At 42.3% G+C, this 126,676-nt stretch overlaps 2 protein-coding genes and 1 long non-coding RNA gene across 7 annotated transcripts; 2 read left to right on the top strand and 1 right to left on the bottom strand.

Annotated features, from left to right (window-relative positions):
• Nucleotides 1-7,140: 7,140 nt before the first annotated feature.
• DNAL1 (dynein axonemal light chain 1) lies at nt 7,141-23,525 on the top strand. 2 transcript variants are annotated; one of them, XM_030559629.1, is made up of 8 exons: nt 7,141-7,241; nt 10,818-10,856; nt 15,928-16,037; nt 17,064-17,119; nt 19,067-19,122; nt 20,614-20,740; nt 21,175-21,321; nt 23,059-23,525. In XM_030559629.1, the coding sequence occupies exons 1-8, from the start codon at nt 7,239-7,241 to the stop codon at nt 23,103-23,105; spliced, it is 585 nt and encodes a 194-aa protein (XP_030415489.1). In that variant the 5' UTR covers nt 7,141-7,238; the 3' UTR covers nt 23,106-23,525. The 2 variants fall into 2 exon arrangements, with proteins under 2 accessions (XP_030415489.1, XP_030415488.1); XM_030559628.1 differs by lacking the exon at nt 7,141-7,241 and adding an exon at nt 7,727-7,781.
• Nucleotides 23,526-31,041: 7,516 nt separating this feature from the next.
• ELMSAN1 (ELM2 and Myb/SANT domain containing 1) lies at nt 31,042-123,470 on the bottom strand. 4 transcript variants are annotated; one of them, XM_030559620.1, is made up of 14 exons: nt 89,456-89,990; nt 78,713-78,821; nt 61,765-63,451; nt 58,816-59,130; nt 56,643-56,988; nt 56,066-56,132; nt 52,028-52,170; nt 48,372-48,475; nt 47,024-47,099; nt 45,903-45,991; nt 42,101-42,250; nt 41,122-41,280; nt 40,491-40,699; nt 31,042-38,631 (listed from the first exon to the last, which is right to left on the bottom strand). In XM_030559620.1, exons 3-14 carry the CDS (start codon nt 63,223-63,225, stop codon nt 38,430-38,432), a joined length of 3,321 nt encoding a protein of 1,106 aa, XP_030415480.1. In that variant the 5' UTR covers nt 63,226-63,451; nt 78,713-78,821; nt 89,456-89,990; the 3' UTR covers nt 31,042-38,429. The 4 variants fall into 4 exon arrangements, with proteins under 4 accessions (XP_030415480.1, XP_030415481.1, XP_030415482.1 ...); XM_030559621.1 differs by lacking the exon at nt 78,713-78,821 and having other exon boundaries at nt 89,456-89,577; nt 89,724-89,990; XM_030559622.1 differs by lacking the exons at nt 78,713-78,821; nt 89,456-89,990 and adding an exon at nt 123,387-123,470.
• Nucleotides 123,471-123,586: 116 nt separating this feature from the next.
• On the top strand, nt 123,587-125,881 carry LOC115650144. Its single transcript, XR_004000022.1, has 3 exons — nt 123,587-123,723; nt 124,101-124,235; nt 125,847-125,881. It is a non-coding gene; the product is annotated as an uncharacterized LOC115650144 (long non-coding RNA).
• Nucleotides 125,882-126,676: the final 795 nt, after the last annotated feature.

Below are 126,676 nucleotides of genomic sequence, written 5' to 3'. Positions count from 1 at the left end.
GCAGCTTAAAAGAGCGGCCAAGAGGAAATGGAGCTTTGGCTGTGACCTTGACTTTTCTTTAGTGTTATGGAAACTCCCTTCCCTTCTGGTCTGCTGTCAGCATGCTGGTTCTTGGTTATGGTTGAATGGGTGTTGCAGAGGGCTTTGGTGCCTAAAACTTCCCTGAAATAAGTAACAGTAGCACAGGCCGCAGCCAGCTCTGATAAGCACAGTAGTGCTTCCTGCACTTATGTTACTTCCTCTTCATCAAGAGCTACTCCAGGTTGTGACCAGAGAAGGAGAGGTTGTCCACTGGTTTCCCATGTCTGCACTATCTAACCCCCTTCTCACAGGTACCTCCACCAATTGGAGCCAGATGCCCAATTGCCTTAGGTTGGGTAGTGCTTCCTGCCAGCCTGTTGTGTTGCCCACTGCATCTCCATGGTGCCATCTACCTATGCAGATCCACTACTGCAAGTTCCTGGGACAGGTTCTAAAATCCAGTGCAATTCCAGTCAAACTGGGCCAGTCAGAGGTACAAATGCAATCAACTTCTGGGTCATGTATAAATGGATTCTGAATGTAGGTATTGTTAGATTTCTCTAATTTTAAATGATATCACATTTTCATTAATGATCAAAAGCCAATGTCAACAGTTGTAAAAAAAAGGAGAAAAAACCAGGTGTTTAAAAGGCCCTCACTTTATTCATAAAGCAAAATACCTTTAAAATTTCATTTAAAATTTTAAAAACAGTAATTGGCAGGAAAACAAATATTAAAACATTTTAATATTGTGTGGAAATTAGGCTGCTGCTTTATTTTTTAATTGTCAGATTTTCAAAGGAGAGAAGGAAGAAAACCTAAAAGCACTTAATACTGCAATTTGATTGTGTAAATACATCTCACACTCAGAAGATACCAGTGACCAAAGAACACACACATGATCTGTAGCAAATTGGTTGTTTATACAATTAATTTATTAATTTACAAAAACACATTCTAAATGCATTTATTTACAGTGCAGAATGGAATACCATTATAACATACAGTATGCCTTAAAACAAGAGTACCTGGTTATGGCCATATTTAAGACCTTATTTTTAGGCTCCGAGTCTACATTCTTTACTCAGGAAAAACTCCCAAAGAATTTCAGTAGCAGTAGTGTCTCAGTAACAAAGCATGATCAGGGATTTGGGATCCCTAGATCAAGATAAATTAATATTGGAGTTGCAGAATTGTTTTGGGAATTTCATTATGTGCAAGAGTGGCTATGGCTCAACCCTTTCACTAGGTTGATAATGCCATAAGTATCCTGCTTCAGCTCCGCTGAAGTTAGTGGCCAAATTCCTATTGACTTCAAAAGGAGCAAGATCAATCCCAAGGTGTCATATCAACTCAGCTGATGGTTATATAGTCTGACAAATAACTACATTGATCCAAATAAGGAGTTTGTTCAACAAATTACTAGTGATTTGTTTATTTGCAAGTGGGATGATGGAGCTTGTTGTGGTGAACTGACTATTTGCATATTTTATCTTTTTGCCTGTTTTCATGAATAGCTTACAATAAATTTTAAAAATGTTTGCTAAAGTGTTTTCTTCTTTTAAAACAAAGGTTTATGGGTAGGAGGAAGTGAAGGTACTCTGCCAATGACCTATACCAAATATGTTTCTGCTAAAATGGTCAGCAGTAAAATAGTTAAATGATTATATGAATTTTGTCCCCATGAGGCTCCAGAGATGAATGAGGCAGTTCATACTTCTTGGAGCTTCGCATCTCTTGTCAGTCCCCAGCCCAAGATAACACTGCCTCAGTTACAGTTCTGTTCCCTTTCGCAGAGATTTTCTAATTTCTAGATCCTTCCAAATTTACAGAAATCCATCTTGCTTCTGCCTCAAGAGATTCTGGGGGATCCAAGCAAAGGTCCCTAGTTTCTGTACTACTTAATCTATGTTACAATGGTTGATTTTTATGAGATGAGCTTTACTCTTGTCAGTTTAAGATATCCCTTTACTGTTAGATGTCTCTCAGTGCAGTTTGTGTTCAAAGCACTTGAAAATATTTCCATATTAACCACTAGAGACGCTGAACTTGCATGACAATAGGATACTCTAATCTATATACTTTTGAAGTGATGACATGCAGAGGGAATGTCACCAAACATCAAATTCTCCTGCAGCAAATGAGCTGAAGTAGGAGACTTGCATGCCTCCCCATAAAGAAACCAAAAGTCACTTTCAGAGGTACCAGCATTGATAAGGATCCCATGTAGGCACCATTTGTTTAGAGCAAGTGTGTGGGCTGTAATATGCCGTGTGCCTGAATGAATCAGTCTGTCACGGGCAGCACATGTATTAGCAGACAGAGAGCCCTGTCCTCTCCTTTCTACCCACTTTAAGATACAGCACCTGAAACTGCTGCCAACCCAACAGCCATACCTGCCAGCATCCTGTCTTGGCCACTAGACACCGATAGCAATGTCAGCCAAGACTGGGTGGGGCATCACTAGCCTGTGCCCCAGAGAGGCTGCAAGTGCAAAGTGAAGGAGACCCAGCAAAGTGCACAGGGCCTGTCAGGATGGGCAAACAACAGCCATCTGACTCCTTGCACACTCACCACAGAGCGCAGAACTGGAACTGGAAAGACAATACCTGGTATTCCACAACATGCTGTGCATACCCAGTGAGAAAAAAAAAGCAGCACTACATTCAGAACAAGCCTACCCAATTTTCAGAGGAGGTATTTTATACAAGTTCCATGAGTTGGGTTTTTTTAGTACTCATAAGTCCACATAAATGTATGTAACCCTTCTCCAGGTGGAGTCAGCAGCAATCAGGACCAGGTTCAATATCTAGTTTTCTTCAAGCCCCCACCCAGTACCTGGGACAATTACATGCTGTGGGCTGCTGCTCCTGATGCTGTGTTACCTTGGTCTGGACAGACAGACAAGAGAGATGCAAAAGCTTAACAAACAAAGTAAACTACTGCAGAAGTAGCAAAAAAGAAAATGCTCTAAACTCTCACATTAATATGAACTGTAATCAGTTAAAATAGGCAAACAATTTTCAGAAATGAGATTTTTTAAAATTCATAATGCCCCTTTAAATTGTGTTGGTTAAAAAATAAAACAAAAAACTTCTCTTTAGAATAGTAATAAGTATGAATGTGAATCTTCTGTGTTATCTTAACTAACAGGGAGATTTGTGAAAGACGGGTGTGTGTGTCTGTCTGTGTTTAACCAGGTATGCTATGGCAAAGAAGAGAGTCTGTCTTGAGATAGTGGGAAACAACTGTTTGTCTGTGCAGAAAAGCAGTTTGTAAGTAGAAGGAATTTCTGAATGTCCATCTTATATCTCAAATGAATGTGGAATTAGATGAAGCACAGGAAGAACTCACTGCTCAGGAAAATATTTCTTTAGAGCAGATTAAAGTTAATAGTCACGTTAAAGACCTAACTGAGGAAGGGAAGGGCAGATTTTTCTGTGGGTGATGGAATGCTGACAAGTAAAGCTTGTGCAAGCGGACCAGAATAAAATAGAAATAATTTGCTTAAAGTAGCTCAGTATGATGAACCACTGTTTGTGGTAAACAGCTGTTTATCTGTTGAGGGAGACACTGGCCTTGGCTACACTTGAGAGTTACAGCACAATAAAGCCACCAACAGCACTGTAACTCACTCACCGACCACACTGGCAAGGCACAGACAGCACTGTATCTCTGTGGCTACAGCGCTGCTTGTACTCCACCTCTTCAAGAGGAATAAAGAGTATTGCTCTGCGGCTGCTCTTGGGCGCCAGTGTAAACAGGGAATCATCTTAGTACGCTGTGCCTGACCTCCGGAAGCTTCCCATAATCCTTTTAAGTGAAGGTTCCGCTCTTTGTTTTGTTGTGATGCCTCTCTCTGTTTTGTTGTGAACTCAGGGAGCTGCTTATCAAACAACAAACACAGCTCCTGTTTGATGTGAATGAGCAGAGGCGGGGGGGGGGGCTCCCTTTGGAACACCCACAGCTAGTGTTTGCTGAGAGGGAGGGGGCTTGAGGAGAAAAGCCACAGGAGGGGGGGGTCTGTTTTGGCAGCAGCTGCTTATCTGGTCTGTGAGGAAACAAACAGCTGCTGTTTGCTTTCAGTGAGTGAGTGAGAGGGGTGGGGGAGGGGGTCAGAACTTGCAAGGCAGGGAGCAGACACAGTGTCGGCTCCAAAAATCCACTCACTCTCCCCCCCACGCTCCCTGTCACTCTCCACCCCACCCCTTTTGAAAAGCATGCTGCAGCCACTTGAACGCTGGGATAGCTGCCCATAATGCACCACTCCCAATGCTGCTGCAGATGCTGCAAATGTGGCCACGACAGTGGGCTGGTAGCTGTCAGTGTGGACAGACTGCAGCGCTTTCCCTACTCAGCTGTACGAAGACAGGTTTAACTCCCATCGCTGTACAGCTGCAAGTGTAGCCATACCTACTGTCTCCAATTGTTTGTCTGTTGGGAGTGGCAGCTTGCTTGTTAAGAAAGCCTTCCCACTCTCCCAGTATTTATGTCTTTAGTCAATCAGAGGTGCTGGGATAAGGAGAGAAAGGCAAAGAACATTTAGGGAGCCTAGGCAGCTTTGTCTAAACAATTTGGGAAGGCAAGGTTAGTGAAACAGGAGTATCTCTTATTGTCAGATGCTACCGGAGAGGTGCTCTGCTCTGTTCAATGTTGATATCAATCGGCTGGGTGCATGTGTTCCCTCTGTGTGCTGCCCCAGCTGATACAGATAGCTGATACAGCAGATCCCAAGAGAACCCCCAATGACCACAGACTCTAGTAAGGTACGAAGGCATGTTGGCCAGGTTTATTGTCGAGGAGAAACACAGTCTCCAGCTCCCAGGCAAATGAAGTCCAAGGTGCTGATAGCCAGTACATATGTGCCCCCTGGCAATGGACTCAGCTCAGTCAGTGGCAGAACTTTCCACTGCCCTCTAGGTTGGACAAGGACATCCACTCAGGGATGCATTCTTATACCGAGGTACAAAAAAGTTACACATCACTCCTGACGTACTGAGGTGCAACCCCTCTACATAGCAAGATACAATCCCTCTACGTAGTAAGGTGCTGACTCTCACCTTGTACATGTTGGTTTGAACAAAACAACTCTATCCATCATATTACCCTTTTGGCCCTGTTGTTGGTATGGGTCAGCCTGTTCCTTGTTATCTGTGTGGAGTGTACAAGTATGCGAATGTTCTGATATCTGGTGTCCAGTACCTTTAGGTATGTCTCTTTTTCCAGTATCAGCCCTTTCCTTGCCAGCTTCTGTGAGCAGGGCCTGCCTCTGGCTCACAGCTTAACTTTGCTTTATGTTAGCAAAGTCTTGACCATTACTTTAGTTCAGGCCTCATACCGGGCCTCCGACAAGGGTTTATGTTTCAGGGCCTCATCTTACTACATCTCTATGCCTTACCTGTTACAAGTGTGAAGAGTTGTGACAATGAAGGAAATGTCCCTGTGTCTGTTAGGTAATGACTCACCTATGGAGGGAGCTACCCCAATTTCCAAGCAGTTATCTGTGAACAACCATGTGTGCTGGGACAAGGGAAAGGAAATCCCAAATTGTTTGTCTGTTGAGAATAGTAGCATGCCTGCTGAGGGAAAGTTTGTCTCCACTCAGGGCCGGCTTTATTAACTGCGGGGCCCAATTCGAATACCCGGCAGTGGTCTAGGGCGTCAGTGGCACTTCTGCCGCAGGGAGGTCCTTCAGTGCCGTGGAAGACCCGGAGTGGACCCCTCACCGCCAAAGACCTCGGGAGCGGACTGCCGCCGGGTGAGTAAAAAAAGAAAGAAAAAATTAAAAGGGTCCTAAGGCACGGGGCCCGATTCCAGGGAATTGGGCAAATCGGCCTAAAGCCGGCCCTGTCTCCAGTCTTTTGTCTGTGGAGTTGACAGAAAGTGCCTCTCAGCTTATGCTGGTTGTGGAGTTGTCAGTTGTCCCAGAGTTGGTTATGGACTTAAATGTCTACTTCCCTCCTAGGTTTCAGTTGTCTATGGTCCTAGCATAGGCATGTGCAGCACATTTCATGAGGGTGTGCACGCCAGGGAATTTTTTTTCTTTTTAAAGGCAAACACTTAGTGGATACTCAGTCATAAAGAACATTATTTTTATTCATCAAATGAAAGAAACCAAAAAACTTAATTTTTTTAAATTAACTTTCATTAACAACTAAACTTTACTTAAAAAATACAAACTTAAAAAATAACACAGAAAATACCAAATTTTTGCTTTAGTGATAACCAGGCATATACAAAAGATAATGAAAATTGACTCCCTTTATTTTGAACCACATAATGAGCTAACCCAAACTGACCAAAACAAATTAAGGTTTCTTGGGGCTCAAGGCTAATTTCAGCATATCAGGAGACTGTCCCAAGGGGATCTCTGTGACTGAACCCATCACAGGGATCCCCACCAGTGTCAGGGGACAGCAGACCCATGGGGGAGACACGCCAGAAACTCACTGGGGCCCACAATGCCCTCCCTCCGGGAGCAAAGGGTCAGCATAGCAGGGCACGATCCACACAACCCCCGCCCCACCCCCACCCCAGCAGCACCCAGCTGTACCACCCCCTCCCTCCTCACAAATCCTAAATCAGGCAGCAATCGAACAACAAACACAACCATGCTGCCTCGCACCCACAACACCCCACGTATCTCTGCTCCCCGCACAGCCCCGAGATGGGCGGCACCACCGCCGCCCCAGGCTGGGATAGCTATTACACAGCCCTCCACAATCCCTCCTCACCCCCAGGCCTGCTATGCCACCCCACAGCCCCACCCAACCCCCTCCCTCAGACAACCCCCCACAGCCCCTCCTGCAGCCCCCACCCAGCTGTGCCACCCCCCAGCCATGCTGCTGCCTCTCCTAGCCCCCATCCGTGCCAGCGCCCCCTCCACCACAAACAGACCCCCACCGCAGCGTAGCACCACGCACGCAGCCGCGGTGACCTACCGCACCGTGCGGGCTGTGCCGAATTCGCGAGAGACAGCGACCCCGACCGCGTCCTCCCATGCACCACTGCGCTCAGCCACACAGCAGCGCTCCGCACAGCGGAAGAGGAGAAGAGTGAGCGCAGAGGGGGCGGGAAAGGTCATGTGATTTCCGGGCTAGGGACTATCTAGTTGCCTGGTGTCTCTATGATCCCCGGCTCCTCGCCTTTACTGCAGATGAGCATGCGCAGGAGTCGAGCGTGCCATAGCAACCGGATCAGCGACAGTAGCAACCCTAATGGTGAGTCAGTTGAAAGGCGAAGCGGGGAGCTGGGGGAGGGGGCGCTGAGGGGCTGGCTGGGGTAAGGGGAGAGGCGGGGCCTGGCCGGCTGGGGTGGCTAAGGGAGAGCGGAGGTGACTTGGCTGGCGAGGGCAGCTTGAGGAGACATGGTTGGGGTGGGGGGAAAGGAGGAGCTGGGGGACCTAGCGGGCCCTGGCTATGGGAAGGGGCTTGGGGAGCTGATTTGGCTATTGGAGCATATTTCACTGAACGTGGTAATGATGGGCCTGACTCCGTGTTTCTCGAGAGGAGGAGCTTTGCCCCTCCTGTGTTCAGGGCCCTGCCAGGAGACCATCTGGCCCCCAGCAAAAGTCTCAGGGTTGTTCTAACTTGCTCTCAGCTGTAGCAGCATCCTAGAGGGTGTTTTTCAGTCCAGAATAGCCAGAGAGCAACTTACTGTTGCTGTCCCCCCTTTCTCCTTGACAGGCCCCTACAATGGGAGCTGCAAGGGGTTGTTGGTGTGGAGTGAACTGCTTGGTAGCAGAACCAACCCCTGGAGAGGTAAAAATGGGCCATAGGGCAACACACAAACTAACCCACTATCTAGGACCTTGAGGTTATTTCCTGCAATTGTGAACGGTTCTTATAAAGAAACAAATAAACCAAAAAAAAAAGGTTGTGTCTTGGAAAGAGAGTTATTCCAGGGCTAGATCAGAATAGTGCGAGCAAACGATCTTATTCCTCATCCCAGAGCTGCTTGAGTGCCAGGAATCACCATCATTAAAATGCTGAATTAATAGATGGTTTGAAGACTGTAGTAAATACACAATCTACTTTGACTAGCCTGATTACAGCTCTCTTTCCTATGAAATTCCATGTGGTTTTATTTGACTGAAATGGCCAAGAAGAATTAAATGCATAAAAATGAGGATGAAACCCAGTTATCTATTTTCCCCCTGGGAACATTGCTGTGTGTGTTGAATTTTTGTAAATGTTTTGTAATGATTGTAAAAAATTATTCCATGGACGGGGCATAGCATGGATTATTTCATATTTTTCTGTTATATTTTACCAATCCTCTGGGTGTGCAGATTTTTATTTTTTCCTTAGATTATTTTTTGTTGTTCTTGTTCCTGTAACATCAGTGTGAGCTGTCAAGGGTGACATTTTCAGCCCTTGATGATTTGGCATAATCAGCGGTACAGCATTTTGATTACTTGTCTTTCCTTTCGGCAGTCTAGTCTCCTTTAACCTGAGTCATTCTGGGAAGACAGGCAGTTCCCAGGTGAAGGATGCCTGGTATTGGACTGGTTCATGTGAGATTTACAGCAAGGCTAGTTAATGCACCATGCCTGGGATCAGTGAAGCCTTCCTGTATAAGCAGGCAGGCCATATTGGTATTCTTGTTGGAGTGAATTTGAACTCGCTCTTAGAAACCCTGATCTCTGATCTGTGCTACCCAGATGACCTATTTCCCTGCTTCTGGTTTTCACCATCAGCATCAAGCCAGGTGTCAGCAATGGAAGAGGCAGGACAGTTATGGGTGCAAATCTGAAGAAGTCAAGAAAGAAACTGGTCACGATATTTAAATTATATCACATGGATTATTTAAATTCAAATTCAGTAAGTTTTTAGGCTAGAGTATGGGAAAGAAACTGTACTAGTCATCTTTTTGTTTAATGGTGAGTGATACAGATCGAGAGTTCATGCTGATTTTATTATATCTGTCACCTCCTTTTGAACCAGTTATTTAATATTTGTTATTACAGTAGTATTTGCATGCTGCAATCAAGTTGGGCCCCATTGTGTTAGGCATCGAACAAACATATAATAAATGATACATCATGTCCCAAAGAGCTGAAAATCCAAAAGATACGTACTTTTGTTGGCTCATCTGTGATCCTTCACAGGGATTGATAGAGGTGTGAGAATTTAGTGAGGGAAGAAGAGATGCAGTGTTCTTAATTCGACAATGATTCTCAGCCCTATAATGCTCTTGGTGTTTGATTCAGCTAGTGTGATGGAACAAATTACCAAATGTCTTTTAGGTGACTGGACATAGATGGCTAGATGGCAGTAACTTAATCTAGATAAGATTGTGTTGATGGTGGAAGGTTGGGGAAGCAACTGGAAGAATTGGTGAGGTTTATATATGTATCCCCAAATGAGGAAACATGCCTGCCAGTTGAGACACAGGTTCACAAGTTTGGAATTTTGTTAGATTCTGGATCGCTTTGACCACTCAGGAATTTTAGCCATGTATATGTTCTGTAGTCTGGCAAAAAGCACATGTACTTTCCTTTTGTATCTAGAGCTGCTGCTGCTGTTGTTTTTATTCTTATCATTATTAGTTATTTGTATTACCATAATGCCTAGGAGTCCTAGTCATGACCAGGACCCTGTTGTGCTAGGCTGTGTACAAACACAGAACAAAAAGATGGTCCCTGCCTCAAGGGTCTTACAATCTAACCTTTCTTCTATTATACATGCTTTGCCACTTTGAGATTGCACTAGCGTAATATGCTCTACATGGGGGTTACATGATGAGACCATTCAGAAACTAAAGTTAGTGAGAATGAGGTGATTCTTGCTGAGTGGAGCTTTGGACATAAAGTACATAACACTAGTGTTCTCTGATCTGTTCAGCTACTAGGAAATCTCTCCCTGTGCTGTACTGTACAGTTAAGATCAGCAAAGGTGTTCAAGCTGGAGTCCTCTTGATTTTGAAGTGAGGAAGCAGGTTGTTTGCTCTGTGAGATCCTTGACTCTGAAACATTTCTCCCTCCTTTGTCCTTTACAGCCTTGATTTTTTTTTTAAAGTTTTTGGGAATGCTACAAAATTTCTTTCTTCACTGGCAATAGGGTAGAAATAGGTAGAGGATTTAGTGGAGTTTTGCAATGGGCCTCAATATAGTGGCTGAGGTATTGCAGTAAGATATACCAAGATTCTACTGTTATTGTGGGTCAGTCCATTAAGTGAATATTGTATGGTAGCTTTTATACTTCTTTTTTTAATTGACCACAGTGTGACTTTCAATTATTTGAGGTGCCTAGAAGCATAAGGTAGTTGATGCAGAAATCAAAATAAAATAAGAAAATCCCACAGGCTACACCTGACCCTGTGCAGGAAGGACAAAGTTTTCCTCAGTATGTTTCAAAAAGGCTTAGCAAATTTCCACATGGGAAATCTCTGTGATAAGCGTGATCTGCTAAGGGCATTAACCCAAATTTCATCACTAGTATAACTCCTTTGGCTTCAATAGAGATTCACCAGAGATGCAGAGAACTTGGTCCAGTAATCCAAGCCCTGTGCTATCCATGCCTACAGAGAGCAGGCAAGATCAAGAAGATGATGTGCTTGGTCTCCCGGGGAAATTGTGCATATATGTATGTTCAAACTTACTGCACCACCTCTAAAATTGCTATTGGACTACTCTCTGAATGAAATTAAAAGCAGCTTTTGGAAGGGGTTTCAATTTCTGCTTCTTAGGATCAGTTATAGGAAGAGAGACCATGGAACTTAAGGGGAAAAAACGCTCTACAATGAACAATTGAGCCAAAAAAATTATAATGATTCTTCTTTTGATTTGTGTTTAGGCAAAAGCAACAACTATTAAAGAAGCTCTAGCCAGATGGGTAAGTACAAGAGAAGTATCTGCAGTTGTCTCAGTGATACTCTGGCCTGGATCTCAGTTGTAAATAGGATGGCTTCATCTAGTTTGATGAATTCATTACAATAATGTAGAAAAAATAATTTTCTTGAAACATCTGTCACTAAAAGAAGCTTCATGAAACAATATTATTTTATTAGTATCTCACTGAAATCAATTTCATTTGAACCCCTGTGTTCTATTCCTAGTAAATTGTCCTGATCACAAAAGCTCTATTTTAGTTTCTGGTCCAATGCTGTCAGACTGTACATTGACAGAAGATCTGATACTACAAAGAGGTTTTCTCTGCAGGATGTCTTTTGATTTTCTCTATCTAATTATACTCTGTTCAATCTTGATCACCTAATTAGAGTTTATCCATAGCACAAAATAATCAAGGATGAAATCCTGGCCCCATTAAAGTCAATTGGAGTTTTGCCATTGACATAGTTGAGCCAAGTTTTTATCTGAACAGTGCATGAAGCAAAAACTCCCAGAAATAACTTAAAAAAAAGTCTGAATTCAAAACTAAGTCTCTGTTTAAAATATTTTAACAGTGTAAAGGTTAAAGATGACTTACATCAGTATCATCCATAAGTGTTTTTCCCCATGCATGCAGATCCATTCATTATCCACTCTGCAAAGTTTAAATGAGCAACAAGTTTATTATATATTATTCTTTTTCAATTAAACTTAGTATAGATCTCCATTTTTTGGGATGTGCCTATGGCCTAAGTGCCTTCACACTTATAAACTAGGAACCTTCTAGAAAGCTCTCTTTGTTAGAGATCACTCAGTTCTGATATCAGACAATGGTATGGAAAGTAGTCCAGAGACCTGATCTAAAATCCGTGGGAATTTTTCCACTGACCTCAGTGTGCTTTGAATCATGGCATAAGAGTGAGACACATGCTCAATTCCTTCCAGATACTAGAGAAGGTATTTATACTGTTTTACTTTCTAGAACAGTGGTTTTCAAACTTTTTTTCTGGTGACCCAGTTGAAGAAAATTGTTGATGCCCGTGACCCAACGGAGCTGGGGATGAGGGGTGTGGGAGGGGCTCAGGGCTGGGGCAGAGGGTTAGGGTGCAAGAGTGAGGGCTGCAGGGTGGGGCTGAGAATGAGGGGTTCAGCATGTGGGGGGACTCTGGGCTGGGGCAGGGGGTTGTGGTGCAGGAGGAGGTCAGGGCTCTGAGCTGGGGGGTGCAGGGTCTGGGCTGGAGCTGGGGATGAGGGATTTGGGGTGCAGGATGGGGATCTGGTTTTGGGGGGCTCAGGGCTTGTGCAGGGGATTGAGGCCCAGGGTTGGGGCACAGGCTTACCTTGGGTGGCTCCCGACCAGAAGCACAGTGGGGAGGCTAAGGCAGGCTTCCTGCCAGTCCTGACACTGCTTACCGCGCTGTGCCCCGGAAGCAGCCAGTAGCAGGTCCAGCTTCCAGGTGGAGGTGCGCAAGCGGATCCATGCATCTCTCACCCGCAGGCACTGCCCTCTTTAGCGACCAATGGAAGTGCGAAGCCGGTGCTCAGGACAGGGACAGCACGCGGAGCCCTGTGCCCTGTCCCATCCACCTTCCTCCCTGCTTAGGAGCCGGACCTGCTGCTGGCTGCTTCCAGGGCGCAGCATGGTGTCAGAACAGATAGGAACTAGCCTACCTTAACTGCCTAGCAGAGCCACCATGACCCAGTGCTTTATTTTCAACGACCCAGTACTGGGTCTCAGCCTGCAGTTTGATAATCACTGTTCTAGCAGGTTCAGGACTTGATGTGGAGTGTATAGGCACAACTCAAGAGTAGGATAATAGAGCTTTGTTACCATATTTGGATTTTCAGTTCAGGATACTCCTTTTTTCTTAACTATTCTTCTCTGTACTCCCAACCTGTATCCTTGGGAGATGTGATAGAATCTGACTGAGTCCCTCCTGGTTTCAACGTGTTTCTCCTTTTACATGCAAGTTTCTTTCGTTTACAATATAAATATAAACTCTTCAGAACAGGGGCACTGTCAAAATAGCTATGCACATGAACATTCTGAGACTGGGCTAACATCAGTATAGCATCAACAGCAGAAACCTTTTACGGCAAACGCCCAGCTATAGCAGTAGAAGGGGGGAAAGAGAGACAGCCTGTGTTTTCTCACACCCCAGGACCTGGCATGTGGACCAAGTGGCCAATATACCTTTCTGGAGGCATCCATGGGAGAGGAAACATGCCAGGCTCCCCCCCCACCCTCCATAAATGCCTACCCAACAGCCCTAGCACATGGTCCAGCATCCCTTTCCAACCTCTCAGGGCACTACATGGGCCTGAAGTTCCTGGAGGAGAGTGAGGGAAGAGAGCTGGGCTAGTATATCCTCCATCTGCTCCCTATGACCTGCCCCCAAGACCTAGTACTTGGACCTAATGGTCCTTCTTCCTCTGGAATAAATGCCTACTCCTGCTTCTAGCATGCAGTTAATCCAGTAACTCAAGTGGTGAAGGTCTGTGGTTCAAATTGTGATGCTGATGGCATTTATAACTTCTTGTTGCATGTAATTAAACTTGGTTTTGCCTTTTTCCTAACGCCTCCCCACCAAACCCTAGGAAATTACATACAAAAAATTACATTAGAGGGACATTACTTAGGTTGCAAAGTCAAGCACTTGAAAGTTAGGAAATACTAGTTTTTTATGGTTGCCCACACTGCCTAAATCCAGCCCCCTTCTTCATATGCTTTAAGATAGTCTTTATGACATGATCACATACTATTTTCTCATAAGACCCATGCCTTATTCAGTGCACAGGATCAGACCTCCCAGTAGTCTTGGGTTTCATGGGACCTAAGTTCACTCTAAGCTGCACGGCCATGCAGCAGGCTATAAAGGATTGCACAGGCATGCAACCACAGCAGTGTGGGGAGAGGAGAGAGGTAGGCACGGAGGAGAGCAAGTTGGGTCATGGAGGGCTTTTGCAGGGAGAGATGCCTCTTCGCCGGTCCCAGAGCTGCTGGTGGAGAGAAATGCCTCTCTCTAAGAGCTGCTGCCAGTGGGGAGAGGGCTAGGAGGAGTCCTCTGGCCCCAGCCCTGGGGCAGCCTGCACCCTAAACTCCTCATCCCCGGCCCCACCACTCAACTGGCACCCCCATCTTGAGTCCTCACCCCCCTTCACCCAGCCCTCTGCCCGAGTCCTGAGACCCCTCCCACATCCTGAACCCCTCAGCCCCACCCCAGAGCCCTAACCCCCAGCTGGAGCCCTCGCCCCTGCACCGAAACCCTCTGCCGCAGCCCTGAGCCCCCTCCTGCAACCCCAAGGCCCTCACTGCCAGCCAGAGCTCTCACCCCCCCCCACACCCCAACCCTCTGCCCCAGTCCTGAGCCCCTCCGTGCACACTCTGAACCCCTTGGCCTCACCCCCACCACATGTCGCCCCCATATGGGTGCACATAACAAAATTCATTCCGTACATGGATATAAAAAATTAGAGGGAACATTGTGTGAGACTGTCCTTCTTTGACCCCCCCAAACACCCAGTCCTGGTTGAAATCACTCTTGTCCCATAGGGCTGGCTGGGCTTGGCACCCCTCTCTGGTTTGGGCCATCTGATCCTCCATCTCCATCTACAGTGGGGCAGACATGCCAAACTTGAGCGGTGCTGCAACCTCAAGCACCAGGGACCATAGGCACCAACTTCTGCTGGCGCTGGTGGGTGCTCAATCCGGCCCCGCCCCAACTCCACCCTGGCCCCGCATCCATTCCAACCCCTTCTCCAAAGTCCCTGCCCCAACTCCACCCTCTTCCTGCTCCTATTGGACTCCTTCCCCAAATCCTTGCCTCCCCTGAGCGCGCTGCATTCCCGCTCCTCCCCCCTCCCTCCCACAGCTTGTTATGTCCCGAAACAGCTGTTTTGCGGCAGTAAGCACTGTGAGAAGAAGTGGGACATGGCATGCTCAAGGGAGGAGGTGGAGGTGAGGTGAGCTGGGGTGCTGGTTGTGCAGAGCATCCACTAATTTTTCCCTGTGGGTGTTGCAGCCCTAGAGCACCCACAGAGTCGGCGCCTATGCCAGGGACCAAGTCACAACAGCAGGAGCAGGGAGCCAAGCCCAGGAAGCCCTTTGGTGCAGGAGCCACTGCTGCAGGGTGAATGCAGGGCAGGCTCACTCTGCAACACACACCCTGGCCCCTCCTCTCCTTCCCCCCCGGGGCAACACCAGTCCTATATTAGCCATTTCAAATGTTGGGAGATACACGAGGTGGAAGCAGAATTAAGTCTACATAAGCATTCATAAATCTGGCATTTCCTAACTTTTGAGTGCTGGACTGCAATGTAAATAATATTCCTTTAACATTGGGGTTTTTTGTTTAATTCTTTTAGTACCAAAAGTGAATGTTCCTCAGTTTACTGTTTTACCAATTTAATCTATGCTTTAAGATTATGATTTGAGGCTTTTGTGTCTTACACTTAGACCTTTTGGTAGCTGAGTTGTCAGTGATCTGGAAACATGCATTCAGGGTTGGGATTAGGGTGCCAGAACTATGAGGAGCCCAGATCAATACAATTTAAGTCTAACTTCCCCTAAAACTGACCTTTAGGGATGTAGTGGAAAGTAGTGCTACTGTTAGGTATATACTTTTGCTGTGTCTGGCTCCTAATTCATACTGAAATGAGGAGGTGTGAAGGGCAGAGAGGAAAAAGATGCTAAGGGAAACAACTGAGTTTGCTGGAGACTTGAATCCTGAATCTGATCCAGGGATCCTCCCTGTATTTTTATTTTAAATACTTGCATTGATAAGCATCTTAATAGCCTGGAAATAAGCCAGTCTTCTTTTTCTTCTTTTTCTTTAAATTAAAGGGGGGTATGTGTGTATTATCATCCCTGTTAATTACACAGTTGAGTGAGGGTCTGGGTTGCTGGAAGTGAGATGTAATTCAGATGAACGACACCACCAGAACAACAACAAACAAGATTTAAAACCCTTTCTCTTCTGTTTTCTTGAAGATTAGGGATAATTTTTATAACAAGTGCAGATTCTAATCAGTGTCTTGTTTTTTTGCCCTTTCTTTTCCTTCTTTATTTTCCTCAGGAGGAAAGAAATGGTCAGAAGGCATCGGAGGCCAAGGAGGTGAAACTATATGCCCAGATTCCTCCTGTAGAGAAGATGGATGCATCTCTGTCCACACTTGGTAACTGCGAGTAAGTTCTGTTAAACAAACAAACCTGGAAATAATCCATTTTTAATCATTGCTTCTGGTTTTTTGAAGTCTAGGTTTTCTCCCCCTACATCTACTACCCCTAGATGTGAGCAAAATAAGCTCTGTTCTTTCTCCAGTATAAACATACAGATGTTCTTCTGCTTAGTAATATAGTTGCCACTTACTTGAGAAGACAGAACCTAGTTCTCTCAGACATTAATGCAAACTCAGCATTAATACCAGTCCATTGAATGGCTGGTAGATGGCATTGAAGTGAATAATTTCTGTCCCATGTCTGGAGTCCACCAGGCAGTGAACGAGCATGTGGTCCCTTTGAAGACTCTTGCACTGTTGTGGCTATATAACCTCTTTGTGTGAAATTGTGAGCCAAAGTCTACACCACTACATTCAGATGCCCAGGCTTTCTCTAGGAACTGCTGTTCAGAAATAAGTCTTGAGGTTCAATAGTATGGTAATAGTACTGAAATTTATTTGCTGCAGTATTACTTTCTTAACAGCATAATGACTGACTTGTCCTGAGTTCCTGGGTCTCCACAGGACTAGGAATCTTAGTATTAGGGCCTAGAGCATCCATGACAGCTCATAGTGCTGCTGCTCCTGGCATTGCTCTTGACCAAAGTAGCTCCAAGAGAAACACTGTAGTGTTAGCTCCATCTGAATGAGGAAGGAGGAGGACAAAATAGAGCTAATTGATAGTGTCAGAAAGAAAAGTTTGAGAAATATTGTAACCTGTCTTTGGTTTGAGCCAGGCACACAAAGGAGGATGCCACACATATGGTATAAAATTTGTGGTGGAAACCCAAAAAAGTGAAATTTAAATCTTACAGAGATGCGTGATTTGAGGAGAATAGAATTGTGCATGTATCCAGTGGTTTACTACATAATAAGAGAAGAATAAAATGTGATTTCATTCTAACAAAATGTGATTTGTAAGAGGGCCTTCTTCTGATTCAGCAATTCCTGTTGCACTGTTAATATAAGCTGTTAATTATTCTTGCTTTTAAAGGAAGTTGTCTCTGTCTACAAACTGCATTGAAAAAATCGCCAACCTGAACGGCCTAAGTAAGTGATATGTCAATGACTGATTGTGTTTATATTCTAGCTGCTTGGATTAGATATGTTCCATAGCTTGTGGCACATGGCCCTCCTGTTCTGATATCACGTTTCATTCCCCCGCTTCCAAAAAAAAAAGTAAAGGGGACTCACCAGGAAGGTGGGAGACCTTGGTTCAGTCCCCATTTCACATCAAGCAAAATGGGGATTTGAACCCACATCTTTGTTGAGTGCTTTAACCAATGGGCCATTGGCTATAAGGAGGTACGTTGGCTCCATTTTTCTTAAGAAAGTGCTGACCTGGCTGAGGCACCTAACTCTGTGAGAGAGTTCAAGACTGTAAATTCTGAGTGGTGGGGAGTTGCCTCCCTCCAGCCTGGAATTATGTGCCTAGCTCCCTTTGAGGGATGAGGCTTAGGTCAGGTTGAATCATTTAATTGTGTTTTACTTAATGTCAGTATTACATTGGGGAAAATCTTGCTTCCTGCAAAGTTTGGGATTTCTGAGTACAAGAGTATTTAAGGAGTAATATTTTCCCCAATTGGACATCATTTCAGATAATATCAGATCCCCAATTTTATATTTTAAGGTTTATAATAACTGAACAGATACTCAAAAGGCCAATGTTATGTGCTTTTGGAAAAGTATCCATAGTTTCTAATCATGGTTTCAAAGAACATGAAGATAATTTGGCTAGATCAAGAGTCTTTTTCCAGGGGATGGGAGTTTGGGGAATTCAAGGTAAAACGGTTCCAATAGGCTTAAGATTTACTGTATTTTGAGTGGCATTTTCTTTTTCCCTTCCAAAGAGATCACCTAACTACCTTTTGACATTACTCCCTATCATATTCTTCTCACAAGAAGGTAAGGTGTCCAGGACTTGCACAGATCCTGGAATTTCATTAAGAATTCCAGTTGCACCTGAATTTCTTCGTGAAAGCCCATCTATTTCCCCTTCTCTTCCACTTTCTACAAATAGGTCTTCTGTCATCACAACCTTCCTTTACTTACAGGTGTGGCTGGCCAGGACAGGTCACTGTTGACCAACCCAAAGCCCATCCCAGCCACTCTAAACAGCTGATGTGCTTTCTCTGCAGCACCCATTGGTTCTTGAGTGGAATATTCATTTGCCTCATCATTAAATAGTACACACTGTATTTCTCATCATTGTGCAAACAGGAGAAAAACAAGATCATTAAGTAATTAATGCCTAGTTCAAATGCACACCGTGAGAAAGGGCTTGAAATAGCCATGGAAACTACTGATTAGAGGTTAACCTAACTAGACACTATAGAATGATTTTGTGCATGCATATATCTGGAAGAACAGCTGGAAATGAAGTTTCACAAAAAAGACTCTTTGTTTGTGATAGCTTCAGATGTTCTGGCACATCACAAGAACAATTCGTGGCTGAACAAGTATAGGCAATTTGAAAATAAATCTCATCAGAGTGGCTGTATTGCTACTAGAATCTCATGGGTCAAAATAGTTGACCTCTTTCTAATCGGACACTGGTTGCTATAAAGTAACACCAGGTATTGCCTCCTATTCAGGAATTGAGTCTGCCTCCTTAGTAATGGTCCCAATCCCACCTGGTCTGGGAAGTAAGATCAGGACCAAAAATTTAATCTTGCTTCATGCACATGAGCACTAGAACACCAGAATGGCAGCCTGTTTTGTTCCGTCTCTACCTGGACTGGATGTGAACAGGCAGCCTACAGATGAAAGACTTTCTAATACCCTTGCTTGAGCCATCCACTCCACCTAGATTCATTATAATCTGTATATAGAACAGTATGTCGTTTGCTTCTGATATGTCATTCTTCCTTAATATAGCCTGTTCAGAATATAAACTTCTCTTGTCTGTGGTATGCAGTATGTTGTCAGATTTCCAAGCTCTTTACATTTTAAGCACCAGTCATTTGTTAATAAGAAGCTCTTCTCCCTCTGTTGCAGAAAACTTGCGGATTCTTTCATTGGGGAGAAACAACATAAAGAATCTGAATGGGCTGGTACGTCCCTTTTTGTTGTTTACATTTATTAAAATTAGCAATGAAGGGCTACATAATTCTTGCATCAAGGCATAGGGGAAGAGTGATTTACCTACCCTTGCATTTCTTTTCACATAATTCAACCTTAGTGCCTAACCATTTATTTTGTTTTCTTCTGCTGCCATCTTTGCACCTTCCTACATGTTGCTCATGATGCTTGGACCAGTCTCCCATTTCCCTTGTGCCAGTTAACCACCCTCTCTTCACTGAAATCTCTTCTTAAAATGCCCTCTGTCTTTACAGACTTTAAATGCTAATCCACCAAATAGAACATTTAAATCTCCCAATAACTTAAGAGGAACAATTTTCTTTTTATATATGCATTATCTGCTACCCTTATTGTCTCACTCAGCCAACTTTCCCAGACCCCTTTGCTATTGCTTTTGTCATTTTTCTAACGTGGGATATAACCTTGTAAAGCCCTCCACATGCAATTCCCATGAGATTCTGCATACAACAGCAGATTGTAAGATCCATTGGTAGAAAATGCAGATTCTCTGTCTGTGTAAAACACCATAAACTCCAGTGGCATTGTATGAATTATAACTTCTACTCCCTTTGCTTATATGAATCTCATCTCCTGCCAGAAAGTGCTTTTGATACTGTGGTCAATCACTGCACTCATTGGCCTGCCTATAAACCACATTGTGACCCGCTACCCATCACAGGGGTGATTGGCACACTGAACAATGGGATAAAAGGCATGTGGCAGAGAGGCAAGGGTAGAAATATAGATAACAAGGCAAAGATCTAGAGGAGAGGAAGCAGATCAGGATCAATCTTATTACCTCTGTGTTAGGATGTCTGTATAATTAAAACCAAAGAAATAAAGGAGTTTGTTTTTCAAGAGCTTCTGTGCATTCCTGCTTGCAGGATATGGCTTTTCCAGGCAGTTCCTCCACTTAACACCAGGGCTGCTGCATCCCACAGGTGTGAATGCACAGAAGCAACTCTGAAGGAACAACAGTTATGGTAAGTAACTCTCTTTCTCCTCTTGCTGGAGGATTGCTGAGGATAGAAAGTAAAATTTGAAACCTGCAGATATAAGTATGCACTTGTCTAAAACTATGCAATCCCTTATATTACAAACTAAACCCTCTGAAACAATTGACGAACTGCAGTCATCTAGCACTGTAGAACTCTGCATGCAGCTAAAATAGCTCCTTTCTCTCCATATGCCTTGAGTAGAACTCTGCTCAGATATTCAGTATATCTTGTTCATGTCTTGATTTATTTTTCTAAACAAGCTGAGAGATGTATTTCAAAATTTGGGATTTTCTTTCCTTGAAGCTTTGTCATCCAGAATTAGGAACCTGCTTAAAAGAAAACAAGGAATATTGAAATATGTGGTTGTGTGACATAGCATCTGGAGGGGAGAAAGGGAGCAGAGATAATCTGGTAAATATAGGAAGACTTACTCTCACTTTTCTGAGAAGTGTTATCATTTTCCAGGAGGCAGTTGGAGATACATTAGAGGAACTGTGGATCTCATACAACTTAATTGAGAAGCTAAAGGGCATCCATGTCATGAAGAAGCTGAAGATTCTCTATATGTCCAATAATTTGGTGAAAGATTGGGGTAAGCCTAGGCTCCTAGTTTCTCTTCTGAAATTCCTTACTGAGTATGGTGAGTGTGCATTAACTGAGACAGCTTGGGTCAAAGTGAGGAAACTGTCTCCTTAAGGTTCTGAGTGGGCAAGTTTAGCATGGAGCCTGCAGAGATGAACAAGCTGTTCCAATTGCCTGCTCATACAAGAGAATTTAAAAAATATTGAGAAAGTCTGTTTGTTCAACTTCTGTGTAATGTGGGGTTTGTTCTTTGAGCTATATATCTGACCCATTGTTTTTATCATCTATCACCTGCATTCTTCATCCTGGTACCCAATAAATCCATATCCTTCCTCACCTAAAAACATCCTGGCAGTGTCTGTGCAGGTATTGAAAGGCAGCCTTGGTGCAGATATGCTTTTTGTGTTCCATAATCTATTTCTAACATCTTCTTTGTGATTGCAGCAGAGTTTGTGAGACTGGCGGACTTGCCATTACTGGAGGATCTGGTGTTTGTGGGCAATCCACTGGAAGAGAAATACTCTGCCGATCAGCAGAGCAACTGGGTCGAGGAAGCAACCAAACGCGTGCCCAGGCTGAAAAAACTAGATGGTGAGCTTTAAGCAGCAGCTGGGTGGCATTTATTATACAAGATCTTTTGCTTAGTGTAATGAGACCAGTAAGGTATTGGCTCAGCATCTCAAAAGTACAACTGTGAGATCTGGAGGAGGGGTGGGAACCAACTCAATTAGCAGCATTCTTCCTTTCACCACTTACTCTACTGTGTGTTCACCTCTGCACAAGCTAAATTGTTCAGCCCCATAGCCTCAACTTCTTCTGAGAGTGGAATTTCAAGTGTTTGAAAGGGTGAGTGCTGTGGAGCTCCTCTGAATTGGCTTCAGCCTTCAAAGTGACTTCATTTACAACAAAGCCTGTTTCAAATCAGACCTGTCACTGTGCATCACTAGCGCTTCAGAGAGGGTCTTGCTCTGATGTGTTGAACTAGTATCTGGTCAAAATACTCATAACAGCATAACTTAGAGGTGAACTGAAATGTGTTTTGATTTTTTGATAGAGAATATTTGTTAACATTTTAAATCTCTTATGGAATTCACATATTGACTTAATGATGAGACCCCAATAATGTAAGTGGATTTATCTCCTAACACCCATGTTCAGGATTCTGGGTTTTCCCACAAGAGATGGTGAGAGAGAAAACACCTAGATCATAGCAATGCTGTATGTATTTTACCTTGATTCTAGGGCTAGGGATGTCATCAGCTCTTTCAAAGAAGACCCAGAATTCCAAGCTCTTGTCCTGGCAGGTATAAAAGGGGAAATGATTTTCAAATATTGAACTTTGTTTTTAAACTTATTTAAAATTTTATGTTAATAGCTGATGATCATAAATCTTTCTGGTATTTATTTAAAAAGCAGCTCACTTCTCCTTTAAGGCAAATCTGAAGAGCTTCTCTGTTTGAATGGCTTCTAAAGGATGGAGAGTTGGTTGGGTAATAGTGGACAGCAAGTGGGAGAAGTGGGCAGGGTGGGTAGCAGCTAGGAGGTGAGTGGTGAAAGCAGCAGTAGGAGAGGCAGGCAGGCAAATGAGTGAAGAATACAGTATCAGTGTTGGGAGCAGAGGATTAGAAGTCAGAGCCTGAATTATTGAAGAGGTGGGAGGAAAGAGGACACTGAGACATGGCCGGAGAGAAATGTTGATATGAAGGATGGGCTGGAGCAACAGGTGCTGTGTGAGAAGAGTAGACAGCTGAATAGAGAAGCTGGCATGAGGCATATATTTGTGTGATCAAAGGGGTAACCTTTGTTTACATAATGACACCAGTGCACTGTTAGAGTGGCACACACCGAGGTTTAAGAGTTAATCAGTGTTCCTCATACCCTGTCAGCACGAGATCATGTACCTCCAGGAAGAAGGTGTGCAGCTCTCATCTTGGGGTGGCTGCATTGTGGTTTCTCAACACAAACACTGTGCTTTCTCCAGTGACCTAGTCAAGCAGAACACTGACCACTCATTACTGGTAGGCCATGCTCCAATATACTGTAGTCCCTGCTACACAAGAAATGGGAGCAACGGCATAGAAGAGAGCTCTTAAGCTGAGGCCTGGGGTAGTGAAGGGAGAACCAACAGTTAGAATGGGGAAGGGAGGGGGATATTCAGAAGCACGGGAAGCTTGATTGGTTGTCTTCAGTTAAAAAGCAGTGGCAAAAGGCTGTTTTGCTGGTGGCAACTGAAACTTGTTCGTTCTTCTCCTCTGCACTCCTAGTTGACTAGCATTAGTGGGTCCTGCATCAGTGATTCTCAGCAGGAATTTTCTCTCTGTGTTTTAGGTGTCCCAGTTATTAAACAAGAAGAAGGTGAAGAAGGAGAAAACTAACACAACTCTTTCTTGTGTGGTATTATATTAAGTTTCTTCAGAGCAATTCAGCACACAAAGCTTTTGTATAAATGTTTGTTTCAAAGAAAATCTATGGACAATTTTTTTTAACTAACTCATCTCCATACTCTTCTTTCCTCACCCAAAGAGTTAATTACCAAAACATGGACACACTAAGTTCATATATTTCATGCGCTCTTCTGTGAGGACTATTGAAAGTGAGATTGTCTGTCTGATTAATTTAATGAGAGACTTTAACTAAAACTACATACTGATTTTTATCCCGATTTAGTGATTATTGTAGATCTGTCTTTCTGGTTATGACAGAACTGTTTTTCTTGTTAACTGTGCAGCTGAACATTTTTTTTTTTAATCATTTGAGACATGGAGACCAGAACAACAGTATTTTGTTTTACACACTCTTTGCAGTCTAGGCTTTGTTATTTTTTAATACCGTCACAGGTAGAAACAGTTACTAACTGTAACTGGTTCTTCGAGATGTGATGCAGATGTATGTGTGCACTCAGCATGGAGCCTTTTGTCTAGCAGTAGCTGTAGAGGGGCAGCGTTTGCATCTTGTGGTTGTAGGCGCTCCCCATGCTATATGAGGCGGAGCCACCCTGACCACCCTCAGTTCCTTCGCACCAAAAGCCTATGAGAAGAGACTCCAATGCAGAGGGAATAGAGGGTGGGTCGTAGAATACACGCCTGCATCACACCTCGAAGAACCACAATTACAGTAAGTAACCATTTCTTCTTCTTCAAATGGATGCAGACATGTATTCTGCTTTGGTGACTTCTAAGCAAGCACCCCAATCTGGAACCGAGGCTTGAAGTCTACTGCAGTAGGGATTGTTTTTAAATCTTCCACCCTTCTGAGGCCTTTGTTCACTTTGGAAGATGCAGCGGTAGCATAATGGTCCATAAATGTATGTGTGGACAACCACGTGTCCACCCTGCAAATGCCCACTATGGAAATGTCACTGAGGAACGCTATGGACAGCAGTTGCACCTTCATGGAGTGAGCCCATTTCCATAGAGGAGGTGAAGCTATCTCATACTCAGTCTTGATACAGCATGCTATCCATCTAGAGATGGTCTGTGTAGAAACCAGTTGCCCCTTCATGAAGGCTGCATGTGACATGAACAGGCGAGGTGAAGAATGAACTGGCGGTCCTGTCGAGATAAAAGGCTATCTGATGTCCAGAGAATGGAGATGCACTCTTCCCCAGAAGAACTGCACCTTGGGGAAAAACACAGACCGTGAGAAGCAACTGAGGGGGGTTGGGGCTGCGCCACCTCATATAGTCAGGGGAGGCACAAGGTGCATGCACTACCCCTCTACAAGTACTGTTAGGCAGAAGTCTCTGGTCCAGCATGCTAGGCACACACACACCAAAGTGGAATACACATCTGCCTTTACTCAAAGAAGAATCACTACTCCATAACACTTCAAGAACATGTGAGGCTGTCTTCTCTGCCCTTCAGTGCTCTGCCAGTTATCTGTAGCTCAATAGTCCCAGTAGTTGTCACGGGCTCATGTTAGAAAAGGCAGTGAATGGTCTAATGATCTCCTGTCATTAGCAGTGGACCTATAACTGATTATCTTGAACTGCACTGGAACTCAAAACTTCATTACTGAGAAGGCCACGACTACCTTTTGATATATTTGTTTTTAAATGAAGCAATGGAAACTCTTTGCATAGTTGTTTGGTGAAATTTAAGTACTTATAACAATGTAAAGGAAAAAAAACAATAAGAAATTAGGCACTTTAGATTTGAATACATAGACTTTTACTAGCCAGTAGCTGACATGTGGTACTAGCCTGAGCATGACTTTCTTTTTACCTGACTGATTAATGTAATCCTTCACAGCTCTGGAATATTCTACTAAACTAAAGAGGTTGATAGCTGTTCAGAAACAAACAAATGTACAAAAGACCTGGACTTGAGGGTATTTTAATAAGCTTTGATTGGGGGGGTATTCGTTTGTTTCTAAAGCACAGCTGTAGGCAGCTGACTGAAAGGTTTAGGTAGCTGCTGAGGAAAGGACAGAAGAGATTAGAAGTAGTATTTGGAAAATAAATACTGATAAAGAGCTAAATTGGTTTGCCACATGGTGACATCTTAGTGAAGTCCCCAGATGTGCCAAGTAAATCTTTTTAAAATGAAATGATGATTGGAGAAAGCACCACTGACCCCTAGAAAATGCATAAAATGACCTAACCAGGCCTTTTATCAGCTCAGATTGCTAAAGTTCTGGTTTACTTCCCTATTCCTGGTACCAGTTCCGTTTAATCAAATTAAAATGGCAGCAATGAGCATATTGCCATGTGAGGAGCAGAATGCGTGTAGGAGAGAAGTAGAACCTCACTCGTAATTTGTCTTGTGTTCCTAAAGCTGAAGCTGTGGTTGGATTTTTGGAATCCATGCTCAAAGATAGGAAAGTGGTGATGCAGTTGGCCCCAGGCAAGGGCAGTATTCAGCTCCTGTTATGGTAGGCAGTACCATTACTTTTCCCTATTCAAACTCTGGTAGAATTCCAGCTCGGACAATCAATTTCTAAGTGACCAGTGTGAAGTAGAAGACTACAGGCAAAGCAATTCAATGCTATTAACTTCTTTATAGCTACTCTGTACATTCCCACAGGAGTATGTATGCCATATATGCCCAGGAATTGCCCGGTCATTGCAGGTAAGACTCAAATCTAATTTTAGTGTCTTTTCTTCCTTTTTAATGAACAGATGCAGAGTCCTTTGCCTTTGACATTCTTCACCTAAGATAAAACTTTTCCAGACAGCCTAATATGCTGCCTTGAATGCAGTCTGACTCTATTCTCAGTGGTCCTGTTGGTCATCTTATAGCCAACTTGCCATTCAAAAGTAATTTTATAGGATTGCATGCTCTACTGGTGATCAGGACAAGACAGTGCTGGCCATAGACAATACTGTTGGGAGATGGGTAAAGTTGGGAAATTTGTAGACAGCTAACTGTTGTTACCAGGCTAATCATTTTGATCCCTTTCAGCACTAAATTCACTGAGAGTTAGTAATTAACAATTCTTTGAACAGGAGATGGCTTTACACATTATTTTTAAACCCTACATGGATGATATACTCAGCCTCTGCTGCCATCAACTCCTGTGTACAAGAACAGTAGGCTAGATTTGTGTCCTTGAATACTATAGCTAAAATATTAGCATTTTTTGGTGCAAGCAAAAGGTTGAGTGAGTATGAAACCTGACTAAATACTGCTAGCAAATGGAATTGCCAAGTAGGAACAGTCCTCTTCACATATTTTACAGACTCCTGTGGAGGGTTGAGGAGGATTTTCAAAGTAATCTCTTAAGGAAAGCATCAGTCAGTGGGGACCTACTTTAGAATTGATTCACTCCTAGTTGCTGAAATGAATTCCCTTCAAAAGTCTCGGTGTCCAGGTTTCCTAAAGTAACACATTCTGAAGCTGTTTGCACACGTGTAGCTTCAGTGCTAGTAGGAGGAGGTGGTTAACTATAGTTTCTGTAATTCCTTTAGAGCTCTGCGTAGCACTTCCAGATTGGGTTGTTTGCTGCAGAGCCATGACCAGAGCACAGCTAGCAAAAGTGACTCTGTCAGAGAAGTATGACCTCAGGCACACTGAGCTTTGAGGCTGCCTCTGGCGTAGTCATGTAATGCTATTGCCCTCTGCTTTCCTTCTCCTACCAAGAGTGTATACTCTGGCAATAGGTGGGAAGGAGGGGGAAAAAGCAACTCCAAACAGTTGACAATAGCTCTAATACAATTTCAGAAGAATATACCATCATGTAGCCTGTGAGTATGGCCATCCTCAGAAAGTGGGCACAGAAGTAGCCATTTGGCTTTGTCATTTTAGTTAAGCATTCACCAGTGGCATTAAACTAGCTAGAGCCTCTTAACATCCTTTTTTGTGGATGAAGGGCAGGTATGAAAAAACACTTTCCGATGCTACCCAAAATCCTGCTGGTTCATTTAGCTCCATGTTGTGTCGTTGTAGTGTGCAAGTACACAGGCAGAATTTCCCAAGGCAGCGGCAACATTAGAGAACAGAGTAGAAAGGTGCAAGAGAGGGGATTAGCACAAAATAGTGATACAGTGAAAAGATTTGCAGGATAATCCAGGGTGATGGTTACAGAACAAAGTGCAATTCCTGCTGCCTCTGTCTTAAATATTAACAGTATCTGTACAGCAAAGTCCAAGAGCAGCTCTTACAGCCATTAAGGAGTTGGTAGAATTGTGCTGCTTGTGGATACAATGAAAATTCACTGTTGATGGGGTTAGGCATCCAAGCTCATTGATATTGAAGTACATTTTATAACACAAAATGTATTCTGTAATAAATGTGACATGGTAATTTAGCTGGAGTGGGGACAGGAGGGAGATTAACATCCTTTCTGACAAGACAAGAACTGAAATGTCTGACTTATTTGAGAGCATTTGCTAAGGAATGCACCAAATGGGTTTCCTTTATTGTCAGCAGAAAAAGCTTTTACCAAAATCTGATTTTTTTTCCCCAACAGTTGGCAGGAAAGCCCAGCTAAAGTCTTGCCTTGCCTAATGTATATGCTTACACTTATGAACAAATCAAACTTTACATTTGCAAAATAAATTGAAGGGGGTTGATTTATTTTTTTTTAAAGAAGATTTGCACTTTAAAAATTATGCACTGGATGTTGGTGGCGAGTATGGCAGAGATGTAGCTGTAAGGAATAGGCCTACCATTTAGGAGCCTAAGTACCTTTCAGGATCTGGGCCTCGCAGAGCAGGCTGTTGAAGGGATTTCCTTACTCTCTGCTCTTCATTGTCTCACCACATCTGTTATGATACCTAGCACCTAGTGAGTTGATGATGGGTGAAAAGAGCACCCATGTAAAATTCTCAAGCCATGTGGATTCCTGCTCTCCCCCACAAACATAGCGTGGTGGCCTCTCCCCATGCCTCCCCCCACTTTTTTCTTCTTATAGAAATTTGCTACATTAAAGCGGAGTGTCAATAAATGGATGGGTGTTTCCATGCTTGCCAACATATTGTCAGTCTCCAAGCAGCCAATGCATTCAGTAACTACGCTGAAAACTGTTGCGAGAATGAGAAAGGATCTTAAAGCCGCAGTGCTCAGTCTGCGTGTGGCTCACTCAGGTTACATGAGGGGTACTTGTGACTAGCCCAAGCTACAGCACATCCCAGCACAGCCGCACTGCTATTTTTAGCATGAGCTAAGATAGCACTGCTGCCTAGGTTGCACTGGGAAGCATGCATCCAGCTGCAGTCCAGACATGAGAAGTCTCCACTTCTAGAACAAACTCCAAGTGGGAGAGCAGTTTTAACACCTAGTTTGTTGGTAATCTTTTATATATAAGTAATTTTGTAGCATGACCAAAGTGTTAAACTTGCTGTGTATTAAGTTATTTAGGCATAAATTCTAAATATTACTTTGTGAAGTGTGTTTATAAATAGTAATAAATGTTATTTTATAAAGAAAAAGTGCCTCCCTGTTGTGTGTGATAATGAGCAATAGTTTGGCTTAAGGACAATGTATAGAACATTAAATCTTATCCCCCATTTTTGCTCACATCCCTGTCCTAGCTTTACAGCATAAGGCTTTAGTAAAATGGTTTTACTCCTAATCCTCCTTATCCCTTTACCTTTTGTAATAGACAATGTGACGTGGGCCCAGTCCCACTAGCCCATCACTACTTCCCCTCTCACAGAAAAATCCTCTGTTTAATATTCTGAAACAATTGTAAAATAGTCAGGAAAGCTTACAGAGCGTTGGTATATTTCTTTAAGTTAATACTGCCTTAGTGGCTCTTGCAAAGCCAAACTTCATACTTACCCATTACCACAAATTTCCTTCCAGGGTCTTGTTTACATTAGAAAAGGTTTGTTAGGCTAGCTATGGCAATAAATTGTCCTCCTGAAGACACAACTTAGACCAGTTCCTGGAATGAACTAAGCTCTACTAGCAAAAGCATGTTTTTGCCAGTATAACTCTTCCTAAACTATGGCTTGATGGTATAAAAATGTCATTAACCAATATTACTAGATTGACATTTTTAAGGACAGCCCTGGCCTTAGTAACCAGCCTAAGTATGGAAAAATACACAAATTAAGTGGGGAAAAGAGTGGGAATAGTTGATTTTAACCAGTTGTTTCCTTTTCTTAAAGGAAGTGGGTCCCATTTTGAGACTTCAAAATTTGATCTCTATGGCCCTTTGTAATGGTCTAAACTTAGCAAAATAAAAAATCTGCATGGTTTAACCACTTCAGGGCTACAGAGTCTACTTTTCAAGGCTGACACTGGGCCCATTCTAATGTAGGTCCAATTTTGACAAATGTCCCATAGACTTTGAGTATATTGTTTAAAAAGCCAGTGTTTAAGTAAGCATTTTGTTTTGCGATCATTAGCAATTCTGTTCCCTCTAAAACAGTTAAACAAAATACTAACTGTGCTTCTTTAACTGCTGCCCTTGATTAGAAGCTTCCCTCATTTAGATCGTCCCTTCTTCTAACACAGCTTGGCCAATTTTAGTGATGCACCTGTTTTGGTTACTTTGTTGATTTTAAATAGAATCCAGGCACTTAGATGCAGTGACAATGAGCACTATATAATAGGATGACCAGACAGCAAGTTTGGAAAATCAGGACAGGGGTGAGGGGTAATAGAAGCCTATATAAGAAAAGGACCCAAAAATCAGGACTGTCCCTGAAAATCAGGCCATCTGGTCACCTTACTATATAACCACCTAACTAACTACAGTAACTAAAGACTATTTTTTAAGCCACAGGAATTATATTTATTAGGCATCACAGCTAAGACACCACCAGCTACAGGCAAAGCTGTGCTGGTTCATCAATTAAAAAAGCTCAAATTCCTTCAAAGAGACATAATGATGTAATTTCTGGATTAAAGAACATGTTTATTTCCATGTGGTTATTTGCCAAAATGGAAGTGTTAAAAAAAAAAAAAACCCCAAACCTGACACTAATGTAAACAAGCAAATTATGGAGCAATATGTAGTTTGCAGCTGGAATAACTGGGTATTTCTGCATCCTGTGCACTCAAGCATCAAACATGGGAGATGTGTTACTGCTAGTTCTAGGACTGTTGGAGGAAGTTATTCTAGCATGTTTTTTCCAATGCTACCAATTTACTGATCTTTCCTGGATTTCATACTTCAGGCACTTGTCACTGAAATGGAGTCAAGCCACCACCATTTCATCTCCTCTAGCACTTGGCATGTAGCTGTGGTTTTAGGAGCTTGTAATGCCAGAGGTAGAATCCTATCACTTATTTACATCTTGGGAGTTGACCTGGAACCACTTTCCACGGGCTTCTGTAATGTGTGCACTAGGCTTTCTAGTTTGCATACATAACCTGAAAGACTAAATTTAGAATACCACAATTGGCATCTCTGAAAAGGGTGGGAAAGAACAGCAAACTCCTAGGATCAGTGTGGTGTTAACCAAACAGAATCTGAAACCAATTTGGTCCTTCTCTCCCATGCTGGGAGGGTGTTCAGTCTGTCCTGAAGAACTGCATTTTGAATTGTTTTACTGCAAGCCTTCTGGCTGCTTCAGAAGCAGTACTGTAGACACATTTCTTACTGTTAATTGCTTTCCTGGATATGACAAAGTTGTTGCAGGTCAATATGTTGTCTTGGGAAAAAGGTATATAGAAAAAAATGGAGACAAGCTCTTGAGGATTCCTTGGGGTGACTGGGACTCTCAGGAGCTATTGTGTGTTCTTGGATCACAGATCATACAAGGCAAAAGGAGACTGGTAACATGAAGCAGAACCGTTGTCTTTCTGTTACATGGACCACATTTAAGAATGCTTCAGACACCATAACAGCTGAGATACAGCCCTTTCCACTGTCTATCTTAAAATAGTCAACCAAAACAACAAACTTCAGCTATAAAGCTTATTTTTAAACCTTATTTAATAAAAGGTTTAAAAAGATACAGAGGGACATTAAGTAAATAAGTTACATGGGTACATTACATCACATCAGCAAGATTTCCTTTAGTGTATTAATATTTTATAAAAAGAGCACAAAAAATAAATTCAGTCTGGTCTATCACAACTGTACAGCAAAAAAAAGTAAATATTTTATATAGATATGTACACTATTTTAATATGTAACAGTCTTGTAAAAGGTGCCCTAAGCAGCAAACACACAGAAAGGCAGTGTCTGCTCATTTGTTAAAATAAAAGTAATATACTTTTTATAATAAAGCATCTATACAGTAATTACAAAGGCTGAGACTGTTCCTGTACAGTACATCACCAAATGTAAAATCAGAACAAAAAAGGGTACACACAAAAAACCTATTTGTATCAAATTAAGCTACAAGGGGAAAATAATACACTTTGAGAAGCTAGCAAACATGGAAAGAGGTTTTTAAAAATACGCAATTACATTTTATAAAAATATATGCCTTTTCCCAAACTTAAGGAGCTGGAATTTTCCAGGCTCAGCTGTTGATGGAATCCCGTTTGAGAAAGAATTTTTTTTATTTTTTGACAGCTGGGGATTAGAATTTTGTATTTCCCCCAACAACTGACACAGGAAAGAATGCGGGTGAATGAAGCAGCTGAACCCAAATGGAAAATTTACAAAAAACACGCTACTCATACAAAACAAAGCTGGCAGTACGGACACTGCTTCCTAATCTCTGACAAATTTAATAAACTTCAGAAGTGTACACTGGAGGAGAATACAGTTTGTGTTGGCATGTTAGGGAAAAGAGTGCGTGGGAAAATGTTCTAGCTTTTAACTGACAGCAGTAATCAGTAAATTATAGAGCTTTATTTAGAAGACACTATCCTGGGGCTAGAACATTGACATAATATCAAGTTTTCCTGCTGCAGACAAATACTGAAAGGAACAAAGATATTTATAGACGTAATCCCCACGATATGTATTTTAAAAGCAAGAGACTTATGTCATTATGATTTTGTAGACCAGCGACGGGTAGAATGGGCACACCAGCTAACAGGCAGAGACATTTGTAAAAAGGTGCATTCTGTGTGGCTTAGGAAACACTTGTTTTTGTGTGTCAGCCATTTTATTCTTAATCTTAGTGTACTATACTAAAAGCTTCATCCACTTAAATTCTTAAAGTCAATAAATAAAGATCAGCCACCCAGAAATCTGGTTCGCTAACTTTAATTTCACATTTCAGCATCATCATAGGGATGAACAGATATTTTTAACAGAGACCTTAGGTTCAGATTTCAGTTACCCTTTACCTGCTGTTATATAACTGTGTTTCTACTAGTCTCTAGCTATCAAATGCCACGCCAGTAAACATATTTACCCCTGCATAGCCATTCAAAACACTATGTAGGCTTTTTCATTTGTTTGTTATTATTTTGTAGCATCTCAGTAGACATGAGATACATTTTGCTCAGAGCCAAGTTCTCTCTGAACAGTTTTACCTGTTCAGTCCAGCCTGAAACAGAACTGTGCTGAATAAATAAAAATGTGGAATTGCAGCTAAATTGCAACATACCAGAGTTACAGTAGATTTGCATCTCTCCTTATATAACTACAGCTCTAGAAACAAACACACTGCTACAAAACTGAAATGCTGTTCCTACGCAGATCACACCAGACAGCAGGTGTAACACTGAGTGCTTATAAAGCCAGGAAAAAGTACTGGAAGGCAAACGAGAAGATTTCCCACACGCACCCTGTCAGTACATCTCAATGGCATCCAGTGTCTGGTAGATTCAAATGGGTAATGTTTAAAATATGGCCAAATGGCAATTAGGTTTACATTCTCACTTTACGTCCAACAGTGAACAGGCTAGTACACTATGTTTACAGATGCAGAATTGCAATCTACAAGGGGATTTTGTTGAAACATTGCATTTGTTCCCATAGAAAAGGCTCCCTCTGTTAAGCCACACACACCCAATGTACTAACTCTACCTATTCCACCTCCACACACACTGAATTAGAACAGTCTGTCAAGCTGCAAAAGGTAGGAGAGAAGAAATCTGCATGGATGAAAAAACAACCAATGTTTGATTCATTAAGATCTAATAAATCCACTAACTTTGTGCATTTAAAAAAAAACAACAAAAAACTCTACAGAGCAAAATGAATCAGCGCCCATGTCTAGATGGATGTCCCCTGGTATAAGAGAAAGAGGTAAAGAAGATCTAAGTAAGGAGCTAGTCTACTGGCTCCTAGAAGTACATAGTACCAGTGAAAGAACTTGCTATTAATCCCATAAGGAAGACTAAGTCAATGCATAGAGCAATTTCATGATCTGGTTGTTTCACCCTGTACTTCCTCATCCCTTCCCCTCCTGACTGACTGCTACCATCATTTGCCATGTCATAGCTGCAACTAGACTAAGTTCTTCGTGGCAGTGACTAGACTTTATTTGTTCTCTAAAGCACCAAGCACACTTTGGGAGCACTTTAAAAATACTAAATCATGTTATTCAGGGCATAATCAGGGAAGGAGAGTAAGAGAGAAAGAACTGTATTTAATTTCTGTTCAGAAAGGGAGAACAGGCATTTTGGGGGCACAATAGATGGTGTGTCCCAGAATCCCTGTCCTATATGGAGGATTTTCCACAGCAGAGGAGATTAATGATTCATCTAGTTTAGCATCTTTACCTAGCTTCAGGGGAAGGTAAAGAACCACTCACCTAGCTAACTCTGCACTGTTCTCACTGGGAAAGCAAAAGAACATTTTCTGACCCATACAATTTAATTAGCTGTATCTTAGTTTTCCTAGCTAAGAATTCTAGAGGTTGTGATAATATATAGCCCTTTCTGAAATCCTGCCCATGTATCTGACACCATGATTTCCAGAGTGACTACATGCTGTAGTATTTCTTTGTATTTGTTCTAACTGCACTGCCCTTGAATTTTAGGGACTGCTCCCTTGTTCCTTTATTAATTATTATTATTATAAGCTTCCCCTTATAACTTTCATAATTTTCAATACCTCAATCAAGCCTCCTCTCCAACACAATGATCCTAGTGATGGCTCACTCTCTCCACCCATGTAAGTCCAGCTGTATCTCCACTTATCTTTGTTTCTTATTTCCGGGCCTTTTTGATCTCCACTTCAGAACAGGACAGAGTACTCCAGGCATTCAATATGATGGTCTAATATGTTCTGCATTATTTTCAATCCCTTTTAAAATGCACCTAATTGTCCTATTTGCTTTTTAAACTGCTGCCTTGCTCTCTAATTCTCAGGGTCTGGTATTTATTAGTGATTTCCAGTCTTCTGGAAAGAACTGCCATTTTAAGGCTTAACTGCATTGTAACCTTTTACTGGAATTTACATCCAACCCTGAAAATGGACCATTAGCAGATGTGAAGAATTCATAAGTAACTTATTTTGAGTAGAACATAATACACAGCTACTTGACTTTTTGCTCTCCTTGACACAGCACTCCAAATGTGCAGTTATTTACAGCGCTGCTGGGATAGCACAGAGCATGCAGAGTGTGCCCAATTTTCAAATGAAAATATTCTTTATTAATATTTAAATTCTTAAGATTTGTTGCTCGAGCTTTTCTCGTGAAAATTATTTGCTTTTGGTTCTCTGCAGTTTGCTAATGAAAAATTAATAGCAGGTGACAGGCCATCTGCTTCCACATTCCAGTCCAGACCAGTTCACACAGTGACAAATGGTTGTTATATGATTGCACACGGAAATCTGGATTCTGGACTGGAAGCCAGCTTTCTGACTCCCAAACTGGCATTGGCTTAGGCCCAGGCAAGTTACAGAAGCTAAATATGCGAGTGGAAAGAGGGAGCATTTCTTGTTAGTTAAAAAGAGTAACATTTAAAAAAATAGTAGCCAATTAACAATATTTATATTTATTATAAAGGAAAAACCCTCTCTAACTAAGGGAAAGGAGCTGTGCAAAGATGAACAGCTTAAAGAGTAGGGTACCAAATACATGGCTTGAGGACTTAATTTGAGGCAGGTGGCAGGCTAGAATCTGACCTATATTAAATTGTAGTTGAACAAGCACAAAGGCATTCTTATCTGAAACTTATCCAGCAGCTTGGAGAGCCTATTGCAAGTCAGCCAGATCAGGGACTGCCTGCTGTCATCTACTGGAACTAGCCAAGCAGCACTGCTCAGGAATGCACAGGCAATTACAGTAACTCATCTGACCACCAGATGCCATTACTGAACTGCACGTGGATCTGATGTGCATTGCACTGGCACCAGAAAACTGGCAATTCACTGCCACATTTAAACATTGCATTACTAACTAAAGCTCTTGGCTCATGCAGTTAAGTGCAACATAAATATCAGCACATGATGTTCCTCTGGAAACAGGAGTGAGAACTGGCTGCCTGCATGTACAAATGCTTTACAGTACTACGGATGCTTCACTGCAGGGTGGTGTTGCCACTAAATCCAATTTGCCTCTTCAGTTATTCTCACTGGCTCCTGACGAGCTCCCCATTTCTTCTCCCTATACTTATAATGAAGGGCAGAGACCATGAAAGGGGCCAGTTACTCTCTTCTGCAATGGATGCAGCACAAGGAAACAACTGGACTAGGTGGGTGAGGTACTATCTTGTATTGGGCCAACTTCTGTTGGCGAGAGAGACAAGCTTTTGACCCACACAGTGCTCTTCAGAAAAAGAAGAGCTCTGTATGGCTCGAAAGCAGTGGTGCAAACAGAAATAATTTCTTGTCAATACAGCACTCATGAGAGGGACACAAGGGGGGGGGGAGAACACATGACCTCCCCAAGTGACTCGTCCCCACCCCGAGCCCAGGGCTTCCACGCTCTTCCCATCCCTTCTGATACCCCCCACCCTGCCTTTGTATATTCAAACAACATGTTTAACTACTCACTTTTCCCCCAAATATGTAGTATTCAGTTGGTTTATATGGAATATGGGAGTTGGGTAAGGAGCCATTTCAGCCCATGTATGATTTATTAAAAGACAAAATTTAACTGCTTTATGGTACCCAAACATTGCATTTCAATGGGGGATTCAACTTCCTTTATAGGAACAGAACAGACTCCTGAAATTTTTACCAGCCCACAAAAGAGGTCCATAGTCCCGCAAATAGTCCCATTATCTTTAATGGGACTGATCAAATGATTAAAGGGTTTACAGGACTGATTCCAAGTTTGTAAATTGTTCCGGGTGAAACTGACAATGCCTGAGCTGTCTGATCAGAAGGAGCTTCATTTTAAATAAAGATGGACAAATGTATGATAAGTCTTAGCTCCACTGCTAAGATGACAAACATACTTTCAGCAGAGTTCTTGTCAAATTCCTGAGGCACCTGGTTTAAGGCTGTAAGTGTCCAGCATTATATAGCACTTATTTTCCAACTTTGTGGGTGAGAGAAATATAAGGCATTTGTTTTCTTTGTTTTGCTGCGCCAGTTCCAGTTAGCAAAATGAATGTTAGACTAATTTGGCTGCAAAAAGGAACTCTGTGTATACTGGGGACAACACCAGATTCCCATCAGGCTGCAGAACTGGGCTGACATCAGAACCCAAACATCCACTGGTCAGTGCAAGCAGAGGCATTTCTCTAATGATTTGGACTTGATGTGATGTAGTGTGGCTGTCATGGATAATTCAGGCCAATAGGGAGCAACAGAATCAAACACACCTTTTGTCACTGCATCCCTCCTCTCTTGAAAACTCCTGATCAATGTAACAGCACAATATATATGCTAACAAACTTTGTACTGTGCTGTTAAACCCATATAAAGAGTGAATGTCCTCCCTAGCTGCATTCTGCTCCTTTAAGGAGCAGAGTGCAGCTTCATCCACTGGGGGGATGTGTTGCCCCAAGTGTTTCTGGTACCTCATACCCAATAAAAATCTCTTGCTGGTACTGCATACTGCACTCCTGTTTGAAAGCTTCTCTCTCTCACCAACAGAAGTTGGTCCAATACAAGATAGTACCTCACCCACCTCGTCGAATATCCTGGGACTGACACAGCTGCAACTACACTGGATTCTTTAGTTTTATGCAATAAAGGTATGTGAACACTATATATGTACGTACAGACAAATTCTGTGCAATTTTAGCATTCAGCTGACCTATTTTTGCTTTCTCTTAACACTTTGCTTGAATACTAGGCCTAGCTGCCTAGACTTTTGGGTGAAGCTCTGGGTGAAGAGTCTACATTTCACTGGTAAGGGGGCCACGATAGGATAGCCCAGCATTCTGTGCTGTCCAATCACATCTGCAAAGGAATGAATGGAAAGACACACAGTTTCTTCAGTGCAACTCTTGTAGGTGGCCATTTAAAGGGATGGGTAAATGGAAAATGGGCATCCTCCTGCATAATGGCCCTTTGTGGAAGGGAGTAAAGAAGCCTAGGAAAGAGAACCAAGTCCACCCTTCCCATCTCTGTGAGGTGTGCACAATGCAAAAGCTGTGTCTTGGGTCAAGTCTCATTAACAACCTTGCTCTCTTTTGCAATGAGTTAAAGCCAGATGTGATCATCAGAGGTCTTTCAAAGCGCACTTGTGAGGAGGCAAATTCTTCTAAAAAGTGACCCAACAACTACTTCCCTTCCTGTACACAGTGTGGCCAGATCTTTTAGGTTTGTGGCTACTCTTATCTCACAGGATGCTATAGGTCCTCTGCTGAGCTCTTAATGGCACAGGAAATATCAGGCATTCCCTTGCTACAGGAAAATAGAAATCTCTTCTCAGAGGAGGGGTGGGGTGGATTGTTCTTCACTCCTCCCCCTCACACTTCTGTCATACAGTGACCGAGGCTATGTCTCATATTCCACAGAACTTGCTAAGAGCCTACATAGCACTTGGAGAGGAAGACGGGAAGGGCAGTGACAGTCAATTTTCTATGGAAGGAAATCACTACAAAACACTGGTATCACAGTAACTAGATGCAGACAGTATCAGGACAGAGCATCTTTTTCTTGCTCAGGTCTGGAAGCCTTTATACTCAAGAGTCTCATTGCCATGATTCTTGGCAAGCATAAGGAGAAAGCCCTGACTGATCCACAGGAGAACTGAATTCCACTCCTGATGACATTGTTCTATTATGTACCTCAGGTGCCTTTATAAATAAAATAGAAATCTGATTTGTAAAAAAGAATATCCAAGTTCACACAAATCTCTTTATCCACTGATTTGGCTCAGTCTATACTGGCAGGGTGAGGTGCAGAATGTGGGATGAGGAAATGGTAGCAATGGACAGTAGCCTAGTATAACTCAGTCCAGATAAGGAAAGTGCAGGAATGGAGGCAAACACACTGAGAGAGAGGTGGGGTCCAGCCTTGCTACTCCCTCGACTTTCCCTGGGCTACGGCTAAATCTCCCCATCCTCATCCGAGCAGCCACTGCCACTGCTGTCACTGCTGCTGCTCCCCTCGTCACTGCTCTCCTCCCGCTGCGCGGCCGCTGCCGCCGCCGCCTCCTCTTTCTCTCGCTGTTTCAATGCTGCTGCCTTCTTCTCCTGTTCCGCGTGGCTCTTCATGTGAGCACTGCGGCTTTTCACCTTGTAGAAGACCCTGAGGAACGTGAAAGTAGAATGAATTATATTGTAAAAATAGAACAGATTAAAGTAATGCTGTATGTACCTTTAAGCAGAAATAAGGCATGTTGAAATACAGGTGTCAGGAAAAGAAACATTAAGGCATAAACAATGAGTCCACTTAAGCTAATGGTGGAACATTACGGTAAAAGTTAGTAAGGAAATTAACTATGTATGTCTAGCCTCAGGTAAACTGGTCAGTTCTGCTTTCTTTGTCCTCTTGTTAAGTTTGCACCCTTTTTATCTGTATAAAATAAGGTAGTGTGGGTCTTGCATGGCACTCACATGATCTGGGTGTATTAACAGAGTGCTGTGCTAATAAAACAGAGTGGACTGACAAACTGTGAGTCCTGAGTCTGACACTGACAGGAAGAACACACACATGTACCTGTTTGCTCAGTCTCTTCGTACCTCCTCTTTCCTCCCTTGCCAAAGGGGCTGTTGCATCTCTGGTTTGAAGTCAATAGACCACAGAGAAGGATCCTGAATCACCACCAACATGGAACTACTGCAACTACAACTGCTCTCACTCCCATTCCGTATGCAGCCGTGCGGTGCAGTAGATGGGGAACTAACTTAGGACTCAGGAGACCTAGGGTTCTGTTTTTGGCAGACAATAATGTGCTGTACGACCTTGGACCAGTCATTTCACCTCTCTATGTCTTCATTTTCCCTCCCAACCTTTATTTGTCATGTCCATTTAGATTCTAAGCTCTTGAAGGCAGGCTCCGTCTCTCACTATGGATCTGTACACTGCTGAGCAAGAATAGTCCCCAATATATTAGGCACAAATGTAATACAAATAAATAAGCAAGCAAGCAGACAAACAATGACCAGTGCCCTCTTTTTTGCACTTCTCCCCCCAGGGTCCATGGTTTTTGCCTTTTGTGGTTTCCATTCTCTCTCTAGCCTCTTCTACCCTGCAATAATTTCTCAATTTTAGTGAACACCCTTAAGATTCTCCTCCTGCTTCTCCCATGAGCGTCCAGGTTAGAAAGAAAACAGTGTGATTTCTCAAAGCTGTGCTACTTCAGTGGCAAGGGCTACTCCATGACCTAGTGGAGAAGTGTCTTGCCAATGCCATCTAAATGACCCCCCCACACCGTGGAAACCTGTCACCACCACTGATTGAATTAGACAAAGATGTCATTCCTTCTGGTTCTCCTCATCATCCCGCTTCTATATTTAAAATGGGGAGGAACTCCTGGTATTATGAGACTCATTATTCTTTGGGATTAAGCAATTTAGGCAGCAAACTGAACTTTCTTGGCTGGAGCCAGAGAAAGTAATATACCTATGATACACACAAGAGACCTGTGTAAATTTAATTAAACCATTTGTTCACCCCTTACCTGGCAGCTGTTGCTATCCTAATGATAACGCCCTACATGCTTATAGTATTTAGTCACCTGAAAAGTTAGTAAAGTGCTTTTTCCACTATACAGCAATCTCTCCACACACCAGTGAAATGTAAGCACTGCTGAGGTGGGTCGTTCAGCCATTTAACACCACACAGCAACATTACAGCATACAGTGCGTTGGGGGGTGGGGGGGCGCAGAATGTGATCATTCAAGTTGTAATCTGTTCAGGGCACTTGGGTTAATATGCCCATGATTATGAAAACTACTATGGGACCTTTGACAACCTTGAGTCATTAAGGACTGACTGTTTTTAAGATCTAATCTGAAAGACAGCACCAGTGGTGGTAAGTTGTACAATAAATTGTTGAAAATGGTGGCAATAATATGAACATCTCCACAAAAACTGTTTCTCAAGCTAATGTTCCTTTTGTACAATGTTCCTGCGATTGTCATTGTCAATGCATTTACTCTTACCTGCCACATTTTTTACATGGAAACGTGTTCTCTTGGTTCTGAGCTTTACTGGGTGTGTCCGGTTTTGGCTTTGGTTTCCGTCTCCTTCTCTGCACTGGGGGAGGTGGCTTTTGAGGCTTCACTGCTTCCTTAGGCTTCCTTACAGTCCTACTGCTGGCTTCCCCTGGGGCATTAGACTCCTCGGTTCTTGAAACAAGGACCTCATTGACCTACATGGCAAAGAGACAGTTGTTAAAGCAAACTGAAAACGGGGCATCTCTGGAATAAAGGCTGCTGGCTGCACTCTGACCCCCGGTATTCCAATCCAAGCTATCCCTAATGAGAAACTCTCTCTGGTATATCTAGTGCCACTCGTCCTCCTCTCCAAGCATCAGTTCCAGGGCACTGTGTAGGATTTCATCACATTCCTAGTCACCAGCATCAAGTCATATAGAACACCATCTGGATGCTGGTAATACTCAGGAGTTATTCCAGTTCCAGCTCCTTCCATCAGGAAAAGTTAAAGCTGAAGATACTTTGTCTGGAGCTGTCTATCTTTATTCAACTTTTTCCAAACTGTTAACTGGGTGGGGTGGCAGGGGGTACAAAGGACTGGTGGGGGGAAGCACATGCAGCTCAGTGCAACACTTACCACTTCATTGGCTTGTAGTGTCTGCGTGGTCTTGGGAGGCACTGTGCTCTTCCTGTCATCCAACCCTTCCTCCTTCTCAGCCACCTCCTCCACGTGCGTATGTTCTTCACTGTAATTCTCCTTTCTGGGAGGAAGAACACGTGCAAACCTATGGGAACTCTTGACAAGAAGAAATGATAAAGAGATACAGTTAGTATTTTCTTCTTCAAGCTTCAGCTCTATGGCAGGTCAAGATAATTATGTGAAAAAGGATAGGAGGCTGAGCCTAGTGAACTGTAAGAACAGGTCTTCACTACCCCCCGTATCTGCAGGTAGCAATCGATTGCTCGGGGATCAATATATCGCGTCTCATCTAGATCAATCCCCGAACGCACTTATATCGATTCCGTAACTCCACCAACCTGAATGGAGTTGCGGAATAGACAGGGGGAGCCGCGGACATCGATCCCGCACCATGAGGACGGTGAGTAATTCGATTTTAGATACTTCGACTTCAGCTACGTTATTCACGTAGCTGAAGTTGCGTATCTAAGATCCATTTTCCCCCATAGTGTAGACCAGTCCTAAGAGTGCTCGTGCAGCTGCATTATGCTGACTGGAGAAAGCGCTCCTGTCGACACAATAAAACCAGCTCAACAAGCGGTGATAGCTATGTCGGCGTGAGAGCATCTCTCACTGACCTAGCACTGTGCACACCAGCACTTATGCTGGCAAAACTTGTCATTCAAGGGGTGTTTTTTTCCATAACCCCGAGCAAAAGTTTTGCCGACATAAGTGGTAGTGTAGACGTGGCCTTAGAAACACAAGAGTTTCTAATCAGACAGTTACTTAAGGAATCTATGCAATAGTTAGGACAATATTTATTATTTCTTGTATATATGTAGCATCAGTAAAATTATGAAGAGTAAACTGTGATTCAGTCCATGAAGTTTGCATTTGGCACCGAAGCCAAAGGCAGGCAAGGGGTTTGGGTGGTTACCTTGATATCAACCTCAGCTTCATCTTTCATAGACTTCTCATTAGTGGCATCCATGTCCCCAAAAATTAAGGTGCCATTCCGACCAATTTTCACTTGTTTTTTGTATGTGTAGTAAAACTCTACACACTGGGCCACCGTCTTGGTTTTTATCTGGTGTTTAAAAAAAAAGGAGGGGGGAGAAAAAAGAAGGAAAACTCTTTTTAAGGGTATTTTAATACTCATTAATGGTGTAATTACAAGTCACTTTACAACGTAATTTTCTTTTCCAACAAAATCTTTCTATTACACGAAAACTGTTTTAAGTTCTTTACACGGTGTTACATTTCCCACAAATCTTTTCTTTAGCCTCCACTGGAATTACTTAGGGCTAGATTCTGGCACCTTTACTCACACAGCGCAGCACTTTAGACTGAATAATCCCACAAGTTTCAATGGGGCTACTTGCACAATATGGTACTAGTCAACACAAAGATGGCAGAGACCTGGTCTACACTAGGAAGTTAGGTTGACATAACTATGTCGCTCTGGGGGTTGAAAAATCTACACCCGAGTAACCAGGGCCAGATTAAGGCAGGGGCTTTAGAGGCTGCCGCCCAGAGCCCTGGCTCACGGGGGGCCCCGCAAAAATAAATCACAGGCTGCAATCTCCAACTCCAGGCTGCTAAAAGTCCCACAGTGCAGCAGAGTGGCTCAGGCAGGATGCCTGCATGCTGTGGCCACACGCGGCTCCCAGAAGCGGCTGGCTGCTAGCACATCTCTGTGATCCCTGGTGTGTGGGGGGGGAAGGCAGATCCGCATGCTGCCCCCACCCCCAGCATCATCCCTGCAGCTCCCAATGGGAGCAGCCAATGGGAGCTACAGTTGCAGCACTTGTGGGAGTGGGCAGTGCAGAGAGACACACTGTCTCCCTCTCTGCAGCTGCTTCTGAGAGCAGCGTGGGGCCACAGCTTGCAAGCAGCCTGCCTGAGCCCCGCTTCGCCACAGCCTGGGAGCTGCCTGTAGTAAGTGCCTCCTGGCTGGAGCCTGCAGCTTGGACCCCTCCTCCACCCTCAACCCTCTGCCTCAGACCAGAATCCCCTTCTGCACCCAAACTGCTTCCCACACCCTGCACCCCCTCTTGTGCCCCAGCCCCCTTATGTGGCAAACTCCCTCCCAGGAAAAATACTTGTATATAGGGACCCCACAAAATCTAATAGGCCTGGGCCCATAGAAAAGTTAATCTGGCCATGTGACTGACACAGTTAAACCAACCTAACCCCTGGTTTAGATGGCATTAAGTTGACGGGAGAATTCTCCTGTCGACCTACCTATAGCCTCTCAGGGAAGTACAGTCCCTATGCAGATAGGGGAACCCCTCTGATCAACACAGGTAGTGTCTTCATTGAAGTGCTATAGCAGTGCAGCTGGAGCAGTGCCACTGTAGGGGTTTATGTGTAGACAAGCCCGAGGATATGCCTACACTGCAGATAAGGGAGTCTCTCTCAGCATGGGTGGACACATGCGGTGTGGATGTTGTGGCTGGAGCTTGGGCTCTCACATTCATGCAGTCCCCCGAGCTGCAGACTGAGCTGAAATGTCCAGACTATTTTGAGCTCATTAAGCTCAAGCCCTGGTAATGAGCATCTGTCTACCCAGGTTGAGAGGCTCGCAACCAGCTGCAACGTAGACATACAAAGATAAATGGGCGCTCCCTAAGGAGCAATTGAGTTATCAGGCCTCAGAGCAGACTTACAGCTTCCTGGGAGGTATTTAGTTTCCAACAGCATATTAGCTAAGGAACAACCAGAAAGCAAGTCTAAGAGATAGGGAGGAAGGCTTGCAGACCTTTTCATTTCTGTACCCATCTGGGAACACATGATTATCAGCAGACCCAGGAACAATTACACATGTTCTATCTGCGACTTATTTGAGAGTTTGGAGGCGGAGTACCAGCTTTTGTTAATGTCTAGGCTTTCACAAGTTAATACAAAGTTTTACATATTTGTTATTTATTCATGAGAAATTTGAAAACTACTCCTGACTTTCTTTTTTTTCCTGAAGCTTTCCCTCCAATGAAAACATCTTCATGATGGCTTAAAATGGAGAGGAGGCATTTACTAAAAGGACACTTTTACTGTCTCTAATTTTTATAGATCACTGGAAGTAAAACTACTAGATATTTCACCAATCACAAATCCATTTATTACTCCCGTGGGGATTCTGCATCAAAAAATTAAAAATTTTGTGCCAAAAAAAATTAAAAATTCTGCCAAATTCTGCATATTTTATTTGTCAAAATAATGCAATATAATCACATCAGTTTCACTTGTTTTGATAATTTATTTAAACTACAATACAGAAAAAAGTCACAATAACTATTCAGCATTTCCTAAACACATGAAAGTTGACTTAAAGTATGGCTACACTTGAAATTTCAAAGCGCTTTGAAGTGTGACTGTGGTCGCAGCGCCAGCGCTGGGAGAGAGCTTTCCCAGTGCTGCATGTAAACCACATCCCTTACGGGTGTAGCTCCCAGCGCTGCAGCACTGATTACACTGAGGCTTTACAGCGCTGTATCTTGCAGCGCTCAGGGGGGTGTTTTTTCACACCCCTGAGCGCGAAAGTTGCAGCGCTGTAAAGTGCCAGTGTAGCCAAGCCCTCCTTACAAACACTTCGTAACTAATATCCTGCATTACAGTTATAATCCTGGATTTTCCTTTAAATTACATTACAGAACGCCAAACAGCAAAAAAGTAGAATGTCATTTTAAATTGCTCAGAGACTTCCACAGATAAAAGTCATACAGTTTTGCTAATCATTGTCATGGACCTGGCTGGGTACTTTGGGAAGTGCTTGCTTCTGATTGTCCTGACTTTTTATTGACTGCTTGGTAAACGTTTTATTTGCCCTCAAACTCTTTTCTTTTTTTTAAAGGGTAAGTACAATAAATCCTGAGCTGTAATCTAATCCTATTGTGCCACTTTGGCAGAGGAAAAAAGTGAGAAAGCACATAAATCTTCCTAGCTGATTCCCTTACTGTCATTTATAATAAGGCTCTCTGGCATATAATCATCACTCCGGCAATGTAGGTACTTTAACCTTTTACAGGTTTTATGCTCCTAGAGGAATCGACTGAGAATGGAAACAGTTAATGAACAATAGGAACATTAACAATATTACTACACAGGCAGGCTGCTACATTTCTGCCTGCAGGAAAGAGCCTTCCTCATGCATCATAAAAAGACCTGTCCCTCCACACCCCTGGCGAGCCACAGTAGCAAGTGAGAGGGACAGTCTCTCTCTCGCTTGTTGGTAAGCGCGCATGCCCAGCCCCTCCCTGTGATGGTGATCATCTCCCCCGCAGGCATGCCCGCCCAACTCCTCTCCCCCTGCAGTGATATGCATATATGAGGCTGCTCCAGGGCCAGGCACATTGGAACTGACTCATTGCCTGGGCTACTGGGGAAAAGGTGCATGTCCCCCTGCAGATTTCTTTTGCATTTTTCTGCACAGGGGGCACAGAAATATGTGGGCCATATGAATTTTGCACCTCTGCAGGGGAATAGAATTTTGTCAGGAGTAATCTATGGGCCATTTTGCCACAATGGGAATTTTTCCCATTCAGTTTTGTAACTGGGCTACTTGAGTGTTACTGGAGCACTACCCTCACTTTATAAATATATTCTGTGTAACTGATCTGTGCCCTGGGCTAAATGAGAGAGATTGGATTGATTAATGTGGGTAGGGGGCGGGAAATCAATAAGTAGCACTATGTTTTTAATGTGTTTTCTATGTGTGTTAAGTAACTGGCAGAGTAACTTACAAGTTTCTGGACCAGGAAAAAGTCTTTCTTGTAGATTGCAATGCCTTTGTTGAAAAGTTTCTTCTCATCAACTTTCCACCTGTCTGATCCTATAAGTAAAGAAGTTTAAACTGAAACCTATTTCATTTCAAGCTTTTAGTCTTCTAGTTGTTTTTTCTTTAAGTTTCCTTTAAATAAAATCAGCCCAAACTATATGCAGTTCATGACACATCTGAAGTAGTCTCAGTACAATAACACTCTTGCACCTCCAACAAGAAAATACACAATCCAGAATGTCCCTTAGCCCTCCCACATTCTTTCTTTATCCACACAGCCACAGTGGAAAGTACTCTGGTCATGTCAAAGAGCTGTTGTGCTTGTAATGTGAACAGATGTGTAATTTTTGTGCACTAGAGATGGAGCTATTGAGCTTCTCTCTACCCTCACCAGACCAAGGTCTCCCAGGGTTACTTAGGGCCATCCTCAGTCACGAAAGATACTATCTTGCAATTTGTTATATATTGGAGTGAGGGTACAGACAGACAGCTGCATCGGACATTGCAGTTTTGCTTCCATAGAGGAAACAATGAGATACAATAACCTGCTAATGTCTGAACTCTCTAAGGTCCTACTACAAGCAGCATAGGTTACTAGCGACTGGAAATTCTTCCACTAATACTCTCTCTCATTCCCCTGCTATGAATTCATGCCACAGAGGTTGCAGTTCTGAGATTTGGACAGTCCTTCCATCACCCATAAGCCTCCCTTCTGTGATCGCTCTCTGTGAAGACATCCAGTCCCTTGACAAGCCTGGGTATACAAAAAAGTGGCCCAGTGACTAATGGACTTGTGGTGCATGCAGCACACTAGCAAATCCTAAGTGTCACAATAGCCGCAGGCAAGAATCCCTGCAATTCACCACTGCACTCATCCAGGCAAGGGATGATGTCTGATTCCTATAAAGCTTCCTGAAAAAAAAAAAAAAGTATGAGACTATATCAATATTAAAAGAGCACAAACAACCACCATCACCTGCTGTGCAAAAGGGTGAAGGAGGATCAGTTAAAATATCCCTATCTGCAGCTAGGGCTGCCAGCTACAAAGGAAGCAGAGGCAGCTGCGCTGAGTTCCCCTCAGCATACCTGTGTAGTGATAGTCTGCCAGCGGGTGGTGTGGCGATCGCATTGGCCTCTTCAGCAGCAATTTGGTCAAAGTAGCCTAAGAGACAGTACAACAACAGAATTAGCTTCATGTAGGACACTAATTTATACAGGTATTACAACAAAGAACATCAGGCAATCCCCTTAGTATCATCCTCTACCAGCAGATTAATTGTATTAAAAGCTCTCTTTCCCACCCTATGCTCTAGCATTTGGAATAGCGAAATGTGAGTCAAGACACCAGCATTCCGATCTTGATTCTCTGGTACCTTGGGCAAGTGACCTCACCTCTCCATGTCTCCACTTTTCCATCTGTAAATTGGGTAAAATACTACTCACCTACTCTAGCTCATAAAAGGTGTTGAGAGACACGATTATTATTCCCACAGATGAAAGGCCCTATAGAAGTATTATCTTGTGTAGTGATGATCCCATGTAGCATGTGCTCTCTTACAAAGCCAGTTCCCACTGGCTACCACTCCTTTTCAGATTCAGGATACCAGTGAAATGAGTTTAGAAATCTCAGCTCACTTGAGTAAACAATATTCCAAAATAAAATGAAAGGATCACTTCAGCAGAAGAAATTTATCTCAGAGACTATAAAGCCACTCAATTGTAGCCACTTTTTATCTGCACTTAAACTATAGCTACCATTTGTCCTGAAGTTAGAGAAGTTTATGAAAGACTGGTGCACTAAACAGCTACACTTAGTAATTTTATAGCATTTACCAAAGAAATCAGTGTTTTATAAAAATAAATGGTTATAAACTGCTGCAAGGTAGGTAAGTATACCCATTTCACAGATAGGCAAAGAGAGGTTAAGTGATTTGCCTAGGGTCACAAAGAGAGTCAGTGACAAAGGCAAGAATTGAACCCAGGAGTCCTAACTCCCAGTCTCATGCTATAAAACCAGTAGACAATGTTCCGTCACATGAGACTTGGCTTCCAATTTAAATGGCAAGTAAATTTAGTTTAGCAATTTCAGCCATTTGATCCCTGCAAGCTAAAACCAGAAACCACATACAGTCTGATGCAGTTCAACATTTTTAGCAGTCTCTGCTTAGGAGAGGCCAAAGACTGAAATAGTGACGATAGTGCAGATCAAAATAGAGGTGCATCTGCAGAGCTGTGAGGGGCCATGTTGGGAATAGTGACAGGAAGAGGTGATAAGCATTAGGATTCAGAAGTATTGGCAGAATTGTGTAGTGCTTTGCAAACTTCCTTCTTTCAAATAAGCTTCTTGCTTCTGCAACCAGTCCTTGATTATAGTGAGCATTAAGGTCTCTTCCCACAATCTCAAAAGATAGACAGAACATCAAAGAGGACTCACCAGAATGTTTCCCTTTTCTTCATGCAAGACGTGCAGCGCCAGCTCCTGATTGGTACCAGCCCCAGGAAAAATACTTGAACAGGCAGCAGTTAGCAGATTTTCCACTATTACCAGGTAAGTGCCATCAAATCAAAAAAATGGATGGGGTGGAAGAAGCAAAAGATCAGATTAAGAAACAGGAAAGCAGTTGCTATTTTTTCCCATATTCAGTGAGTTTGGTTGGTGAGGGTCTCAGCATAGTTTTTGATGAGCTAGTGCCTACATATATCTTGGGCAACAATAGGATTTGCATTATTTTATCCAAATTGGTCCTTTCCACTCAAAAACTAGAGAAACCAGGAAAGAACCATAAGATTGAATGATCACAGAACTTCAACTCCCTCTCACTCTAAGAAAGGATGGTGAATCCAGGTGATGTTCAGATAAGACATAATAATGCAGGACTAAGGGGAAGGGAAGAGAGCCAAGACTGAATGAACCTCAGTGTTGAATTTCCTTCTTACTTGGGGGGGGGGGGGGGGAGAGGGGAGGCGGAAGGTATTTCCTCTCCAGGTTAGCATAAGAATACTATGAGAGCAAGGCGAGAAAATACAAATCTGAATGAACGTACAAATACCATTTCCTTCTTTTTGAGAAAAGGCTGCTCAAGAGCTACTGCTTCAGTAAGTGAACAAACCCAGGATTCAGGGCAGCTCTACCCTACATCAGTGGTTCTCAAACTAGGGCCGTTGCTTATTCAGGGAAAGCCCCTGGTGGGCCAGGCCGATTTGTTTACCTGCCATGTCCATTGGTTTGGCCGATCGCGGCTTCCAGTGGCCACGGTTCACCGCTCCGGGTCAACATGGGCTGCAGGAAGCAGCGTGGGCTGAGGGATGTGCTGGCTGCCCTTCCTGCAGCCCCTCATTGGCCTGAAGCGGTGAACCATGGCCCGTGGGAGCCATGATTGGCCGAACCTGTGGACACGGCAGGTAAAAAAAAAAAAAGGATGGCCCACCAGGGGCTTTCCCTGAGCAAGCAGCGGCCCTAGTTTGAGAACCACTGCCCTATATAGTTATGTTGGCACAGCTCTGTTGGCCGGGGGGGGGGAGAAAAAAAAATCACCTCCCTAGCTGGCACAGCTATGCCAGAAAAACCTCTAATGCAGGCCCAGCTATGTAAAAAAAGACATTCTTCAAAATTCTTTGGCGAATCAAAAAACATCTTTGTTTCCACTTTCCGGCATTTTGACAAAAGCAAAGAGAAGGAGGACTGAGCTGACAAAATGGATGGGGGAGAAAGTGGTGGTGCCACCACCTCTCTTATAACTTTAGCTCACTTGTTGAGGCACTCACCTGGGATGTGGGACCCTGAGACTACACTATGAGTGCTACAGCTACACCATTGTAGTGTACACACCTGCTACAGTGACAGAATTATTATTCAGGAGACAGTAGCTAGGTCAACAGAAGAATTCTTCCACTGAGCTACCAATGTCTATACTGGAGCTTAGGTTGGCTTAACTAAGTCTCTCACAGCCCTGAGCAATGTAGCTAGGGGTCAATCTAAGTTTTAGTTGTAGACCTGCCCCTAGATGCAATTCCCCCCTCTGCTTGATACAGAAATGAGATTTGAACTTGGGCTTTCCACATTGCACAAAAGTGCCCTAGCCATTAGGCTATGTGATATTCTGGTGTGGGGCGCTCTCAATTTCTCCACTCGTTCCACTTTTTATAAGTAGTCATTGGAGCAGGGACTTGAACTTGGCTCTCCCACCTCCCAGGTGAGTACCCTAACCACACTGTAGTCACTCTCATTATTTCTCTGGCCAAACGGCTATCCATTGTCATCACGAATGACTATAAATTGCCACTGTGAATGACAATGGATAGTCATTTGGCCAGAGAAATAATGAAAATGACTCTACAGTCTAGTAATTAGAGCATTCCCCTGGGAGATGGGAAACTTACCCCATGCCATGGGCTGTGTGTGTCCCCTGTCTCTCCCTCTTCAGACACCAATGTCCCCAAGTCTCTCTCCATGCCAGGTGCTCTACGTAATCCCCATTCCCCCATCTTATTCCTTTTCCCTCTGTCTAGGACAGAAGTCATTTAGGTGTCAATATTTTTGAATTGTAGTGGGAGGATTGGCAGAGCTGAGATAGGGGCTACTGTTATGCTGGAAGGTGTCAATGGCTGGCTGCCATCAACTGGTTCTTTGATCTTCAGACAATTGAACAGGTGGTTGAAGCTGTTGGGTGCTAACCAGATGCTAAAATTCCATGTATTCCCCATTTCCCAATTTCAGTTTTTCCACTTTTCACCAAAATCTATAGTGTTCTGCTCACCTCCCACTTAGAACATTCCCTGAAATTTTGGAACTGATATGATACAAAAACATACAGAAGTTATATTACAGACAAGGAAATGCCCTAGAATTGAAAGAGACAATATAAGTAAAGCAATACCTTTTATTGGATCAACTTCTGTTGGTGGAACAACAGATGCAAAACCTGCAGACGTATCTCCACTTCTATGATGATCAATACTACCCATAACACACCTTTCAAGATTCATGGGTCCTACGCATGCTTATTGTAATACGTAACATACCTCATCCAGTGCATCACATGCTCTAACAACTGTTTGTGAAACCAGAAAATCACTACACTCTCAAACAACCTCACACAGAAAAATGATAAAAGACAAATACTCCTATCACCTGTGGGAAAACACTTTTCACAAAGTGATCACTTCATATTTGACCTTTCAATGCTAGTGCAGGTTTCCCTTGAGGAGAACACCTTCAAAAGGTGAGCCTGGAAACTTAAATTCACAATTCTGATAGACACCAAAAGCCATGGACTTAATAGGGACACTGGTTTTATGGCTCATTACAATTTGTAACACACCACATGGCCTGCTACCCTTAACTGCCCACTTCAAATCCTTCATGCCTAACAATCTAACTCCCCAATTGCCCAATTCATTTCAAGCAACTGTCTCCCATGCTGTCTTTTCCATTTAACAATCTCTCCCAACTTGTAATTAGCTCAGGCCTGGCGACACTAGAAAATTAGATTAGTATAACTAGGTCGTTCATGGGTAACCGCCCCAATGCTGTAAAGAGAATTCTTCCCAAGACCTAGCTACTGCCTCTCTGGGAGGTGGATTATTTGCAAGGAGGGGAGAGAATGTCTTCTGTCAGCATAGACAGCATCTTCACTGAAGCACTACAGCAGTGCCACTGAATCACTGCAGCATTTTTTAAAGAGCAGACAAGCCCTGAGACATTCTGCTTCCTTCCCCAGACCTGAAGAGCTCTCCGTAGCTCCAAAGCTCATACCTTCCACCAACAGAAGTTGGTCCAATAAAAGATATTACCTCATCTACCTTTTCTCTCTCATATCCTAGGACCAACACAGCTACAACACCACTGCAAAAACAGAGTTGAATGTAATGCCTTGCCTCATTCAGTCAATGATCTAATTTGTCCTTTCTGCCCTTTCAGGTTCTCCATAATTTTCCACAAGAAGTTTTCAACAACACTCAGTGAAACCTGACACTTGATCAGTAGTGTGAAGCTATTTAAAATGGAGCCTAAGGTAGAGAACACAGCTACCCTACCAAAGCTGCTACTTTTTGTTTGGGGTCCATTTACCAATCTCTCCAGACCCTTACCATTCTCTTGAGTAGCTTTGTTGATTTCCAGGTCCCCCCATGGCTGCCATACCATGTCTGCCTTGTGCTTGTCAGCTGATGCCAAAGATCTGTCTTGGAGCACAGGGATTTCCGCTTGAAACCGGGATCCCACATTGATTCGCCTGGGAAATGGAGAACAAATAATGACAATGTCCACTTCACAATATCTAGAAGGCACCTATCTTCTAAAAACACAATCGATCCCAAAGAGATCAAAACATAGGCCACATGATAGCTATAAGGCAAGAACAACATTCAGTAACTAGTACTACTTGAGTCAGACCTCAGATGGCGACCTAGAGGCAAAAGGCTCCATGCCCTATTACAAATTTCTAGTGTTGTTTTATTAATTATGTTGTTCTATTTAACGAGAGGGTCCCTTAGAACTGCTGAATTTCAACTCAGTCTCTAATCTGAGGCCTGATTACTGACAAAGCACCCAGCTCTAATACAAATTAAGACCATTCAAGCAGTGTATTAGGTTCTAGTACTTTTCCCCTGGTTCTCCTAATTGACCAATGTGCAGGATAGAAACGGTGCTATCCAGACTCGAAAACAGAGAGATTTCATTACAGGAGGAAAGGAGAAGAAAATCCACAACCAGCCCCACTGAGCACAGCTGCACACTGTACTATTTCATGAGTCCAAATATGAGTCCAACCTTTGACTACCCTCTTTCTCACTTCGTATCTCTGCCATCATTTGACTTACTGAGCAGCATTAACAGGTGGCTTGAGATAGACTGAGCAATTGAACCACAGACAGGCAACTCAAAACGAAGTATAGGGTAAGTATGAACTATGGTCACCTGTTGGCAGACCCAAGAATAAAAATTAGTAGATCACACTAAAAATATATTTTCTACAGAATAAAAATGTCTCCTGTCATCCCTTCCTCCATTTTTAAAAATTAGTTCCAAGAAAGGATTTAGAATTAGAATCACATTATCTGGCATACACAGATCTGCCATCTGCACGGACATGAGGTGAGGCTGAATGTCACAGCACAGGTGGTTGCAGTGCTCAGGAAGTCTGTTTCCAAAAAAAGCTACTATGCTGCAAAATAATTTATTTGAGAGATGGGATGAATAACGTTCTGTTCGTCTGAAGACCAATTACGTTACTACTTGCAACAGTTATTGATAATGCCCAATGCCCTGAGTCTGTAAACACTTATGCACATACTAGCTTAACTTCAGTGGGACTTTTCAGGGTTGTAAACATGATTGGGCCAAGTAGAAAAGTTAAGCATGTGGGTTTTTGCAGAATTAGAGCCTGTAGCAAGGCGCCCTGGCTCCCCGCCGCGCCTGAAAGGGACGAGCCAGAACAGATGCCGAGGTGGGCAGAGCCATCGCTGCCAGTCCCCGCCCCCCGGAAGTTAAAAGGGCGGGACAGGAAGTATAAAGGCCCGGCCCCAGCGCTCAGTTAGGCGCAGGCCGCTGGAGGCGACAGATGCTGGTGCTTGAGCTCCCGCCGGGCCCAGCCTGCCCTGAGCTTGGTATCCAGAAGAGCGCTGGCCTGAGCTTCCCCGTCCCCGGTATCCAGAAGAGCGCTGGTCTAAGCTTCCCCGTGCCCGGTATCCAGAGGAGCTGCCTGAGCTTCCCTACGCCCGCTATCCAGAGGAGTCGCCTGAGCTCCCCTACAGCCGATATCGTGAGGAGCCCATGGCCTGGGACCCACTGGACGAAGCCGGCAAGAGACAGGTACCTAGAGAGGGGGAGACTGGAAGTGGCCCGGGGGTAGCCGACCCCAGTCTGGCTCCAGGGGACCTCGAACCAATGTCAGTGTGTTGCAGCCAGGATCCCCACTGACTGCAGCCAAACTTTGCCGCTGCCAGGGCCCCGGGCCAGGACGCAGTGGAGTGGGAAGGCCTGCATCCCCCCTGCCACCCTTCCGAGGGTGGCAGACTCCCCCTCCCCCTGGCCTGAGGAGGCCTTCTGTACTGTTTAACTCGCTGTATTTGCTAAGCCCTGCTGAAGGGCCTGAGCCTGAACTGTTTGTTGCCCCGCCCTGCTTCAGGGCTGGGCCTACGGACATTGTGTCCGCCCAGCCCCTGTTGAAGGGCCGGGACTCTGACTTGCTTAGAGACTGTTTGTGTACTCAGCTCTGCTGAAGGGGCTGAGCCCTGGACAGATTGCTGCTGTGTAGCGAGGCGCCCTGGCTCCCCGATGCGCCTGAAAGGGACGAGCCCAAGCACCGGACCCTTACAGGGCCCAAGAGTGATTGCAAGATAGATCCTTGCATCCCACTCCTTGAAATGGAATTGTCCCCATTTCCTGCTCTATCAAGCCAGGCAGGTCATGAGGAGGGGTAAGGTAGGTAAGTAGAATTAGCACTGGAAAGGGAACTCATCTTCTGTATCAATGTCTTCATAAATGTTGTGTGTGTGTGACAAGTTACATTATAAGGAACAGTGAAAATGTCAAACTGCAATTTTGATATATTTAGATAATCCGATTAGTTTTAAAGGGGGACTACATCGGGCCAAGAACAGATTAGAAAAAAAGTTTGGAGGCCCAGGAGAAAGAAAAAAGCATCAAGAACACCCTCAATGGATAATAATGCTGGAAAAAAACAAGTTACTACATACCCACAATGAAAAACTCAAATCTATCTTTCATTGGCATGATTTGCAGATATGGACCTAACTGAACCAGAGGGCTCACACCACAATGCCCTATGATGCCAAACACATTTACAAGTAGGCACAGAAAAGAACCATTACTTTTAGTCTTCAACCTGACCTTTCCCATGCTTGTTCCGCTTAAAACAAAAGCGCAAGAAATTTTTGGCCATAAGAACTTAAGCGAAATGGTGAATCTGACTGCACCCCGAAACCTCCAAAGATAAAAGTTTCACAAATTCCAGTGAAGGTTCACATTGTTTGCTAGCATAATTCTACTGATTTAATAAGTTATACCAAACTGAGAATTTGGCCCAAATCAATTACATATTTTGTGACTCAAAGGCCATGATCTAGATGAAGAAATTGATCTCTTGATGACAACAGTAGTCAACACCAGGTTCCATTGTATTGGTGTGAAACAATTTAACAAGTGATTAACAAAATGGTTGAAGAAAGCATGACGGGCTATGTTTACACTACGGAGCCTATGCCCTAGTGTTAATGCAGCATACACCAATAAAAGCCAAGTTTTTTGCAGGTATAGGAATATCGCCTGTCTGAATAGCTATATCAACTTCTGTCACCACAGCTATGCCTATGCTGGTGGTTTAATCAGTATGACTATGACAATCGGGAGTGTTTTTTCACACTCCTGGCTGACATAGTTATGCTGATATAAGTTCTAAGTGTAGACCAAGCCTCATATTGATGGAATTTGCAGAGGTGTTGAAAATGGTTCCATCTCATGTACAATAGTAGTTAAACCATTTTCAGCACCAGTTGCTATAAGTTCTAGAATCACCAGATAGTAGCAAGATAAAGTAGAGAGAACATGATTAATGCAATTTTTATTTTTAAGGTTAAAAGTTCCCCTTTGTTTTGCTAACTCAGTTACCATTATTTAAAAGAAAAGAAAGAAAGAGAAAGCCCTATGAATTTGTTCCTGAAGCTGGTTACATTCTGAAAATTAACTGTTTGTCCATTCTGTGCTTTGCCTTCCCTTTAAGGAGCAATATTTCCTAACTCTTAAAAAAAGTATACAAGATGCATAATAATGTTTATGCATGGTGAAATGACAGTGACCTTGTCACCTTTAGCTAACTACAGTAGTTCAAATTTAGCCCAGCAACTGAACAGTAATGATGGAAAATAGATACCACTGTGGCAACTGTTCAGTGGACCATTAGAAATTATATTTAGTGCATGAAGAAAACCCTACACTTTTAATAAAAAGACACTCATAGCAGCGAGTTTGTAAATTTCTAAAAGATAAACCAACAAAAGGGGACTCTGTGGCACTTTCCTATCCTCCTAAATCTGTAAACTGTGTAAGGAATACATGCTTGCCATCAAGCGAGGTAGAGGATTTTGTATGACTGTATTGATACTTACGGTTCAATGCTGACTGGGGTGGCCTCCCCCATTACTGCAAGGATGGGAGGGGTGACTTCTGAACTATCTGTAAGACAAGCAACAGACTTGCTCAAAACTCATCAATTTTATGTTTGGGGCAGATGTGGAAGTATGTAAACACCACATCTGAGCACAGACTTTCCACCACCCAAAACAGGCATTCAACTGCCAAAGAACTGTAAGCTGAAGAGGGATTTTTGAACTTTCACCCACCATTTCATTCTGGTCCACCATTTTCATGACAGTAACCCATTCTTTAAAAACAAACTCTCTCATACTTCAGCTAAACTAATCCCATGCTTAAGAGAACAACTAACTCTTTCAAGACTAAATCTTTTCTTTAGGAAGTTAGTAGGGGGTGCAGGAGATCAATGGTGGGTTGATCCCAAGTAACATCTCTAAACATGGCAGCATCACTTCTGCTATATCCCACTTCCCTGAGTCTCCCATCAGGAAGCTCCACATCCAGCTATCCATAACTGTCTAAGAGAACGATAATTTCATTCATGTTGGCGCTCAGCCTCCCACTCCCAACAAGCCAAAGAAAGGAACTTACTAGATCTCAGCAGAGTTCTGTGAGTACTTTTAGGGGTCATCGGAGGTGGAATTGAGTGACCACTAGCAGAGAGAATAGCATTGAAATACAGCCCAGACCCTTCTCTCACTGGGCTGAGAATTGGTGGAGGTGTGTAGGGAGGTAGCTCAAAGTTCCTATCTGAAGGGTGATCTGCAAGGCGCACAGGTGAGCGTAAGTGGCTCTGATATGGAGTGATGTTGGAATAGACTGGAGGGACAATGAAGGTGCCTGCTTTCGGTGGTATGAAGAGTGGTTCAGGTCTTGGGCGCTGCTTTGGTTTCCGGGAAAAGCCCTCGGATTCCTCCTTTGGAACAGCATCTTCATGCTACAAAAAGAAAACAAAATCTTTTTAATACAATCTTCTAAACCAGGGGTTCTCAAAGTGGGGTCACAACCTCATTTTGATGGGGTCACCAGGGCAGAAAGCCCCAACCCAGAGGTCCATAGGAAAAGGGAAGCTGAAGCCCCAGCCAGCCCACCCACCTCTCCGCAGGCGAATGTGGGTGAAGCACTGAAAAACAAATAAATACAGGTCAGGTCTCGCTGTTGGAGATGACCTCTGTCTTTACCTCAGCCACACAGAGCCCCACTTCAATGCAAGTTCACTCCTCCCATTAAGGTGCATATTTATTTTTATTTTTTAACTACTGGATATAAAGATTGTCTTGTGATTGTATTGTCCATTAAAATATTTAGTGGCTATTTTTTGTTGATACGGCCCTGTAATGCATTTTTTATTTAAAATACTAACTATTCTGAGTAACACAGGGTACAGGGTTCATGCAGTAACTTTTCTTGTCAGAAGCGGGTTGCGGAGCAATTAAGTTTGAGAAACACTTATCTAAACACTAAATTGTATTGTAATGATGCCTTCAGATTGCTTACAAAATTTCTATGACATGACATGCTCAGTGCACTGCAGGATAGGAGCTGGCTAGGGCTTCTTAAGAGGCACTCCATGCAGCCCTAATGGGGAGACAACTATTATTCAGCAACAACATTTCTGGTAGATTATAAAGTTGCATTTACAAGCTCCAGACAGAGGTCCAGTCTGATGCTGGGTTAGAAAGATGGCAGTTGTAACGTGGTGGTCATGAAGGGGGAAGATGGGATTTTAACAGAACTCTGACACACACAGATGACCCCACAGGGTGAGAGAAGGAATGAGTCACTTTCAATGATAGAACAGAAGAAAATCCAACGGTCTTTTCTCAAAAGTCTGCAGCTGCTTAGGAACTATACACTATTTGTCATCTCTCCAGCCAGCAAAATTATCCACTATAATCCTTTATCTCAATCTCTCTCTTCTGACTAGATGCAATATTTAAATAAATAATAGATATTGAGGGAACCCCAACAAGGGATTCTTATAACATCAAGACAGGTTTCAGAGTAGCAGCTGTGTTAGTCTGAATCAGCAAAAACAACAAGAGTACTTGTGGCACCTTAGAGACTAACATTTATTTCAGCATAACCTACAGCTCACTTCTTCAGATGCATGTATGTATAAATATCTCCTGTGTGTGTGTGTGTTCCATTCTATGCATCTGAAGAAGTGAGCTGTAGCTCATGAAAGCTTATGCTGAAATAAATTTGTTACTCTCTAAGGTGCCACAAGTACTCCTGTTCTTATAGCATCATGGTAGCCATGTGAACAAAAGGTCCAATTTGGGACTTAGAACTCAAAGATAGGCACACAGTTTTACAACTCAAAGTTACCTGTGCATGAATGGTAAAAATGCCCCTTATTTAGAGCATAGCTCTGCTAAATGAAGATCACTGGAATAGAGCAAGCCTTCAACAGCATACACATTATTTAACCAGAGACACATTTTGTCTACCTTCATTTCTTCTATCCTCCAGACTTTTTGTGGGCATTACTTGGCTATTTTAGTACCAGCAATAGGCCTCAAAAAGCCAATGGTTCTCCACATATTAGCCATCCGATGGCAGGGGTGCACATAAAAAACCCAACCCTCTACATACAGGACTCAGATATGGTCTCTGGATCAAATTCAGCCAAAGACCAGGTGCCCCTTTCAAGTTTAGGAGACTCAAACTATTCATTCACAATTAAAAGTTGTTTCAACAGAAAGGATGAAGCTGGGTACATAGATCCAGCAGACTTCTAGGTCTATTAATGTTACCATACCTGGACTAAGGTTTCCATGTTGGAGCTGCGATTGGATCTTCTTCTGGTGACTATCACAGAGGGCTTGCGTTCAGAAAGACCTCGATCATTTGCCAGCACCCTCTGGAGTTTCCCTTCCTCACCCTTTTCCTTCCCAATAGCTTGCAAGTCGAATTTCCTCACTGGCACAGACACAGGCATGATTAGAGGAACAAGGCTGCTATCTTCCCGGGGTCTCTTGGAGGCTTGTGGAGAACTGGCAAATTCCAAAACACTTTTGGCTGCTGCAGGTGCTGCAGCCACCACATTCTTCTTCTCTTTTGAAGTATCCAATTCCTGAAGACAAGAAGAAAAAAATTCCAAATGCACCTTAAAAGTTTTAGATCACCCACCTTTAATTAGACAATATGTCACTTTCAGTCTAAATCTCTTATTTCAGGGTTCCATGGTATTCTCAACACATCATCCTCTTAGCTGGAAAGTACTCAGAACTACAATATCTGGGAAAAAGGATACTTTATCTGAATTATCTTCCAAAGTTGGCAAAATGATTTTAGAGTTGTCCCATCTATTTCAACTGGGGTTAGAAACAGTACTGACTACTCTCTTGATCCTTCATTCCCACATCCATAGTTTTACATTTTGTTTTCCAGATTGACTTATGCCCTGCAAATAGCTTCCTCAATAACCCCCAATGTGCTTATGGGGAAGTATTTTCACTATTTGGGAAACATCTGTATATTGCAGTTCCAAGTGTCTGACTTTGATCCTAATTCCTGAACTGTAACATACGTGCTTTCCCTGGTTCTCTCTCTTCTTTGAGAGCTCTTATAATTGAATTTCTTGACCAAAGGACTAAACTGACTTTTGTACTATACTTTATCCAGTGGAAATGTACTTTACTAAAATGAATAAACAAACCTCTTTTATCAGCTCTGTGATCCTCTACCTTTCTTATATATGTTCTTTGCATAAGCTACAACAATCAGGTAGGTGCCTTTTGGATTTGTGCTCAGTAGGTTTTTGGATCAGCGGAAAGGTGTCAACAGTGGAAGCAGCATCTTGTATTGTGGGACAGAAAACCACTGGACTAAGGAGAGTGGGGGAGCAGACCACACTCCTACAAACATATGCCTTCTCTCTCTCACATGCATCCACCCACTGATCCACTGGAGTTAACCCCTTAAAAATGTAGGGTTCATTAGCCCCAGAAGGATAGCTTTGAAAATTTCATCTTGAATGTACAAAATTATCTAGAAGAGTGGGGTGTACAGAATCTCTTCCATTTCGGCCACTGTGGAATCAAACCCTCTTCACTGCTCATTGGGGAGAACAAACAGAATTGGTCATAAATACTGCTCTCTTTTGTCCTCAAGTTGCTAACCGTGGCAATAAGCAGGCATGACTAGGGAGTGAAATTTCTTGTTTCAACTGTCAATTCTATAGGATCTCCCCAAGCCTTTTCTTAAGTACACAACCAGATCTCTCTAACTGCACTCACCATGCCGGTGATCAGACTGTGTGTAATGCAGCTCTACTTGGATAATTACAAGAATGTTGCGGGTGGGAGGGCAATGGATAAGCAAGAGAGTACATATTTCACATTGCTAACTACTCCCCAGTTTTCTACCAAGCGTGCTAACAAGTAACTTGCTCAATAGGAATGGCGCAGCAAGCAAAAGGTGATCATCTTAACAAGGTCAATTAACTAACTGATGAAGGTTTTTGTTGATCTTCTGTGGAACAGATTTAGTAGCGTGTGTGCACTTCCTCTGACCTGCTCACAAAAACTGAATAAACTACACATCCCTGTATAGAGTGAATAGGCAAAGCAACCACTGAGCAAGCAGGAGATTAAGGGCAGGAAATAGCAAAAAGGAAATGTTTTTATTTTTCTTGTCACTGTTCTCCAATACACCGCTGCAAAGATCCTGAAATCCATGCTTTGTTCCCCACCACCTCCACCCTATTCAGCAATGAAGTCTTCAAAGAAAAGGATCTTTTATCTTCCCATGTGAGGGATTCACTGTAAGGCCAGTCTAAGCAAGGCTGGAAGAGAACATAGCTCTCAGTTATGCCCCTCAGTTCTTGGCCTCCTGTTTCCTCATCTCACCACATGACATGATACTATGCAGCTTACCGCTATGGAACATTAGAGGGAGCAATGGAGTGATTGCTCGTGTGTCTTATTCGCCAAGAGATAGTGCGTCTTCCCCAGCAAGTCCTACAAAGGCACTTACAGGCATTTGTCCTATAGGTTAACCAGATTTCTTCATGGCTGTCTCAATTTGGAATTTTAAAAATTTCAATTTTAAAAATGATTTGTTAAAGATGTCATCCTTCATATTCTGACTGAGTATTAGTCAAGAGAAAGAGGTCAGGTGAACAAGGCCATAAGAAACCAAGCCAAGTAGATTTATACCTATTATTCTTGATCAGCCTGAATAGCTAGCTACATTTTATTTTGAGGACTCGCGTCAGGAGTTTTATTCAATACCAGTGGGATAAATTACACTGCTCAGGTAACCACACCGCACTATGAGGAGATCACTCTCATACATGTAAGAGTTTCTGTAACCAGGTCCAGTCCCCCACCTTGCTACCATTCCGGAGCTGACTCTGCAGTAGTAAACACCGTCTCTCTTTGATTAGGTTAAGTATTAGTGGGTAGCGTGTTAGTCTGTACCCACAAAAAACAACAAGAAGTCCAGTGGCACCTTAAAGACTAAGATTTACTTGAGCATAAGCTTTTGTGCCTAAAAAACCATCTGAAGAACTGATTTTTTTTTTACTCATGAAAGCTTATGCCGAAATAAATCTGTTAGTCTTTAAGGTGCCACTGGACTCCTTGCTGTTTTCCATTAGGTTGACTTCCCACATGCTTTTTTCTCTGAGAAATGTATTTGTAGGATATGATATGGTATGGGGGCTATTTTAGAAATGCTATATTGGTCAGGATGTATCCCTTACTTTGTCATTTTGAAGAGAAGCCAGCTCAACAGCCTTTTGTGCCAGAGTTAGCAGGTTGGCCTCTTGAGAAATACACCGTTTTCTTCGGGTGCTCTGGATCACACCACCTCTCACCCCCACAAAGTCATTATTTCTCCGAGTGCTTTCTTCGGTCATTGCCACTTGCTTCTCCTCATCTCTGCTATTATAGGATGTGGCCAGCCTCTCTGTGTCAGGCTGGTTCAACTCATTACTACTCGGGGTCTCCTTTTGTCCCAGGGGTGTTCTCGTGGGCTGTGGATAGCTACCCTTGTTGTGGCTCAGAGCTTCAGTCTCATGCTGAAACGGCAGTCCTTGCTGCTGTGGTTGCCAGTGATGCAGGAACAGATTGCTAGCTTGTTCCTCTACTGGTTTAGAAGCCAATATTTCTCCTGAAGAAGAGGATGGCAAAATACCTTCCTTGGAGAGTCTCCTTGATCTCCTTGGAAAGGGTATCTGGGTCTGAGGTAGCACAGTCTGTTGGTTTTGCTCTGTTAGGGCTTTCAAGAGTTCCAGGTTCCTCTCCGGTTGCTGGTACTGGTGGGCCACCATATGATGCTGGGGTGCTGTTGCTGCCACATGGGGCTGTGCTATAGAAGCAGCTTGCTGGAGGTTGAAGGCTTGCGTGGTGGCCTGTTGCTGCTGTTGTGGGTAGAAGTTTTCAAACAGTTGCAGCTGAGGAAGAGACTGTTGTTTCTGCTGAGTAGTAAAGACTGGGTTGGAGGAAGCTGGGGCTTGTTGAAAGACATGTAACAATTCAGGAAGGCCTTGCTTCTGGCCTTGGTGACCAAATGCAAGCTGGAAAGGCTGTAAAGGTAGAGTCTGATTCTGCTGTTGCTGCTTCTGCATCTGGTGATATGAATTCATTTGAGCTTGCTGTCTCATCAGTGCTTGTTGTTCCAGCTGAGCCTTCTGGGCCATCATCTGCTGAACAGCAGCATCTCCATATATTTCTAGCTGCGGCACCTCCATTTCTTTTTCCTGGCTTCTCTTCAGAGCTTCAGGATGCCCATAGAAACCTGGGGCATTGGCATTGTGGTGGACCCCTTTCTGATTGCCCCCATAGACCACACTGTGGTTCCATGCCACAGGCGAAGGCTGCCAACTGGAATCAATTCTCTCAGGCAACCTGCTCCCCATCAATGAGTTCTGCCATTTGACAGCAGCCAGCTGCTGAGACATCATCATGGAATCCCCCCTATCTTGAGTATAAACAACAGAGTTCATCAAGGCAACATTGTTGGGAGCACCAGTTAAACCCCCTGCTTTAGAAAGCTCCATGGTTTGTGAAGAAGGTATTTCCCCTCCATGTCCATAGTACTGTCCTTCCTTCAGCTGCTGTTGCAGTTCTTTTGATGGCACAGCCACATCCTGCTCATTAAAATATGCAATCCGTTTCCCAGCCCTCTTGTTTGAAGACTTTTGTTGAGCCTGAAGATTCATGGTTCAGTCTATTCCCAGTTACACACACAGATTTACAACCCATCCATCTCAAAGACTGGGGGAAGAAAAGACACCAAACGGTTCACTTTCCCATCCAGTTCCAATTTTGTACAAGTCCAGATGTAAGTGTCTCCAACTCCTTTTCCTCTGTGCGCCTTTCCCTTTCTTCTTTCTGCTCTTCTCCTCTGCAGTTCAGAGGATGCTGGAATCCACTCGATCACAATGCCTGAAACAGAGAATGAACATCAATGAGTCCAGTAAGGAGCACAAAACAGCAATAGGACATCAGATAGCATACACACCCTCAGAATCAGCAAACAGTAAGGTGTGTGCCTGTCCCTCCTTCCAAAAACACATGGACCAGGAAAATCTTGTCTCATGAGGAAATGGAGTGGAGGAAGATAAAATAGATCTGACCCTTTGTAGAGTCTAACTGATTTATCCCACTCAAAAAGAAATAAAAAATAATCACAGTACTTTTGTACAACAAGAACAGCAGTTTTAAACAGCACTTCTGATTTCAATAATGAACACTGTAGCTCAGGAGTGCCCCAATTTAGGGCACGCAGGTCGCACACGGCCCACCACAACATTTCATAAGGCCCATGTCTTGCTTCAACATAATATACTATAGGCCAATTCATCAGTGTTTTGTCATCATATTTACATCATTTTAGTTTATCCAAGTGTATAAATAGACAATACTGTACCTAGAAACAAACTATCTAAATACACACAAAATAAGATGAACATAAAAAATATAAATCAATACTGGTGACTAATTCTTATTAAAATATGTAGGATCTGTTTGGCCCACACAATATTGCGTTTAGGTTTATGTGGCCCTCCTGTATAAGATCGTTGGGTACCACTCCTTTAGCCCACTCTGAAGACTTTTCTGTTTAACATTCCCACCTTCCTCCCTTCTCTCCCATCAAGCCTTTGATTTTGATTTAATTTCTTTCTTGTAAGCTGAATGATCTGCTTTTAATTCGAACCCTGAAAAATTAACAATGACTTTTTAAAACTAAAAAAAGGCAAAACAATTTAAATTCTCAGTATTCCCAAATTTCCTCTCCAAGATGATTAAAAAAAAAAACACACCAAAATCTTCAGCTGAACATAAAGAAAAGATGCTCCATTCAACAAGGGGGAGGGAGGGAAAAAGCCAGTAGCTGTATCCTGGAGAAATCATCTTGCTTCTGAAGCAGCCTATCAGCCAAGAAATCCCTTAACAGCTCGCTACAGGCAGGACCTGCCCAACCTGCTGTACTCAGTGTCTTTTGCAGCAGTTGGAAGTTGCCATTTCTGCTAAGGGATTTCACACTGAATAGTGTTTTATGAAGAGTCTGGAGGCACCTTTAACGATCTTCAGACTAAATACCTGTCAGTATGCTACAGGAAAAGAAGGTGCCTCAAGCACATGAATACGCATAATCAAGGATGAAAAGCCACAATAAAGGAAGCCATCTTCTATGGCACATACTCCAGAATGCTCATGGACTGGCACATTCTCTTGAAATGTGTGCTATTAATGACAGCAGTGCAGCTTACGCCTTGGATAGGAATCTTATTATCCTAAACTTAAATACATAGAAATACCAGCTCCCATGTAATGAGGCTATCCCAAACCTAGATGTCATGTTATCAATATTCTCATGACAGACTCATCCTGTAAGTCACATTTTACAGAAGAATTATTTCTGAAATGGTTTAGATTTAAAATATTAAATTATAATGCTATTTGTATCTTTCCACCTACAAAGCCAGTCTCTCTTAGCGAACAATCTAATTGTTCAGACCTCAGAGGAAGAGAAAATCCTAATAAACGTTATAATATCTAAAATGATCTAGAACAAGTTAATCAAGCCATGATTCCACAGTAAAAAAAAACTTGGGGCTTACCAGGACAAGAAGTGCCACAGATCCCATTGGAAAGGTAGGAATCTTCACATTCCAAAAAGAAATAGTAACCATTTCTAGCTCTCATGAATCCAGGACTTTGGATCTTAAATTTGTCACTTGCCCAAACCTGAATATCACCTAGCCTACGATTTGGGTGAAAGTAACTAAGTCTCTGTCCTCCCCCTTTTTTTTTCTGATGGGGTGGGGAATGGACAGGAAGGCAAGGAAGAGATGAGGAAATCCTGCATTTGGAAGGGAAAAGAACCATTATGGCTAATGGTGTAAACATTAAAAAAAAAAAAGTATTTAAAATGGCAGCTGTTTGAAACTTAGTTTTGGAATTTTACTAGTAGTCCAGGAAAGATGGGATTAATGGGCAAAATGCGAGAGGCAGTGAAAGATGCTCTGAAAAAAACTATTGTGTGGATATTACTGTGACATATGGGATATGATGGTGCTTTTACTGTATTTTTTTTAAATTATTATACACACTATTTTTATAAATGATTCTTATCTATCCTGTATTTGTAAAATGATTTAAATAGATTTTAAATTTAAATATTTCCTTTTTAAAAATAAACCTGTTCAAATTAAAATTAGAATTCATGACTACCTATGAGGTCTAAATTTACTATCATTTATTAAAATAATTTTAATTAAAAATAAGCAGAATGAATGAGCTCACCTCAAATTTAGTAATGAATTATAAGAAATGAGTTAGTCTGCATTTTTATACATAAAAATCAGAGGAAAGCATTTAATTTTCGATGTCAAGCTTTATAAATATGGTATAGAATATGTCATATACTACATTAGATATGTACATCATCTTCAGTTTTTACAACTGGAGTCAGTGGTGGTACACCTCTACCTCGATATAATGCTGTCCTCGGGAGTAAAAAAATCTTACTGCGTTATAGGTGAAACCACATTATATCAAACTTGCTTTGATCTGGCGGAGCTGCAGCCCTGCCCCCCCAGAGCACTGCTTTACTGCGTTATATCCGAATTCGTGTTATATCGGGTCACGTTATATCGGGGTAGAGTGTATTACTTTTTCCCAAAGGGCAGTATTTTCAGTGTCTGTTGCTTAAGGGAAAATATAATAGCTTAAATAAATACTCGGTCATTATTTATGTTAAATAGAAGGAAGAGGTCCCAGAAAGAGGGTAAATTTGAATCCTATCCTTTGTGTATGCTCAGTCTAATTGCAGGATGGTGGGGACTCCACCTGCTTAAACAGTCTACATCACACAAACACCAGTGAACAACATATGCCCAACTCATGGTTTGCGCAGTACACCTAAGCATACAGAACCCAACTCCTAGATTCCAGTTCAGCCCCTCATTCCTGGTCTGTGCTTCAGGCGTTGATCTGCATTTAACAGTTTTGAGGACCAATACATGGAGTCTCTTGGGGGCAGAAACATTTATTTGCAGTTGCTCTTTACATTTCCCCACCTCCTTCCCATTGTGAAAAGTCTGAATGACAGCACACAAACTGACAACTATCTGACTTGCACAGTGACCACAACCTTCCTTTTACTGTCAAAGAGAAATGAATGATAACAGCAAGTTGAGAACTGTGCTCAGTTTGGTGGATTTTGTTTGTTCGTTTGGTTTTGGGCATTGCTAAAATAAGAGTCACCAAAGTTCAAAGCTCCCACCTGTGGAGCTGAATTGGTTGTAGAAACAGTGAAGAAGAGCAGGAAGCGTAGACGCAGACTAGGAGGCCACAATTCTCATAAAATAATGGGAATGGAAAAAAGTACAGAGGGCTTGGGAGAAAGGAGAAAACACTATTAAAGAGTTTGTTTCTTCACTAACATGCTTCCATGCTCAATATTTAACATTTAAATGGTGTTTCTCATCCCAGAGAATCACAAAGAGCTTTACAAACCCACACACAACTTATACTCCATCCAGGATCACTTCAACCATTACAGAAAAGCAGCCTTCTTTGGGATGGCAAGGAAGCAAATGACACACACACACATGTTGTGGTGTGTAAGGGAATTCTTAAGCAAGGAAAACAGGGCCCATCTTTTATGGAGTCTGCCATGGGATTTTTAAAATCCACACAGAGCAGACAAGACATTTTAATTATTTTTAAAGACCCCAACAACAAGGTGCAATAAAATATTTATATATTAAAAACAGAAGTTAAACTGGATGTTCCCCTCTGCCCAAGGTCCTGTAATCTGAATATCCTCAAACCTCACATGGCTGCAGAGTAGATTTTAAAACTGGGAATGGGGGAGGTAGGCATGGGATTTATGCAACTTCTACCTTCAATCTAGACCAAGCTTGGCTTCCCTGCAAGTGGAATCACGGCTTGCTGTTTCAGTGAGAACTGACTCACTTCCTCTGCCTGTTTTACTGCTGTTCTCTTCCCTCCTCCTACTCCTTCACCCTGGCCACAAGCAATGGAACTCTGCCACCTAGTATGACAGAGGCCAGGGCGTTCCTTCCTTCACCGAGCACAAACTCTCTCAGCTCATTTTCCAGTCCCCTTTGAACAGCACAAAAATAACTCCAAAAGAAATGAGAGACACAGGAGATGGAAAAATTCTCTTTTTAAAATCTTAACAACACACAATATAACTAACCAAACATGTTCAGTGAAACCCTGAAAATCCACATCCCACAAGATAAGAGATGCTTTAAAATGGAACCCAGGCTGCAAACATGAACACTCTTGGACAAAAGTAATAAATGTACAGGCTTAATTAAGAGTATTAGTGTTATTTTCCCCTTTGCTTTTTGCAGAATTGCTGCAAATTTAGCAGCACAGTTTAATGACAGTTTGTAAGGTTATACAAATAATAGTGCCTTATGAAATACCACTATACTTTCCAGAGCAGTTGCAAAATATTTGTTTGGGAAAAAAAAAACAACCAATTCCTTTGCAGTTTTCCTTCCTTTGTCCTTTTTGAATTCCTATAGTATTGACTATTCAAATCTAACCTACTGTTATCTGTACGAATTCATCTAAAACCTTTGCAGTTTCCTGTTCTCTTGCTAATGTTCAACAGACTGTTCTCAAACCAGATACGTGACTCCCCTACTTGTTCACTGGTTTAAAATCTCTTGTAGAATTTCTCTTTTTGACTTGCACTTACTTTAGTTAGAAAATCTAGCAAACCCCTCCTATTTCTCTTTCAGAAACCATCTATTAAGTGTATTAGTTATTTTTAAGCAATAAAGAAAGAAAATCCTTCAGATCTCAGATTCTTACAACATGATCAGGGCATGAGGTTTAAAAAGAAGATTTGTTGCTGACTGCAACAGATTTCAAAGCTTGAGAACCTCAATCTTGGAAGGCGAAGGGGGTGTTGCAGTGAAAGAGAGGGGAAAAAAAATCCAAACACCATTGCTCTGCTTTGCATCATCTTCCCAATGATTCCTCCAGTCATGCAATACAGTGAAGTGAGAAACTGGAGCAAACACAGCTGGCTAAAACCCAATCCAGAGGGAATACTGATGTGCAAAGGAAGTCTTTTTTTTGGAGACAGATAAAAATTTGTTCTCACCCAACACTGAAGGCATCTGACTTAAATATGGTTGGGTCGTACTCTGGGTTCCATTCAGCTCCTCACCACTCCTAAAGGCTCTGAAAACTGCAATGATCAGAAATGTCCTATACCTTCTTAAACTAGCCAAACATCTACTAATGAATTTCTACCACAAACCCAAGGGGCCACCTGGAACATCACATCCTCCTCAGCAGGGTCAGCCAGAGGAAACACATCCACGCCACTGGTCCAAACTCTGCATAACTGCCAGTTTAATTTTGCTTTCAGTTCAAGATCCTTGGCCTTTTCCAAGCCCTGTATGAATAACAGACCCCAGATTATCTCATGGACTGTCTCTCACTCTGCCTTGCTCTCTTGACCCAGCCTTGTGTTAGTATGCCCAGCTTGGGACATTTGTGCTGCAGTCATTGTTCAACTAAGAGACTCCTCAAGTCCCACTTTCCCGGAGGCTCCCAAGGGTGGGAATCTATATTGATAGTACTCAAAACAGAGATTTATTTGGCATTGGAGCTCTTTGAATAGATCACTGCAGATACACAATCCCAACCCTTCATCCCCCTTTCTTTGGAGTCTATATTAGAGACTATATTTTGAGAAAGTGGTCGGAATTGAGGGCTTGTAGGGCCATTATAAAGGCTTGCATTGCTCAGGTTACAGTTTCCTCTTTTCCTCCTGGGAATTAGCATGCCTTGTCTAAGGTGCTCTAAAAACCTGGTAGTAAGAGATTGGAGTTCTCAGTGAAGCACAAAACAGTACCGCCAAGTCAGCTTTCCATTTGCAAGCCTGAACCTTAAACATACTGAGTGTATATATCTCCTGTGTCTTGGAGGCAGCCATAAAGAACACTACCCACAAGCTGACAGACAAGGAAAGATTGTTTAAGTTGTATCTTCCCAAAAGAAAGATGATCCTGTACTTACAAAGTGTGGCTCCAATCTGCATCTACCATACAAACACATTTAGTATAGTGACCCATTGTGCAGACACAGGGTAAGGCCTGGTAATGAGACCTTCAAAAATAGCTGTCACAGATAAACAAAAGAGACCTCTATTAACGTACATACTAACTCTCCAACTCTTTACTTGCCCAGGCCTTGGCTTTTGTTTTTCCATTATTAGATGAGGCCCCTTGTGCATGCAGAATGTAACAGTATGTGGTCTGGAGATGTACTTAGCTGGATAAGAGAAGCAACAAATATCAAAATGGTAATACAACAATTATCAAAGTTCAAAGCTGAGTGGTAAAGGGGAAAAAAGGACTTGTCTTTGTATGTTCGAAGAGGGACTGAAAGGTTGTCAGAAGAGTACACACACACACACACACACACACACACACTCCTCTAGCCCCATATAACGCGACCCAATATAACACAAATTTGGATAAAACGCGATAGAGCAGTGCTCCGAGGGGGCAGGACTGCACACTCTGCCGGATCAAAGCAAGTTCAATATAACATGGTTTCACCTATAACGCAGTAAGATTTTTTGGCTCCCGAGGACAGTGTTATATTGGGGTAGAGGTGTATAGAAGAAATTTAGGTCTTGTCTACTTTGGAAGATCATAATGACTGGAAAACTAGTGAAGTTACAACATCACAAATATCAAAATACCCAAACTGAGTTATTAAGAAAGGAAGGGAATTGTTAAATTATTAAAAAAACAAAGTTTTAAATAAAGACAGACGTACTTGGGAGAAAAATCTATTTGCTAAAGATTAAAACACTCTGCACCTTCAATTAAGATATGAGAGCTCACAGATCACATTCAAGATTCCTCCAGGAAAAACAAAAAATTAGATTTTATATTCCTAACACTTCTGAAGTTAAAAACAAACAATACATAAACCAACCTTACAGGCCTTTTTTATACACAGTAAAGCAGGACAAAAGATTCTTTGCAGGCCATCTTTAAAATAATAATAAATAATAATAATAATCTACAGCTTAAGATGAAGCAGGTCTATGTTCAGACTGTAGCATCATTGCTCCCAACTGTCAGCTTTCACCGCTGAGCTCTGTTGCCCCAATGACTAAGCAGGCTCCCCTCCCTGATGTCTGGGGATGACCTCATATCATCATCATGTCAGTTAATTTTATTTATTTATTTATTTATTACATTTCTCCACAAGAGTCATCCTGCAGTTGCATTAGGACAGGTTTCTGCAACACATTGTTAAGTGTACTACTCCTCTGAGCAGCAGCATAGAATGCCTCTGGCTGGTAACTGCTGTGGTATACAGCAGTGGTTCCCTGAACAAGCGGTGGCCTTAGTTTGAGAAAGTCCCTGGCAGGCTGGGCCGGATTGTTTACCTGCCATGTCTGCACGTTCGGCCAATCACAGCTCCCAGTGGCCGTGGTTTGTCGCTCCAAGTCAAAGGGGGAGGCGGGAAGTGGTAGCCAGTACGTCTCTCGGCCCGTACCGCTTCCTGCAGCTCCCATTAGCCTGGAGTGGCCACTGGGAGCTGCGATCGGCCGAACCTGTGGACATGGCAGGTAAACAAAGTGGCCCGGCCCGCCAGGGGCTTTCCCTGAACAGGCAGCAGTCCTAGTTTGAGAACCACTGGCATACAGCATATGCTGGAACCAGCCCCCATGCCACACTCCCTTACTTCTTAGTTTCCGAGAGTGCTATGTGGTACTGTTTGTACAAAGGGTGGAGAAAATGCAGGACTTAAAGTTAGTGAAATTAAGTCAAAGACTGTCAGCTTCTGACACATCTGGGCCAACTATTCCATATACTAGGAGCCTCTCCAGGTGAAAAATACCCTTCACAAAGCTTTTCTCAGAGGACTTCTTTTCTGTAACACATTTGTACTTCTCATTATACTTTTATTAGTATTTTAAACTTTAACACATTTTTCTTGCTACAGAATCCCCCACCAAGGAACTGTGCACTATATAAACACATAGCACCAATGAAACACTGTAACTTTTGGAGTGGAGGGCAGTAAACACTCAGGATACAGCATAATATTGGGGACAGGGAAGAATTTTAGTCAAGGACTGTCCAACAACTCACTGTGAGCTGCATTCCTCCCTCTGTCTCTCCCATACTCAAAATACAAGGACAAAGAATATCTTACGCACCCTCTCATGAAGAGCTCAAGAACTCTCTGTACCTGATATGGGCAGAAAGGAAAGAGGAAGGTTATGTGATCAAACAACAAAATACAGAACCAATTAGCGAAGACGGAATAATTTAGCTTCTGTCACTTGGTAAATAATTGTGTTCTACCAGTAGTGGGACAATAGACAAGCATAAGAGGGAAAAACAAAGGTTGACAAAGAATTACAGAATATTTCCAGACTAACATTTAGATTTTTTTTAACTACAGCCTTAATATTTAATGTCCATGTCCATATTTTTATCCTAATTAAAAAGCTTTTTCATAATTTTCTTCTTTAAATGTACTCCAGTCTAATAATAATATTTCACACGAATAGAACTTATTTCCAATATGAATTCTATTTTGGAAGGTTTTGCCTGGAAATTTACTATTGCACCCAGTTCCTCTTAATTTCTTTAAACACTGTTTTCCATTTAACAATCTCTCTCTCTACCTTTTAATATGACAAGTTCCTGACCGCACATTTTGTAATGCCGTGAAACTCTATTCTCTAGCTCTTCTGTTGAGAGTCTCCCTGCAGTTTTATGGTCTCCTCACTTTCACCTGCTGTTCCACCCATATTTGGCATCATAAGGAAATTTAAATTCTATGCATTATTGATCTGCTTTAAGGTTTTTGCATACAACTATTAGATCAATGGTTTTCAAACTTTTTAGGCTACATACCCCTTTCTAAATAATGTAGTCTACTGCAGTGTTTTCAAACTACGGCCTCTGCTTATTCAGTAGCTGCAATTCTCTGTTCCAGGCAATGGGGGCGTTGGGAGCTGCGGGAAGCAACACGGACCGAGGGACGTACTGGCCGCCGCTTCCCACTGTCCCCATTGGCCTGGAGTGGCGAACCGCGGCCATCGGCTGAACCTGCAGACGCAGCAGGTAAACAAACCAGCCCGGCCCACCAGAGACTTTCCCTGAACAAGCGGCAGCCCTAGTTAGTGAACTACTGGTCTACTGCATACACCCATCTAAGACAGGCTCATAATATACCTATGGAAAAAAAGATCTTGCATTACAGGATTTTTTACATGTACACTCTGACGAGAGCTCGTGTACCTCTAGATGTATGTGCACCCAGTGTGAAAAACACTGTATTAGATAGAAGGCCCCAATACTGAGCTATGAGAGATTCTGTGTGGCTTCTCTTCAGAAAAGTGGATGAAGTATAGGGTGCAGAAAATTACAATAAATAGTGGTAGGTCATCTTCTATTTCACAACTAATACAGAGTCCCAGCTCCTCCATTTTACAAATTATTTCATGCAATACTTCATCAAAAGCCTTGCTGGCATCTAGCTAAAATGCCTCATTGCCTTATCCACATCAATTTTCTTTGTCAGACCCTTAAATAAACTATATCAGATTAGTTTGATGAGATTGGTTTTCTTATTTAATCCCCTTGCTGGCAGCTGCTAAGCTTACTGCTCTCCTCTTTAAGAAGTTCAATTTCTCTGTCTCTAGTGAATGAATCTAAAAATTGTTCCTGGAATCAAAATCAGATATACTAGGCTACACAGTTCTCTGCTTCCCTTCTAAGACAGCGTGGTTGCCTCAGATACAACCTTCCTCCAGCCTTAATAATTAGCACTTCAAAGTGCTTTTTATTAGGAGATCTCAAGGGATTTATGACGTGTGGGTAAAGTATCATGACCCACATTCTACTGGATGAGAAACTAAAGACAGAAGGGTTAAGAGAGATCAGTGGCAGAATCATGAACAGTACAAAGTCATGACTATTAATCCCCTGCTCTATGTACTATAAAACACTCCCTAAATGTACATACATAGGTAAGTATTGAAATAACTCTAAAAGGCAATAAAACTATATGATTTTTATTTAAGTCACTTTTATAGAATCACAGAAATATAGGCTGGGAGGGACCTTGAGAAGTTATCTAGTCCAGCTCCCTGCAGTGAGGCAGGACCATGTAAATCCAGACTGTCCCTGACAGCGTTCATCCAACCTGTTCTTAAAAACCTCCAATGACAGGGATTCCATGACCTCCCTTGAAAGCCTATTTCAGAGCTTTTAGTTGCAAAATTTCTCCCAGTATCTATCTTAAATCTCCCTCGCTGCAAATTAAGTCCATTACTTCTTGTCCTACCTTCTGTGGACATGGAGAAAAACTCATCACCATCCTCTTTATAGCAGCTCTTAATATATTTGAAGAGAATAATCAGATCCTTCCGCCCCCGCCCCAAGCACCCAAGTCTTCTTTTCTCAAGACTAAACAATAAGCCCAGGGTTTTTTTAAACTTTTCCTCATAGGTAAGGTTTTTCCCAAACCTTTTATCATTTTTGGTGCTCTTCTCTGGACTCTCCCCAATTTGTCCTCATTGTCCCTAAAGCGAGGCACTCAGAATTGGACACCAGTCCAGTTAAGCCCTCACCAGTGCCCAGTAAAGTGCAACAATTACCTCCCTGGTCATATGTACGACACTCCAGTTAATACACCCCAGCTGTATAACATCGTATAGCTAAGCAATGAGCCTTAAGTGGTGGGGGTGGGGCTGTTTACACAAAGCAGATAGGCTACTTTTATGTTGGTATTGAAGGGGAATAATAGACTAATTCCTCTGACATACAGAGAAAATGAACTGATCCGGGAGCTAACAACAAAAAGTTACGGTACAGTACATATCCATTGCCTAGTGACTACGCTCCATGTCACTATGTGGAAGACAAAAGGTAAGTTATTTGGTTCAGATCTCTCCTTTCATGGTCCAGAACCACAAGCATCTGGGGAACGCAGTAAGAGAGAAAGAGAAGGAATTTTTGTATTTGCGGTTCCCTCTAGCCAGCAAATGAAATGTAGTTATTTCTGAAAGGAGATCCTTCCAGTCCTCTGGTGCAAAGTTTGTGACTATGATGTAGGATACCAAGGACTAGGAAGCAAAGCAAGGAAAGACATAATATTCTAAGAGCTCCTACGTGCGAATAAATTAACTCTGAGTGGGTGGGAGACACAGACAATACCTGTCAAACTACCAGCTGCAAAGGTGACAGGAACAAGGTCAACTCCATAAACACACAGAGTGAAAGAAAAAAAAAAATCAATCTTCCCATTTTGAAATGGGAACAATTCTCTCATCCATCAACACGAGGGCGAGTATAGATACAAAATGTGGCACACTGGTGTTAATTCAATAGCTTTTCATCATTTGAGACTTAGGAGAGGTCATAAGCAGGAAAAATGTTCTCAACCTCAGCTGGAGGTTTATCATCATTAAATCACCATGTATTGTGAAATACTTGGATAAGAAATGATGAAGGCAGGCATGGGAAGAATGAACTCGGCAGAGCTTATGGCACAGCCTCTGCATACATTACACCTAGCCATGAAATCATGGTCTCACAATCACTAAAATGCTACTCCAAAAAACTCTCACATTTTCAAGTGTTTTCTTGAAAGTAGTCGGTCAACACCAACAGAATTCCTGCAGACTGAACTCACCCAGCCTTTCCTCCCACTCACTACCCTCAGACTCCTGAAAGCAGGAAGGACAGCAACACAGCATTCTTTCAATCAGGAAGAGGAGAGGAAAAAATAAATTATCATTGTAAGCTGTGTAAAGTGATCTGGAAGAGAACTGGGTCTATCTTATCCACCCAAGGGGTGGAGCAACAAGACTTGCCAGGGCAATCAGGCACCGAAAATCATACCCTTGACCAGAAAGCAAAAGAAATTAAATCCTGCACTAAATTATGCCATCCTCCCAAATGCCTCTTCTCACCTTACTGCAGGCAGCAAAACCTTTTCCAACAAATATTTAAAAGGCTTCGGTCTAAAGAGATATGTTGCATAGGTGCCCAGTGCAACAAAGTAGAGACAACCTAAACTCAAAGTGAAAGAGACACTGACTGGCAGGACTGCTTCTAGCTTTCTAAGTGCCCAGTGCCAATAAAATACACAGGAGTAGTGTAGGCCTATGGCTGCCTTTCCTGACTGAATAGAATAATTTAGGCAACTGCATTAGGGGAGAGTCCTGGAAATCAATAAGGCATTTTGAAAGACAGGGATCAAAGAGAGCCCCCTTGGGAAAATACTGCACAGCACAGAAGGAACTCTCCAGTGTGTGCATATGTTCGGAGGATGACGGTGTAAGGGGAAACAGTTTGAGAGAGACAGGTAATATGGAAGGAGAGGAATTAGCACCCAGGAAATGTAACTGCTGCAGCACTGCTATAAGTAATGGCTACATGGCGCTATCCCTAAGGTTGCTTTTCATATACCTGACACATCCTTACTGAAGAAAGTAATGATGCAGTAACTTCTCAAGCAGCCAGAACAGCTACCTGGTGCACCTATTTAAAGATACTATTACCACCCTTCTCATTTCTCCAGTCTCACTCACAGCCTGGTAATAAATCAGTAAAACCCCATTAAGCAGATGTACCAATCAGGGTCTTTAGAGTGAAGTTCAGCAGCACTGTGATGGCAGACAGAGTGGGCAGAAAGCTATCATACAGCAATCTACCTATCCATTTGATATAGGATCTTCAGGAAATCAGAGATTTAAACATCAAGAATATTGCTATAAATGACCAAAACAAAAAATGAAAGTGAATTTCAATGGGGAATTACTGTTTTGAAACAGGAAGTAAAAATGATAAAAAAAATCAATGCAAAGAAAAATAAAGGACCAAGGATAAACCTCACTTTGATTAACATGAATCGGAATATGGAGAAATTAATATCCTTCTTATTTCTTTTGTTTATATCACATCATGACCTCTCTCACTTTTGGTGGTTGTGAAGAGAAAGGAAAGCACTGAAAAGGAATTATAAAACACCTGTTTTAATTAGGCTGGTTTCTTTTGTTTACATGCAGCTTAAAAAAAAAAAGTCACAATTCCACCCAAACATGCACTCCAATTGCTATTTTGGCCTATCATTTAATTTTATGAATATGCTTTTATTTATCCATTAACTTTACTGACATCTTCCTCATTCCTTCCAAATATTTTGATACATTCTAGTAAAGGGCATGTTATAAAAAGAGAGAATGCCTGATGGGGTTGGAGGGTCAGAAGAGCAGCAGCTGCAACTCAGAGCAGGCTTTCAGACAACAGCCCTATCCAGAGGACATTCTGTACTTTAAAAGGACATGTCAATGTGCCCTACTGTCACAGTTTTTCTTATACCTGTTTGTAAACTCTGAAATTATTCAAGGTTTGCTTTCCTAATGCTTCTGGGTTTTATTTTGGTTTTTGGAGGAAGGAAAGGAATAGGAGATGGATTTTAAGAAAGCAGTGTTCCAATGTGCTGGTTCTGAGCTCAACCCACAACAGCAAAGCAGCATAGGAAGCCCTGCACTTATGACTCACCCCACAAGAACAAAATCAGCATGCATGCAAAGGAAAACAAATTATGTTAGGGAAACATTTGTGTTTCAAGCTTATTACAAACAATGATTGGGGGGAGGAGGGGAAATGATTGTAGAGGTGACAATGTCCTTTCTAGCAACTGCAGATGATTTAGAACAATTAGCACAAACCAGATCCTCAGCTTAACTTTCTAAGTGATGTTTCCAAAATAACTAAAATTGAAATTTTTTCAAATCTTGCAAGATGATAACAAAAAAGGAGACTGCTGCAAAGCATCAGTTTCTTATCTCATAAATAGGGCCCTATCAATTTCATGACCATAAAAAAAAAACCACATCACAGATCACGAAATCTGGTCTCCTGCCGTGAAATTGATCTTTTCTGTGCTTTTACCCTAGACTATACAGATTTCTGAGGGGAGATCAGGGTTTCTTAAATTAGGAGTCCTGACTCAAAAGCGAGTACAGGAGGGTCACAAAATTATTTTAGGGGGGATCGCAGTACTGCCACCCTTACTTCTATGCTGCCTTCAGAGCTGGGCGGCTGGAGAGTGGTGGTAGCTGATTGAGGACCCAGCTCTGCACACAGTAGCACAGAAGTAAGGGTGGCAACACCATACCATGCCATCCTTCTGCATGCATTAGCATGCAACATTTAGCATAGAAGAGAAAGCAGCAGACATAAACGGGGTTACTGTGGGCAGGAAAGAGGTAGGAGGGAAAGCACAGCCATGTATACGTACGGGAGAACATCACAGTGCAGTATTACACTTCAGTAAAAGTAGGTTTCTGCCATTTGTTTCCTCTAATTAGCTAAATGTTTGTAAACTGTATTGAAGTTGAAAGTGCTGTCAGTGCCAAATACGATGACAGATAATACTAAGAAATAACATGATGTGAAGAAGATTGAGCAGCCTGTGGTGTGGCATGCACACGTAGAAACAAAGAACTTAAGGACATTGTATGTTCTGAGACTACATGAAGCTAGAAAGCTCTGTGCTATTCTTTTCCTGTGGAAATGGGTTAACACTTCTACTAACTGTAAGGCCTTAGAGCTATTTTAGGCTCTTCTGTTTGGAACTGTCAGGGAAGGCAGTTGCTAGCAACAGAGAGAAATGTTTACTCCAGCGTGCAGGATTTGCAGACAGCTCTATAGTCAGAATGGCAGAGAGCTGGCCAAGATGCTCTCCTTACGCTTGCACTCACATAGCTGACATAGCCACACTTCTTTCACTCAGAGTTTCTTCCCAACCGCGAATAAGCCAGCCGTGGAATAGGACATGCCCAGCAGACGTGACCAAGTCATTGTGCCTTTTTGCACCGAGAAAAATACATGCCTGACTTTGCAGGACTGCAGCAGGAATACACACTGCAGGGCAAATCTCTGTCCCTTCTTGACCTTTCCTGTCATCTGGGTCAAGAGTAAGAAGCAAGACAAACCTGGGTGTCCACACCGCATGGAGGATCATAGTTCGAATGCTGATCAAATTCCTTCCCCGCACAGGGCTTTGTGGAGGTGACAGTCTCCTCTGAGGGGCCAGGAGGGAAAGCTGGGGTAACTGTACTTTTCATTATTAGAAGAGTCTCCTACTCACTGATATGGATCCAAAATTCCACAGCTATTAGTCCACAGCAGAGACACTGTTCCAATCATCAGGCAGGTATTAGTTGTGCGGACCAGAGGTTAGAGCAAGGGCCGCATGGCTAAAAAGCACAGAACAGGTGTCAGGAGATTTTGGTTCTATTCCCAGCCCTGCCACAGAGTGTAATCTCAAGTAATCATTTCAACTCCGTTCCTTCATCAGTAAAACAGAGATAATACCTGTCTCACGTGGATGTTGTGAAGCTAAATACATTAATGTTTTTAAAGTGCTTTGAAATCCCCAGTTGAAAGATGCTATTATTTTTTATAGCACCCACAAGTATGCTAGGCACTTTATAGTACAAATAGACAGGGATTATTCCCCAGAGTTTAATCTAATTTTAGACATGATGCAACAAGTTGGGGGGTAATCAAACAACAGGGAGTAGACAGGTGGAAGGACAAAGGTTACACTAGTAAGATCATATAGTTGCTCATTAGTCATATGCGTATCTGACACCAGATCTACACTAGAAAATCGTATGGTTTCAGTAATTGGCTTAGCTGAGCCAACACTGGACACAGTTTGTCTGTGCCTACACTTACCGACAGACTATCATTTAGCAAACAATTGCTAAAATTGGTGCTGTTTCCAAGAGTAGACAAGGTTGTAGCGGTTCAGTTGAATTTTCTAAAACTGTTAAATAAATAGTGTAGCTTTTTTAAAGTACTGTGGGAAAAAAGTCTGAAGGGTTTTAGCTGACATGAGGGTAGTTGCTGGTAGACTGGAATGTATGTGGGAAATGTAGACAAAGGATTATCAAGGCTGTCACTTTTAGTAGAGCAAAGGAGTGAGCAAAGTGATGCAGTAAGGGGCAAGGTCAGGTAGTTCTGTAGGATACTGAATGGTCAGTGCCTATGACGTGGTCAGGTCAACAGGTAAGAAGGATCATTTCAGTAACTGCATTTTAGAAGCTATGTTTTAGATGGACAACCAGCACTGTGGAGGGCAGATTATTAAGAAGTGAATGCTACAAGTTTTAAGCCTTGGAGATATCTTCCTGGCTATAGATTCAAATTCCCCACTTCCTCAACCCCCAAAACAACCCCTTAACCCCAACACACACACCTTAAGGGGGGGGGGGGGGAGAGTACACTAAAGGAAGAAAAGAGCAGGTTGGTTGGAACCAAAACTATCAAAAGCAAAGCAAATTTGTGACCAATTCTGTAGCAGCTAATTTGTGTCCCTATTAAACCACATTCTGAATCAACATAAGAACTGTGGAGGGAGGGATAGCTCAGTGGTTTGAGCATTGGCCTGCTAAACCCAGGACTGCGAGTTCAATCCTTGAGGGGGCCACTTAGGGATCTGGGGCAAAAATCAATACTTGGTCCTGCTAGTGAAGACAGGGGGCTGGACTCAACCTTTCAAGGTCCCTTCCAGTTCTAGGAGATAGGTATATCTCCAATTATTTTTTTCAATTAGAGGGCTTTTTGAGGGAAAAACCTATCCAAAGATACACTCTAGCTCAAAGATATCGCAACATGGAATAGGGATTATAAATTCTAATTCTATAGTATGAGACAATATATTCAGGTAATGTTTAAGAAAAGTTTTGTAAATGAGTTCCAATAGTTCATGGATTAGGGACCCAACCTTACATGGTTTCAGGGGCTTCTGTATAGATTAATATTTCTATCTATCCAATGGGAATCAGTGCTCAGCCTAGAAGATACCATCAGAGATGCCTAGCTTTGCAGTTCTCAAACTGTGAATTTGTGTCTCCAGAGCTAACATGCTTGTTAACAGCAAAAATGTTTTTAAATAAATAAATATATAAAATTGAGAAATAATGGACCTCAACCCTCTGCAAATTTGTGTACACAAGACTCAATCCCTTACCTTTCTCTAAAAGTGCAAAGTTTCAAAAAGTTCAGTGAATAGAAGATTGTTGGGGGAGGAATAGATCTGAACAAGGAGAAGAAGTCTAGAGATAAATGTGAGAAGGGAGGGACAGGCAGTAGAAACAAAAGTGAAACTGTCTGAGCAGCATATTCCAGAAGTCTTGAGGTCTTTCTGAGTGTAGCTTTCACTGATTTGAGATCTACTATACACTAGAAGGGAAACCCTATAATGGCAGCAGGCCCTAAAAGAGACTTAGGCCATGTCTACATCTAAAATTTTGCAGCGCTGGTTGTTACAGCTGTATTAGTACAGCTGTATAGGGCCAGCGCTGCAGAGTGGCCACACTTACAGCAACCAGCGCTGCAAGTGGTGTTAGATGTGGCCACACTGCAGCGCTGTTGGGCGGCTTCAAGGGGGGTTCGGGGAACGCGAGAGCAAACCGGGAAAGGAGACCAGCTTCGCCGCGGTTTGCTCTCGCGTTCCCCGAACCACCCTGCAAACCGCAGGGAAGGAGACCTGCTTGCTCGGGGGTTCGGGGAACGAGAGAGCAAACCGGGAAAGGAGACCAGCTTGATTACCAGAGGCTTCCTCAGGTATGCTGGGATACCTGCTTATTCCACGGAGGTCAAGAAAAGCGCTGGTAAGTGTCTATACTTGATTACCAGCGCTGGATCCTCTACACCCGAGACAAAACGGGAGTACGGCCAGCGCTGCAAACAGGGAGTTGCAGCGCTGGTGGTGCCCTGCAGATGTGTACACCTCCTAAGTTGCAGCGCTGTAACTCCCTCACCAGCGCTGCAACTTTCTGATGTAGACAAGCCCCCAGTTTGGGAATATTTTAATGAATCTACCTGTGGATAAGACACGCATGTGTGCAAAATGCAAACCAGTGCAACAAAGAAATGCAAGGCCTGGTGCCCAAATGAAACATCATGAGAAGCGTTCCTTCTCAGGAGGAAGCTGTGTTAAAGATGATGAAAGGAACATGGCTGAACATGCAGGATCTCGAGGTTGGTAAACTTTTTTATTTCATACTTCCTTCTTAAGGATTATTCTTGAATTCTCATGTTGGAGCAAAAAATATAGTTGTTTCTCTATGGTACTATCATTTTGGATGCAGTTGTGATAAAAATAAACAAACAGCTGAAACAGGCAGATCTTCCTTTTACAATTTCACCTTTAAAGTTGTACTGAGTGTCAGTGAACGCAGTGAGTAATACTAAATGAGCAGTATGGAATAATAATTGAACAACTGCATTGACTTATTTTGTTTAGGAGAATCAATCCTCAACATTCAGGATTCTGAAGACTATCCACCTTCAAAATCACCATCATTTTCTATAGTTTCAGAGTTATCTGCCAATGATAGTGTTTTAGTCACATCATATACGTCACATAGCCACAGTATATCACCTGTAGCAAAATGGAAAAAAAAAAATCTCCATCATCCAGAAACAACCAGAGATAAGTTTGTGATAAGAACCAGCAGATTACAAAAAGAGATAATTGATAAAAAATTTGCCCGGTTTGTTTATGCAATAAACTCTCCTTTCTGTATGACTGAGAACCCACACTTCATTAACATGGTTCAGTCATTAAGACCAGGATACAGTCCACCCAACAGAGCAGATGTCGCAGGCAAATTGCTGGATAAAGTGTATGAAAGAGAAAATGAGCAGTGTGCAAAAGGTCTGGAGGGTGAAATTGTTAACCTGAGTCTTCATGGGTGGAGCAATGTCCACAATGATCCTGTTGTATGTGCTGGTGTGACAACAGAAGAAAGGAATGTCTTCCTTACAGAAACAACTGATACTTCGGGAATTGCACACAACAGAATACTTACAAAAAGTAGCAGTAAAAGCTGTAACAAACAATGAAAAAAAATTCAAATGTCTAGTACGCAGCTTGGTCACAGACAATGCTGCAAATGTATCCAAGATGAGAAGAAATTTAGAAGAGTGAAGAGAGTCCCAAGCTAACAATATAGGGTTGCAGTGCTCATCTGATGCACCTCCTAGTCAAAGACTTCAGTGTTCCAGAAATAAAGGCTAATGTTGTTGAAACTGCAAAATACTTCTGAAACAACCACTTTGCAGCAGCTGCTCTGAAAAAAAGTGGGAGGAACCAAGCTAACTCTCCCACAAGACGTGCAATGGAACTCAGTAGACAACTGTTTTGAGCGCTGTATCAAGAACTGGCCTAATCCGATGACAGTTTATAAACAAAATCGTGAAAAAATAGATCGCACTGTCACAGCCAAAGTTCTCAACACTGGGCTTAAGAGAAATGTGGAACACACGCTGAGTACCCTGAAGCCTATTTTTGTAGTCTTGAACAAAATGCAAGGAAATTGTTATTTTATTGCTCACATTGTTGAAATTTGGAATGAACCAAGTGAGATCTTAAAAACATAAATATGCAATGACAGAGTTAAATTACAAGCATTAAAAGAACGAATGGGACAAGTACTATCTCCAGCTCATTTTCTTGCAAATATTCTCAATACTCGGTAACAGGGTCAAACCTTAACTGCTGAAGAAGAGGAGTTTGCTGGATGTCCATGTCAGAGCCATCATCCCTCCATAATGCCAACTATAAAAAACTTCAGAGCTAAGGATGAACCATTCAAGAAATATATGTTTGATGATAATTTTTTAAAGAAACTCAACCGAGTGAACTTGTGGAAGTCACTTAAGCACTTGGATTCAGAGACTGTTGAAGTGATAATCTCACTTTTAACAGCAGTAGCTTCTTCTGCCAACACAGAGAGAATATTTTCTTCCTTTGGACTAATTCATTCCAAACTTAGAAGTCATTTGAGATCTGAAAAAAGCAGAAAAGCTTGTTTTTCTTTTCCAGATTATGAACTAATAGGAAAATGAAGGTGAAAATGACTGATTTAACTGCAGAAGCCAATATTTTAAGTTTCTCTTGTTGACCTGGCTGACATAGTCAATTTAAATGAAATATTTAAAAAAAAATTAACTATTTTAGTTAAAACCAATTTTAACAAAAACAAATCTGATTTAAAAAAATTTGAATGCTCAACTAAATTCAAAAATGTATATGCTTGTTTTGTTAAAATATGTTTTCTGTTGAAGAAAAAAATCCAGAATACATAACGTTGTTGTTTTAGTTAAATAAAACAATTTAAATGTCTGTCTGGTGATGTTCTCCTCCTAACACAGCATGGCAAGAAAATCCTCCAAATATTAAATGATTAACCTGTTGAATTGGAGATAGTTCACCTCCCAATGACTTCGTAAATATCTACTTCAATCACCTTTGGTAAATGAAATTACCAAACAATCATTCATTTTCTGATATAGCTGGAAACTAATCTGAAAATTTTTCAAAATAATTCACTTTAAAAATGTATAGTGTGTACCTTCTAAAAATGAAACCTACATCTATCTCTGAGTTGTGAAGAATATGTATTAAGGCTATAACAACCAACAAGTATGCACTTCTATGTAGAAATCCATGATTAAGTTGAGTCTTCCTGTCAATTTGATTTAAATCAAATACACCCTGTCAAGCATGAGACTCAATTCTGAACATTACACAAAATTGTAACAATATTTTATCACAATCAAACTGGTACTACAGGAAAAAAAAATAAAACATCCAAATTTACCTATGTACGAGGGGAAATGTTGCAAGGGGTTAATCAATTCATGTTTGTAAAGCGCTTTGACATTTTACTCTGCACTTCCATCTGTGGATCTTTAAACAAAGTACAGAACATTTATGAATTAATCCGTGCAACATCTTTGTATCGCTACCTCCATATTAGAGATGAAGAAAACTGAAGCACAGAGAGGTTAAGAGCTTGATTTTCCATGGTGCTAACTAGGCACACAATTCCAATTTAAATCACAAGGAGCCACAGATCCTCCTCACTTGTGAATACCTCCATGACTTGGGCAAGATCACAAAGCAGCTTACTCGACAATCTGGCAATAGAGTCAAGATCTAGCTCTAATCCAGGGCTAGGCAACCTATGACATGTATGCCAAAGGCGGCACGCGAGCTGATTTACTGTTGCACGCTGCTGCCAGCCTGGGGTCCCGGCCACCAGCCCCGTTCAGCCCGCTGCTGGCCTGGATGGACAGAACCCCGGACTGGCAGTGGGCTGAGTGGTGCCGGCAGCCAGGACCCCAGCTGGCAGGGAAAAACTCAGCCCGCTGCCGGCCTGGGGTCCCAGCCACCGGTCCACTCAGCCTGCTGCCACTCTGGGGCTCCATCCGCTGGCCCCTGTAAATGTAAAATGTATTACTGGCATGTGAAACCTTAAACTACTGCGAATAAATTAAGACTTGGCACACCACTTCTGAAAGGTTGCCGACCCGTCTAATCATTAGACCACTTCCATATAAAGCAGCCAAGTGTTGTTATAATAAAGTTCTTACATGAAAATTATATCATTTTGCAAACTGTATCAAAAACAGATCAGTCATCCCAGAAGGGGCACAAATTCCATGATGACCTGATCCTGCTTTCACTGAAGTCAAAAGGAATTTTGCCAAGACTTCTATAGGAGCTGCAGGAGGCCTTTTGCTGTCAATACGACCAACAATTTAGCTGAATTAAAGGGATTTTTCACTAAACTAGATAAATACCCTTCATCTCCCACAATATGCTAGTTTCTAAATTGAATAGAATATTGTATGTCTTTTGGGGGAAGTGAGTGAAGGGGATGTCCCACAAACACTGTGCACTAACTGATTAAGCCTCACACAACACAATTGAGCACATAGGTAAATATTATTAATCCAATTTTTCTAATGGGTAAACTGATGCAGGGAGACTTGCCTATTGCTTCACAGTGAGTCAGTGGTAAAGCAGGGATTATAACTCAGGACTTCCTGGCTCCCAATATCCACTGCTCATTCCTTCAGACTGTGTTTGGAAGGCATCAGGAAGAGGAAAAAGATCTATACTTTGATCAAATGGACTAAAATCTAGAAAATAATATGGAGGAGTACAGCTTTCACAAAAAAAAAAAAAATCATCATCATCTAGCAAGCTCATCCCACCTTTGAGAACATAAGAATGGCCATACTGGCCTGGACTAACGATCCATCTATTCCAGTATCCTGTTTTCTGACAATGGCCAGTGAGATTATCAAGTAATCCACCCCATCGTCCAATTCCAGCTTCTGTCAGAGGTTTAGTGACATCCAGAGCATGGCATTGTGCCTCTGACCATCTAACTAATAGCCACTGATGGATCTATCCTCCATGAACTTATCTAATTATTTTTTGAACCCAGTTGTACTTTTGGCTTTCACAACATCCATGGGAACAAGTTCCACAGGTTCACTGTGTGTTGCATGAAGTAGTACTTCCTTATGTTTGTTTTAAACCTGTGTCTATTAATTTCATTGGGTGACCCCTGATTTGTGTGTTATGTGAAGGAGAAAATAATTCCTTATTCACCTTCTCCACAGCAGTCAAGATTTTATAGACGTCTATCATATATCCCATTAATCGTTTCCTTTCCACTCTGAACAGTTCCAGTCTTTTTAATCACTCCTCATAAGAAACTGTTCCATACCTTAATCATTTCTCTTACCCTTCTCCAATTCTTTATATCTTTTTGAATATGGGGCAACCAGAACCTCAAGCAGTATTCAAGTTGTGGGCATACCATGGATTTAGATAGTGACATATTTTCTGTCTTATTATATATCCCTTTTCTATGGTTCCTAACATTGTTAGCTTTTTGACGGCCACTGCACACTGAGCAGATGTTTTCAGAGAACTATCCACAATGACACCAACATCTCTTTTCTTGAGCGGTAAGAGCTAATTTAGACCCTGTTATTGTATGTACAGTTGGGATTATGTTTTCCAATGTGTATTGCATTTATCAACACTGAATTTCATCTGCCATTTTGTTGCCCAGTCACCCAGTTTTGCTAGATCCCTTTATAACTCTTCGCAGTCAGCTTTGGACTTAACTATCTTGAGCAATTTCTTATCACCTGCAAACTCCCACTACAGATCTTTGGGAGACCTCTTGTGTAAATAATAGACTTATGATAGCATCATGCTACTTCAGTATAACTGCAACAGTTTTCTTTACAAAAAAAAAAAAAGCCACACACACACACAAGCCTGGCTATTGTTATTTACAGAAAAGCTCTAACATCAATAGGACAGCTCTCTGACCAGTACTCTAGACTCAAAGACTTTAAGGCCAAAAGGGACCATCATGATCATCTAGTCTGACATCCTGCACATTGCAAGCCACAGAACCTCGTCCGCCCACTCCTGTAATAGACCCATAACCTCTGCCTGAGTTACTAATGTCCCCAAATCATGATTTAAATACTTCACGTCTGTTCTTCTATATTCGCTTTGTATTTTTTTCCAAAAGCGCTCTCTGAAACTGCAGGCTAAAGAAAATGGCACCTAAAATGTTTGGGTGAATTTAGTGTTTATAAAACTAAATTTATCAGGCTTCAGACACAGAGCAGACTGACTTTTTTGCAACCTTATCTGTTGCCCCTGCACCTCATTCCTGAACAGTAGCATCCACTTCTTTAGGTACTTACTTGGCCCTCATCACCATTGTATCTGAGCACCTGAATCTTTAATGCACTCATCTTCACAACACCTATATAGGGTAAGGAAGTGCTATTATTCCCATTTTACAGATGGGAACTTAGGCACAGAATTGCTAACTTACTTGCCTGAGATCACAAAGGAAGTTTGTGGTAGAGCAGGGAACTGAACTTAGGTCTCTCAAGAGTTAGGCTAGCACACTCATCAGTAGACCCTCCTTCCTCTGTTATCCAGTCCTAGACCTCACCCTAGTCCTCTGCTAACGTACCACAATGTTGGTTTGCAACACCTTTTCTATTCCAGCGTAGGGCCAGTGTTCAGCAGGGACTGCCACTCGTACTAAACTAAGGCTATGATAACACTATATTGCAGCTGAGACAGGTTTAGAATGGGTACTACCAATTTCCTTTTGCCACCAATAGACCACAAGAGACATACTAGGGTCTTAACAAGAGTAATGTACAGGGCACACAGAGAGGAAGTCCTATCACAATCCAGGAACATTAAGTCCACTTCATAGGGCCACAGCTTGTGCACACTCATTATTCCAGTCTCTCCTCAGCAGGAGCTATGCCTTGATTTTGTCTGGGCAGCCATATGTTTTGTAGACCAATGTTAGACAATCTGACCGAATCCTTGCCATGAAATGTATTTACAGTGTAAAAGGGCATTTTCACTTACCTAAAGTTAAAACTAATTTGTTTTAAAATGTATTACATTTAACAGATAGAAACACAGATCAAAACCTTTTAAAGTGTAAGAAATGCACTTTGATGTTATTTTTTAAAGGATAAAAAAAATTAGTTCTAGCAAGATAGTGCTTTTGAGTGAGAGATCTAGCTTGATTGCACATTACCCTCAACTTCACCACCTACTTCCCTAACCTACTCCAGAAGACGGAATAGTTTCTCTCTTTCCCACCCCCACAGTGCAATTGCAATCTTTGAACCATCAAAATATACAAACTAGCTTCCAGGCCCCCAAGGAACTGAGAGATGTTAGAGCTGAATATTTTTAGAGTCCAGTGGTTCATAGCCAAATATGTCCACCTTTATAATGAGACACTCTCAAATACAGGCCCTAATCATGTTCCCAAGCAAATAGCAAAATTCCCATTGATTTCAACAGGAACAGCCATCAGAGGAACTAATTTAATATTCTGAGAGTAGGAAATCATTGCAGTTACCTAAGAAACACTGGTTCACTTTAACCCTCTCTAGCTTGCATCATATTTCTAACCATAAGTAAACTGATGAGCAAAAATCTTTAGGTGGTAACAAACTGCAGATTATCCTGTTGGCTGCTGCTCTGTCCTTGTGAGATGCTGAAACCAGATGCCTTACATGCGTGTTGAGATTTGAAAGTGAACTGAAGTCAAGTACTGAAATCAGTTTCCTTGCACAAGACATCTAAGATTTGGATACAGGCTTGCAGTTACTGCAATCAAATACTTGGGTGCATGGAGATTTCAGAACCTGAGCCAGAAGCACTGACCTACAGAAAGCACAGAAACCTGTTCCAGGGGACTTGGACACTTTATCAGAAAACAAGCAAGGCATGACCTAACCCCTGTTTATACATGCCAAAACCCACCCAGCTTGTCCACTTAAGAATCTGTACTCAAAAGGTCCAAAATTAGGATAGCAGCGTATACGGCTCAGAATTAAGATAAACGTGGTAGAGATTTGGGAGGCTGGGGATGAGGGAAATCTTGTACAGCTCTTACTTGTACTAAACATAAATCCCTCATGTTCATTAACACTAAGTTTACTCTAAAATTTTAAGACAAAAAGAGGGGTATTAATTTTACATTGCAAGCAGCAAGACTGCAGCAGCTGTCAAATAATGAACAACAGCAATGCAATTTGAATCACCTCTCTGCTCTCATACCTAAGCAACTCCCCATCCAAAGGGCAATTTACCACGTTTCACTAAAATGAATATTAGCCAGAATTCTCTGTACCAAGTTTCCACACTAAAAAGGCAGTCTTCCTGTTGAGGCAGTCCATCAGCAGCGCTGAGCTGCGTAGCTGCACATACGCAGCTTGCATGCATTATACAGATAAAAAAAAAATAAAAATAAAAAGCAAAGTTACCAAGCACTCAATCTCCCCATTTCCTCCACGCACACAGCTCCTTGCTGCAAACCTTCAGGCTTGCAAAAACCACAGCCATGATTCAAATAGCCTCCACGGTGTTGATTCTAGCCTCAAACAGGAGCAAGGTGCAGGAGTGCGCAGGCCCTTTGGACCTTATAAGAACTAGATTTCAATTTACCTCGTCCTAATATGAAACAGACACTGTCAGAATTATGTAACGGGGCGATTCCTCTCTCTCTTTTTGCTTCACTTCCCAGGAGACGACAAAAAAGTGTTTTCCAGATCCGCTCCTCAGGGCTCCTAGGAAAGAAGCAGGAAGTTCTCTTGCAATCAAGAATATCCCACGAAGTGGTCACTACTCAGCTCCCCTTCTGTGCACAAGCAAAGCGAAGTCCTGCACTGTACTTGGCTGAAATCTACAGCTCCTGTTTTTAATTCTCTCTCACCTCCAGTCCCACGATGCAGTGTCAGGATTGCATGGTTCTGACTCATCGGCTGAGCTCACAGCTTTAAAAAAAACCAACAAGGCGGTGGCGGCGGCAGCAGCGAGGGAGGGCGCTTTCTCCGACCTAAAGGATTGCACAACTCCCAGGCAAGGAAACAAGAAGCACCCGCCTCCTAAACACACATGCACTATGGAGAACTGAAACCAGCTCTTCCACTTCATCAGCACAACTGCCTAAGTCAGGAGCCATCTCTCTCCCGCTCCCTCCCTGCTCTAGCAGGCCTGGGCCACGCCCACTTCCTGTTGCCATATTAGGCAGTGAAAGGGTTTAAAAACCACCTAGCAACTCTACAGACTTGGGGATTTCCAGCATATTTTAGCTCTACATAATAGCGTTCCCTCTCACACATCTACTGTTTGATTTGCAAAAAAGCATCCAGTTAGCATCTCTTCAAACCACACCAGGAGGATGACTTTTGGAGAACATTTTTTTACTCACAAGACTACATATGCAGTTTATCTTTCCACTGAGGAAACCTCTCTTTGCAATTTGCTATGTTCAAAATAGTTACAGATGCATTAAACGGAAATTTAGCTATTACAACCGATAATTGGGGTGCATATCAGAGACAAAATATCCAACAGGCCTTCTTCTGGACAAAACAGTTCTGTTTACAAACTCTCCAGGTGCAGGTAGGCTAGGCAAGTAAAAAGAGATAGAGCATGACTCAGTAGCACAGGACATAGGACGATGTCAGATCAGAGGTCTCAGCAGCTCTGTTGATGACTCATTGTTTAAGTGCCTTACCTAAGATTAAACATTTTGGATCTCAGCACTGCCAACCACAAACATTCAAAAATATAAGTTGGGACCCCTAAATAATCGTGATACTGGCTTCAAAATCATGACAACTTAAAAATAATACAGTATATACATTTAGGGTTGCTTATTTTCATTTGCCCTATCGTTTTGAGATTTAATGTACACTTGGGGCATTTTCAAGCTTTTCTCAGCAACCATGAGGGCCAGAAACTCACTTAAAAATACAAAAGCCAAAATTCTCACAATCATTAGTCTCCAGGGGCTGAGGCTTTAAGAAAAAAAACATTAAATATAAAATTGTGAACACTGGCAAAACTGGTTTCCTGCTTTGTAAGACAGGTGTATCGATAGACACTTATTTAAAGTGCTTTGAGATTTCCACATGAGAAAAGCTAAGTAGTAGTATTACTTAAGAACATGCTTTGAACCTGAAACTACTTTTAACTATTTTTTTCTGATTGATTAGATTGTATAGTGGCTATCGCTTTAAATAACTAATTGTTCTCTTTGTTTTTGAGTCTCCTTGACAATTTTTGTGGTTTTCAAAAATACATTTTCTTCTCCCTGTTGTCGTGTGAAAAAATCCTAAACTATAGAAGAAACTGACTATATAAAGAAAACAGTGCTGTCAAAGACAGCAAACAAAACAATTAAATAAATATGTGTTTTCTTTAATCTTAGGTGTGTTACCTGCAAGAATATTAGGGAAAAAATTCTGATGAGTAATTTTTAAGTGACGACGTCCTTTAAAAATCAGATTAGATTTATGCTGCATGGACTGTTCCTAAACTACTGCCTTGCTAAAACCAGCCTGCTTTCTTTTGCACTCTAAGCACAGTCCTGGACCCCAGCCCTGCAAGATGTTCCATGCAGGTGAACTCCTATGCTTGTATGATGCCCCACAATGGGGTTTTGTACAGGCATGCAGGTTTCCTTAAAGCAGCTTGCAGACTCAGGGCCTATGGCTGAAGAATCTGACATTTCCATTACCTCCATGTTTGTTTTGGATATTTAAAATTTGAGGTCAAGCACAGACAACAGCTCATTTCCACTACCGTCGCAATGTGCAAGAAGGCTGCAACTGAGAGCAGAGTGAAATGTCCTAGAATAGAATAATTAGAAGGAAGAATTAACTAACTGCCTTGTGAACCTTGAAGTATGCTGGTTTCTGAAAGCACAGTTGATCCTGCACCTGCATTCTCCATTCCCTTTGCACATTCAGTACAACATGACAACAGTCCAGCATTTATTACCAAATGCCTTTGGTGCCTCAAAGAGATCATGGGAACAGAAATTGTTCCACAAGGGATAGCAGAGCATACCCAGTAACATTTTTCTGAAGTGCATCCACTACCACCTACAATTACAAAAGCATCTCCTCATTAAAATCAGTATTTGCTTCCTTTCTTTGTGGGACATTACAGAACACCATAAGGGAAAAAAGCATCTCATGGAGTGCACTGTTAGGTACCTGTTATGATGTGAACTGCTGTACAGACAGAACAGAAAAATGGTCCCTACCCTAACCAGCTTACAATCTAAGTACAAGACAAGAGACAGCAGATGGATATAGACAGATGGGGAATACAAAGAAACAATGAGACATTACTGGTGATAGGCAGTGGCCTCTGCACACCAACAACCTAACTGTTATCAATTTTTTTGTAGGCATCACAGCAAAGAAGAGTTTGAAGAGGGATTTGAAGGTGGATAGAATCATAGACTATTAGGATTGGACGAGACCTCAAGAGGTCATCTAGTCCATCCCCTGTTCAAAGCAGGGCCAACACCAACTAAATCATTCCAGCCAGGGCTTTGTCAAGCCAGGCCTTAAAAACCTCTAAGGATGGAGATTCCACCACCTCCCTAGGTAACCCATTCCAGTGCTTCACCACCCTCCTAGTGAAATAGTGTTTCCTACTATCCAACCTAGACCTCCCCCAATGCAATTTGAAACTATTGCTTCTTGTTCTGTCATCTGCCACCACTGAGAACAGCCTAGCTCCATCCTCTTTAGAACCCCACTTCAGGTAGATGAAGGCTGTTATCAAATCCCCCCTCACTCTTCTGCAGAATAAATAACGTCAGTTCCCTCAGCCTCTCCTCATAAGTCATGTGCCCCAGCCCACTATTCATTTCCGTTGCCCTCTGCTGGATTCTCTCCAATTTGTTCACATCCCTTCTATAGTGGGGGGACCAAAACTGGACACACTACTCCAGATGTGGCCTCACCTGTACCAGATAGAGGGGAATAATCACTTCCCTCGATCTGCTGGCAATGCTCCTACTAATACAGCCCAATATGCTATTGGTCTTCTTGGCAACAAGGGCACACTGCTGACTCATATCCAGCTTCTCGTCCACTGTAGTCCCCAAGTCCTTTTCTGCAGAACTGCTGCTCAGCCAGTCGGTCCCCAGTCTGTAGCGGTGCATGGGATTCTTGCTTCCTAAGCGCAGTAGTGAGGTAGCTTTGTGAATACAGACATCTGTGCTGTAACTATGTGCAATTCATTTTTTTCCTGCAACATACAAGATCAGTAAGTAACAACTATGACATGCTGAATGCAGCCATTGGCAGAAAAATGCTATTAAACTTCTCAGCAAAGCTGGATAGATTATTTATTTAATGGTAATATTTTGATTTCCACCTTGCTGAGAACGTTATAGAACGGCCTCATGCACAAAGCTGGTGTTTAGTAGCAAGTAGAGAAGAGCTGCGGACTTTCTCTAATCCATTAATGATTATCTGAAATTTACTCCCCACTTTCAAGAAATTGAGGGTTTGCCCCATCCCTTTTATCTTATTTATAAATAAGAAGGGATGTTTCTTATTAGGTTTTTTAATACTTAGAAACACCAAGAATATCAGTAACTAAAACACAAAATTCCCCCTCAATTGCTCAACTTTCCTTTCTCAACTCTTGCAATGTCACAATGTAACTAGCTCTCTACTCTTTGAGAGGAGGAAGACCTGAAATTCTGATACTAAAGAAGAAAAAAACAACACCCCGCCATACACCAATATCTCAGGCTTTTCATATATTATACTGAAGCAAAAAAAGACAAACTGAACTTCCACTCATCCTTCATGCAAACAACCTTTAACATTATTTCACAATTGTTGTACCTTCTGTACAAACTAAAATCTTGGCATATCTCTCTGACATCTTCTTGTGGATGTCTAGCCATCAGTTCAAGATCAACATGATTAAAACAGGGAACCTAATCTCCCTACCACCATCCAAAGCCCTTCCCCCTACCTCCTTTCTCAATCACTCTGGACAACACCACCATCTTGCCTGCAATTTAGGCCTGCAACTTGGACATCATCTTCAACTCAGACTTCACTCTTGGGCCTCAAATCCAGACTACATCTAAATCTTGCTGATTCTTCCTGGATTAACAGATCAAAGATATGGCATCTCTCATCAATTCATACATCTAAAAAACCATCATCTCTCCAGACTCTCATCATCCAGCACCTAGATCAGAGGTCCTCAAACTACAGTCTGTGGACCACCAGTGGTCCACGAGCTCCATTCAGGTGGTCCATGGATAGTTCCCTCTAAGGTGCATGCCTGGGTGGCCGCACACAAGATAATGAAGGACCACCCACCTAATTAGTGGAGCCACGCAAGCAAGCAAGAGGGGTGGGGGGAATTTGGGCCATGCAGGGCTGCGGTGGCCAGAGAAAGAGGCAACTTTCCCTAGCTTCAGGGCTGCGGCTGCCAGGGAGAGACAGCCCTCCTTCTGCTGTTGTGGGGGCTGCTTGGGGGCTGCCATGCTGGGGAGAGAGGGGACATCCGTCACATTAGAATGGTAAGACCACTGATATTAAAATATGAGTTGTGTGCTTTTATTTGCAGAACAAAAAAATATATATTTTTTTTAATATAGCGCTTTTATCCAAAGCGCTTTACACTAGTTAGCTAACAGTACAAACAACATTTGGAAAGCTCATTAAGTGGTCTGCCAAGACCCTCAGCAATTTTCAAAGTGGCCTAGAAAAAAAGAAAAAAAAAAGTTTGAGAACCACTGATCTAGATTACTACAACATCCTTCTCTCTGGCCTGGACCAATACCGTCCTGCCCCATTCATATCTATTCAGAATGCTGCTGCAAAGTTCATTTTCCTAACCCATCACTTAGACCACATTACCCCTCTCTTTAAATCTCTCTGTTGGCTCCATCTTCTCTATCACAGACATAAGCTGCTTGTCTTCACTTTCAAGATCCTTCACTGTCAATTCCTACCCTATCATCTCTCATTCACTATCAAGATGTTGATGCTCAATTCCCATTGGCCCATGATGCCAGCCTCCACTATCCACCTGTTAGATTTTCAAAAAAAGCACCTTCATTCTTTCTTCCATGCTGCCTTTCATGCGTGGGTGGTGCTCCTTGTAAACATCCACAAAGCTATCTCATGATCCTCCTTCAAACTCTTCTTTGCCATGATGCCTACAAAACTTGACAACAGTTGGGCTGTCGGTGTGCTGAGACCACTGTTGATCATACTGACCAATACAGTCTCATTGTTTCCTTGTACTTCCCCATCTGTTGTTCCTTGTCTTGACACTTAAATGGTAGTGTAGACATGGCCTATGTCAGCAAAACATAAGTCGCTCAAGGGTGTGGAAAAAAAAAATCATACCCCTGAGCAACAGTTTTGCCGGCATAAGCGGTAGTGTGCACAGTACTATGTTGGTGGGAAAGCTTCTGCCTCTTGTGGAGATGGTTTTATGTCGTTGACAAGAGAGCTCTCTCCCGTCGGCACAGAATGGCTGCACAAGCGATCTTACAGTAGCACAGCTGCACCTGTACAGCTGTAAGCTCGCTAGTGTAGACATAGCCTTAGATTGTACGTTCCTTGGGTCGGGGGCCCAACTTTTTGCTCTGTGGTTGTACAGCACCTGGCACAATGGGGTCCTCATCCATGCCCAGGACTCCAAGGCACAAGAGCAATACAAAAAAATAATAATTATTTAACATTTACTTAGTTTGCTCAGATGAAACAGAAATCTGTTGTTCAGAATCTGGTGTTCAGTGCCTGCTCACTGTGAGCACTACCTCTTCTGTACAAGAGCCATTTTATTTTTCAAAAAAAATCAGGCATCTCTCTCACACTAAAAACTGTAATACTGGCTGTATGGTCCCTAATCCTTGCTTCTCTCTCTGTAATACCATTGGTGACAACTTTAGGGTGGAGTGAGGGGTAATCTCCAAAAGCAGTTCACTACTCCTCTCCATGAACTGCCTCCACACAGGATCGAGGGATTTAATTATTTTTTTGGTTGGTTGTTTTGTTTGGATTTTTTTACAAACATAAACTGGCTCTGCAAAAAGGATTGGGGAAGAGAAATAGCCAATCCTTAGACAAGAACTCCTGTACGGGCGCTCTAATTCCCTGAAATGCCTCTCTGCTAGGGGTGAGACACAAAACACCAATCAATGACAGAGCACCTGCTTCAGACTTCAGGATGGGCTAGTCCTGTGGTGCTGGCTCCTCCTCCTTGATCCCAGATGCTTCTAAAGGCCTCCAAGCACTTCATTGCCAACAAGAGCTTGGAGAGATTTATAAACAGCTGGAAATGAGATGAAGCTAGCCTGTCTGCCTTAGAGTGACCAGATGTCCTGATAAAATCGGGACCTTCCCAATATTTTGGGTGGTTGTCCCGTTTCCCGTCCCGATATTTCGCTCCGCCGGCAGCACTATTGTTTTTTTTCTTTTTGCTCTGCCAGCAGCACTCGGCTTTTTTTTTTTCTCTGCTGGTGGACCCCCCCGCATGTGTCCCGAAATTTTCTTCATTTCATCTGGTCACCCTAGTCTGCCTAGCTGCCTCTCCTAGGACTTCTGCTTCATGAGGAGAAAGAAACAAGAACTAACCTCAGGGTCCAAAGCCACTAGCTACCAGTGAAAGGGAACCATCTAGGAAAGCAGAAAGAGGCATCCAGGTGGTATGTCCAGATGGGAGAAGAGGACCAAGTAACTGGTCAACATGTTTAAGGGAACAAGGAAGCAAGTAGCTGGGAAACGTGCAGGTGATGAGGAGGACAAAGGACAACAGAACAGATGACGGGGGAGACTAAGTTAAGAGGAGAAGTAAACAATGGAAAGGAAATAACACTTCTCACTAGACACAGTTTATAATAAAAATAATACTTCCCTCATATTACATATTACTTTTTCCATTTAAACCTGTGTTGCCCCAAACTGGGTGCAGGAGGCACAAGACAGAAGTGATGAGCATTGCAGCTGGGAAAGCTACAGAATCCCAGATCCATGCTTCTCCAAACATGCTTCTGTTTTTGGTTAAGTGGGGCATACAAAGATCTGCGAAACCCACTTGCCTTCTCTTCCTGCTCCTAAATAGAGCTGGTTGCAGGATCAGTTCACATGGGTAGGCTACTAGAGCAAGCTGCTCTGCTCCTGCAGCACCAAGTTCAGCTTTGGGTGGCACCAGGGGAAGCCTCACTCCCAGCAGCATGTAGCCTTCTGGTAAGCGGAGGAACAGGGAAAGGGACAGAGATGGAATCAAAGGAGACGAGCAGAAAAAAATCTACTAAATATTATTACATTTTAAATGTACTAAAATAGATATAGAAAAATACACAAAACCAAAAGTTAAGAAAATAGACAGAAAGAGACTGGAGAGAAAGAGGATAGAATAAACTTAGGCTAGCAGCCCCCAGCCACTAATCCATCCCAAGGAGTCGGAGGCTCCAATAAAAAACAGATTGCAAACCAATGACATAAGCAATTTCTGAGCTGCCACAGGAATGTTATGTGATTCTGGATGTGAGAGAAGGTAATCCCCAGGATTGGGGGTGGGGTGTGTGGGGGTGTCTATGAGAATCTCTCTGTGAACACTCCTCAAATAGATAAACTAAAAGCTGGAATCTAAGTATGGTAGAGATTAAAGATTTTGGACCAAGAAAGGGATTTTATGGTTAACATATTCTTAAATCTTGCTCCACAATCTTCCTTGTGAATATATGAGATGGAATTTGTATCTTAATTCCATTTTTAAATATTCTCTATACCCCCTAGCCTACAATCAGATCTATGTGGGTGGACACCTGCACATGTGCAGCACTTCACTGAAATCAGTGGAGCTCTGCACATACACAGCAGTCTCCCCACATAGATCTGACTGCAGAATCAGTGCCTATATGCGGCAGCCTAAAGTAACATGAGTTAAGGTAAATTCCCTTACAAACCACTATGATATATATAGTCAAAAGGTTTTTCAAATGAAATGTGTTTTAAAAAGATATGGATTTTGGAAATAAAGAAGAGGTTACTTTGTGTAGTAACTGCTGTTCTTCAAAATGTATTTCCCTATGGGTGATCCACTTCAGGTGGGCATGTGCCTCTTGAGCCCATGATCAGAGATTTGTCCATTAGCAGTGCTCATAAGGCCCGCGCATGCATGCTATGCCTTCTCATGCTAGACATCGAGGCTATATAGAGATTCATGGGCCAACTGCACTCAGTTCCTGCTCCACCTGAATGTCTCCACAGAAAACAGCCTGAAGCAGAGGGGAGGAAAGGACGGGAAGTGGAGAACCCACAGGGGGACACATTTCAAAGAACTGCAGTTATTGCACAAGGTGAGCAACCTCTTCTTCGAGTAGCGTCCCTGTGGGTGCTCCACTTGAGGTGACTTCTGAACAGTTTCCCCAGAGGGAGGAGTGAGATTCAGAACTGAGTCCAGAACTGAAGATAGTATTGCAGTACCCAGAGCCACATCGAATCTGACAGCATAGATTAAAGCATGTCCTTTAAAATGTATGTATTGAAGCCCATGTAGCAGACCTACATATATCAGACATTGGTATGTTCTTAAGCAACGCTGTGGACATCAAGAGCTGAAAATCAATCCTCCCTTCTCCACTTATAGCATTTATATAGCTCCAATTATAGCTTTACGAACTTGTTTACAAGTCTTATATCTAAGACTGGTCTCCATCCTCTGTCCTTCTTTGGTACAAGGAAATACTTTGAATAAAACCCCTTGCCTCTGTGAGGAGGAGGGACTGGGTCTATTTCTCCTAACTGGAGGAGAAAGTTTACCTTGTGTCTTAATACAAGCTTGTGAGAGAGGTCCTTGAAGAGGGATGGGGAAGGGAAATTGAAGGGAGGGAGTGATATCAAAGGGATAGTATAGCCCAATATTATGATCTCTATGACCCACTTGTCTGAGTGATCCATCTCCAGGCATGTTGGAAATGGGAAAAGTGGTCTCAAAAGAGAGAATGGTGGGAAAATGGGCCACATCTGTAAAACCACAGATGCAGGGGAATTCAAACCCTAGACCAGCCCAATGGTTGGGTGGTCTTGGAGAGGCAGCTCTCTTTCTCTGAATTTATGTCTTTTTTTGGGGGGGGGGGGTTGGTGGCTCTATGGAATCCAGAAGACTAAGCAGGATGCAACTTCTGGGCAGTGAGTGACCTACTACAATATCTTTTATTTGTAGGTGTATATATGCCCAGGGAACATAAAGGGGTCTAGAATCCTTCAGTGTATGGAAGAACTCATCAACAGTCTCCAGGAAAAGCCTATGACTGTCAAAGGGGAAGTCTTCAACAGTATTCTGTACTTCTCTCAGAAATCCCGAGAGCTGGAGCCATGATGCCCTGTGCATAACTACCACCATATAGATGGACCTGGCCGCAGTATCCGCTACAACCAAGGATGCTTGAAGAGCAGTCCTGGCCAATATTTGGCCTTCTGAAATGATGACCTGGAATTGCTCCCTATGTTCCTAGGGCAGATGTTCAATAAAAGTCATGCAGCTATTGTAGTTTGTGAAACTGTATTTGGCGATGACCACCTGGTAGTTTGCAGTCTGGAACTGCAGGGTTGCTGACAAATAGGACTTCCATCCAAATAGATCCAGTCTCTTTTGGTCCTGGTCATGTGGAGTAGATCTGGAGAAGTGTTGCCTGCCCTCCTCATTTACCTCATCCACAACTAGGGGTTAGGTGGAGGGTGGGAGAACAAGAAATCAGAGTCTTTACGGGGAACATAATACTTTTTATCTGGCCTTTTTCATGTTTGTAGAATAGTAGTAGGTGTTTGCCACATAGTCTCAGCTGGATCCAGGGACACTTTGTTAATGGGTAACACCACCCTGGAGGGTGTTGCTGACTGTAGGATACCCAACTGCTTGTGTTGTGAATCCCTGACATCTTCAAGTGTAATCTGAAGAGTGTTCAACTGACCTCTTTATCAGGTCTTAAAATTGTTAGCCAGGAAAGGTGTTGGAGGTATAACCATTTCATATGGGGACAAGAATGAGATGGGTGCTTGAGGGGTGGCCTCCTTATCCATCCTGGTCTCCTATTCCTCAAATGTCTCCTGTGAGGGAGCTGGTTGGGGAGGAGAGGACTCAACAAGCCTAGTATCCCTTGGAGACAGTACCAGTGGTCTGGATAAATGTTGTTGGTAATCAGCCCAGGGATCCCAGTATGGCCTCTGAGGTGGGGCATACCAGAGTGAGGTGGCATGCAGGGTTCCACCACCCTTGATTACAGTTGCAATCTTCCCTGTCACTGTCAAAGAACAAGTTCCTGACAAGTTATGTTGGGGAATCCTGGACTGAAATTGAAGACACTGACTAGAAGTCCCCTTCATCCTCCTCATCCAATGGAAAAGTCTGCATAGAGAAGGGTGGAGAGTCCTGTAGTACTAGGGAACAATAGCAATCTGGAGACCACGGTGTTAGTGCCAAGACATGCTTGGTACCCATGAGGAGTGGGGATTCTGGGTCATCCACTACAGACAGGTCCCTCTAACTCTTGCAGTACCGAGTAGGAAAACAGTACCAATGCAGTAGCCGAGGATGTGGTAGTTGAAGATCAATGGCTGGCATACCAATGTAGGTGCCAATGGAGTCTGATGCCATCATTTGCTCTGTACCAAGGGTACTGAATAGGTAGCTGCCAAATGGCAGGCCTGAGCCTGATGGTACCAGATCAGGTGATTATGCTTGCCCTCCTTATCCCTGGTAGACAGTACTGAAGCTCTGTCAGAGCCATGTCTCTCCCTCGAGCTCCAGGGATTTCTGGCACCACCGGTACTGGTGGAGGAGTCCTTCAACTCAATGGTACTGAGCTCAGAGGTCAAGGTTTTGGAAACTGCAGATCTCATAGGTGACCTGGGCTTCTTTGGAGCCCTCTCAGAAGCCTCCAATGACTTCCTGTTCTTAGGGGAAGCCTGCGCCAAGATGAAAGGGACACTGGATCTGTCTAAAAAGTTAAAAGTTTACTTTTGCTTTCCCCTCTTCCCATTGTCCCCATTTTGAGTTGACAAAATGGAAAGAGGAAAAGGTGGATGGAAGGGGTGGGGGACGGGTGGAAAAAATAAAGTTTAAAATCCAAAAGTTTCCATAGAAGTTCTTGCAAAGCCGCTGTAACAAATTTAAATTCCCTCCCCAATTTTTTTGATCAGCTCATATGCAAGAATACAGAGGTACCCACCCTGCCTATCTTAGCTATTAATTCTTCAGTGACTCACTGCAAACCTGTTTTGTTTTAATTTGTTTGTTCCCTCCCTCAGAGTTATTTATTTTCAGAAACTAGAAAGATAATGTTAATGGAACAAAATAAGTAAGTTCTATTACATTCTTTTATTATTTACATTAATTTCATTACCTATATTATGTTATTTATATAGCACCTTTCCTCTCAAAGAACCCCCAAAGTGCTTCCTGATCTATATATGTTCCACACCAACTGTATGCAGCTGCTTCTGGAGGCTATGCAGGAAGTCAGCTCGCCACATGCTAGACAAAAATGAAGCAGGAAAGAAACGGGGCGACAAGCAGGAAAACCCTACTCTTCTGAAAAGTGCTTGGTCATTAAAGATCTCGGGTTAGAGGGAATAAACTCTCTGTTTTTTGTTTCTCTTTAAATAAGTTATCCTCCAAAAGATCCTTCAGGGTAAACTACATTAAGCTCAAATCTGATGCTTTGAGCACTTAACTACCTCTCAGTCTATATGGTTATCTATTCATGTATGCAATATGTATTAATATTTACTATTTTTAAATAAAGTATTTCTCTAGTCATCCTAGATCTTCTGTACTCATTTCCAGCAATGAAGGAGAATCCACACATTGCAACCACTCGGTAAGTAAAATGAACTATCCCAGTGATACATGTTACCAACCAACCAGAAAACTCCAGGACCATATTCCAAAATTTCGCAGCCCCAGAGCAACACAAGCCAAATTCATACATAGTGCTCTGCCTTGGCGATAAAGTGAGAAAAGCAATGATCCCACAACATTACACTGCTTTTGGCCACAGCAGTTTTGCACAAGGGACGGCTGCTGGTGGCAAAGGATATTTTAAGCAAGGGTCTGTTAGCAACACCTGAAATCATTGACTGACCTTGTCATATCTCTAGAAATGTCATTCAGCATACAAGTTATAACTCAAGAAATGCTGGACAGTGGGGACAGTTTTGCCAAATATTTTTTCTTAAAATTATGCAAAAAACACACTCTCAAAATAATACAACATGCAAACTAACCAAGGCCATTTGAGAGGTGAAGATCTAAACACAATACCTTTTCAGCCATAAGAAATCCTATAAACTAGGGCAAGACAGGGCAAAAATAGCTTCACCATGCACATCTGTGACATATATCATTAATAGGGGCGTATGCATGTAGTGATGGAGAGTAAGTAAGGAAACCTTTCATTTACACTTTTTGAGAAGCTATTGGAAACAGTGTCAATGAAAAAAAGTTACTGAATTTTGAAAATAACTTTCATGTGCAACAGGTGGGTCAGCACTCTAATCACTGTAGCCTCAATTAGTTTCCTCCAGTGATGGTTGATTGAACAGTTAGCTAATCAGAAGGAGAGCGTGAGGAAGTAAGAAACCAATTAATCCTCAGATGACTAACCTCACAGGAAGTATTCCAAGGGGCGGGAAAGATGAGGATGACGATGAGGGGGCTAGCGGAGCCTAGAATGAAAGAGGTCCCTAGAGAAGGACATCTTTTTTTCCTCCTAGGGCCCTAGTAAAGAAAGGCTGAAAGCTCTAGGGATTTAAAATTGGAATCCTGCACTGTACTGCAGTGGGTGGAAGAGTTTAGAATAAAATACAGCCTGAACACTACAAGGAAGTGGGTCTGAGCAGTTTCTGGGACATCAGAGGACAGGGACAGAGCATTGCCCCATGGAGGGAGGGGATTTTGCCTGTTTAAGATATGGGAATGTTGAGACACAAATAGATTCAGCTCTCTTTCAAAGTAAATTCCCAGATACTTCTGTAAACCATTAACCAAAGAACAAACTTACTCCATGCAAACTCATGTCAGCTCTCCAAACTAGGAACGTAGTGCTGGAAAGGATAAGCTTTCTTCCTCCAACCCTTCCTTACCAACTCCACTGGATGAGTGGTGATCATTTTGTGTAACAGTCAGCCAGGTGCAGAGAGTTTATAATGGGGAGGGGAGAGTATACTGCAAGAGTCTACAGTTGCTACTGTCAGTTTTTGACCCTGTTTGCTGTAATATTTTCAGACACAGAGTGCAAAGCATATAGTCGCCAGCCTGAACATCATCAGTGCCATGCAGAATACAATTGTGCTTTTGTTCAGACAGTGCTTTCCAGCAATCTTTCTCTTTGCCTATTCACACTCAGCATTAATGATATGCAAGGAAATAGTAGGGTATCTATGCTTGTTGGAGTAGGCCACACAACCATGTAGCACCTCTTGCCCTGAGCTGATTCTGAATACTACCTATAGCTGTTCCCAAAAAAGCATACGACCCTCATAAGTGGTTATGGATCTGCAAAGTTGCCACTCAGCTCATTTTTCCAGACTAATCCCAAATTTAACACGGAGATCTCCTATCCCACAAACCTATTAAGTTAAAAGATTCTGAAGTAACTTTTGTTGGCTGCACAGCATCCACGCTATGACTTTGCATAAAGATGTTTTTTTAAAATTTATTGAGACTAAGACAAGAACATTTCTGTCCACATGACAAATGGTTAAAACTCCTTGGTCTTTCTGTTGTTGTCAGGAGGAAAAGGTGACAGAAAGCCTTATGCATAGAGATGTATAGCTTTCCAGGCCATTTGCTAAGCATTTCATAAAGCATTTGCTAAGATACCTGCATTGACATGATTATACTCCTTCCCTTTGCATAGGGTCACTATGTCCTGCCAATTTATCAACTCCCAAAAATAAACTTGTTGAGTAACTAAAGATGTCAATAGATTTGCACATTCTCCCCATGCAACCCACATTGTACAGCGGTGATGATTACTCAAATACAACTAAACATTTCATACTTATTCATAGGGGAATATTTTCAAGCAAATTGTGTCATTTTAAAATGTCTTCATTGTAGCTGTCACTAAACCAAAAGTGATTTTATTTAAATTGTAAAGGGAGGTTTCCTCTTACTGTTTTCTTGAAGTGATTTTAGTGCTTATGAAAACTGACAGATTGAGAGTTGTGGACGCTAAAGCCCTATTCATCCTCAGGATGGGTATGGCATGGACAGCTATTGGGGCGGTGGGTGGAGCCCCCGTTCGGGGAGGCTAGCCCCCCATCTCTGCCCTTTCCGTCCCAGCCTCCCCACACCCCCCTCATGGCTGGAGCCCCAAGGCCACCCCCTTGTGGCAAGGAACCCCAGGCTGGCTGGAGCTGCCTCAGCTGCGCCGTGCCTCCCCTACTGAGACCCCAAGCTACCCCACAGGAAAAGTTCCTGTCTCTTCCCAAAGAACCTGAGCTTTTGATATGTACCAGGAAGGGTCTGGGGCCGTTGAGGAGACGGTATGTGCTATTCAGCTTCCTGGGTTCACCAGTAATCTCCCTGGAGTCCATAGATTACTGATGAACCAAGGAAGCTGAATATCACATACTGCCTCCTCAGACGCCTCGGAACCTGCATGGGGCATAAAAATAAGCAAAAACTTCCCCCGTGCAAACTGTCAAAACCCACAACTGGGCGTCCAGTGGCGGTGGCTGTGCCAGAGGAGGCTTAGCCTCCCTGGCCTATTATATCCACCGCCTATGGCAGCTACTGTGCAAATACCCCAGCCACTGTGCCTCAGTGTTGATGGAGCTGGAGGGATCATCCTCTAAGGGATCAATCTCCTTGTTTTTCTCAGTCCTTGACCTTTCTGATGAGGTTGCTAATCTCAGCTCTAGCTGATATCAGTTAGATTGGTGCCATGTAGAAACAGATACGTGTCACTAGGAACTGGACTGAGACCACTAACTCTCACAGAATCACAATCATTAGATAGTGATTCCTCCTGTTCACTACCAACCTGGTCTGAATTAGAACCAGTGATGTGGCAGTGAAAGCTCTATACCGATTTCTTGTCTCCCAAATTATATTGTTTTTTCCTTTTTTATTAAGGAAAATTAATTTATAAAAATATTTTTCACTTAATGTACACAACATCTTCCATCAAAGAATCTCAAAGTATTTTACGAGATGCAAGTAGCCTCACTACAGCTCTGTTAGATAGGTAATTATCTCCATTTTACAAATGAGGTAATTGAGGCAAGGAAAGAGTAAAATTACGTGTCAACAGTATAAACAAGCGACAAAGCTGGGAATAAAAACACAGAATTCAGTTCCCAATTATGTCCTATAACTACTAGACCATACTACCTCCTGATATAGTACAGTTGCCGTCTGTACAAATTATACTTCTCTTTTCTCTTAAGTGTAATCCTGTATTTAATCCAATAGATGGCACATTTTAAAATTACAGGCCTATACTGACCCGCTTGGCCAGAGCAAAACAGGAAAAAACACCTTTAAGCCCTATATAGACATTATGCATTTTCATAGGAAATTTTCATTTCAGTATAAGCAGCTCACTGGGTCTCCGTACAGACAAAACATCAATGAAAACAGTGCAGGATAAAACATTCTTTCAGAACGGTTTCAGGAACATAGCACTGATGTTTGAAAACAAAACCACAGCAACACCAAATGAAGACAGTGGTGGAAAAGAAAGCATCAGCCAGCTGTTCCTGCACAAATCAGTACTGCTAAGCATGAGATAAATTCAAAGACAAGGCTAATAAAACATTGTACCAGTCTTCTGTTGAGCTGAAAAGGAGGACATGGAAAATATTTTAGCCCAATAGTTCTCCAACTGTGGGTCACGACTTTGTTTTAATGCGGTCATCAGGGCTGGCATTAGACTTTCTGGGGCCCAGGATTGAAGGTGAAACCCGAGATCCACCACCCCGGGCCAAAGCCAAAGCCTGATGGCTTCAGCCCTGGGTGACAGGGCGCAGGTTACGGGCCTGGGGCTGAAGCCCTTGGGCATTAGCTTTGCCCTCCACCTAGGGCAGTGTGGCTCGGGCTTTGGCCCCCCACTCCAGGGTGGCAGGGCTCACCTGTGCTCAGACTTCAGTCCCCCCTCTTGGGGTCGTGGAGTAATTTTCGTTGTCAGAAGGGGGTCGTGATGCAATGAAGTTTGAGAACCCCTGTTTTACTTCAAGACAAAGATACATGTTTAAGGGTTTATATAACACATTTTTAGAAGGGCTAGGTAAAAATCACTGACTTACAGTGGTCCTGTCTGACTTGGACTTCCTACTGTAATTAATACCTTAGGGGAAAAAAAAGTGTGCCTCTCTCTTTAAAACAGAGATAGAATTTGAGCAGTAGGTCCATACAGGAGCTGAGGTCTGCCAGTGCAGACCCAGTTGCTGGATTGTTGCCTTAGCTAACTAGAGTTGCCAACTGTCTAATCACACAAACCCAAACACCTTTGCCTTGCCCCCTGCCACACGCCTTCCCAAAGGCCCCACCCCGTCTCTGAGGCCCACCCAACTCACTCTGTCCTTCCTACCTCCATCCCTCGCTCTTCCCCACCTTCACTCACTTTCACCTAGCTGGGGCATTTAGGATGTAGGAGGGGGTGAGGGGTGCAGGCTCCGGCTGGGCAGGCTCCTGCTTACTTCAGGCAGCTCCCGGTTGGCAGCACACCAGGGTTAAGGCAGGCTCCCTGCCTGCCCTGGCCCCACGCTGCTCCCAGAAGCAGCGAGCATGTCCCTGCGGCCCCCTGGTGGGGAGGGGACTCTGCGCCCTGCCCCTATCTGCAGGCACCACCCACACAGTTCCCATTTACTACAGTTCCTGGCCAATGGGAGCTGCAGAGTCAGCGCTCAGGGTGGAGTCAGTGCGTGGAGAACCCCCGGTCTCTCCCAGGGGCTGCAGGGACATGCCAGCCACTTCTAGGAGTGGCGCAGAGTCAGGGCAGGCAGGGAGCCTGCCTTAGCCCCACTGGACTTTTAAGAGCCTAAAATCTCCTGTTTTGGCTTCAGTAGCCTCCAGGAGATAGAGCCCGATTCCAGGAGATTCCTGGCAGAACTGGGAGGGTTGGCAATTCTAACAGATCACTTTGCTGAATCCCCTTTTAAACAGAAGAATTACCTATAGATCCCAGAAGCCATGAGAGCAGACCTCAGTTTAATATACATTGTTTTACATTTAAATTGCATTAGAAGTAGTAACAAAACCAGATTGGTTCAGAATCCATAATTGTCTACATGGAGGAGCAGTGCACATTATGGAGGTGTGATTTCTGAAGTGCACAGATTGGTCCCTGTAGACCCAGCTGAGACAGTACAAGTTCCCTACTGCGCTTTAACATAGTACCGTGTTAAAGTGCACTAGTCAACTTACAGTGTGCACCAACAGGGTCTACAAGCTATTTAGTTTCAGAGTAACAGCCGTGTTAGTCTGTATCCGCAAAAAGAACAGAAGTACTTGTGGCACCTTAGAGATTAACAAATTTATTTCAGCATGAGCTTTCGTGAGCTACAGCTCAGCTCATGAAAGCTTATGCTGAAATAAAACTATTTAGTGTGCAACATGCTAGTGCATTTTAGAAATCAAAACCCCTGTAGTGCCCACTGCACTGTGTAGACAAGGCCTTAATCTAAGTTTTGAAATGAAGACATAGGAGAATTTTGCTTAAGAGTTTTATAATACAAGAGGAGATACATTTCTTCTTCAGTTCTCATGCTACACAGAACAGCAGAATCTTTCCCCAAAGCAAGTTATGAGTTGAGTAGAAATCATTCAAGTCTCTCTAGTCTACCACTAAAAAGCAAAAGAAGATCCCCAAACAGGGAGTAGCAAAACCAAGTTTAGTCCTATTTCATTTTTAGAACAAACTTTTCTCATCTACAGTCATCATGCGTTGTTTTGAAAAAAGATACTCCAAAGCTGAAAGGCCCACAAATTAATTAACCCTGAAACTTAGTTTTATGACCCACATATACTATTTTCTGTATCAGAAACAAAGGTTGCAAGATTGCTGAAGAGCTGGAATTGAAGCAGACCACCACCACCAACCGGGGCACTTGTTCTCTTGAGAGGGTTTGTTTTTTGTTTTTTGGTGTGGTTTTTTTTTGGGGGGGGGGGGGGAATGTTTGATTGTTTGTTTGTTTTTTTGTCACCCTGCAACTCTCCCAGTCTGCTGTATGTGGAAGTAGGCAGGGAATTATTTAGTGTAGTACTTGAATTTGGGGTTCAAAGTACATGGCTAGAATGAGTACCAATACTCTGAATCAAGGGGACATTAAAATAGTGGGTCTAATCTACATTTATGGCATCTTTCACTATTTTAGTTTTGCAGTTTAATGATTGACACTAAGACTATCACTATGTTGTATAAGTCCTAAAGAGGCAAATCAATAGTAATTTTGTACTTGCAAACAATATAATTACTAGGACAGGATTAGCTTATTGGTTTAGTCCTGCCATTGAAAGAACATTTTTTGTTTAAAAACACCCAAAAAGCTAATCCAATGTAACCCAAAGCCAGTTACATACAGCACATTAATACACATGTATTCAAACAAAGAGTGTCTTGTGACTATGGTTTTGTTCTATTATCCCTCTAAACTATCAGAGTACACTGGTCCTTTAAATAAGCTATCTTCATGCACATGGTCAGCAGTTGTTTGTTTATGTTGACAGGTATTTGGTACAGTGCCTTTGGTCTCACACCTGCCTAGCCATGCCTGTGGCAAAGGCACTTTGTGGAGAAAACTATGAACTCATGAAAAGCAGCAGCACATCCAGATACCAAATTAAAAAAAAAAAATAAAAAAAATCTAACTTTGCTCTCCAAAATACCAAGATGTAAATTCCTCTTAAATAGTTGTGCCTGCTTCTTTACAGAGAGGGTTGGCTGATTTCAGGTCTGTTCTGCGCTCCTGGGATATATATGCACAGCACATAAGCAGAGTAACTCATCCAACTCATCCTACAATAGCACTACACACTACTTTGGAGGATTTAGTTTCTTTGCTCAGGTAGCTTTATTAATAGTAATTTATATAAGAATCTCAATGCTACAGAAGAACTGTACAAATAGGAAATCAGACCTGGGTTCTTTTCCTGGTTCTATTGCCTAACAAGATGACCTTAACTCCTCTGTGCTTTAGTTTATATTATCTATAAAACTGATATCACAATGCCTATTTATTTTTGTAAAGTCTTTTGAGATCAGATGTGAATATTATTAGTTCATCAGAAACATATAAATGAAAGAAAATCCACAGAAAATGGCATTATCCAGGACCTGATTCTACAGGCACTTCACACTCAGAACTACCAGTGAAATCAATGAAAATTCTGTGCACAGAGAAACTGCAGCATCAGGCCCGACAAATGGATCCTACACTGCGCCACTACTGCCCTGGCCAGTTTCCAAAAGAAGATCCTAGAGTTCTTCCAGCTGGGGAAAGCACTAGGTCTCTTTAGATGTCCTGAGCCTCCTTCTGAGAGAGAGTAGGCAGGGCCTGGTCTCTATTAACATCCAGGTCCACAGATTCCACCTCCAGGTCCCACAGAGACTCCTTTATGGTAGTCATAGTCCGGCATGGAGTATGCTGGTGCATATCTTCCTCCACTGGCTTAGAAATAACCAACAGCTATTTTATCTCCACCTGCGGTGTCTGCCCTGAAACCTCTCCAAGCTGCCAGTCTTTTACCAGGACCACCTCTGGACTTGGAAACTAATTTCAGCATCCATGTTCACAGTGGCCACTTAAGGAAAAGACCTCCTCACAGAACCCCTACTATGCAACCCCACCTTTGTGTGCTTGTGGTGGAGACACGCTTGGTGCACCAGAAGATGGTCCTGGCTGATGTCACAACAATCAAAGACCTTCTGGACTACCGGAGGGAGCCCATGGTGCACAGCTAGTGCATGGGGTTGCCAACCCTGTGCATCCCCTGTCATGTGCTCCAGGAGGTGAGGACAGCCTTGCCTCCTGCTTCTCTCACTTTTCTCAAGCAGGCCCTGTGGGAGGGCGCTCCCTGACCACCAGAGGTCATCATTGGATCCTTGCCTCACGAGTAGTTCTCCGCCCCAATACACAACCTGAGTAGGCTGAATGCCATCCAGCCAGTCCATCTCTGAACCACACACAGAGAATATCTGTACATGCTCATGCTCAATACCACCCACTTCCTTGCCCTTATGTTCTACCCCAATACCAAGCGGCAGGACCCACTGCCACTTGCAGAGGGCAGGGAGTCCAATGGACCAGATTGTTCGCCACCCTGGTCCCACATCCTGGTGAGGATATTAGTTGGTGGCTCCCACCTGGAGCCATGAGTATGGGTGTGTGGTTGGCACAGTTTATGGATTCCTCTAACACCTTCCTCTTCTGCAATGAGAGGGAGACCCTGGCACACACCTATTAGAGTGTGTCAGGCTGCAGCCCCTTTTCCCCTCTTCTGGCTCCTCCAGAACCTCTTGTGGAGGTTCTAGCTGCATTTCTGCACACATCTTCTTATATTTACACACCCTATCTGCGGCCCCACAAAGTTGCAAGATCTCATCAATCTCCTTCTGCCACTGGCAAGGATGGCTATCCATCACACCAGCAGGAGGAAGCTAAATGCAGGGAGTTCTTTATGACTCTGGGTCCTGTTTCCAGTCCTCTGTATCACGTCTTCAGGCAGAGTTCCTCTTGGCACTGGCTAATAACTATTTGGATTCCTTTGTGGAACAGTGGGTGATGTCTGCGGTTCTTTGCTCAGTGTTCCCATCTGGATCCCCTGTTTTGGTCCTATGACCACTCCTGTTCCTGTTTTTTAATTTGTTGTCCCTCATAATCACTTGCAACTGGGCTCAGTGGTTCCTCCCCCTGGACTGAGGGAGTGGGCCTCTAGTTGTGGGAAGGCCTGGGCCTCCTCATCCTAGTACCTGCAATAGGTACAACACACCATAGGTTACCTCCTGGTTAGTATTTGACCAGCCTGGCTGGTTTGTTTATGGATTTGCCAGTGGACAGAAAAATAATTTGATCTGCCCGTTTTTTTTTATGTGGATCTAAAGGTTTGCATTATCATCACAATACACTGGTATAAAGTTTGTGTCCAGCTAAAGATGTTGTAGTGTTCCCCCTTCTGCAGTGTGCAAACATTATTTTCTTAACATATATAGATAAGATTAAGTATCTCTCTAGATACTATAAGTGGCTATTGAAGGGGGTGGAGGGGAGGTTAGAGAGTTGTTTTGTGGCTGGGGTTGTGGCAGGCTTGCCTTGTGGGGAGAGTGGGTGCTGGTTTTTTTGCATCTCAAAGGTGGTAACCCTACCACACCACTAGTAGCAAATATTACGTTTTTAAATATTAGGATAGGCTAGCATAAGCACTATGTCTTCATAGATTCCAAGGCCAGAAGGGATCATTGTGATCATCTAGTCTGACCTCCTGTATAATTCAGTCCAAAAAACTTCCTCAAAACAATTCCTACAGCATATCTTTCAGATCAAACATTCAATCTTAATTAAAAAGTGGTCAGTAACGGAATATCCACCATGACTCTTGGTATAATGACAAAAATAAAAAAACCCAGAATATACTTCTAAAAATTGCTTTCAAGATTTTATTATAAGTGGGCAGGTGTTTACAGGTTAGAGGAAAAGCACGTGTCTAGCAGTTTCAAACCCCAGATGAATTAAATCTGGAACAAAAACAAGAGCTTTAAGAAATGTAATATTACAATGCAATAACACACAAACCAATTAATCAAATAATTCCCCAATTTGTCTAAACTATCAGGATTATAAATATAAATTTGAGACTTTCAAGTGAGATTTTTGTAAACTGGAGCAACAGCCTCTCTTTTATACCTCGTAAACTTGTCCAATATCATCCACAACATCCAATTTAACTTTTTAGGACTATAAGGAAGCGAAACCTTTTCTTGATTCCAAATCTTCACCTGTTCAGAAAGATGATAAATGAATAATTGATGTTGAAGAAAGTGATATTTAAATATATTTATTTGCCATTGTTTTGAGTTAATGGGAGCGTTTAAATGGTTAGGATTTTTTTTTTAAATTACAGTAGTAAGAGTCTGTGACAACCTGAGATAGAATATTTGCAGCTGCTTGAGACATGCATCCTCTGCTATTTGATACATTCGGTGTGGGGGTTTTACCCACTAAAGGGCAAATTGTGATACCTTTACTTATACTGAGCTGTACTTTACAAATAATGCCACTGACTTCAAGAGGATTACTTGAGGAGTACAGAATTGTTTAACGTGAGTAACGGTATCACTCTAAACTTCCTGAGTTTTTACATTTGAATATTTCTTTGAGTGGTTATTCTTTCTATTTCAAATTCAAACTTAATACAGCAAACATTGTTTATATTCTATAAATAAAAAATCATAATTCTCACATTTCCCCTCTTGTATGCAGTCACAGCACCCTAGTCACTGCAGAAAAAATGTCAATAATCACAAGTAATCTACAGTGCTCTAGTAGCAAGATGGTTCTGCAGAATGTTGTTTCTGGGATATTCTGCCTCTGCTGAGAAAAAAAATAAAAATGGATGAACATACCAGCACCAAAAGCAGAAGTAAAGATTCAAAACAGCCATCAGTCTTCAGGATATATATTTTAGTGCAATGGGAAAGAAAACAAATCAGCTCCTAAGTGCCTCATTCTCACACACAGTTTGGGATGCGGGGAAGTAAAGTTTTTGAATGAAGGCCATTTCAATTCTGCGACTAAACTAAAATGCTGCTTTTTGCACAAATGACAGAAAGGCACCATAACAATATTATTATTTATTTGTGATAGCACCCACTATGTGCAATGTATAGGCCCTATCAAATTCATGGCCATGGAAAGCACATCCTGGACCCTGAAATCTGGTCTTTCTTGTGCTTTTACTCAATACTCTACAGATTTCACAGGGAAGACCAGCATTCCTCAAATTCGGGGTCCTGACCCAAAAGGGAATTGCAGGGAAGGGGGGGGGTCACAAGGTTATTTTAGGGACGTCATGGTATTGCCACCCTTCCTTCTGCACTGCCTTCAGAGTTGCTGCTAAAGAGCAGCAAATGTTAGCTGGGCACCCAGCTCTGAAGGCAACGCCCCACCAGCAGCAGCACAGAAGTAAGGGTGGCAATACCATACTACTCCACACCACACCACACCACACCACCCTTACTTCTGCACTGCTGCCTTCAGAGCTAGGTAGCCAGAGAGTGGTGGTTGCTGACTGAGGGCTCAGCTCTGCAGCCACCACCAACACCATACCATATCATCCTTACTTCTGTGCTGCTGGTGGTGATGGTGCTGCCTTCAGAGCTCAGCAGCTGGAGAGAGGCAGCTCCTGACTGGAAGCCCAGCTCTGAAAGAAGGACTGTCACCAGCAGCAGCACAGAAGTAAGGGTAGCAATACTGCAACCCCCCTAAAATTGTAGGGATCAGGACCCCTACAATTACAACACCATGTAATTTCAGATTGAAACAGCTGAAATCATTAAATTTGCAATTTTAAAAATCCTATGTCTGTGAAATTGACCAAAATGGACCGTGAATTTGGTATGGCCCTAGCAATGTGCTTGCCAAACACTCAAAAAGGATCATTTCTACTTCAAGGATTTCAAGTCTAAGAACAATAAAAGTGCTAGTCCTAAGAACAGTACATTTAATTTCTTAGCATCTTTCATCCAAGCATCTTAAAGCCCTTTACAAGAATTAATTAGTTACGTTTCACAACTACCCTGTAAGAACCTGAGGCACAGAAATATTGTATGTCTTGCACAGGATCACAGTGTTATGACTGGTTACATATAGGAGGTAACGTCTAGAACTGCTTTTGAAAAAATTCGGACAGTTTTTTGGTCAGAATTTGCCAGTTGGTTTAAATTGCAGCCACTGAGACAGTTTGATTTTGACAAAAGTTCCAACAGAACCCAGGCAGGGTTCAAAATCTACTTGTTCTCCTCCCAGCTTCCCTAATCAACAGACCAGACTTTCATGTTCTCTGACTTTGCCACAGCCCACCAGGCAGATTGCCCCAGAGCTGCAGCTCCATCCCCTTTTGCGGAGAATTTAGAAATGTTTCAGCTTTATTTTGCATTAGAACACAACCAAATGTAAAACCCTAGAATTGCTTCGAAAGCATTTTCAACCCACAAAATGTCATATACAAAATATATCTTTCCAACAACTGTGATGAAAAAAATGGAGAAACAATAGATCAGTATATTGCCTGACTGTGCAAAATGGCCAGCTCCTGTGATTATAAAATTTAAAAGATGAACTAATTAATGTGAACTTAGTAATAGAGATGAAAGATGCAGAAGCTCAGATGAGAATGCTAAGAGATCCCACACTAACTCTACCAAGAGCTATAAACATATGCAAAGCTAGTGAACAAGCTCACATCAAAACAGAGAGTAAATGAAGCCAGTAAGAGATAATTCACCAAGCAGCAAAGGGAAAGCATTAAAATAAAAGAAAAAGTAGACAACATCCCCAACTGACCTTGGTGCAAAGTATGACCTTTTCACCACAAACTACCTCATTACTATAGACTACTATTCAGACCTCTAGAACCAGATGAACTGTCAGACACTACCACAGGGGCCATCACAGACAAAGCAATGAAGCATTTCAGCAGCATGGTATCCCAACAGCAAATTCCTGCAATTTAACTGGGAATGGGAATGTCATCATATCACATCATCACCATACAATAGTCAGTCAAATGAGAAACCTGAACTGGCTGTTAAAAATTGCTAAGATTCTACTAAAGAAAGCTGCAAAAAGCAAAGAAAATATATGGCAAACTATTATTGAATTAATAAAAACTCCCACAGAAGGCCTTAATAGCAGCCTATTGTAACGTTTGATGTTGAGACATGCATACCTTGCTGTCCATAGCCCCAGCATTACTATACTTGGCAGTGATGGAAGGAGTAACAGACAAAAAGGAAGAGAGACTTGCAAAGGCCAAAACCTGCTATGATTGACAAGCTAAAGACCTTCCAAAAATCACAACAGGAGATCCTGCCAAAATCCAATTATTTCCTTGGGCCACATCACGCAATTGGAAGCAGACAAGATATACTGAATAGATAAATCCTCATTCATATGACAACAGGGGATAGACATATATTTAACTGAAATTAAAATACATTGACTCACTATGAACACAAGACATAGATGTGGAGAACGGAGAAATATACACTGCTCTGTGACTTGATCATCAGGAACACAGGCTCGCAAGCGATTAATAGATATTGGAAAAGATTCTCAACACATCACATCACCAGAAGAAACAAGTTATACTTGCTCCATCATTAACCTGCCTAGAAGTTATACAAAAGACTATGTACAAATATTAAAGCGAAAAACAAACCAACCAACCCTGACAGATCCAGAGATTAGTTTCCAAGCAAGTGAAGAGTTAGTCTAAAAATGTTAGATTTCAGAGTAGTACCCATGTTAGTCTGTATCTGCAAAAAGAACAGGAGTACTTCTGGCACCTTAGAGACTAACAAATTTATTTAAGCATAAGCTTTCACAAATAAATTTGTTAGTCTCTAAGGTGCCACAAGTATTCCTGTTCTTTTTGCAAAAATATGTTGATATTAAGTTTTTATATATAAGGGAGAATGATACATTAAATATGTAAATAGGTTATAGTATACATGTTCAATTTTTCTTTCTGAAATAAAGGTGACAAAAAAGTGTTGTGCCAGATAGCTTCCCCATGGGAGCAGCTGTAGTATGATTATGTATAGGGTAATGTCAAGGAACTAGAGAATTACACTTTCAGGAAGTACTTTATGAGAGGCCAGCATATGTAGAGGAGGAATGAAACCTGAACGTTGCACTGTCTTGGCTCTCTTTCTCTTTGTATTCAACCACTGAATGCACAGCAAGTCAGTGACAAAGCTAGGAACAGAACCCAGGAGACCTCCCTGCTTTTTTGTGTGTCTCAAAATAGCTTATTTTGACAAGTTCTAAACTTATCTGGGTTCTCCTAGTCTTTATTTTAACTTCATACTAAAAAAAAAAATTACAAGTCTAATTTCATGCTAAACACTAGCCGTCAAAGCAATAACAGGTACCAGTGTAATTTATTAGTACATATGACTGCTTGTCAGATTCAATGGTGATCAAAAGATATGTACATTCCAAAGTGTGTCAGTACAGTTTATGTAGTATAGAATAAATAAAATAAACCATTGTCTATCTGAGTGTGGAAGAGAGGTAGGTGGTCACAATTTAATCTAGACAAGACTGAGAATGTTGGCATGTTGGGGAAAAGCAGTCAGAAGAGTTTGCAGAATTTATCTCAGCATCCCTAACTATGTGACCACTGTCTGTATTAGGGTACGTCTACACTACAGGATAATTTCGAATTAACTTAAACCAGTTTTATTAAACAGATATTACAAAGTCGATTGCACGCGTCCACACTAGGCACATTAATTCGGCGGTGTGCGTCCATGGTCCGAGGCTAGCATCGATTTCCAGAGCGTTGCACTGTGGGTAGCTATCACTATAACTATCTGGCCAATAACTTCGATTTGTGGCCACACTAACCCTAAATCAATATGTTAATATCGATTTTAGCGTTACTCCTCTCGTTGGGGAGGAGTACAGAAAACGATTTTAAGAGCCCTTTAAATCGATTTAAAGTGCATTGTAGTGTGGATGGGTACAGCGTTAAATCGATTTAACGCTGTTAAAATCGGTTTAACAACATAGTGTGGACCAGGCCTTAGAGATGTGCAACTTGGGTGTTTTATTAGATCTTAGGCTGCTCCTGGATGTCCAGGTAGTGGCTATAATCAAAAGCACTTTCTTCATTTCTCATGGTGAGAACCTTTTCTCTCTGATCTTGCTAGGATTATCCACACCTTTTCCACCTTAAGATTAGATTTGTGCAATGCACTCTAGAAAGAGCTACAGCTTGGAACCATTCACAAACAGAAGCTAAGGAGAATGCCATGGTCTGCTTATTAAGCAGTGTCATGGATGGGAAACACACTCTATCAGTGCTGCAGGAAATGCACAGGCTGCCAGTGAACTTCCACATGGAATTCAAAGTGTTGGTGTTCAACTGTATAGCTTTCAGTGGATTAGCAAAGGAACCATCTCTCTCCAGGGGTCTCACACGTACCACATAGCATGACCTATGCACAACTGATGGACTTTTTGGTTTGGATGCAGGGTATATGAAAGTCATCCTAGAGGGAACACGACGCAGAACATAATCAAAACCTCTGCAGCAGACAATCTCCCTTTGCCATATTGCCACAATTCTGATCAGTGGAGGTGCTGAAGAAGGTGGTCCCTTGCTGGAAATAGAAAAGAAGTGCTGGAGATGTGTTCTCTGTGAGAAGTCTCTATTTTGGAACTCGCTCCTCGCCCTTGATCTGCCAGTGCCAGAATTTGTTAATCTTCAAGGCATGTGTTGCCAAACTTATCTTTTCTTCACAGCTATGAGGAGAGGTGAATTCAAGGTTGAAGTGAAGTGATTTGGTTGTTTTTTTTTCATATTACTGGGAAGATTTGTGATGTTAAGGCAAAATGAAGAGTCCTTTGCATTTTAATTTAATCGAATCAACACGTTTTTGAATAAATATAGCAGCAAAAATATCTGTTAAAAATTGCAAACAAAATGAAAGGAAATAAAATATAAAAATTATGTCAAAGTTTACCCTAGCCAGAAATCATTTTACTCTAACCATTTTTTTATTTGATCAGCTGGGTGAAACAATAGAACAGATGTCTACTAGAAGTTAAAAAAATACATATATAGCAATGTAGTTCAAACACAAATAAACACTGACTAGTATTGAAAAAAAACACCCAAGTGTGTGTTTGGAGTTTTTTTCCCTGGGGGATGAGGAGAACTTCAGGTAATGAACTCTGGGAGAGTTGGCTGTATATTCTCCCCGCCCCTCCAATATCTTCATAATTAAGGCCTTACCAAATTCACGGTCCATTTTGGTCAATTTCATGGTCACAGGATTTTAAAAATCATAAATTTCATTATTTCAGCTATTTTAATCTAAAATTTCATGGTGTTGTAATTGGAGGGGTCCTGACCAATGTTCCTTCAAATTTTTTGCATGCATGTGCGGAATGAACTTTGTTATGTGCACCAATACACACATCACCTCCATACTGGTGCACATAACAAAATTAATGTGGTGGGGGTGGGGCTGAGTGGTTCAGAGTGCAGGAAGGGGCTCAGGAGTGGATAGTGTGTGTGTGTGGGGGGCCTTAGGGGCTCAGGCAGAGGGTTGGGGAACATGGAGGTGAGGGCTCCAGCTGGGGGTGCGGGTTATGGGGTGGGGTCAGGGATGAACGGTTTGGGGTGCAGGCTGCCTGGGAGCTACGGCAGGGAGAGAGGACTCCCCCTCATCTCTCTCCCCTTGCAGCAGCACCTGGCCTAGGGGGGAGGGGCACTTCCTCCCCAACCAAAGCAGGTTTGTGCTGGGTCCAGCAGGGGGAGGGGCCTCCCCCCCAGCTGCAGCAGGTCCGTGCTGGGGGAGAGGCATCTCTCCCAGCCACAGCACTAAGCTCCTGTGCGGGGCTTAATAGGCAGCTGCGCGGCCACACAGCTTAGAGCGAAGTTAGGTCCTGACCCAAAAAGGAGTTGTCGGGGGGTCACAAGATTACTGCAAGGGGGTTGCGGTACTGCTCCCTTTTCTTCTGTGCTGCTTCTGGTGGTGGTGGGACTGCCTTCAGAGCTGGGTAGCTGGAGAGCAGCAGCTGCTGGCCAAGATCCCAGCTCGGAAGGCAGAGCCACCACCAGCAGCAGCACAGAAGTAAGGACAGCATAGTATGGTATTGCTCTCCTTATTTCTGCGCTGCTGCACGCAGAGTTGGGCCCTCAGTCAGGAGCCGCCACTCTCTGGCCGCCCAGCACTGAAGGCAGTGGCGCAGAAGTAAGGGTGGCAGGGTATGATATTGCCATTCTTACTTCTGCACTGCTGAGGGCAGGTGCTGCCTTCACAGCTGGGGACCCAGACAACAGCTGCCACTCTCCGGCTGCCCAGCTCTGAAGACAGTGCAGAAGTAGGGGTAGCAATACCCCGATCCCCCTAAAATAATCTTGCAACCATCCCTGCAACTCCCTTTTGGGTCAGGACCCACAATTTAAGAAACACTGGTCTACCGTGTGAAAACAGTATAGTATAGGGTAAAAGCACACAAAAAAGACCAGATTTCATGGCAGGAGACCTGATTTCCTGGTCCATGACGCATGGTGGTGAATTTGGTAGGGCTCTATTCATAATAAAGTCCAACAAAGTTTAATGAAAAAAGCATAATCTTTCTAGAGGTTTCTTGAACTATCCTAGAAAAGACGAATAGACAAGTGTATCTTTGACACTGATTTGAATAGAATGGTTCAAAAAGCTTGCTGTTTTCATATGTATTAAAGTCTAGTCTCTGATTCTGTGAAGATTTATGCACATGCTTAGCTTTATGCATGTGAGGAGTCCCACTGGCTCCAATGGACAACTCAGGTGTGTAAAGTAAAGTATATAGTTAAGTCTCTGAAGGATCAGGGCCTAACCCCCCAATATTACACACTCTTCTGCATGTAACTATATGCCTATGAGTCATCTCATTGAATATCATGAGATTATTCATGGGAATAAAGCTATTTATCTGTGTAAGGATTTGCAGGAACATGGCTTAAGACTTCTTTCATATGAGTTGTAAGAAAACAAAAGATTTCAGTGAGAGCTGATCTTTCTGCGTTACAGCACAAGAAAAAAGCATTTCTGAGGATTTTTGTGTCTTTCTTTCTGGAAATAATTTTGATGTCAGAACACGTGATTATGAGTTTCACTAAATGAGTCAGACAGGAGAAGCTAAGGTGACCAGATGTCCCGATTTTATAGGGACAGTCCCGATTTTGGGGTCTTTTTCTTATGTAGGCTCCTATTACCCCCCACCTCCTGTCCCAATCTTTCACACTTGCTGTCTGGTCACTCTAGGAGAAGCAGGATGAAGAGAAATGCACAAGTACACAACAGTTCAATCATGCACTGATTAAAATACCTTATTTATTTTATTTTAATTTACTGGTGGTTCACTGAGGGAACACTGGCAAGGTTAGTGGATCTCCCATTTGACCTACATATTGTGGTTTATAAGTTATTTGCAAAGTTCAAGTAAATTTCTGCTTAAAACAAATTCAATGCTCTTTGTTCAAGAGAACTAAGTATAATTGTATATGCACTATTTGCCCGATGATAGGGAAAACCTACAGTAATAAACTGATGTGTATATACACATCAAAGGAATTACATCTCTGGTAGAGCTGAAATCTACCCTAAGCTTCCAAGACATTGTTATGAAATAACACTTCTCACTTCTATAGCTCCTTTTACCAGGGGGATCTCAAAGCACTTTGTAAGCAAAAAGTAAGCCTGACAGCATCCACAGAGTAGGACAATATTTATCCCCATTTCATATCTGAGGAAACTGAAGTAGAGTTTAAGGCCAAATTTCTCCAGAAGTAGCCTCTGATCTTGGGTGCTCCAATTTCGCAGTGCTTGAGCCACTTTGGACCTGATTTTCATAAGTGGCAAGCACCCACAACTTCAAATGAAATCACTGCCCAGCACTTCTGAAAAGCTCTACAGCAGGGGTCGGCAACCTTTCAGAAGTGGTGTGCCAAGTCTTCGTTTATTCACGCTAATTTAAGGTTTCGCGCGCCAGTAATACATTTTAATGTTTTTAGAAGGTCTCTTTCTATAAGCCTATAATATATAACTAAACTATTGTTCTATGTAAAGTAAATAAGGTTTTTAAAAATGTTTAAGAAGCTTCATTTAAAATTAAATTAAAATGCAGAGCCCCCGGACCGGTGGCCAGGACCCAGGCAATGTGAGTACCACTGAAAATCAGCTTGCATGCTGCCTTTGGCATGCATGCCATAGGTTGCCTACCCCTGCTCTACGGTGTCTCAAGTTGAGCACTTATTAACTTAAACACCCAAAATTACACACTACTTTTCAAAATCTTAGTCAAAGAGACTTGCCTAAGGTCATACAGCAAGTCAGTGGCACTCAGGAATAGAACCCAGAAATCCTACTTCCCAATTCCTTGCTCTAAGTAGGAGCCAACACTACCTACAGAAAAAAGAAGTTAAAAATTTGTTATTGAAAAATCAATGTTCCTCTTAAGTTCTGATTTTCCGAAGAATTGGTAGGTTTGCTGTATGGATCAAACTATCCATTGCTTTTCCAGTATTGCCTAATCCAAATATTAAAAAAATTATGACTTGGGCCCCTCCAAAAATCATTAAATATCTTTAAAATCATGAGATTTTTAAAAAATAATAAATTTGGGGGGTGGGTTATTTGCCTCTTGGTTTTTGTGGCTTTTAGGGTATACTTAGGTCATGTTTTCAAGCTTGTATGCCTCCAGGAGGTCTAGAATTATTTTTATATATATAATAAAACAACAAAACAACAACAATAAAATAAAATAATAAAATAATAATAATAATGGAAATAGATTCTCTGTTATCAAAAGATTCCTGGATCTGTTTTTTAAAAGAACAACACTCAATATTGCCAGATTCACAATAAAATCACCAGAGTTGGGAACATCAAGTCTCTATTACCACTCCTCTTCTGAACCTTTTACTTCTTGTGACAGAACATGCAAACTACCTCTTTTGACTCTCACTCTGCCAAAAAACAGGATAGCTGAATTGCAACCACTTTTTAATTTTATTGCATTTGTTTTTCGTCACCCAGTATACAAGATACAAGGCCCTGACTAGAGTCATAATTGTACAGCAGAAGTCTACACAAAATTCACCAAACTGCTAGCAAAACTGACTGCTTAGTATCCACTGAATTGTCAGACTGCAACTCCACAGATTCAATAAGCTTTCAGAATCTTTTACAAGTTCAGACATTGTTATAGGTATTTTCTGTGCAGTACATCAAATCTAGGACTCCTGTAGTAGCACCAGTTTCCTGTGCAATACTTCCCTTCTCCCATTTCTTTTTAGGTGGGGCAATGCAAACAACTTAATTTTCCTCTCCTCTCTTTAACTTTCAGGTGTTTGGTAATATTTCAGGGAGGGATCATCATGACTTGAGGTCAAAAGGCAAAAAGGAACTTAGCCGTTTAGTAAGGGCTACATTTTCTTTTTACTATTTGCAATGCAAATCTACTTTTTGTTCCATACTGAAGTCTTGCACAATAGCCTGTGTATGCACATTAGTTCCAACAATGCCTTCCTATGCAATCACATTGTAATTATACACTCATAAAGCCATGGCTGCTATGAACTGTAATATCATCCTCTAAACAACTAATCTTAGTCTCTGCATTAGGCTATTTCTTCTCTGGTTTCCCCTCTGTTTGCTCACTGCTTTGATGCAGAGAACTTCTGCACTGCTTACAAACCAGCAAACCTGGATTTAATCAAGTTATCATCATATTATAAAATTTTCAACTGTTTGTTTTAGAACAAATGCAAAATAAGTCTACAAAATGCAGTGTGGAAAAAAAATCCTGTAGGTTTGCAACCTTGCAAGGCTTTACAAAGCAAAAATAAAACTTTGTTTAAAGTGTATTAGAATAAAGGGCGTGTATTATATAAGACATTCACATATGTGCGTTGGTGTATTGTCAGCTTTTACTAGTAAACTGCAAAATATAAGTCCTTTGCAGTTACAGTCAGATGAAGAATTGTAAAACTTAGAATGCAAGATTGTCAAAAACAAGTTAAAAAAAAACATCCAAAACTGATTAAATCTCAGTGATATTTATGAACGTTGCAAAGCAAGAGCTCCCTTCTGTTTAATTTAGTACTTTAAAAAAATAATGTGGCTTCCTTCCTACATGCACAGGAGGCTTAAAGACAGCACTTTCCCCTCACTTTACACATTGCAAAGGCTAATAAAATATGGAACATTCAAAAATCTTGCATTGAAATCCCGATACGGATCGGATGGAATTTTAATAGAAGAAAAAAAATACGCAAGAGACTGCTTCTTAAGTGTGTGGGGGGAGGTAGAGTTGCAAACCCATATTTAGAGACTTGATGTGGCTTTAGCAAAAACAACAATAAAATCCCCCAAAAACCAAAAGAGAATGGCTTTGCAGGGCCTTTTTTTTAAATGTATTTTAAAGGAATGCAATCTTTCCTATTTTCAAACAGAAGAAACCAAAGTTGTGTTTCTCATCAAGAAAGGAACTGGTGTCACTGCACTTCTGCTATACTCTCAGCCGTTTGCGCCTGGGCCCCCGAAGGGAGAAGTCAGCTGCTCCTGTCATTTGGCAATGCTGAGATGGAGTGGGGGGATGTCAAGGCCATACAAACGGAAACTTAATAGCAGATCTCCCTCTCTACTTCTTTTCGTCTCATCTTGCACCAAATAACCACAGATCAACCCACTGATTTAAACTAAACAAAACACAATACCACTGACACGGAAATAAATTAACACCAAAAATGAAGCTGCAGGAAAGAGGGTGGGGAATGGAATTTGTTTGCTCACCTTGGAAGCTAAAGGCACTAGCTCTGTTCCCAGCTCTGCTACTCCGAGAAGGGGGGACGAAGAGGAAACATTAACAAACAAAACTTTGCTCCTTTCTCTCTGGGGCTCACTAAAAGCGTCACTTCCTCATACTGTAAGTGGAGGAGGCTCTCAGTGAGTCCCTTTAATTCAACTCCACCCTCCTGCTCCTCTCACAGAAGTTGCAGTTCAGAGTTTTAGCTGGGAAGCAGCTCCTTCCTCTCTTCCACCCTTGGTTATCGAGGAGTTCTGACTGGCAGTATCCTGATCCTTGCTGCCCTTGCCTTCTCACAGATTTTTATTTGACCTTCTGTGCCTGGTATTTGTTGCTTATTTGTAGAAAAGAGGGGAGGGGAAGGTCTGCTGCACTGATTTGTCAAGCAAAATCTCGCTGTGAAATACCGCTCTGTGTATGTCATACTTTGCAAAACTTCTAGGTTATATAATGTGTCTTCCCATTAAGGTTGGTTTATTTACTTATTTTTAAAAGGAAGGATTATCATGTGATTTGTTTTAGGGAGCTATTGCCCCAGAGAATATATTTGCCAGTCCCCTCCCCGCCCCAGCAAATACAGTAGGATTAAAAGTGGGGAACCATAGTGTTCTGTGTTTTTGACAAATCTTCAGCCTATTTCAACAAATACTGAATGTCTCCAACAGCTGAAACTTTCTAAAATAATTTTTTTTTTGCTACAGGAAATTGTTCTCTCACCCAGTGGAATATGTACTTCTGGGATTTCTCAATCTGGAATATAACCCTTTCTGTCACCCTGGCCTGAAAAAAAAAAAAGATTGCGTGGTGGCAAACAGGCTCACCCTGCTCCACTATAGGTCAGGAAGTAAAGTTCTTGTTCCCTCATCACACCCCGTTTCATTAATCACAAGCAAAACTTTAAATATATAAATCAATGATTTGGACAGTCTTAAAATGATCAGAAAAATCATCCCGGGGATCATATAGAAAAAATATATTAACACAGGTCGGCGACCTTTCAGAAGTGGCGTGCGGAGTCTTAATTTTTTCACTCTGATTTAAGGTTTTGCGTGCCAGTAATACATTTTAACATTGGTAGAAGTTCTCTTTCTGTAAGTCAATAATATATAACTAAACTATTGTTGTATGTAAAGTAAAGAAGGTTTTTTAAATGTTTAAGAAGCTTAATTTAAAATTAAATTAAAATGCAGAGCCCCCCGGACGGGTGGCCAGGACCCAGGCAGTCTGAGTGCCACTGAAAATCAGCTCACGTGCCGTCTTTGGTAAGTGTGCCAGAGGTTGCCTACCCCTGTACTAACAAGTCAAATCAAAATTAAGATGGAAACATTTTGTGAAAAGACTCCTGTATATCCCTGTTCTCTCACTTTTGAGTACTTGATGTTCTCACCCCCGTTTACTTTTGCTCCAGCCTTGAGTCTATCCAGCACACAAAGGGTAATACAGAATTACTGTACTGTACTCAAACCTGGGGATTTTTCTCATCTCTAGTTTACATAGATTTATAATGTACAACTGATACAGGCAAACAACTCTACAGTGGGTTTTTATTTCTTCAACAGCAATATAATAATATCATATGTTCCAATAGATCTCAAAGTGCTTTCCAAAGTAGGTCAGTATAATTATCTTCACACTATAGATGTGAGAAACTGAGACATGGGGCAATTAAGTGACTTGCTCAAAATCACACAGCAAGTTAGTTGTAGATCTGGGAACAGAAACCAGGTTTCAGGTGTCCCAGCCCAGTGCTCTGTCTATTAGACCACTGCTGCCTCCCTCTCAGTGCCTGTAAAAAAATGAGAAACCATGTAATGCAAAGGATGTAATTTTATCCAGGCATGCTGATGACATATAGTTTCTTACTAAAGACATGGGGTAAAATCCTTGCTCTACTACAGTCAATGGCAAAACTCTCATTAATTTCAATGGAGCCAGAATTTCACCTATGATTTCCTGGTTTAATGTTATCGATTTTTCCCCAAATAGCAAATGATTTTTTTCTCATTTAAATGTTTGTAGTATTTATCTCTTGTTCCAACACCCCCCCCATGCAACATTGTACCAACAGTAAAATAAAATAGAAGTTAGTTTTCTCTAGTACCATTAATATTTGCTATCCAAAAGTGCTGTATAGATGGAAATCATAGTCCAGTGACTGTAATCCAATACAGAAAGAATTATGGGTGGGATCATGATGGGATTTATGTGTTGGAATGCTGAGCCTGGCAGGTTGTAACTTTTAGGAACCTAAAAACAATCACAGGAAGTGATCCACAAAGCCAAGTTACATGCCTTGTCTCCCTGCTATACAATCCATGAGACATAGGTGCCTTAGAATGCAATCTACAAAAGCCAGCATGCAAGCCGCGGTGCTGCATAAGATAGTAAAAGGGAGATGCTGTCATAAACAGATAGTTAAGGGTTAATGTCTCTTTTACCTCTAAAAGGTTACAAGCAGTGAACCTGGACCACCTGACCAGAGGACTCATAGACTCATCAGAAGACAAGATACTTTCAAATCTCGGTGGAGGGAAGTCTTTGTTTTGTGTTGTTTGTTTGTTGTTCTCTCTGGGTTCTGAGAGTGACCAGACGTACCTACGGGCTCTCTAATTTTCTGTTCAAGTAGTAAGTACAAGTAGAAAGGCGGTTTAGTCTTTTTTATTGTTTTCTTTATTTGCAAATGTGTATTTTGCTGGAAGGATTTTAATTTGTATTTGTGCTGGGGGGAAGGCTTCTCTCTAGTGTCTATAAGCTAAAAGACCCTGTAACATTTACCATCTTAATTACAGAGACAACTTTTACTTTTTTCTTTTTTATTAAAAGCTTTTATTTTTTAAGACCTGATTGATTTTTTCCCCTTGTTGAGACTCAAGGGAATTGAGTCTGTACTCACCAGGGAATTGGTGGGAGAAAGGGACAGAGAAGGGAGGGGGGAAGGTGGAATTCCTCTGGTTTTAGATTCACAGAGCTTGAATCTGTATTACCTCTTGGGGAGGGGAAAAGAGGAGGGGGGAAGGTGCATTCCTCTCTATTTTAAGATTCAAGGAGTTTGAATCACAGTGATCTTCCAGGGTAACCCAGGGAGGGAAAACCTGGGAGAGGCAACGGTGGGGGAAAGTGTTTACTTTCCTTGTGTAAGATCCAAGGGGTCTGGGTCTTGGGGTCCTCTGGGAAAGTTTTGGGGGGACCAGAGTGTACCAGGCACTGCAAGTCCTGGTTGGTGGCAGCACTACAAGATCTAAGCTGGTAATTAAGTTTAAGGGGATTCATGCTGGTA

The sequence above is a fragment of the Gopherus evgoodei genome, chromosome 4, assembly GCF_007399415.2.
Source record: "Gopherus evgoodei ecotype Sinaloan lineage chromosome 4, rGopEvg1_v1.p, whole genome shotgun sequence".
NCBI lineage: Eukaryota > Metazoa > Chordata > Testudines > Testudinidae > Gopherus > Gopherus evgoodei.
This window is presented reverse-complemented; position numbering and strand designations above follow the sequence as displayed.

What these genes read in the sequence shown, in the direction of transcription:
- DNAL1 (XM_030559629.1), top strand. An exon ending in CGCCAACCTGAACGGCCTAA is followed by an intron (nt 17,120 to 19,066) that starts GTAAGTGATATG and finishes CCTCTGTTGCAG; the next exon opens with AAAACTTGCGGATTCTTTCA. An exon ending in TAATTTGGTGAAAGATTGGG is followed by an intron (nt 20,741 to 21,174) that starts GTAAGCCTAGGC and finishes TTGTGATTGCAG; the next exon opens with CAGAGTTTGTGAGACTGGCG.
- ELMSAN1 (XM_030559622.1), bottom strand. Translation starts at nt 63,225, where the DNA reads ATGAATCTTCAGGCTCAACAAAAGTCTTCAAACAAGAGGGCTGGGAAA. An exon ending in ACCCCAGTCAGCATTGAACC is followed by an intron (nt 52,171 to 56,065) that starts GTAAGTATCAAT and finishes TCCATTTCCCAG; the next exon opens with GCGAATCAATGTGGGATCCC. An exon ending in TTTTCCTGGTCCAGAAACTT is followed by an intron (nt 42,251 to 45,902) that starts GTAAGTTACTCT and finishes TTTAAACACCAG; the next exon opens with ATAAAAACCAAGACGGTGGC.